General features: G+C 44.1%; 1 protein-coding gene across 3 annotated transcripts; it reads right to left on the bottom strand.

The window, feature by feature from the left end:
- Nucleotides 1-9,836: 9,836 nt before the first annotated feature.
- Nucleotides 9,837-68,266, bottom strand: LOC135525543 (FERM domain-containing protein 6-like). 3 transcript variants are annotated; one of them, XM_064953219.1, is made up of 14 exons: nt 67,797-68,266; nt 35,585-35,904; nt 35,112-35,202; nt 30,343-30,422; nt 28,479-28,555; nt 27,880-28,066; nt 26,059-26,214; nt 25,919-25,984; nt 25,746-25,814; nt 20,094-20,268; nt 19,344-19,655; nt 16,440-16,577; nt 15,815-15,906; nt 9,837-13,409 (listed from the first exon to the last, which is right to left on the bottom strand). In XM_064953219.1, the coding sequence occupies exons 2-14, from the start codon at nt 35,684-35,686 to the stop codon at nt 13,113-13,115; spliced, it is 1,842 nt and encodes a 613-aa protein (XP_064809291.1). In that variant the 5' UTR covers nt 35,687-35,904; nt 67,797-68,266; the 3' UTR covers nt 9,837-13,112. The 3 variants fall into 3 exon arrangements, with proteins under 3 accessions (XP_064809291.1, XP_064809292.1, XP_064809293.1); XM_064953220.1 differs by lacking the exon at nt 67,797-68,266 and adding an exon at nt 39,055-39,259; XM_064953221.1 differs by lacking the exons at nt 35,585-35,904; nt 67,797-68,266 and adding an exon at nt 35,535-35,564.
- Between the last annotated feature and the right edge of the window lie 57,215 nt (nt 68,267-125,481).

The raw sequence follows: 125,481 nt of genomic DNA, 5'->3' as shown, positions 1-125,481 counted from the left end.
CACATACATAAACACTACTCACTCATACATAAACACTATTCACTCATGCATAAACACTATTCACACATACATAAACACTATTCACTCATACATAAACACTATTCACACATACATAAACACTATTCACTCATACACAAGCTTTAAGAAAGTGATATTAGTAACAACGTTCTCCGTACATAGTGAGGGGCTATAGAGAGACAGGCATTTCCAATCTATGCGCAATGTTTGTGTGTGTGTGACTAAACATTATGTAGCTTCATGATCCCTCATGTCTCCATTAAAAAACTTGCAGTTATAGTTTGTCAACTTGATACACAGACAATTAATTTATCATATTGAATGTTGAATTACATTGAAATATAATTTTAAAACTATATTCATTCAATTCAGTATCAAACCATGAAATACAAGTTCAATTTATGAATTCAATGATTCAATTTGTGAATTACAAATGCAACAATACTGAATTAAAATAGTTAGGGTTAAGGTTATTTTGGGGACACAGTCAACCCTTCTCAGACTGCACAGCTCTGGCACAGTGTTTTGGGACAAAGACAACACTGCCACTTGGTGGCTAACTATAGTATGATGAGGCAGAAAACTAATGACTGCGTAGGTGAGATGTTTTCTACGGGCAGCAGAGGGGAGCATGTCTCCATGGATACAGAATATTGGCTTCTCCCAGTGTTCTCAGAATGTCAGTCGAGAGGAGAGGTCTCAGTTCCAATACTTCCCTCTTTGAAGTAATTATTGATCTGACATTATTTGGACATAAAGCAGGGACTCCACTACATATATTTGCTTTGATAAACCCACTGTTAGATCAGTGAAAATGTCAAGGAAGGTTTAGGTATAAGAGCATTAGTCATTTAGTATACGCAATTTACAGTCAGTGGTGCATTCAAAAAAGTATTTGAGTAGGGCACTGCGTTTGACTCTGTTTTCATTGCTCCGTCTGTTATACACAGAGTATACAAAAAACTAAAGACAACTTCCTGATATTGTCACCTAAAACTGTCAGGAGAATTCTATACTCCTGTTCATTTACTAATTACATTATGTTACCCTCAGTCTGTTATATCAGGATTTGTAAGATACTGATAGAAACGAAAACAGACAGAGCCCCAGTCTACCAAAGTTAAATGTTTATTCACGGGAACGTTCTGACGTGTACAGTACAGGACCTTCAATTTATAGCGACACACATACTTCCACACCAACCATCATATCCGCCCGCCAATAGAGCCTAGGGGAGTAGGTGAGAATAGTGTCTTCCTACCCTCCCCTAAGATAGGGAGAGACCTGGGACTGGGAAGTGTGCCAGCCAAGGTCTCCCCGGATCTGGCTCAGACAGATAGTCTGTTCTCAAAACACTAGACACCCTGTTCCCAAAACGTTGATTCCATCTAAAACCACACACAGTATTATAATATAATCATCGAATGAGTCTAACACTTACACACATGTATTATAATAATCTATTGATTCAAATTAATTTCATACAATCACATGGTATCAGATCTATGGTTTCAGGACTGTAACATTCTAATAATTTATTAAAACACATTTCCTTATCAAAAACCCTGACAAACTTTTACAGATGCACAATTGAGAGCATCCTATTGGGTTATATCACCGCCTGGTATGGCAATTGCACCGCCCTCAATCGCAAGGCTCTCCAGAGGGTAGTGCGGTCTGCAGAAAACATCACCGGGGGCAAACTACCTGCCCTCCTGGACACCTACAGCACCCGATGTCACAGAAAGGCCAAAAAGATCATCAAGGACAACAACCACCCAAGCCACTGCCTGTTCACCCTGCTGCCATCCAGAAGGTGAGGTCAGCATAGGTGCATCAAAGCTGGGACCGAGAGACTGAAAAACAGCTTCTATCTCAAGGCCATCAGCCTGTTAAACAGCCATCACTAACACAGAGAGGCTGCTACCTACAGTTGAAGTTGGAAGTTTACATACACTTAGCTTGGAGTCATTAAAACTAATTTTTCAACCACTCCACAAATTTCTTGTTAATTCTTGATGCACTCATCGCGTTAGCGGGATCAATTTTGTCAACATTCGCTGATTACAGAGCGCCAAATTCAAATTAAAATACTAACAATATTTAATTTTCATGAAATCACAAGTGCAAGAAAGCAAAACACAGCTTAGTTTGTTGTTAATCCACCTGGCGTGTAAGATTTCAATAAAGCTTTTCGGCGAAAGCATACTAAGTGACAAAATATTACAAACAGCTACCAGCCAAATAAATTGGTCAGAAAAGCAATAAATTAAATCGCTTACCTTTGATGATCTTCAGATGTTTGCACTCACGAGACACCCAGTTACACAATAAATGTTCCAATTTTTGTTCCATAAAGATTATTTTTATATCCAAAATACCTCCATTTGGTTTGTGCGTTATGTTCAGAAATCCACAGGCTCGAGCGGTCACGGCATCGCAGATGAAAATTCCAAATAGTATCCGTAAAATTCGTAGAAACATGTCAAATATTTTTTTATAATCAATCCTCAGGTTGTTTTTACAATATATAATCAATAATATTTCAACTGGGACTGTAGCTTCAAGCTGTTGGCGCATGCAAAACGCTGCTAGCACCCAGCCATCCACTGACGCGATGTGATCTTTCTCGCTCATTTTTCAAAATAAAAGCATGAAACTATGTCTAAAGACTCTGTCCACACCATGGGGAAGCCATAGGAAAAGGAATCTGGTTGATATCCCTTTAAATGGAGCGAAGGCAGGAAATGGAACAAAGCGCTTTCAGGAAAAACAGCACTTCTGGGTTGGATTTTCTTCAGGTTTTTGCCTGCAAAATCAGTTCTGTTATTCTCACAGACACTATTTTGACAGTTTTGACAGTTTTGACTATTTTGATAGTATGTTTTTCATCCAAATATATGGCTTTAGATGCTTCTGATAGACTAATTGACATAATTTGAGTCAATTGGAGGTGTACCTGTGGATGTATTTCAAGGCCTACCTTCAAACTCACTGCCTCCTTGCTTGACATCATGTGAAAATCAAAAGAAATCGGCCAAGACCTCAGAAAAAAATATTGTAGACCTCCACAAGTCTGGTTCATCTTTGGGAGCAATTTCCAAATGCCTGAAGGTACCACATTCATCTGTACAAACAATAGTGCGCAAGTATAAACATCATGGGACCACGCAGCCGTCATACCTCTCAGGAAGGAGACGCGTTCTCCTAGAGATGAACGTACTTGGTGCGAAAAGTGCAAATCAATCCCAGAACAACAGCAAAGGACCTTGTGATGATGCTGGAGGAAATAGGTACTAAAGTATCTATTTCCACAGTAAAACGAGTCCTATATCGACATAACCTGAAAGGCCGCTCAGCAAGGAAGAAGCCACTGCTCCAAAACCGCCATTTAAAAAGCCAGACCACAGTTTACAAATGCACATGGGGACAAAGATCATACTTTCTGGAGAAATGTCCTCTGGTCTGATGAAACAAAAATAGAACTGTTTGGCCATAATGTTTGGCCATCGTTATGTTTGGAGGAAAAATGGCGAGGCTTGCAAGCCGAAGAACACCATCCCAACCGTGAAGCACGGGGGTGGCAGCATCATGTTGTGGGGGTACTTTGCTGCAGGAGGGACTGGTGCACTTCACAAAATAGATGGCATCATGAGGTGGATTAAATTATGTGGATATATTTTAGCAACATCAAGACATCAATCAGGAAGTTAAAGCTTGTTCGCAAGTGGGTCTTCCAAATGGACAATGACCCCAAGCATATTTCCAAAGTTGTGGCAAAAGGACAAGGTATTGGAGTGGCCATCACAAAGCCCTGACCTCAATCATTTAGAAAATGTGTGGGCAGAACTGAAAAAGTGAGTGTGAGCAAGGAGGCCAACAAATCTGACTCAGTTACACCAGCTCTGTCAGGAGGAATGGGACAAAATTCACCCAATTTATTGTGGGAAGCTTGTGGAAGGCTACCCGTAACATTTGACCCAAGTTAAACAATTTAAAGGCAATGCTACCAAATACTAATTGAGAGTATGTAAACTTCTGACTCACTGGAAATGTGATGAAAGAAATAAAAGCTGAAATAAAACATTCTCTCTACTATTTGAACATCTTGGCCATGTTCTGTTATAATCTCCACCCGGCACAGCCAGAAGAGGACAGGCCACCCCTCATAGCCTGGTTCCTCTCTAGGTTTCTTCCTTGGTTCTGGCCTTTCTAGGGAGTTTTTCCTAGCCACGGTGCTTCTACACCTGCATTGTTTCCTGTTTGGGGTTTTAGGCTGGGTTTCTGTACAGCACTTTGTGACATCAGCTGATGTAAGAAGGGCTTTATAAATAAATGTGATATTATACTGACATTTCATATTCTTAAAATAAAGTGGTGGTCCTGACGGACCAAAATCAGGGAATTTTTACTAGGATTAAATGTCAGGAATTGTGAAAAACTGAGTTGAAATGTATTTGGCTACGGTGTATGTAAACTTCCAACTTCAACTGTACATACTGACTAGAAATATTGGCCACTTTAATAAATGGATCACTAGTCACCTTAAAGAATTCCACTTTAATAATGTTTACACATGTTGCATTTCTCATCTCATATGTATATACTGTATTTTATACCATCTGTTGTATCTTGCCTGTGCCACTCCAGTCATCGCTCATCCATCTAGTTATATGTACATATTCTTATTTCATCCTATTAGATATGTGTGTATCAGGTAGTTGTTGGGGAATTGTTAGATTACTTGTTTGATATTACTGCACTGTCAGAACTTGATGCACAAGTGTAACAATTGCTTAACACTAAAGCTTAAACCCTATTGGACCAGTTAGGTTCTCTATTGGACCAGTTAGGTTCTCTATTGGACCAGTTAGGTTCTCTATTGGACCAGTTAGGTTCGCTACTGGAGCAGTTAGGTTCTCTATTGGACTAGTTAGGTTCTCTATTGGACCAGTTAGGTTCGCTACTGGAGCAGTTAGGTTCTCTATTGGACCAGTTAGCTTCTCTATTGGACCAGTTAGGTTCGCTACTGGACCAGTTAGGTTCTCTATTGGACCAGTTAGGTTCTCTATTGGACCAGTTAGGTTCGCTACTGGAGCAGTTAGGTTCTCTATTGGACCAGTTAGCTTCTCTATTGGACCAGTTAGGTTCTCTATTGGACCAGTTAGGTTCGCTACTGGAGCAGTTAGGTTCTCTATTGGACTAGTTAGGTTCTCTATTGGACCAGTTAGGTTCGCTACTGGAGCAGTTAGGTTCTCTATTGGACCAGTTAGCTTCTCTATTGGACCAGTTAGGTTCGCTACTGGACCAGTTAGGTTCTCTATTGGACCAGTTAGGTTCTCTATTGGACCAGTTAGGTTCGCTACTGGAGCAGTTAGGTTCTCTATTGGACCAGTTAGCTTCTCTATTGGACCAGTTAGGTTCGCTACTGGACCAGTTAGGTTCTCTATTGGACCAGTTAGGTTCTCTATTGGACCAGTTAGGTTCGCTACTGGAGCAGTTAGGTTCTCTATTGGACCAGTTAGGTTCTCTATTGGACCAGTTAGGTTCTCTATTGGACCAGTTAGGTTCTCTATTGGACCAGTTAGGTTCGCTACTGGAGCAGTTAGGTTCTCTATTGGACCAGTTAGGTTCTCTACTGGAGCAGTTAGGTTCTCTATTGGACCAGTTAGGTTCTCTATTGGACCAGTTAGGTTCGCTACTGGAGCAGTGGTGAGAAATGAAAACCACACAACTGAATCATTTAGGGGAAAAAATGCCAACGTGTAAATTGTAAATAAAAATACTTACAAAAAAAATGAATCACCTTGAGTAAATACTAATGTGTGAAATTTGTACAATGAACTCAATATGAATTAAATACATCCATAGTACAATAGACTTAGATATCGGCCATGTATCCTGCCTATAGTTTACTAGGGTCACCCAACTCTATCTTAATCTGAGGGTCTCTCAGATGTCAACGTTCAAAATTCAATAGCAATACAATAAACATGAATCTACAGAAAAACACAACCCAATTCACAAATACTGACTTTCCCCTCAATCCCTTCACAGCATGTTTGTATAGATAAGTGAGTGTTAATATCCAGTTCTCTCAGTTTTATACAACTTCTCAACATTTTGAAACTTAGTTTTTCTTCATGGAATGGTGGTAGCTATTCACGTTACGGTCTAGCTCTTTTTTTTTTCAGAATGTTGGCGCCAATTGGTGTATAACTTGAGGTTAGGAGACGGACTAAGAGTATATTGAGTTTTGATTGGCTCAAGACAAACTGCTCGCCATGCAGCTTCTGACAGCTAATTTGTAATAGCTGTCAACTTAAACATATTAATAGCAATATAGTATAATATGATTGGTTACTGGAATCTCACGAGTAACGATAAGTATTCAACATTAGTTGACCTGCGTTACACAAGCATTAACATCTGCTAACCATGTGTATGTGACCAATAAAATGTGATTTGTACCTCCCACTTTGTCCTCAGAACAGCCTCAATTCGTGGGGACATGGACTCTACAAGTTGTTGAAAGCGTTCCACAGTGTCACGCCTTGGTCTTAGTATTTTGTGTTTTAGATAATTAGTTGGTCAGTCCAGGGTGTGACATGGGTTTATGTTATTGTGTTGTCGTATTGGGGTTTTTGTAGGCATTGGGATTGTGGTTGATTAGGGGTGTGTTTAGTTTAGGTTTGGCTGCCTGAGGCGGTTCTCAATCAGAGTCAGGTGATTCTTGTTGTGTCTGATGGGGAACCGTATTTAGGTAGCCTGGGTTTCACTGTGTATTTCGTGGGTGATTGTTCCTGTCTCTGTGTTTGATGCACCAGTCAGGGCTGTTTCGGTTTTCAACGTTTGTTGTTTTGTATTGTTCGTGTTTTCTTCAACATTAAAGATGTATCTAACGAATCACGCTGCATTTTGGTCCGATCCTTGTTCCACCTCTTCGTCAGAGGAGGAGTTGGAAGAAACCCGTTACAGAATCACCCACCACAAACAGACCAAGCAACATGTCAACAGGCAGGAGCCACAGGAGAAGCAACAAAGGCAGCAACAGCGATCACAGGACTTCTGGACTTGGTAGGAGATATTGGACGTAAAAGGACCCTGGGCACAGCCTGGAGAATATCGCCGTCCCAAGGAAGAACTGGAGGCGAAGAAAGCGGAGAGGCGCTGGTATGAAGAGGCAGCGCGGCGACGCGGTTGGAAGCCCGAGAGTCAGCCCCAAAAATTTCTTGGGGGGGGCTAACTGGGAGTATGGCTACGCCAGGTAGGAGACCTGCGCAAACTCCCTGTGCTTACCGGGGGGCTAGAGAGACCGGGCAGGCACCGTGTTATGCTGTGGTGCGCACGGTGTCTCCAGTGCGGGTGCATAGCCCGGTGCGTTCTATTCCAGCTCCGCGTATCGGCCGGGCTAGATTGAGCGTCGAGCCAAATGCCATGAAGCCAGCTCTACGCATCTGGTCCCCAGTGCGTCTCCTTGGGCCAGCTTACATGGCACCAGCCTTACGCTCGGTATCCCCGTTTCGCCTGCATAACCCAGTGCGGGCTATTCCACCATGCCGCACTGGCAGAGCGACCGGGAGTATTCAACCAGGTAAGGTTGGGCAGGCTCGGTGCTCAAGAGCTCCAGTGCGCCTGCACGGTCCGGTCTACCCAGTACCACCTCCACACCCCAGCCCTCCGGTGGCAGCTCCCCGCACCAGGCTTGTTGTGCGTGTCCTCGGCCCAGTACCACCAGTGCCAGCACCACACATCAGGCCTACAGTGCGCCTCGCCTCTCCAGCGCTGCCAGAGCCTTCCTCCTCTCCTGTGCTGTTGGAGCCTCCCGCCTGTTTAGCGCTGCCAGAGCCTTCCGCCTCTACAGCGTTGCCAGAGTCTCCTGCCCGTTTAGCGCAGCCAGAGCTGCCAGTCTGCAAGGAGCTGCCAGTCTGCAAGGAGCGGCCAGTCTGCAAGGAGCTGCCAGAGCTGTTAGTCTGCATGGAGCAGCCAGAGCTGTCAGTCTGCAAGAAGCCGCCAGAGCTGTCAATCTGCATGGAGCAGCCAGAGCCGCCAGTCAGCATGGAGCAGCCAGAGCCACCAGTCAGCGTGAAGCAGCCAGAGCTGCCAGTCAGCGTGGAGCAGCCGTCAGTCTGCCAGGATCCGCCAGTCAGCCAGACTCTTCCAGATCTGCCAGTCTGCCAGACTCTTCCAGATCCGTCAGTCAGCCAGACTCTTCCAGATCTGCCAGTCAGCCAGACTCTTCCAGATCTGCCAGTCAACCAGACTCTTCCAGATCTGCCAGTCAGCCAGACTCTTCCAGATCTGCCAGTCAACCAGACTCTTCCAGATCTGCCAGTCAGCCAGACTCTTCCAGAGCTGCCAGTCAGCCAGACTCTTCTAGATCTGCCAGTCAGCCAGACTCTTCCAGATCTGCCAGTCAGCCAGACTTTTCCAGATCTGCCAGTCAGCCAGACTTTTCCAGATCTGCCAGTCAGCCAGATCTTCCAGATCTGCCAGTCAACCAGACTCTTCCAGATCTGCTAGTCAACCAGACTCTTCAAGATCTGCTAGTCAACCAGACTCTTCCAGAACTGCCAGCCAGCCAGAATTCAACTGCCTGGCTGGGCTTCCTCTCAGTGCTGGGCTGCCCCTCAGTCCTGAGCTTCCCCTCAGTCCCGAGCTGCTTCAGTCCCGAGCTGCCCCTCAGTCCCGAGCTGCCCCTCAGTTTAGTGGGGTTCTGGGTGAGGACTATTAGGCCATGGTCGGCGGCGAGGGTGGATTATCCCAGGACGCGAAGGGGAGGAACTATGCCATTTATGGAGTGGGGTCCACGTCCTGAGCCGGAACCGCCAACATGGACAGACGCCCACCCGGACCCTCCCTATGGTTTGAGGTGCGTCCGGGAGTCCGCACCTTAGGGGGGGTTCTGTCACACCTTGGTCTTAGTATTTTGTGTTTTAGATAATTAGTTGGTCAGGCCAGGGTGTGACATGGGTTTATGTTATTGTGTTGTCGTATCGGGTTTTTGTAGGCATTGGGATTGTGGTTGATTAGGGGTGTGTTTAGTTTAGGTTTGGCTGCCTGAGGCGGTTCTCAATCAGAGTCAGGTGATTCTTGTTTTGTCTGATTGGGAACCGTATTTAGGTAGCCTGGGTTTCACTGTGTATTTCGTGGGTGATTGTTCCTGTCTCTGTGTTTGTTGCACCAGTCAGGGCTGTTTCGGTTTTCGACGTTTGTTGTTTTGTATTGTTCGTGTTTTCTTCAACATTAAAGATGTATCTAACAAATCACGCTGCATTTTGGTCCGATCCTTGTTCCACCTCTTCGTCAGAGGAGGAGTTGGAAGAAACCCGTTACACACAGGGATGTTGGCCCATGTTGACTCCAATGCTTCCCACAGTTGTGTCAAGTTGGCTGGATGTCCTTTGGGTGGTGGACCATTCTCGATACACATGGGAAACTGTTCAGCGTGAAGAACCCAGCAGCTTTGGAGTTCTTGACACACTCAAACGGGTACGCCTGACACCTACTATAATACCTCGTTCAAAGGCACTTAAATCATTTGTCTTACCCATTCACCCTCTGAATGGCACACATACACAATCCATGTCTCAATTGTCTCAAGTCCTAAAAATCCTTCTTTAACCTGTCTCCTCCCCTTCATCTACACTGATTGAAGTGGATTTAACAGGTTAAATCAATAAGGGATCATAGATTGACCAGGTGAGAGCTGTCATGGAAAGAGTAGGTGTTCTTAATGTTTTGTACACTCAGCGTTTAATGTATTGCACAACATTGACCAAACAGAATATCAGAGAGGTCAGGACAGCTTAGACAAATAAATGTACTTTTTTTTTATTGAATATTGTTCCACTACAACAGGGTTTGACAAAACAACTAAATCATTCATTTTTCTCCTGAAGGGCGATCCTTTCACAGAAAGGACTATGGATACTTAGTTGCAGACATACAGTAAGGGTGCGTGTAGAAGCTAAGCCACCAAAGGAGAGAGTTTAACAAAATGCTAAGGTTTTTCAGGTTGTTCTTCTGGTTTTATGGCGGTGCACCTGGACACACACTGGCTTTATATAGCATAGAACATCAATGATCTACCAGAAAAATAGTCCAACTTGTGAACAAGTCTTTGTTTGCTCAGATACCCAATATTAATAAGTATAAATTATAAGAGTAAAAAAGAGAAGCTAGGAACATGTCGTTAGAAGTAAAATGTTACAGTATGCACTGTTACTTTGAAATCACACAACAATATCAATTTTATAAGTGTATTCATTATTACACATTTCTTTCCAACAATCACGTCTTGCTGCCTTGGCCTGATCTGTGGTTCTAGATCAAGACACCTTGCTCTGTGGTTCTAGGCCGACGTGTCCAGCTGAGAAGAGAAGTGGAACTGTCAGGTCTCTCCACTGTACCACAGCAGTACTGTTTCTAGAACATTCTAAAAAAAAAGGTTCTAGAGCATTCATAGCTCCCTGGAGCAGCATTGGAAAAGCTCAGCTAGAATGTTGATCCAAAACAATTACTTAACTGAGGGACATAGTGGTCTATAATTCCAAATACATCATGAAGTCGCATTTTGTTTATTTCTCCAGAGATATTAGGTAACACAAATGAGGGTAGGATTACAAATGTACATGCATAATGTACTATTACCATACATGTAATGAAGAGGTTAATGAAACTGACACGGCCTTTTCAATAAGGTTTTACTGAGTGGGGAAGAAATGCAAAAGTACTGTGTGAAAGACATTTGGAAGACAAACTCTACTTTCCATTTCTATTGAGAAGGTATGGTTTGGAGATGTATTAGTTAGAACTAGTTAGTTAGAATAGATCATTGGGAAAGAACAAGAGGGAAAGAACAAGAGGCCAGACAGCCTTGTCTGGATCCACACATAGTAAGGTATAATACAGCCATCTTTATATGAACATGACTTGTGTAGTTGTGTGTTTCAAACCTTGTGAAAATTGTTTAGCTCTTGGCCAAATAACTGAGCAATGTAAAAATCATTAGGCATCATTTCTTCAGCTACTGTAAGATGAAATGAGACTATCACTGGGTAAAAAAAAGGGCACAATATTTTTTTTAAAGTGAATGTGATTTCACAGGTTTGTAATACTGTCACATAAATAAATGTGCACTGCTTATAATACTGACTGACATCAACCGCACACAAAGAATAACTTTTCAAAAAATACAACGCATCTCATTGTTCTAAAAATGCTCCATTCCAAAAATATTACTTAAAACTTCCAATTAGCTAAAATGATCAAATAAAAAGTAACAAAAATGTTGTAACAAGTTCCAGTTTGAAATAATAAATTGAGACAGAACAAACATGACAACCCCCAAAACTAACAAAGACAGCTGAGTGAATAATATCATAATGTTTCAGCATACAGAAAGAAAAGTCTAAATCCCAGTTTGAGAGCTGGCCTAAACACTACCAAACTCCATTTTGTCTGTGTGTGGATTACGTCTAGGATTTTCTCAGCTCTGCACACACAGACAGGTGAGGGCATGTAGAAACTCATCCTGCCCCAAGCAACAGAGCAGACCTGAAACAGCCAATGACGTTGCCCGTTCTCCACGTCGCATGACAGGAAACTAACTGTCATAGATTCAAATATGTCTGTTATAAGGATGGTAGGATAGGGATGGTAGATGACATCATGATAGAGGTAATCCCCTTCAATGATTACTGGTTAATAAACAGACTGTTTGAATAATGATTTTTAAAGTCTGATGTCAATGATTAAATACCAAATATACTGCTGACCAACAAAGGTAGAGGGGAGCCTTATGACATAAAAACTGATCTCCGTGATTCGTGTGGGCAAGTGTTGCTAAGCGAGAAGCTGGGATTGATTGTCAAGGCACGGTTGTGGTTCAGGACTTGCATAGGTGTAATGAAGGCATGTGGGGTGTGTTCCTAATTTCAGTCTACTCCCCACACTAGCAGACAGCTCTACAGAGGAACTGTTGGCACATTGCACTTCCTGGCAAAGAGAGGAGAAATGGCGTGTCATGTCTAATCTCAGACTAGCGCATGCTGGATTTGGTTCTGGGCTCCGACATGATGTCATATCATGTCATACATTCTACATACTGGAGACCGAGGGAAGGGAGATGCAGGACATCAGTGTTTCTTCTTCTGGATCAACCTCTATATTCTGGATCAATCCAGATCCTGCTCATTGTGACGTCATAATATCCTGTCATGGACTCACAAAGCTGTATCATTTCATTGATTGGTTACACACTACAATAATAATAAGTGGACATGATGTTTTTTCTTTAGTTTAATGCAACTTGTCTTTGGTTCATAGCACAAATAGCTCTACTATGTATTTTTTTGTAGGGGAAGGAGTGGGATCTACTCTTCATGGCAGAACATTTTGATATTGGCTGTGTGTGTTTTACGGTATGTGTGTACTGCGTTAGTAAAGTCATAGTAGGCAAACACAAGACGTTGATTTTAGTTTTCTGTGAAAGCATTGTTTTGCTTAGCACACCCAAGGTTCAGATCCAAAAAAACATTCTGGATAAAGTACATGCTTTGGAAACACAGAAGGTCAGAGGTTGTATAAATAACAGGGTGAGATATTCCTTGACGTTCCTTAACTTTTCCCTTTACTCTCCCAACCAGAGTGTCACTGTGGACTATTATCAGTCCGATTAAAAGATGCTGTCAGCTTTTCTTGAAACCCAGAAAAGATTTATCCTTTTATTTTTTAAATATTTGTTATTATACCCCCGTTTTGGCAAAAGATTCCTCTGAAAGGGCTTTCGTTATCAGTTATCTGTCTCTCCGGTGTAGGTCGTCTCAGGTGTTACCATGGTTACGTTGACTGGTGATGTCATTCTGGTGGATATAGGGCTTGTAACCTCCATCTGACTCTTCCCAGTACGGTACAGATGGCTGTTATGGCTGACAGGTTATGGCAACAGACAGATAAACCAAGCATCACCTCTCCAAACCTCAAATGCTCTTCTCTCGCCCCATTCTGTTTCCTGAGGAACCTACAGGTCTGAGCGGTGGAGGTAGGGGTCATGAGGCCACCCTTTTTTGCCTCCCCCACCCATCCATCCATCACACCACAAACTCTGGGACCTCGTCGCTGGTCAGCTCCAGAGAGAAGTACTTGCTGGTCCTCTTGATGGGGAAGCCGTCAAGCTGATCACCGCGGATCCCGGCGCACTGCTCGGCAAGGTTGCCCTGGTAACCACTGCTGTCGCTCAGCTCCTGGGCACAGCCGAAGGTGTAGCTGTGGGCGGTGTCCTGGCATAGCTCCGCCCATTGGAGGCAGCCCTTCTGGTAGAGACGCACATCGTCCAGGGATTGGCTGTGGCGGTCCGTCGATGTCTGAGGCTTCCTGCACACCGTCGTCTGGGGACCAGAAGGAAAACTAAACAATCAGTAAATGTATTCCATTTTTTTAACAATGTAAAAACTGCTGTACTTGCCTTTTCCCTTACTATTTCTAGCCAGAGAGCAGATATTTTTTGTGAAGGTTTTATTTGACAATTTAAAGGAATAAGTGATCAAAATTGATCAAAATTTAGTTCAATGCACTGATTGTAAGTCATTCTGGATAGGAGGGTCTGCTAAGTAACTCAAATGTAAAATGTCAGTACTAGGGATGCAAATTTTGGTCAATTTTGATGCAAAGTAACCAACCCTCATTAACCCGGTTAACAAACGGTTAAATTTGTTCCAAATAGTTAAATGACCAACAAATAAAATACAAGGAACAGACATGTTTCCTTATAGAGCTTACTTGAATCATGCAACAGTAGCAAGCCAATCGTCTCACTGCCAAAAGACTGGTATTGAACATACAACTACTGTAACGAAGCAGCCAATGTAAAACATTTCCAACATTTGCCAAAATGCAATTCCCAGGAAAACACTGTTCTACTCAGCGAACCAGATGCCAGCAGCTCCAAATGTGAGAGATGAAAACATCTGTTAGAAACGTAGAATGAGGGAGACTCTAAAGATACAACAACTAGGATGGGGGTTGTTAATATGACTAGGATGGGGGTTGTTAATATGACTAGGATGGGGGTTGTTAATATGACTAGGATGGGGGTTGTTAATATGACTAGGATGGGGGTTGTTAATATGACTAGGATGGGGGTTGTTAATATGACTAGGATTGTGTTGCTAATATGACTAGGATGGGGGTTGGTAATAGGACTAGGATGGGTTGTTAATATGACTAGGATTGGTTGTTAATATGACTAGGATGGGGGTTGTTAATATGACTAGGATTGTGTTGCTAATATGACTAGGATTGTGTTGCTAATATGACTAGGATTTCGTTGCTAATATGACTAGGATTGTGTTGCTAATATGACTAGGATTGTGTTGCTAATATGACTAGGATTGTGTTGCTAATATGACTAGGATTGTATTGCTTATATGACTAGGATTTCGTTGCTAATATGACTAAGATTGTGTTGCTAATATGACAAGGATTTTGTTGCTAATATGACTAGGATTGTGTTGCTAATATGACTAGGATTGTGTTGCTAATGTGACTATAATTGTGTTGATAATACGACTAGGATTGTGTATTTGGCTTCTGGACAACAAAATACAATTCATATGAATACCAATAGAACAGGTCCAACTGTCCAACCGGTGATTTTGTTGTGCTCATGTAGCATATGCTGTGTGCGTGTTATAAAGAAGATGCATGACGAACTAACGACAATACACATGCATCAATTTAATGCCATTACGCAAATTGACCTATAGGCCGATACGCATGACCGGTAAACGGTTAACTGTTAAATATTTTTTGGGATAGGGGGCAGCATTTTCACTTTTGGATGAATAGCGTGCCCAGAGTAAACTGCCTCCGACTCAGTCCCAGATGCTAATATATGCATATTATTATTAGTATTGGATAGAAAACACTTTGAAATTTCTAAAACTGTTTGAATGATGTATGTGAGTATAACATAACTCATATGGCAGGGAAAAACCTGAGAAAAAATCCAAACAGGAAGTGGGAAATCTGAGGTTTGTGGTTTTTGAACTCAGCCCTATCGAATACACAGTGGGATATGGGCCAAGATGCACTTCCCAAGGCTTCCACGAGATGTCAACAGTCTTTAGAAACTTGAATGAGGCTTCTACTGTGAGGTGGGACCGGATGAGAGCTCTTTGAGTCAGTGTTCTGGCATAGTGTCACAGCCTCATGACGCGCGATCACGAGAAAGTTAGCTCTCGTTCCATGGCTTTTCTACAGACAATGGAATTCTCCGGTTGGAACATTATTGAACTTTTATGATAAAAACATCCTAAAGATTGATTCTATACTTAGTTTGACAAGTTTCTTCGACCTGTAATATAACTTTTTGAACGTTTTGTCCGACTGGACCAGATCACGCTTATGGATTTGTTTACCAAACGCCCTAACAAAAGAAGCTATTGGACATAAATGGACATAAATGGACATTATCGAACAAAACAAGCATTTATTGTGGAACTCCGATTCCTGGGAGTGCATTCTGATGAAGATCATCAAAGGTAAGTGAATATTTCTAATGCTATTTCTGAATAATGTTGACTACCCACCATGGCGGATATTTCTCTGGCTGGTTTTCATCAACATTTATAATGATTATTTCTGTGAATTCATGTGGCTCTCTGCACAATCACGGCATGTTTTAGAACTACTGAACGTAACGCGCCAATGTAAAATTTCATTTTTGGAACGGGGTTCCGCGAGACAGGTTAACATCCCTAGTCAGTACCAAACAGGATAAACTGTCACTGACCTGAGGAAGAGACTCAATGCTCTGGCCTCTCATCTTCACAACGGTCTCAGAGGAACTGGAGGTGGATGAGCTGACGTCCTTCACTATGAGTCCTACAGTGAAGACAGAGAGGATGACATTCATAAAAACAACAACTAATACAACACCATCTGTTGACCACCCAGCCAAGTTCAATTCAACCAGTCTCACTGAGATAGGAGGCTGTCCTAAATGAGTGAATGAAGACAGTAAGACAGTAAGAGGTTGTATGTACCAGAGTCTGGATTGGGTAGAAAAGCCAAGACAGTGGTTGTATGTACCAGAGTATCCGTTGATCTGGTCTGGGTAGATAAGATAAGACAGTGGTTGTATGTACCAGAGTATCCATTGGTCTGGTGTGGGTAGATAAGACAGTGGTTGTATGTACCAGAGTATCCGTTGGTCTGGTGTGGGAAGACAAGACAGTGGTTGTATGTACCAGAGTATCCGTTGGTCTGGTGTGGGTAGATAAGATAAGAGAGTGGTTGTATGTACCAGAGTATCCGTTGGTCTGGTGTGGGTAGATAAGATAAGACAGTGGTTGTATGTACCAGAGTATCCGTTGGTCTGGTGTGGGTAGATAAGATAAGACAGTGGTTGTATGTACCAGAGTATCCGTTGGTCTGGTCAGGGGACATGGTCAGCATGTCCTCAGTGATGTGGATGCACAGGTCCTGGTTCAGGTCCAGGGTCAGCTCATGGAGCTCCTCATAGTCTTTTGGGTCATCCACTAACATCTCAATCTCTGGAGAGAAAGACAGACACTAATATTAACCTCTGGGGGGACGGACAGTCAGACAGACACTAATATTAACCTCTGGGGGGACGGACAGTCAGACAGACACTAATATTAGCCTCTGGGGGGACGGACAGTCAGACAGACACTAATATTAGCCTCTGGGGGGACGGAGAGTCAGACAGACACTAATATTAATCTCTGGGGGGACAGACAGACACTAATATTAATCTCTGGGGGGACAGTCAGACAGACACTAATATTAATCTCTGGGGGGACAGTCAGACAGACACTAATATTAACCTCTGGGGGACAGTCAGACAGACACTAATATTAACCTCTGGGGGGACAGTCAGACAGACAGTCAGACAGACACTAATATTAATCTCTGGGGGGACAGTCAGACAGACAGACACTAATATTAATCTCTGGGGGGACAGACAGACACTAATATTAATCTCTGGGGGGGACAGTCAGACAGACTGACACTAATATTAATCTCTGGGAGGACAGTCAGACATACACTAATATTAACCTCTGCGGGGACAGTCAGACAGACAGACGGACACTAATATTAACCTCTGGGGGGGACAGTCAGACAGACACTGATATTAATCTCTGGGGGGACAGTCAGACAGAAAGACACTAATATTAATCTCTGGGGGGACAGTCAGACAGACAGTCAGACAGACAATAATATTAACCTCTGAGAGGACAGACAGACACTGATATTAATCTCTGGGAGGACAGTCAGACAGACATGAATATTAATCTCTGGGGGGACAGTCAGACAGACACTAATATTAACCTCTGGGGGGGACAGTCAGACAGACACTAATATTAATCTCTGGGGGGGACAGTTAGACAGACATTAATATTAACCTCTGCGGGGACAGTCAGACAGACACTAATATTAATCTCTGGGAGGACAGTCAGACAGACACTAATATTAATCTCTGGGGGGACAGTCAGACAGACACTAATATTAATCTCTGGGGGGCCAGTCAGACAGACACTAATATTAACCTCTGGGGGGGACAGTCAGACATACACTAATATTAACCTCTGCGGGGACAGTCAGACAGACACTAATATTAACCTCTGGGGGGACAGTCAGACAGACACTAATATTAATCTCTGGGGGGACAGTCAGACAGACACTAATATTAATCTCTGGGAGGACAGTCAGACATACACTAATATTAACCTCTGGGGGGACAGTCAGACAGACACTAATATCAATCTCTGGGGGGACAGTCAGACAGACACTAATATTAACCTCTGGGGGGACAGTCAGACAGACACTAATATTAATCTCTGGGGGGACAGTCAGACAGACACTAATATTAATCTCTGGAGGGCCAGTCAGACAGACACTAATATTAACCTCTGGGGGGGACAGTCAGACATACACTAATATTAACCTCTGGGGGGACAGTCAGACAGACACTAATATTAACCTCTGCGGGGACAGTCAGACAGACAGACACTAATATTAACCTCTGGGGGGACAGTCAGACAGACACTAATATTAACCTCTGGGGGGGGACAGTCAGACATACACTAATATTAACCTCTGCGGGGACAGTCAGACAGACAGACACTAATATTAACCTCTGGGGGGGACAGTCAGACAGACACTAATATTAATCTCTAGGGGGACAGTCAGACAGAAAGACACTAATATTAATCTCTGGGAGGACAGTCAGACAGACACGAATATTAATCTCTGGGGGGACAGTCAGACAGACACTAATATTAATCTCTGGGGGGACAGTCAGACAGACACGAATATTAATCTCTGGGGGGACAGTCAGACAGACACTAATATTAACCTCTGAGGGGACAGTCAGACAGACACTAATATTAACCTCTGCGGGGACAATCAGACAGACACTAATATTAATCTCTGGGGGGACAGTCAGACAGACACTAATATTAATCTCTGGGAGGACAGTCAGACAGACACTAATATTAATCTCTGGGAGGACAGTCAGACAGACAGACACTAATATTAATCTCTGGGGGGACAGTCAGACAGACACTAATATTAACCTCTGGGAGGACAGTCAGACAGACACTAATATTAATCTCTGGGGGGACAGTCAGACAGACAGACACTAATATTAATCTCTGGGGGGACAGTCAGACACTAATATTAACCTCTGGGGGGACAGTCAGACAGACAGAGGGTCCGTGATGATCACTAGTGGAGCAGGGGAGAAGGCATGACAAAAAAAAGTGTGCACGCGCGTCCCTTGCCGTGTGTGCGTGTCCCTTGCCGTGTGCGTGTCCCTTGCCGTGTGCGTGTCCCTTGCCGTGTGCGTGTCCCTTGCCATGTCCTTGCCGTGTGCGCGTCCCTTGCCGTGTGTGCGTGTCCCTTGCCGTGTGCGTGTCCCTTGCCGTGTGCGTGTCCCTTGCCATGTCCTTGCCGTGTGCGTGTCCCTTGCCATGTCCTTGCCGTGTGCGTGTCCCTTGCCGTGTGTGCGTGTCCCTTGCCGTGTGCGTGTCCCTTGCCGTGTGCGTGTCCCTTGCCGTGTGCGTGTCCCTTGCCGTGTGTGCGTGTCCCTTGCCGTGTGTGCGTGTCCCTTGCCGTGTGTGCGTGTCCCTTGCCGTGTGTGCGTGTCCCTTGCCGTGTGTGCGTGTCCCTTGCCGTGTGTGCGTGTCCCTTGCCGTGTGTGCGTGTCCCTTGCCGTGTGTGCGTGTCCCTTGCCGTGTGTGCGTGTCCCTTGCCGTGTGCGTGTCCCTTGCCGTGTGTGCAATTGATTGCCTTACCATCATCGTCCAGCATCCGCTCCTTGCCCCCGCTCTCGACCCCAGAGGTGTGTGAGCTCCCATGGCTAGTAGTTGAAGAGCTGCAGGTTCTCAGGGCCCTGTGTAGGGCCCCTCCAGGGGCCAGGAAACTGTCTGTCTCCACCCCAGAGGTTCGTGAGCTGCTGTGGCTGGCGGTGGAGTGGCGAGAAAGGCGTTTGAGGTGAGACACGGTGCTGCCGGCACTGCTGCCGCTGGCCCGGGAACGCTTGTCTAGCCCGTCCATATCCAGCTCCAACGCATCGCTGATGTACGACTCACGGTACTGCTTCTTGTCTGGAGAGGAGGGATAGACAGAGGGTTAGACACAGCAGTACCACAGATAAAGAGCCTCACAGGAGCTGGTCAGAATAGAGAATTCACTCCTAAGGAGTCATGGATATGCCCTACAGGTATATGTGGCGGCAAATAGCCTAGTGGTTTAAGAGCGTTGGTCAGGTAACCGAAAAGGTAGCTGGTTCAAATCCCAAAGCAGACTAGGTTAAAAATATTTCTGTGCCCTTGAGCAAGGCACTTAACCATAATTCCTTCAATAAGTCACTCTGGAAAATAGTGTGTGCTAAATGACTAAAATGTAAATATCAACATTACAACTGGCTAAAGGAAGGAATGCTGAATTACACAGAGACACCAGGAGAATCATGGGAGTCAAATATCTCCAGTATGGCAAGATGGCAGCATGGCCAGGTAGGTGTGTCCAGGTATGTAATGTACCTTCGTTCTCCTCCAGCCTTCGGACTTGTTTGAGAACAGGCTGCAGGTTCATGTAGAGGCGATGGCTGTTGCTGAGTAACTGTAGGAGGTGGCGGGACCGCAGGGGACAACCGGTGTAGTAGATCAGTTTACGGGCCGACGGGAGACCATCCGGCAGGATCTCAAACTTCTTACCCTGAAAACAGACAAGAGAGAGAGGAATCGGAGTTAGAATCCTTGTAGGATATCTTTATGCTATCTATGCTATCTATGCTATCTATGCTATCTATGCTATCTATGCTATCTATGCTATCTACACGTCATCCAGCTGACGTAACACTATGATCATGGAAGATCTTGGTGTCTGAGATACTAATGGAGCGACGATCCTGTGAGATTCAACAGACACCAGTGTGAGTGTTGCATCTTTTTGAATGATCAGTTTGTTTGCAGAGGGATATATATGAGAGGATTCAGACACTTCGCTAGAGAGCCAGATATCCCCACAGGCAAAAACACACAATGAGGGGGAGGGGGGCGCAGAACCGTCTCTTCTTTGAAAACTATTCTGCGCCACTTCTTACAACCAAAACAAGAGCTGAATCTCCAGATTGAGGGACACAAACCCAACTGCAGACACATTTCAAAGTTTTCTTGTTTGTTTATTAGGATCCCCATTAGCTTTTGTAGCAGCAGCTACTCTTCCTGGGGTCCACAAACAACACAAAACATGACAAGTAACAAAACACTGATACAGTGATAGACGAGGACAGTCAAGCGAACTCAAAATACGATAAGCAAAAATACAAAAAAATATATGAGTATTAATAAAAATATATATAAACAATAAAACAAAAAAAGTGTGTGTGTTAGTGTCTGTGTGTCTCTTTACAGTCCTCGCCGTTCCATGAGATGTTGTTTAATCCGATTTTTAAAGAGGTCATTTTGCTGTTTGAGTAATTGGAGATTGAAGGGAATTTCATGTGACCATGGCTCTGTATATTACGGTGCGCTGCTGTGAATTCAATTTTAACATTCTGATCAGAATGTTAGTTGATTACGCAGACAAAAATCTGGAATTTTCATCACAGTAATATTTATCATTAAAACTAAGAGAAGCAGTTAATCTCTTTTCAACACTCAACCAGGAAAGAATGGCACGCATGCTGTTGTTGTTGTTGGTTCTGTATGTGCAGTTAAGGGCAAGGCTTTGAGTCAGCTGCAGCTTTGCTAGATCTTTCTTTGCTGCATTTGACCACATTACTGGACAGTAATCAAGATGGGACAAAACTACAGTTTAAACAACTAGTACCGTTGATTTGTATCAAAAACGCAGAACATCTTTTTTATAAATAGACATAGCCTTCCCCATCTTCACAACTACTTTGTCAATATGACTTGACCATAAATGACCATCCAATGTTATACCTAGGAGATTAGCTTCCTCAACGGTCATTTACATTACATTTACATCATTACATTTAAGTCATTTAGCAGACGCTCTTATCCAGAGCGACTTACAAATTGGTGAATTCACCTTCTGACATCCAGTGGAACAGCCACTTTACAATAGTGCATCTAAATCATTAAGGGGGGGGGGTGAGAAGGATTACTTATCCTATCCTAGGTATTCCTTGAAGAGGTGGGGTTTCAGGTGTCACACACTTCACACACGACTCCAGTTGAGGTTTAGTTCTTTGAGAATGTATTTGGTTCAAAACAATGTTATTAGTTTTAGATGTATTGAAGATCACTTTAGTATTAAACCATGAGAGTCTCAGCCCTGTCTAAGCTTGGGGAGTGTCTACTAGGCTATATGGAATTGTTTTAAGAAGGTCATACCAAGGATCATTTGGCTATTTGATTTTAAATCTTAAGAGCCCTTGACGTATCAATTTAAAATAAAATTAAAAATGGTATTTGGCCTTTACTGCTATTAGCCTATACAAAATCATTGAATAACAGATTCACCACATAGAACAACTGTCATGTATACTCCCACTCCCCACTCCCCTCCGGCGCCCGAGGTCATCAGGCTGCTCATTATTACACACACCTGTCACCATCGTTAAGCGCATCATCAGACCTAATCACCTGCCTGATTAACCTTCCCGATTAACAAGTCACTCCCTTTGGTTCTTTCCCTAGGCGTTGTTTCTGTTCCTTTGTTTCATGTCTGTACGCTACTAGTGTTTCTTGTTTTGTTCCTTGTGTATTTATTATAAAGTCCCTGAACTTGCTTCCCGACTTCCAGCGTAGACGTTATAACAACAACTAGCCCCCCCCCCAAATGAAAAGTGCATGTCCTATATCTGAGAGATATAAGAAAGATCAGAAAACATGTATTTAACCCCTTATTTTTTAGCACTTTTCAACTGATATCAGGGGACCTTCAGACGAGTCGTGAGGCCTGTGGGTGTCCTAGAGAACAACAACTGGCATGTTTGTGTTCGTGAGAGTCTCACCTTTACACGGAGGGGTCATACTAGTGCGTAGGCCAAACTGTTTGGATGCTACAGACAGAAGTTGGCAGATCAACTGAACCAAATTCAGACGAGTTCCATGCAGAAGATCAAAGCGGAGAACACCATCTTGTTCGTGAGAGTCATCTTTCTATAGAGGGGTCATAATAGTTTGTTGGCCAAACTGTTCGACAACACAGATGATTTTGTGAGAACACAGATTTGCGGGATGTCTCATGGTCTAACAAACACAGCTCTAGCTCTGTCACAGCAGATGCACGACATAAAACAGATCTCTCGCTTAAACTGACATGTTGATTTTTGTATTATTTTTGTTGTTGTTGTACTATTCACCTGCTTGATAGTGTGTTTGGTGTTAACAGATGTTTGTTTTCTGGTTGACCTGAACATTGACTAGTTGGCAACTAGCTATCCTCCCAAGGGGTAGTTTCTGTCCATGACTAACACCAGTAATATGACTCAGGTTATCACTAAACCAACTAGAGTGTATACCAAGTGTTGGTTCTGTAACATCCAGTTGTATCGATCATATCGTCACTAATGCTGCAGAGCTTTGCTACAAAGCAATATCAGTTCGCATTGGCTGTAGTGACCATAACAAGGAAAGCCAAAGTGCCAAAGGTTGGATAATTATTAAAGAGATCATACAAAATGTTCTCAGGACTCTTTTGTTGAAGATGTAAAAAAATGTACGTGGGTCTGAAGTGTATGAGGAAGCGAAACCAGATGTGAATGAGGAAATGAATCCATATGTGAATGAGGAAGCGAAACCAGATGTGAATGAGGAAATGAAACCAGATGTGAATGAGGAAGTGAAACCAGATGTGAATGAGGAAGTGTAACCAGATGTGAATGAGGAAGTGAATCCAGATGTGAATGAGGAAGTGAATCCAGATGTGAATGAGGAAGTGAATCCAGATGTGAATGAGGAAGTGAATCCAGATGTGAATGAGGAAGTGAATCCAGATGTGAATGAGGAAGTGCATCCACATGTGAATGAGGAAGTGAATCCAGATGTGAATGAGGAAGTGAATGCAGATGTGAATGAGGAAGTGAATCCAGATGTGAATGAGGAAGTGAATCCAGATGTGAATGAGGAAGTGAATCCAGATGCAGCACTGGAAGTATTTGTAAAATGATTCATGCTAATGATTGACAAGCATACACCTGTTATGAAACACGTGCCACCTTTACAACTAGTTAGTTCATCCAATTTATGCCCTACTAGAGCTGCCCCAGGTCAAATGTAAGTACTCCTATTGTAAAGTGGAAACGTCTAGGAGCAACAACGGCTCAGCCGCAAAGTGGTAGGCCACACAAGCTCACAGAACTGTCGAGTGCTGAAGCGCAGAACGTGTAAAAATCGTCTGTCCTCAGTTGCAACACTCACTACCGAGTTCCAAACTGCCTCTGGAAGCAACGTCAGAACAGGAGCTGGTCATCAGGAGCTTCTTGAAATGGGTTTCCATGGCCGAGCAGCTGCACACAAGCCTAAGATAACCATACGCAATTCCAAGAGTCGGCTGGAGTGGGGTAAAGCTCGCCGCCATTGGATTCTGGAGCAGTTGAAATGCGTTCTCTGTAGTGATTAATCACGCTTCACCATCTGGCAGTCCGACGGACTAATATGGGTTTGGCAAATGCCAGGAGAACACTACCTGCTCGAATACATAGTGCCAACTGTAAAGTTTGGTGGAGGAGGAATAATGGTCTGGGGGTGTTTTTCATGGTTTGGGCTAGGCCCCTTAGTTCCAGTGAAGGGAAATCTTTACACTACAGCATACAATTACATTCTAGACAATTCTGTGATTCTTGTGGCAACAGTTCGGGGAAGATCATTTCCTGTTTCATCATGACAATGCACCCGTGCACAAAGAGAAGTTTGCACAAAAGGGCTTTATTACAGACAGAAATACTCCTCAATTTCATCAGCTGTCCGGGTGGCTGGTCTCAGATGAATATGCCAGATGAGGAGGTCCTGGGCTGGCAAGGTTACACGTGATCTGTGGTTGTGAGGCTGTTTGGATGTAGTGCCAAATTCTCTAAAACAACATTGGAGGCAGCTTATGGTAGAGAAATGAACACCGACAAATGCTCCCCTTCGATGGCCAATGGCACGCTGGAGAAATGTGCTCTTCACAGATTCATTTAGGTTTCAACTGTAACGGGCAGATGGCAGACAGCGTGTATGTCATTGTGTGGGAGAGCGGTTTGCGGATGTCAATGTTGTGAACAGAGTGCCCCATGGTGGCGGTGGGGTTATGGTATGGGCAGGCAACGAACACAATTGAATTTTAGCGATGGCCATTTGAATGCACAGAGATACCATGATGAGATCCTTGTCATCCCATTAACCTACTGCCATCACCTCATGTTTCAGCATGATAATTCACGGACCCTTGTTGCAAGGATCTGTACACAATTCCTGGAAGCTGAAAATGTTCCAGTTCTTCCATGGTCTGCTTACTCACCATACAAGTCACCCATTGAGCATGTTTGGGATGCCCTGGATCGGTGAACGACAGAGTGTTCCAGTTCCCGCCGATAACCAGCAACTTCACACAGCCATTGAAGAGGATTGGGACAACATTCCACAATCAACATCCTGATCAACTCTATGCGAAGGAGATATGTCGTGCTGCATGAGGCAAAGGGTGGTCAATCCAGATACTGGACTGGTTTTCTGATCCACGCCCCTATCTATTGTGCATGGGAATACTTTGGAACAGATTTCCAAAATTGAAATCGATTTGAGAAGATTTTCTGTAGTTTAAACAACATTTTCTGTCCAACAATAAAAAAAAATGTTTTAAACTTGTGGTCCCAAATAAAATCACCTGCGGGCCCCTGCCTTTTGGTAGTGAAGTGACTGTAGCAGCTAGGGGTAAGACCCAACAGAGAAGAGGAGCTCTGTGTCACTATTTCCACAACTATAGTCTGTGTAGGAGCTGAACTTTCACTAACCACTGCCATAAGTCAAGACTGGCTTCAAGTTTCAAAGACGTCATCGCTGGGATCATGAGAGAAAGAAACAGAACTTCCAGAAAGAGAGAGACTCCCCTGGGCCCTCAAAGTGCCTAATGACGTCCAACTTCTGACATTTCCTTGCCGCGATCCTAACAAGTATCGCGATACTGGCATCATCTCAGCCTTACCTCTTAGTATATACCATCTCCATGGCTCTACTCACCACAAATACCAGTTTGCCCACATTGGTCCAGGGGAAATCATATAGGAGCTCTTTCACTGTCCCCACGTTCTGAGAGAAACAGAAACATGATATAAATCGTCATAGAAACCATACGTATTAATAACACATGACCTAGACACATTTATCCCTCACAGCCACCCTTCCTACTGTACCTGAAATATTTGGATCCCACGCAAGGTCAGTCCTAAAGTCATGGAACCATCCACATCCTTTTTGTCCTGGTGAAGAGATAGAAGTTTATTAGTAATTATATGTTTATGTTTGTGTGTGTGTGTCCAGGTTGACCTCTGACCTTATAGAGTCGGTAGTAGTGGACTGTAACATCATCCAGCTGGGCACACTCCTTGATGTATTTGAGATGAGCCTCTGAGGCGGTGAGGGAAAACAGGTCTTTGTGCATGTTGGGGATGTGTCTCAGGATGTAATCCCGGCCTCGCTTGGCCCTCACCTGCAAGAGACAGAGACAAATAGGCTGCTTTCAGTGAGGTGACAAAGGAATTCTCTCATACAAGCATCTCAGTGGAGTGAACTCCATCTGCTGGTTCTGATGTCAGCTCACTGGCAGAAGGAAGGAAGGAAAGGCTTGCCAGTTGGGTTAATGGAGGTTGATGAAACCCCCGCCCAGGGGAAGACAGATGCCTCACATACTGATATTACATCCCAAAAGGCATCGTCCAGCTGGGCACAAAAGGAGTCATCCACCTTATTTCCTGTACATTGAGTATACAAAACATTGCACTTGCCATAACATAGATTTCACCTGGTTTACCTAGTTAGCCTACGATCCCTTATTGATGTCACCCGTTAAATCAACTGCATTCAGTGTAGACGAAGGGGAGGAGACAGGTTAAAGAAGGATTTTTAATCCTCGAGACAATTGAGTCATGGATTGTGTATGTGTGCCATTCAGACGGTGAATGGGCAAGACAAAAGATTTAAGTGCCCTTTGTACAGAGTATGGTAGTAGGTGCCAGGTGCACCGGTTTGTGTCAAGAATGGTACACCACCCAAAGGACATTCAGCCAACTTGACACAACTGTGGGAAGCATTGGAGTCAACATGGGCCAGCATCTCTGTGGAACGCTTTCGACACCTTGTAGAGTCCATGTCCCGACGAACTGAGGCTGTTCTGAGGGCAAGGGAGGGGGGGGGGGGTGCAACTCAATATTAGGAAGGTGTTCTTAAAGTTTGGGATACTCAGTGTGTAGTGCACTACTTTTGTCCAGAGCCCTATGGACCATGGTCAGAGTAGTGCACTATATAGTCGATAGGGTGCTATTTGGGAGGGACCCACAATCCCACTGGACTCAGTCAGTTTCAGGCCTGGATTTGGGGCGTTTCTCCGGAACCCAGCCACTCACTCAGAACCAGTTAGAGAACACCCTGGGAGGATGTATTTATGTACCATTCCTGAATGTACAACCATTTCCTGACCCTGTGGCTTCAAAGTGGATATGGGACGAATGGGACGGCAACAGACTAATCACAGGAAGTGGTTGGTAATTAGAGGGGTGGGGCACCGTCGTGTCTGGGAGGGGAGGGGGGCATGTTGAATAGGAGAGGAGAGGCAGCAAGTTTAGCCAGCTCGCATGCAGATCATTTCTCTAAAGAGTCAACCGTGCTGTGTGCCACTACCAGGGACGAAAATAAAACTAGCGTCCTAGATCCAGCATGCTCCAATGAGGTAACGTCCTCAAATTGTTGGAGCTCAGTGATTAATGAAACTGGCCACAGACCTACATTCAGGCTGTGTGCTAGACTACACTTAGCCGGTCCCAATTTACTCCTTATCCCTTTTCCCTCGGTCCTAACCCTTCCATGTTTTCATATCTGTAGCAATATGGTGGAAATTTCAACACTACACTGACTATACCCATTTTCAGGTCTGCAAACAATGAAGGGTTATGGGGGCTAAGTGGGATGGAGAGGAAGACATAATACTGCCTGGGCAACTCCAATCAATCACATTCATAAAACCCTTTTTACATGAGCAGTTGTCATAAAGTGCTTTACAGATACCCACCCTAAAACAAAAAAAAAGAGCAAGCAATGCAGATGCACAGTGAAAAACTCAATTTGGTATTGGTTAGGTCAGAAGGATAGATCTACTTACCCATGGAGGAAAGTAGGCCTCAGGTTCAAAGTACTTTCCAAAGTGCTTGTTACGTTTGAAGTTGCCCAAGTCGGCCTGGAGGGCGAAGGCTGCCAACAGGAAGTAGGCCTCTTCTCTCTGCATACACTGCGATAGCAACACCTGTTTCCTCAGGTGCCAGTAGTAGTAGTACCGGGCTGAGCGGTCACTGGAAGTGAAGAGAGAAGAAGACATGATACAAAAAGATCCCACTAGGGTAGATCACCATTCTCAGGTTCCTGTAGTACAGTAGGAGAAGACTTTACCCTGGGGGAGGAAACGTTACCCTGGGAGAGGAGACGTTACCTCCGTAACGTACTTACTTACTTAATCCTTTTAACCCCCATTGGGACCTTATGCCACAATGAGCTCCCTCACTTTTCTATCCTCGTCCTCAGAAACACGTCATCATATTAGATCTAATCAAGCAGCTTAAGTATCAATCAATTCAAACCACTTATTCAGAATGATTTCACACTTGTCTCTGATTGTTAAACTTAAGTATGTGTAAGAGGAGATTACTCACAGAATTGCATACAGAATCCAATAGTAATTTATAGGATCTCTGTGGGACTACTTGCCTTATTAATCTCCCATTCTCAACGTAATATTGAGCCCTGAAGTGGATGATCATGGGAGGCCCAAATTGATCGATGCCCTGAAAACAACAAGATACAAATGAAAAACATTGGTTTTGTTATTTTCTAGCAAATCAAACCATCAAGACATTCATTCTACAAATATAAAATCAAAAACTTCCATCATGACAGCGAAAACAACAGCAGTTGCTCACAAATTTGAATTTAATTTTGACTGTCTGTTGGGGGGAAATCTTGCAAATCTTGAAACCCTGATAGACCGCTTGCTGTTGAAGGATTCATAGATTGTCATAGAGTCATACAGTTAAAGTCGGAAGTTCACATACACCTTAGCCAAATACATTTAAATTCAGTTTCACAATTTCTGACATTTTATCCTAGTAAAAATTTCCTGTTTTAGGTCAGTTAGGATCTCCACTTTATTTTAAGAATGTGAAATGTCAGAATTATTATTCTGAGAGAATTATTTATTTTAGATGTTATTTCTTTCATCACATTCCCAGTGGGTCAGAAGTTTACATACACTCAATTAGTATTTGGTAGCATTGCCTAAATTGTTTAACTTGGGTCAAATGTTTCGGGTAGCCTTCCACAAGCTTCCCACAATAAGTTGGGTGAATTTTGGCCCATTCCTCCTGACAGAGCTGGTGTAACTGAGTCAGGTTTGTAGTCCTGTAGCTTTTTCAGTTCGGCCCACAAATGTTCTACAGGATTGAGGTCAGGGCTTTGTGATGGCCACTCCAATACCGTGGCTTTGTTGTCCTTAAGCCATTTTGCCACAAATTTGTAAGTATGCTTGGGGCCATTGTTCATTCGGAAGACGCATTTGCAAAAAAGCTTTAACTTCCTGACTGATGTCTTGAGAAGTTGCTTCGATATATCCACAATTTCCCACCTCATGATGCCATCTATTTTGTGAAGTTCACCAGTCCCTCCTGCAGCAAAGCACCCCCAAAACATGTTGCCACCACCCGTGCTTCATGATTGGGATGGTATTCTTCGGCTTGCAAGCCTCCCCCTTTTTCCTCCAAACATAACGATGGTCATTATGGACAAACAGTTCTATTTGTGGCAATGGCTTCTTCCTTGCTGAGCGGCCTTTCAGGTTGTCGATATAGGACTCGTTTTTACTGTGGAAATAGATACTTTTGTACCCGTTTCCTCCAGTATCTTCATAAGGTCCTTTGCTGTTGTTCTGGGATTGATTTACACTTTTCGCACCAAAGTACATTCATCTCTAGAAGACAGAACACGTCTCCTTCCTGAGCGGTATGGCGGCTGCGTGGTCCCATGGTGTTAATACTTGCGTACTATTGTTACAATTGCATTTGGAAATTGCTCCCAAGGATGAACCAGACTTGTGGAGGTCGACCATTTTTTTCTGAGTTCTTGGCTGATTTCTTTTGATTTTCCCATGACGTCAAGCCAAAGAGCCACTGAGTTTAAAGGTAGGCCTTGCAATACGTTCACAGGTACACCTCCAATTGACTGAACCATGAGGAAACGTTATGCTGAAGTACTGAAATTTCTAAATAAGGTTGTTAAACTATTTGAGAACATTCCCAATGTCAAACCAGCTGTAGAACGTAGAATATAATATTACCATTTGTCACCATTTGAACTTTTGGGAAACATTCTGTTGGAAGTAATGAAATACCAACTAATTAAAGTTTATTTTTTAAGTCAAATTACATTTACTGAGCAAAGCCAAGCAACTAACCTGCACCTTTCCCAGAAGGTTGAGGGAGGTTGTATGCAAAATAACCATAGGACAACCACGCAAACATATGGTTCTCAGAACGTTATGTGCTTGCTGGGTACTATTTGGTTGTGCAGACTGACTCACCTTGCTGGCCTCTCTCTTCCACTCCTTGGGACAGTACTTAGACAGCTTCTGACCCAACTCCATGTAGATGTGTTCATTGTCTGGAGGGACACACACAAAGGGTTAACTTAAGTCGCTTTATGATGACAGAGTTGTCTCTGCGTCGGTGATATGCATGGAATGAGTCACCCATTGACTCCTGTATAGCAGACAGACATAGGTAGTTGACAGACAAAGACAATGACAATTGCAAGCAGCTGCAAAGGAAAACAAATCACAGCAGGACCAGTCAGCCAGTGCTGTTCTGAAAATTGGTTCATCTCATCTGATGGCAATCATATGCCCTGCAGGACAGGTCTATTGACCAGGAACCAGTGGGGCTGATTTAGGGACATTCCTCAGCTGCTTGTCAGAACAGGCAAACAGTGACTAACCACCCACACTAACCCCTATCCCAAACCCAGTTCTATACCTACCACCCATCCCCAACCCCCTGCTCTACCCCCAGCTCCACCCCCAGCTCCAAACCCCTCGCACTGACCAATCACTCTACCCACATACTTCTGTCACCCCACCCACCCTCGATCTAGCGCAACTAGGTAGCAGACTAGTAAGCTAGTCCTCCTCTCTCCCTCCCCCTACCTCCCTCCCTCAGAGACACATGCCATTAAAGATCCTATGCCATTCAAATCAAAATTACAATTAGAATCTGGCTCAAAATTGTATCATTAAGTTTTATTAGCAATTGTTTTATATGGCAGCAAAGTATGGGGTCCACTCTCTAATAATGAATTTACCAAATGGGACGATAATCCAATGGAAATACAGCACGCAGAGTTTTGCAAGACTATTGTAAATGCAAAGAAATCCAAGAAATCCCAGATTTGATTTGTCAAATTAACAATTAGTCCTTTGTTGATTTTATGTAACATTCCAAACTTGCTTAGCATGATCTACATACTTTTATTTAAGGCTAACCGCAAAGTCCACTATTGTGGCTAATCCTTGTTGTGGTTAGCATCACATTGATGGGTCCGACCACCATTAATTAAAGAAGAACTGTCTTATAAATTAGGGTTATTTTAGGTGACACATAGCTATATATTTAGCTAGCTAACTATAGCTACTGAAACAGATTGATGTTTTGCTGTTTTTGGGGAAGGACATTGTTTGTATCCATGAGCTAGCTAGCTTTTTTTTTAAATGACCAGCACTGTAGATGCACGAGACAACTTTACCAGCATCATAGTCTACATGTCGATGAATCGTTGTCACATATGAAATATGAGTGATAGTGTAATCAATGTGAAATAACTACGTAAATAATGAATGAACGCGTTAAATTATGTGACGTGCAGTCATATTCAGGTCCTGATTGGTCAACAAGCTTACATGACACATCATAGTGTTATGAGACGTGCAGTCATATTCAGGTCCTGATTGGTCAACAAGCTTACATGACACATCATAGTGTTATGAGATGTGCAGTCATATTCAGGTCCTGATTGGTCAGCAAGCTTACATGACACATCATAGTGTTATGAGACGTGCAGTCATATTCAGGTCCTGATTGGTCAACAAGCTTACATGACACATCATAGTGTTATGTGGCGTGCAGTCATATTCAGGTCCTGATTGGTCAGCAAGCTTACATGACACATCATAGTGTTATGAGACGTGCAGTCATATTCAGGTCCTGATTGGTCAACAAGCTTACATGACACATCATAGTGTTATGTGGCGTGCAGTCATATTCAGGTCCTGATTGGTCAGCAAGCTTACATGACACATCATAGTGTTATGAGACGTGCAGTCATATTCAGGTCCTGATTGGTCAACAAGCTTACATGACACATCATAGTGTTATGAGACGTGCAGTCATATTCAGGTCCTGATTGGTCAGCAAGCTTACATGACACATCATAGTGTTATGTGACGTGCAGTCATATTCAGGTCCTGATTGGTCAACAAGCTTACATGACACATCATAGTGTTATGTGGCGTGCAGTCATATTCAGGTCCTGATTGGTCAGCAAGCTTACATGACACATCATAGTGTTATGAGACGTGCAGTCATATTCAGGTCCTGATTGGTCAGCAAGCTTACATGACACATCATAGTGTTATGTGACGTGCAGTCATATTCAGGTCCTGATTGGTCAACAAGCTTACATGACACATCATAGTGTTATGAGACGTGCAGTCATATTCAGGTCCTGATTGGTCAAAGAGTGTTATTTGAAGTGTATCTTTCTTTGACACGCAAAGACCCAAACTGCGTTCCATAGAAATCCTGGTTGAGAATGAAACGACTTAACAAATGAACAACGAAACAGCACAGCAAATAAGTGAAAGAAAGAGGTTTTACTGGTAATGGGGACATATGTAAATGCCAACAAAATAACTTTTTGGTCAGTGTGGTGTGTGTGTGTGTGTGTGTGTGTGTGTGTGTGTGTGTGTGTGTGTGTGTGTAACCTTTATTTAACTAGGCAAGTCAGTTAAGAACAAATTCCTATTTACAATGACGGCTTACCCCGAACAATGCTTGCCAATTGTGCACCGCCCTATGGGACTCCCAATCACGGCCGGATGTGATATACAGTGCCTTGCGAAAGTATTCGGCCCCCTTGAACTTTGCGACCTTTTGCCACATTTCAGGCTTCAAACATAAAGATGTAAAACTGTATTTTTTTGTGAAGAATCAACAACAAGTGGGACACAATCATGAAGTGGAACGACATTTATTGGATATTTCAAACTTTTTTAACAAATCAAAAACTGAAAAATTGGGCGTGGAAAATTATTCAGCCCCTTTAATTTCAGTGCAGCAAACTCTCTCCAGACGTTCAGTGAGGATCACTGAATGATCCAATGTTGACCTAAATGACTAATGATGATAAATACAATCCACCTGTGTGTAATCAAGTCTCTGTATAAATGCACCTGCACTGTGATAGTCTCAGAGGTCCGTTAAAAGCGCAGAGATCATGAAGAACAAGGAACACACCAGGCAGGTCCGAGATACTGTTGTGAAGAGGTTTAAAGCCGGATTTGAATACAAAAAGATTTCCCAAGCTTTAAACATCCCAAGGAGCACTGTACAAGCGATAATATTGAAATGGAAGGAGTATCAGACCACTGCAAATCTACCAAGACCTGGCCGTCCCTCTAAACTTTCAGCTCATACAAGGAGAAGACTGATCAGAGATGCAGCCAAGAGGCCCATGATCACTCTGGATGAACTGCAGAGATCTACAGCTGAGGTGGGAGACTCTGTCCATAGGACAACAATCAGGCCTTTAAATCTGGCCTTTATGGAAGAGTGGCAAGAAGAAAGCCATTTCTTAAAGATATCCATAAAAAGTGTTGTTTAAAGTTTGCCACAAGCCACCTGGGAGACACACCAAACATGTGGAAGAAGGTGCTCTGGTCAGATGAAACCAAAATTGAACTTTTTGGCAACAATGCAAAACGTTATGTTTGGCGTAAAAGCAACACAGCTCATCACCCTGAACACACCATACCCACTGTCAAACGTGGCGGTGGCAGCATCATGGTTTGGGCCTGCTTTTCTTCAGCAGGGACAGGGAAGATGGTTAAAATTGATGGGAAGATGGATGGAGCCAAATACAGGACCATTCTGGAAGAAAACCTGATGGAGTCTGCAAAAGACCTGAGACTGGGACGGAGATTTGTCTTCCAACAAGACAATGATCCAAAACATAAAGCAAAATCTACAATGGAATGGTTCAAAAATAAACATATCCAGGTGTTAGAATGGCCAAGTCAATGTCCAGACCTGAATCCAATCGAGAATCTGTTGAAAGAACTGAAAACTGCTGCTCACTAATGCTCTCCATCCAACCTCACTGAGCTCGAGCTGTTTTGCAAGGAGGAATGGGAAAAAATGTCAGTCTCTCGATGTGCAAAACTGATAGAGACATACCCCAAGCGACTTACAGCTGTAATCGCAGCAAAAGGTAGCGCTACAAAGTATTAACTTAAGGGGGCTGAATAATTTTGCATGCCCAATTGTTCAGTTTTTGATTTGTTAAAAAAGTTTGAAATATCCAATAAATGTCGTTCCACTTCATGATTGTGTCCCACTTGTTGTTGATTCTTCACAAAAAAATACAGTTTTATATCTTTATGTTTGAAGCCTGAAATGTGGCAAAAGGTCGCAAAGTTCAAGGGGGCCAAATACTTTCGCAAGGCACTGTAGCCTGTATTCGAACCAGGGATTGTAGTGACACCTCTTTCACTGAGATGCAGTGCCTTAGACCACTGCGTCCATGTGTGTGTGTTAACTATACTAGAATGCTTAAAAGGCTGCTAAAATGTTAAATATCAGCTTTGGGGTTTTTTTGGCAAGGAAAATATTGGATATCGATATCGTCCAAAAATGTCATATCGATGCATCACTAACAGAGACAGAGAAACCGACAGACAGAGAAACCGACAGGCAGAGAGACAGACAGCACCAGAAGGACTGGTTAAGGCTGTCTGACAGAGATGGCTCCTCCCATGTATACACACCAATACAATGCTTTTCAATGTGGTGGGAGAAGTGCACACTTCTGGAGAATTGAGGCGTAACTCATTGGGACTGTACAGAGGGAAGGCTAACTGCTCATTGCACTTATAACACATAGTAAACTATTTCTGTGACTTTAACCACAGAGACAATGGGCCCCATTCAGTAAGGCTGAGATGGGAAAAGACATTACAGTGAGGTGAGAGATGTCAGACACAGCAACAGAGACACACACAAAATGGTAAACCATTCTCACTCTGAATGACGCTGAGTCCAAACAGGTGACAGTCCTTCAGTCGGAGCAGGTCACACACCTGGACCAGCAGCTCCTGACACAATGTCTTCACCTGAGCAGAGAGAGAACACACAGCAGGGGTTAGAGGTCAGGACATACAGGAGGAGATCAGCGAGTCAATTCGACACACTGTGAAACGTGAAACAACCATGAATGGTATTGCCAGTTTGAAAACAATTACTGCCATTCCTGACCCTGGTTTTTGGACAATGCACTATAATGTGTGTTACTCACAAATGTAATCCAATCATACATATAACTGCTTCCCTGCTGCAGTCTTCATACCAGTGGTCTTATCTCATATGTACCTGAAAAGTATTGAGGTACTATAGACACATTTCCATTTGAGTCATTTAGCAGATGGTCTTATCCAGAGCCACTTACATTCAGGCCATTCATCTTAAACAGCTAGGTGAGACCCCCACAGAACTCACATTGACAATTACGTTGAGAGTGTCGTCGTTGGGGAGGAAGACGCAGACACAGCGGCGGTCCTGCATAGCTTTGTTGTTGTGGAAGCTGGTCAGTTTGTTCATCTTCGTGTGTCTGGGAGGTGGTCCGGAGAGGCCCCTTGGCCCAGACGGACTAGGCTCCTCCAGGCCCCTGGGATGGGACACTCACCAGCACCAGTAGAAGCCCTGGTTCAGCTCTAGCCCAAGCCCAGCGAGCAGACACCAGACCCAGCAGCAGCCACAGCCTCAGCCTCAGCAGACCAGGACATGGGAGGCACCAGGACACAGGGCAGTCCCACACACTGTAGAAGACAGACAGAGGGGACATCACGTTAGCACTGCTGCATGGGAATGTAGAGTTCGGGGAACCCCCAGTTGTTCTATGTATTTGAACTATTCCAGAGCTAGCACACTTGATTCAACTTGTCAACCAACTACCAAGCCCTTAACTAGGTGAATAAGGTGAGCTAGTTCTGGGCTACAACACAATTGTGAAACATCTGGGGGTTCCCGAGGAGAGGTTTGAAAAACAATTAGTTTATACTAGAGGTCGACCGATTAATCGGAATGGCCGATTAATTAGGGCCAATTTCAAGTTTTCATAACAATCGGAAATCGGTATTTTTGGACACCGGTTTTGCCGATTTTTTTTAAATATTTCTTTTTTTTACACCTCTATTTAATCTTTATTTAACCAGGCAAGTCAGTTAAGAACACATTCTTATCTTCAATGACGGCCTTGGAACGGTGGGTTAACTGCCTCGTTCAGGGGCAGAATGACAGATTTTCACATTGTCAGCTCGGGGGATTGTTGTAATTGTCATTATTACAAATGTAAAAAAAAATAATAATAATTTTAATCGGCCGATTAATCGGTATCGGCTTTTTTTGTGCCTCCAATAATCGGTATTGGTATCGGTGTTGAAAAATCATAATCAGTCGACCTCTAGTTAATACACAACATAATAAACCGATAAAATAACACATATCAGGGACTATAAAATGGTATATGTCTCCCTCCAACAAGTTTGGGAAAACAACGTAACAAATTACCTTAAAGTTTATAATAAAAGCACCAAACTGCAAAATGGACAGAGCTTTTTCACAGCTTAACTGTGACGAGTATATTTGAGAAGAGCGTACAGTTCATGTAGCAACTGAAAACAGACTTCGTCATGTGTGATCTCACAGGAGAATATCATGTTGCTCAGTCCCCGACTGAGTCCCTATGGCACCCTATTCCCTATATAGTGCACTACTTTTGAGAATTAGTAGAGAGCGCAGGTAAAAAAAAGTAGTGCACAATATAGGGAATAGTGTGCCATTTGAAACATAACCCTGACTGAGTCCAGGGGAACATCTGTCGGTCTCTGTCTGGAGAGGAACTGGATGAAAGTTGATGATGGCGATGGTGTGGCTGGGAGGGAGGAAGATGAGGGTGGGCGTGCCGTGCAACCAATGATGTATATAAACCCTGGATTGCTGATGCTATGCAATGACCATTAAGAGGCTTTGAAACTGTCAAATCATTTTGTGTAACTGATTCCCCTGCTTAGTGCAACGATAACGCAACTGTTCTTGGAGATCTATTTCATCCCTATTCAAAACGTGTTCTGATGTACACAAACACACCCTGACAGCTGGTAGCAGTGTATCAGGTCAGGCTGGCTGAGCACACTCAACAAAGGGCTTTTGATGGGCCATGTCCAGGAGGTGTGTGTGACTACAGTGCAGAACAGCCATCCCCCACACTACAGAGCAGAACAGCCATCCCCACACTACAGAGCAGAACAGCCATCCCCACACTACAGAACAGAACAGCCATCCCCACACTACAGAGCAGAACAGCCATCCCCACACTACAGAGCAGAACAGCCATCCCCACACTACAGAGCAGAACAGCCATCCCCACACTACAGAACAGAACAGCCATCCCCCACACTACAGAGCAGAACAGCCATCCCCACACTACAGTGCAGAACAGCCATCCCCACACTACAGAGCAGAACAGCCATCCCCCACACTACAGAACAGAACAGCCATCCCCACACTACAGAGCAGAACAGCCATCCCCACACTACAGAACAGAACAGCCATCCCCACACTACAGTGCAGAACAGCCATCCCCACACTACAGAACAGAACAGCCATCCCCACACTACAGAGCAGAACAGCCATCCCCCGCACTACAGAGCAGAACAGCCATCCCCACACTACAGTGCAGAACAGCCATCCCCACACTACAGTGCAGAACAGCCATCCCCCGCACTACAGAACAGAACAGCCATCCCCACACTACAGAGCAGAACAGCCATCCCCACACTACAGTGCAGAACAGCCATCCCCACACTACAGAGCAGAACAGCCATCCCCACACTACAGAGCAGAACAGCCATCCCCACACTACAGAGCAGAACAGCCATCCCCACACTACAGAGCAGAACAGCCATCCCCACACTACAGAGCAGAACAGCCATCCCCCGCACTACAGAACAGAACAGCCATCCCCCACACTACAGAGCAGAACAGCCATCCCCCACACTACAGAGCAGAACAGCCATCCCCACACTACAGAGCAGAACAGCCATCCTCACACTACAGTGCAGAACAGCCATCCCCACACTACAGAACAGAACAGCCATCCCCACACTACAGAGCAGAACAGCCATCCCCACACTACAGAACAGCAGGTGTGTGTGTGCGTGTGATGGCATGAAGGTTAATTAGGGGAAATATTGACATAATTGGATCACACTCTCTCTCTACAACAAAACACACAGAGAGAAAGAGAGAGAGAGAGAGAGAGAGAGTGAGAGTGAGAGTGAGAGAGAGTGAGAGTGAGAGAGAGTGAGAGTGAGAGAGTGAGAGAGAAAGAGAGAGAGTGAGAGAGAAAGAAAGAAAGAAAGAGAGAAACAGAGAGAAAGAGAGAAAAAGAGAAAGAGAGAAAGAGAGAAAAAGAGAGAGAGAGAAAGAGAGAGAGAGAAAAAGAGAGAGAGAGAGAGAGAGAGAGAGAGAGAGAGAGAGGGGGGGCGTGCTAACAACCACCATTATCCATCATGTCTGACCTTTTCTTTACCTACTGTCTCTAGTGCCAAACATAAATAAAATCAATGACTTATGTAATAAAATATTTATCTTTATGTGCGAGACCCCAACTGTGTATATAAATATATATACAATATAAATAATCATATTATCCTGTTATTCCTTATGGTCATGAGATGTATTTAAAAAATATATATATATTTCACCTTTATTTAACCAGGTAGGCTAGTTGAGAACAAGTTCTCATTTACAACTGTGACCTGGCCAAGATAAAGCAAAGCAGTGTGCACAGACAACAACACAGAGTTACACATGGAGTAAACAATAAACAAGTCAATAACACAGTAGAAAAAAAGGGTCTATATACATTGTGTGCAAAAGGCATGAGGAGGTAGGCGAATAATTACAATTTAGCAGATTAACACTGGAGTGATAAATGATCAGATGGTCATGTGCAGGTAGAACTGGTGAGGTAAGAATTCCTTTAGTTATTAATAGAATCCTGTACATTGTATTATCTTGTGAAGTAAAGAAGTTAGTCGAATGCTGCCGTTTCAGCTGTGTCCTCTATTAAAATCACATCCTTTTACACTTTCAGGTCAGAATATAATATCCTCACTCCCAACGTAGTAATAACACCATTCAGCGACAAAGGCATTTCACTCTACTTGTGCACGTGACAATAGAAGAAAAGGGAAACTTGAAACGACAGTTGAGCAAAGAGGATGCCTGTGTTGGGCGGGCCGGGTGAGGAGGGGTAAACCGCTAGTCAATAAGACACTGTGTGAGAGAGGGGTGAGTCATCAGATCACTAATGGTTTAGAACCCGGTTGTGTCATGTCTAATCAACACATTAGACATCCCAGTGTTCCATAGACTGTTAGAGACGGAGCTCTACACAGATTCCCCCTGCTCTTTCATCCAGCCAGGAGTCCACACTGATATGTTCATTTTCACCATGGTTTCAACTTGGATTCCATGCTGGGGATTATCCATCTCTGGCATGAAGGCTGGATAATAACATCAGTACGGACTTCCATCCCCTATTCAGCCACAGCAGCCCAGTGATGAAATACTAGAGCAGTGTCCACAGCAGCCCAGTGATGAAATACTAGAGCAGTGTCCACAGCAGCCCAGTGATGAAATACTAGAGCAGTGTCCACAGCAGCCCAGTAGACAAGTGATGAAATACCAGAACAGTGTCCACAGCAGACCAGTGATGAAATACCATAACAGTGTCCACAGGAGCCCAGTGATGAAATACTAGAGCAGTGTCCACAGCAGCCCAGTAGACGAGTGATGAAATACCAGAACAGTGTCCACAGCAGCCCAGTGATGAAATACTAGAGCAGTGTCCACAGCAGCCCAGTAGACGAATGATGAAATACCAGAGCAGTGTCCACAGCAGCCCAGTAAACGAGTGATGAAATACCAGAGCAGTGTCCACAGCAGTCCAGTAGACTAGTGATGAAATACTAGAGCAGTGTCCACAGCAGACCAGTAGACTAGTGATTAAATACTAGAACAGTGTCCACAGCAGTAATTAGTGATGTGCAGTTTGCGAACAAGTCATTATTTTTGCATGACTCTTTACTGACCCAAGAGTCATCATTCGTTAATTTTAGTTGCACGTTTAAATTGCTGGAAAGAATGAATGCAATTCATTGATTATTTGATTATTGAATATTACGATGGACACAGCTTTGTAGAACCAAAACACACACAGCCTCTGGTCAACAAACTCAAACTAATCGTTCGGGGGGGGGGGGGGCTGCAGTGCACGAACAACTTATCACCCTCACAGCAGTCAAGCAATGCAAGAGTTCACAATCTAGTCCGGTAGCGACCAAACTAGACCTTGTTTCAAATGTATCAAAAAATAATCGTATTTGTTTGCCAAGCAATCAACACATTAACATTGTTTAAACCACACGTTTACAAGTCTCATTCAAACAAATGACTGCTCCAATAAGCCCCCTATGGTGAACGACATGTGAACGAGAGGCTGGTAGAATCATGACTCAGGTCTTCAGTTCGTCGTTCGCCCCTAAGTGTTCCTGCATGCTCTGGGCAGTAATGTCAGTAAAGTCAGTAAAAAGAGCTGAACTTCCCATCATTAAACAGTGATTCAACACCAGAGCAGTGTCCACAGCAGCAGCCCAGCAGTCAGACAGAAAGAGAGACCCACTTCCTGCCCTCAGCCCGGGATAGCGGCCAGGATGGAGTATTTCTGTCAACGTGGCAAGCTAGCGTCAGAGCCAGGCAGACCCGCGACACAGAAGAGCCCCGGAATACAACAGAGCAGTGGTGGAAAAAGTACTTCAAATGTCCTACTTGAATGAAAGTAAAATATACCTTAATAGAAAATGACTCAAGTAAAAGTCACCCAGTAAAATACTATTTGAGTAAAAGTCCAAAAGTATCTGGTTTAAATGTACTTCAGTAAAGTTGTGGAAAAAGTACTAAATTGCCATAATTGGGTAAAAAGTAAAAGCTATACATCAAACTCCTGATATTATGTAAACCGAACGGCACGATTCCTTTTTTTGTTTGTTTTTCACGGACAGACAGGGGCACACACCAACACTCAGACATCCTTTACAAACACACCAGTTGTGTTTAGTGAGTCCGCCAGATCAGAGGCTGTAGGGATGACAACGTGTTATATTGAGAGGTGTGTGAATTAGAACATATTGCTGTCCTGCCTGAGCATTCGAAGCATAACGAATACGTTTGGGTGTCAGGGAACACGTATGTAAAGTCAAAAAGTACATTCATTTTCTTTAGGAATGTAGTGGAGTAAAAGTTGTCAATAATAGTAAAGCACAGATAACCCCAAAAACTTAACAAAAAAATACTTGAAACTACTACTTAAGTACTTAACACCATTGAGACAGAGAATTTGTAAATATCTGAATGTCTCGGTCTCTCCCAATGCCTTGTTTGACATCACAGTGGTGGGATGCTCCTCTATGAACCCTTCCAGAACTACAGACAGAGGTTGGGCCAGAAATCCCCTGGAACACGAACAGAGACACGAAAACCAGAGGGAGGCTGAGAAATACATCTGAATCTTACAGAGAGAGAGGAGGAAGAGAGAAACTGACTGGGGGAGAAAAAAAACAGTTTTAGATAGAAAATACATGTAGAGATTAAGACAGGATAGAGAGAGTGAGAGGGGGAGAGAGAGAGAGACACCGACAAAGATAAGAGTGAGGGAGAGTGAAAGAGACATGGAGAGAGAGCCAGAGAGAGAGAAAAAAAGGAAAGAGGGAAACTCAAAGCACAGCCGTGAGAAACTGCCGCAGTCAGGAGAATTCCATTCTAACATCTGTTTCTCATTCCAACAACGGAGGCCTTCGCCACCCACCCACATCTCCATGTACCCCGACTCCTGCATACACAGGCTCCATGTACCCCGACTCCTGCATACACAGGCTCCATGTACCCCGACTCCTGCATACACAGGCTCCATGTACCCCGACTCCTGCATACACATCTCCATGTACCCCGACTCCTGCATACACATCTCCATGTACCCCGACTCCTGCATACACATCTCCATGTACCCCGACTCCTGCATACACATCTCCATGTACCCCGACTCCTGCATACACATCTCCATGTACCCCGACTCCTGCATACACATCTCCATGTACCCCGACTCCTGCATACACATCTCCATGTACCCCGACTCCTGCATACACATCTCCATGTACCCCGACTCCTGCATACACATCTCCATGTACCCCGACTCCTGCATACACAGGCTCCATGTACCCCGACTCCTGCATACACAGGCTCCATGTACCCCGACTCCTGCATACACAGGCTCCATGTACCCCGACTCCTGCATACACAGGCTACATGTACCCCGACTCCTGCATACACAGGCTCCATGTACCCCGACTCCTGCATACACAGGCTCCATGTACCCCGACTCCTGCATACACATCTCCATGTACCCCGACTCCTGCATACACAGGCTCCATGTACCTCGACTCCTGCATACACAGGCTCCATGTACCCCGACTCCTGCATACACAGGCTCCATGTACCCCGACTCCTGCATACACAGGCTCCATGTACCCCGACTCCTGCATACACAGGCTCCATGTACCCCGACTCCTGCATACACATCTTCATGTACCCCGACTCCTGCATACACATCTCCATGTACCCCGACTCCTGCATACACATCTTCATGTACCCCGACTCCTGCATACACATCTCCATGTACCCCGACTCCTGCATACACATCTCCATGTACCCCGACTCCTGCATACACATCTCCATGTACCCCGACTCCTGCATACACATCTCCATGTACCCCGACTCCTGCATACACAGGCTACATGTACCCCGACTCCTGCATACACATCTCCATGTACCCCGACTCCTGCATACACATCTCCATGTACCCCGACTCCTGCATACACAGGCTACATGTACCCCGACTCCTGCATACACATCTCCATGTACCCCAACTCCTGCATACACATCTCCATGTACCCCGACTCCTGCATACACAGGCTACATGTACCCCGACTCCTGCATACACATCTCCATGTACCCCGACTCCTGCATACACAGGCTACATGTACCCCGACTCCTGCATACACATCTCCATGTACCCCGACTCCTGCATACACATCTCCATGTACCCCGACTCCTGCATACACATCTCCATGTACCCCGACTCCTGCATACACAGGCTACATGTACCCCGACTCCTGCATACACAGGCTACATGTACCCCGACTCCTGCATACACAGCTACATGCAAAAACTCCTGACAGCTCCACGGCATAGGGAATATTTTGTTTCAACAGGAATGTTAGGGATGTAGAGACATGTACAGAACGGTGGGGGAGCGAGCTACACGTTTAGAACCTTGTTCATCACCAACAACCCTTTTTATTCTATTCAGAACCTTTTAGTAATTACGTAGAACCTTGTATTATCGAAAGGGTTCCACTTGGAACCAAAAATAGTTATTTTCATAAGGTCCTCCTTCTGATGACAATTGAAGAACCTTGTTTCTAAGAGTGTTGCTAGTGGGAAAGGAAAGACCAGAATGGGGGGGGGAGATGAACATGATGTTTCTACTATCCCAGTGGTTCCCAAACTGTGGCGTCGGCAGGGGGAACCCAGTCCGGCTTTAAACTTACTCTTGAATGTTGTAATAGTAGAATGCACAAGAAGCAATTTCCAAAATTGGGTAGCGCATCATCAGTTCCTCTTGTCATATTAGTGATTGCATACCTTGGTGAGATGTTTACTCAGGGGCCCAGAGTATTAAAGTTTGGGATCCCTTGTACGATCCCTCTTCACTCCACTGTGTTTAGAAGACATGGACTGTATGTTGAGCAAGAAAAACAGTCAGTGTACCACGGAGCTCCAGGAAGTTATGGAAATAGAGACAGGAAGGACTGTCAGACAGCACTACGATATCCCCAAGGCATGCTGTAATCGTAAACATTACACGATAGAGAGGACGAAGAAGAGGAATATGAAGAAAAGAAGTGCGGAGAAGAAGAGTCATGAAGATGCTAGGTCAATACAGACAGGATACAGTAGTGTCGTCAGACTGAGGTGACCTTGTTTTCCCTCCAGTTGGAAGTGCTGTTCGAAACAGTCATACAGCTGGACCCTAGTACAGGTCAGTGTGGCCCTCCCCTGGTCTCACTTGGTTTGCATTTGGTAGGGAAATATTGCCTTCAATCATACACTGTATATCAGCTGCATCTCAAATGTATAGTCCCAGATGTGTTCGTGCTCTTGACAAATCCATTGTCATTGTCAGACAAAACATGTTTGTTTTGGCACACAGACTGACTCCGGCTAGAAATCACCTCTGTGGACCCCCAAAACCACTTCCTACTTCTTCCTAGCATCTGTCCCAGATCAAACACAGCGGCCCGAAGAGGATATGACTATTTAGTGTGATCAACCAAAAGGTTGCAAGGTTGCAAGATCAAATCCCACCGAGCTGACAACGTAAAAAGCTGTCGTTCTGCTTCCTGAACAAGGCAGTTAACCCCGTTTCTAGGCCGTCATTGTTCATAGGCCGAATTTGTTCCTAAGTGACTTGCCTAGTTAAATAAAATAAAGATGTATAAAAATAAAATATCAGCTGAATAGCTTCCAATCTGCAGTAGGCCTGGCTGGCAGAGCTCCACTGGAATAGGGAGAGAGGGAAGATGTAAGCTACTCAGCTGACGATGGATCAGAAATGTGGGCGGGGCACTGGGCAGATTGTATCATATCATATGAACCAATGTGATGCAACGCTTTGTAATAAGGGGAATGGCCCATTATACTACATCCACTCTTTATCTATGCCAGCCTGAAGGAATTGCCGTGAGATCAAACTTCACGTGGTCTTCTACACCTCAGAGCACCAGGATAAGCCTCAGACAAATAACTGTTGATATGAAAAGAGGTTATGACAAAGTGTTTCCTTGACAATCAAATATCAGTCAGCGTCTCCAGCACCTAACAATCCACTCACACTGCCAAGGGCAGGCATCCGAGTAGAGGTCAGAGGTGTCTGCCTTTTGCCAAGCATGTCATCATTGTGTTTCACTATGAAACGTTGTAACCAACTGTGTTATTGCCATGGTTACCAGTTACCACTTTATTCCGTGCTGTAAGTGCTGGCGTACAAAAGACATTCAGGTCAATATCAGGGTAAAATTCCATCCCACATCCCACTCCATAAGATCCGCCTCCAGACATGTTTGCTTGTCAGACGGGGAAATAACAGCCTATAACAGCCTATAACAGCCTATAACAGCCTATTTTAGGGTGCCGTGTAGGACGCAGACTGACTGGCCCCAACTAGATTTCCATCAGCACGGCCTAACTGAAGTAGAAAGTTGTGAATGGTATTAACTATATACTACAGGGCATCATGGTGCTGTGTTCATGACATGTGAATGGTACTATATACTACAGGGCATCAAGGTGTTGTGTTCATGACATGTGAATGGTATTAACTATATACTACAGGGCATCATGGTGCTGTGTTCATGACATGTGAATGGTATTAACTATATACTACAGGGCATCATGGTGCTGTGTTCATGACATGTGAATGGTATTAACTATATACTACAGGGCATCAAGGTGCTGTGTTCATGACATGTGAATGGTATTAACTATATACTACAGGGCATCATGGTGCTGTGTTCATGACATGTGAATGGTATTAACTATATACTACAGGGCATCATGGTGCTGTGTTCATGACATGTGAATGGTATTAACTATATACTACAGGGCATCAAGGTGCTGTGTTCATGACATGCGAATGGTACTATATACTACAGGGCATCATGGTGCTGTGTTCATGACATGTGAATGGTATTAACTATATACTACAGGGCATCAAGGTGCTGTGTTCATGACATGTGAATGGTACTATATACTACAGGGCATCAAGGTGCTGTGTTCATGACATGTGAATGGTACTATATACCACAGGGCATCATGGTGCTGTGTTCATGACATGTGAATGGTACTATATACCACAGGGCATCATGGTGCTGTGTTCATGACATGTGAATGGTACTATATACTACAGGGCATCAAGGTGCTGTGTTCATGACATGTGAATGGTACTATATACCACAGGGCATCATGGTGCTGTGTTCATGACATGTGAATGGTATTAACTATATACTACAGGGCATCAAGGTGCTGTGTTCATGACATGTGAATGGTATTAACTATATACTACAGGGCATCAAGGTGCTGTGTTCATGACATGTGAATGGTATTAACTATATACTACAGGGCATCATGGTGCTGTGTTCATGACATGTGAATGGTATTAACTATATACCACAGGGCATCATGGTGCTGTGTTCATGACATGTGAATGGTATTAACTATATACTACAGGGCATCAAGGTGCTGTGTTCATGACATGTGAATGGTATTAACTATATACTACAGGGCATCAAGGTGCTGTGTTCATGACATGTGAATGGTATTAACTATATACTACAGGGCATCATGGTGCTGTGTTCATGACATGTGTATGGTATTAACTATATACTACAGGGCATCAAGGTGCTGTGTTCATGACATGTGAATGGTATTAACTATATACTACAGGGCATCAAGGTGTTGTGTTCATGACATGTGAATGGTATTAACTATATACTACAGGGCATCAAGGTGCTGTGTTCATGACATGTGAATGGTATTAACTATATACTACAGGGCATCATGGTGCTGTGTTCATGACATGTGAATGGTATTAACTATATACTACAGGGCATCAAGGTGTTGTGTTCATGACATGTGAATGGTATTAACTATATACTACAAGGCATCAAGGTGCTGTGTTCATGACATGTGAATGGTATTAACTATATACTACAGGGCATCATGTGTCACCCAGTTGATAAGAGCACTAACACCCAAGGTTGTGGGTTCAGTTCCCGCAGAGATCATATACATGACTAAAGATCCTGTGGTTTTTAAAGAACTCCACAAATTTCTTGTTAACAAACTATAGTTTTGGCAATTCGGTTAGGACATCTACTGTGTGCATGACACAAGTCATTTTTCCAACAATTGTTTACAGACAGATTTGTTCACTTATAATTCACTGTATCACACTTCCAGTGGGTCAGACGTTTACATACACTAAGTTGACTGTGCCTTTAAACAGCTTGGAGAATTCCATTTGAGTCATTTGGAAGTGTACCTGTGGGTGTATTTCAGGCCTACCTTCAAACTCATTGCCTCTTTGCTTGACATCATGGGAAAATCAAAAGAAATCAGCCAAGATCTACAATTTTTTTTTCTGAGACCACAAGTCTGGATCATCCTTGGGAGCAATTTCCAAGCGTCTGAAGGTACCACACTCATCTGTACAAACAATAGTACGCAAGTATAAACACGGGACCACACAGCCGTCATACCGCTCAGGAAGGAGACGTGTTCTGTCTCCTAGAGATTAATGTACTTTGGTGCGAAAAGTGCAAATCAATCCCAGAACAGCAAAGGACCTTGTGAAGATGCTGGAGGAAACAGGCACCAAAATATATTTTTCCACAGTAAAATGAGTCCTATATATCGACATAACCTGAAAGGCCTCTCAGCAAGGAAGATGCCACGGCTCCAAATCCGCCATAAAAAAGCCAAACGACAGTTTGCAACTGCACATGGGGACAAAGATCGTACTTTTTGGAGAAATGTCATCTTGTCTGATGAAACAAAAATAGAACTGTTTGGCCATAATGACCATTGTTATTTTTGGAGGAAATAGGGGGATGCTTGCAAGCTGAAGAACACCATCCCAACCATGAAGCACGGGGTGGCAGCATCATGTGTTGGGCGCGCTTTGCTGCAGGAGGGACTGTATGTATGTATGTATGTATGTATGTATGTATGTATGTATGTATGTATGTATGTATGTATGTATGTATGTATGTATGTATGTATGCATGCATGTATGTATGTATAATCACATCTGTTATATTTTATTCGTATTTATTTAACTAGGCAAGTCAGTTAAGAACAAATTCTTATTTATAATGACGGCCTCCCCCGGCCAAACCCTAACGACGCTGGGCCAAATGTGCGCCGCCCTATGGGACTCCCAATCACGGCCGGTTGTAATACAGCCTGGAATCGAACCAGGGTCTGTGATACAGAGCCTTAGACCGCTTAGCCAAGGAATCAAGAGACTCAATAGTCTGTAGCAGTCTGAACGCCTAGTCTACGTCCCAAATGGCACCCTACATAGTGCCCTACTTTTGACCAGATCCCCTATATAGTGCCCTACTTTTAACCAGATCCCCTATATAGTGGCCTACTTTTGACCAGATCCCCTATATAGTGCCCTACTTTTAACCAGATCCCCTATATAGTGCCCTACTTTTAACCAGATCCCCTATATAGCACCCTACTTTTAACCAGATCCCCTATATAGCGCCCTACTTTTAACCAGATCCCCTATATAGCGCCCTACTTTTAACCAGATCCCCGACATAGTGCCCTACTTTTAACCAGATCTCCTACATAGTGCCCTACTTTTAACCAGCTGCTGGTCAAAGCAGTGCACTATATAGGGGATAGGATGCCATGCAGTGGTGTAAAGTACTTAAGTAGTTTTTTGGTCTTTGACGACTTTATACCTTTATTTCACTACATTTGAAGAAAATAATGTACTTTTTACTCCATACATTTTTTTCCCTGACACCCAAAAGTACATTTTGAATGCTTAGCAGGACAGGAAAATGCTCTAACATCTCTGGTCATCTTCTGTTTCTGATCTGGCCAACTCATTAAACACAAATGCTTTGTTTGTAAATTACAGTGCCTTGCAAAAGTATTCACCCCCCTTGGCATTTTTCCTATTTTGTTGCCTTACAACCTGGAATTAAAATAGATTTTTTGGGGGGTTTATATAATTGATTTACACAACATGACTACCACTTTGAAGATGCAAAATATTTTTCTTGTGAAACAAACAAGACTTGAGGAAAACAAACTGAGAACTTGAGCGTGCATAACTATTCAACACCAAACTACAGTATATACTTTGTAGAGCCACCATTTGCCACAATTACAGCTGCAAGTCTTTTGAGGTATGTCTCTATAAGCTTGGCACATCTAGCCACTGGGATTTTTGCCCATTCTTCATGGCAAAACTGCTCCAGCTCCTTCAAGTCGGATGGGTTCCACTGGTGTACAGCAATCTTTAAGTCATACCTCCGCTGTTGAGCTTTGCAGCTCCTTCAGGGTTATCTTTGGTCTTTTTGTTGCCTCTCTGATTAATGCCCTCCTTGCCTGCTCCGTGAGTTTTGGTGGGTGGCCCTCTTGGCAGGTTTGTTGTGGTGCCATATTCTTTTTAATAATGGATTTAATGGTGCTCCGTGGGATGTTCAAAGTTTCTGATATTTTTTTATAACCCAGCCCTGATCTGTACTTCTACACAACTTTGTCCCTGACCTGTTTGGAGATCTCCTGTGACTTCATGGTGCCGCTTGCTTGGTGGAGCCTCTTGCTTAGTGGTGTTGCAGACTCTGGGACCTTTCAGAACAGGTGTGTATATACTGAGATCATGTGACAGATCATGCAAAGGGGTGAATACATATACACCCACTTCCAAGTTATTTTTTTCATTTCACTTCACCAATTTGGACTATTTTGTATTTGTCCATTACATGAAATTCAAATAAACATCTATTTAAATTACAGGTTGTAATGCAACAAAATTGGAAAAACACCAAGGGGGATGAATACTTTTGCAAGGCACTGAATGTCTGAGTGTTGGAGTGTGCCCCTGGCTATCCATAAAACAACATTAAAAAATATATTCCTTAATAAGGAATTTGAAATGATTTATGCTTGATTCTTAAGTATAATTAAACCAAATGCTTTCCCTCAAGTAGGATTTTACTGGGTACTTTTTCCACCACTGGTGCCATGTAAGAGTAAATGTTGTAACAAAGCCGACAGCCAGACAACATCATCAAGGTGTGTTTGAAGTCATGAAAGGTGACTAACGTTTATTATGATTGACTAAATGAATAGCAATTTCCTGTCATAGTTTGACTCAACTTGTCTACACATTCATGGTGAATGTATAGACGGCAATCACAGTTATTTAGTTGTGATATTTAATCGTCATAGGGAATTAACCAAAACATTTTTCAACGGTGCTTTTGGACAGGGAAGGTGTAATCATTTTTAAACCATTTTGTTACCTTTCACTACCTTTAGATAAAAAAAAGTACTTCAGAGTAGAACCTTAAAGTTAAATCAAGAGAAAATGTCACCATTACGATTCTTGCTGAGCTGGAACAGACCAACAGTTTTAGAGTGTTAATAATAACTTTAGAAAGGTTATAGGAATAATATTTAGTTTTTTTAAAAGGTTTCAAATCATTTCACATCTGGTTCTCAGATTCATTCGATTTTATGGTTTTCGCACGTTATTCCAAATGCCTGTATCACAAGAATCTAGTTGTGTTTTTCGTTTTTATGAGTGTTTATGTCCGCTTGTTCTCATGTTGTCTTTTGTGTTGTCGTCACCACCTTCCCATTAACACACACCAAGCCCCTCCACAAGCTCCTACACATATTATGCAGATGTTAGCAGGTGTAGCAAAACGTTTATGTTCTTCCAACAGTTCTTCCTCTCTGACAAGTGGTTTTAACTTGCTATTGCATTTGAGGTTCTATAATGCCTGCTAGTCATTATTAGTGAATGTACATTATGTATGCATGGTTCTGGTTAAATTTATCTTCAAAATTGCATTTTTCATAGACAAACCTGTAAGCCAGAGCAGTGATTTTTGCAAAAAAATAATCACGTTGTGGAAGGCTTATACTTAGCCTAGGTATAATTTCACCATCCCTGAATTACGTAGATTATTGCTGACTGTTTGAAATGCACTAAATTTGACCTTTAAATATTGTACAACAAAGCTTATTTCGAGATTTGTTTTAAGCGAGATACTCTACATATAGTGAATCGGCCATAAGTTTGAAAACAATATAGATATGATTTATAGGCCATATCGCCCAACCCTACAGACTACACTCACACACACCCCAAACACACACCAGTAGTACACACACACAACCTCAAATCGCCCGAGCTTCCAGGCATGTTTAAACAGTCAGCAGCAGTCTCTCTTTCTCACCTGCTCCTCTCTCGCTCCCCTCCCTCCCTCCCTTCCCTCTCTTCCTCCCCTCCCTCCCTCCCCTCACTCCCTCCCTCCCTCCCTCAAGGCTCATCATGGAGCTCTGTATTCAGCTCTGTGACATGCTAGAGTATGTGGCCATAAATAAAATGGTTGGGAAAAACAAACTGGCATTATTCATATACAATACACCCACAGCCTGACGTTTTGTTTTAAATGAGGCAAATCCTTCTGTTTTAAAAAAACTTATTGTATAACACAACAGGATATGCACAGGCAAATCTGGGATACTCCCCTGGTTCTGAAGATCATGTTTACAACCACAGTCACAAGAAACCTGGGATACTCCAGATGGTTCTGAAGATCATGTTTACAACCACAGTCAATAGAAACCTGGGATACTCCCCTGGTTCTGAAGATCATATTTACAACCACAGTCACAAGAAACCTGGGATACTCCAGATGGTTCTGAAGATCATGTTAACAACCACAGTCAATAGAAGCCTGGGATTTCCTCCTCGCTGCCTGTCTGCTACACACATTGTCACTTTAATGAGGGATTGGGCCTCACTTCGGTCCGCAGGTAGTATAACTTTTCATTACATTTCGTTATAGTACAACGGTTTGATTTGTCTAATCTTAGCAATTTCTTCTTAGCTAGCTACATAGCCGTCTTTGTATCAACGACAATTGCATAATTATCGTATTTCGTCGTCCTAACGTATCTGCCCAGCAGCTAGCTAAGCAGCTAGCTAACATCCACTGTCCACTAGCACTGTAGAAACTATTACACTCAACTGAACGACTCGATTAGCGTAGTGTCAGCTAGCTACATAGTTGTCTTCGCTGTCTTCGTATCCAAGATAATTGTGCAGTTTAGAGTGTGTAGACTTAGAGTGATTATCTTAATTTACCGAGGTTAGCTAGCCAGCTATTTGTCGTCCTTAACGTAGGAAATGCTGCTAGCTAGCTAGCCAACAGCTAGCCAACCTCTACCGAATTGAACTCCAACTACCCGGTCAACATTCCGCCGCTCCACAGGTAGTATCACATTTTCATTTCACTTCATTACAGTACAACGGTTTGATTTGTTTGATCGTAGCTAGCCAGCTACATAGCCGTCTTTGTATCTAAGACAATTGTGTAGTCTAGAGCGATTTTCTAGGTTAGCTGGCCAGCTACTGTCGTTCTTTTAACGTAGCTAGCCAGCTAGCCCCCAAATAGCAGCACTGTAGTAACTATTACAGTACAACGGTTTGTTTTGTTTGATCGTAGCTAGCTAGCTACATAGCCGTCTTTGTATCTAAGACAATTGTGTAGCCTAGAGCGATTTTCTAGGTTAGCTGGCCAGCTATTGTCGTTCTTTTAACGTAGCTAGCCAGCTAGCCCCCGAATAGCAGCACTGTAGTAACTATTACAGTACAACGGTTTGTTTTGTTTGATCGTAGCTAGCTAGCTACATAGCCGTCTTTGTATCTAAGACAATTGTGTAGCCTAGAGCGATTTTCTAGGTTAGCTAGCCAGCTATTGTCGTTCTTTTAAGGTAACGTAACGCAATCAACCTGCTAGCTAGCCAGCTAGCCCCCGAATAGCAGCACTGTAGAAACTATTACACTCGACGGAACGACTTGATTAGTGTAGTGTCAACATCGCAGCCACTACCAGCTAGCCTACTCCAGCAGTACTGTATCATTTCAATCATTTTAGTCAATAAGATTCTTGCTACGTAAGCTTAACTTTCTGAACATTCGAGACGTGTAGTCCACTTGTCATTCCAATCTCCTTTGCATTAGCGTAGCCTCTTCTGTACCCTGTCAACTATGTGTCTATCTATCCCTGTTCTCTCCTCTCTGCACAGACCATACAAACGCTCCACACCGCGTGGCCGCGGCCACCCTAATCTGGTGGTCCCAGCGCGCACGACCCACGTGGAGTTCCTGGTCTCCGGTAGCCTCTGGAACTGCCGATCTGCGGCCAACAAGGCAGAGTTCATCTCAGCCTATGCCTCCCTCCAGTCCCTCGACTTCCTGGCACTGACGGAAACATGGATCACCACAGATAACACTGCTACTCCTACTGCTCTCTCTTCGTCCGCCCACGTGTTCTCGCACACCCCGAGAGCTTCTGGTCAGCGGGGTGGTGGCACCGGGATCCTCATCTCTCCCAAGTGGTCATTGTCTCTCTCTCCCCTTACCCATCTATCTATCGCCTCCTTTGAATTCCATGCTGTCACAGTTACCAGCCCTTTCAAGCTTAACATCCTTATCATTTATCGCCCTCCAGGTTCCTCGGAGAGTTCATCAATGAGCTTGATGCCTTGATAAGCTCCTTTCCTGAGGACGGCTCACCTCTCACAGTCCTGGGCGACTTTAACCTCCCCACGTCTACCTTTGACTCATTCCTCTCTGCCTCCTTCTTTCCACTCCTCTCCTCTTTTGACCTCACCCTCTCACCTTCCCCCTACTCACAAGGCAGGCAATACGCTCGACCTCATCTTTACTAGATGCTGTTCTTCCACTAACCTCATTGCAACTCCCCTCCAAGTCTCCGACCACTACCTTGTATCCTTTTCCCTCTCGCTCTCATCCAACACTTCCCACACTGCCCCTACTGGATGGTATCGCGCCGTCCCAACCTTCGCTCTCTCTCCCCGCTACTCTCTCCTCTTCCATCCTATCATCTCTTCCCTCTGCTCATACCTTCTCCAACCTTTCTCCTGATTCTGCCTCCTCAACCCTCCTCTCTTCCCTTTCTGCATCCTTTGACTCTCTATGTCCCCTATCCTCCAGGCCGGCTCGGTCCTCCCCTCCCGCTCCGTGGCTCGATGACTCATTGCGAGCTCACAGAACAGAGCTCCGGGCAGCCGAGCGGAAATGGAGGAAAACCCGCCTCCCTGCGGACCTGGCATCCTTTCACTCCCTCCTCTCTACATTTTCCTCCTCTGTCTCTGCTGCTAAAGCCACTTTCTACCACTCTAAATTCCAAGCATCTGCCTCTAACCCTAGGAAGCTCTTTGCCACCTTCTCCTCCCTCCTGAATCCTCCTCCCCCTCCCCCCCTCCTCCCTCTCTGCAGATGACTTCGTCAACCATTTTGAAAAGAAGGTCGACGACATCCGATCCTCGTTTGCTAAGTCAAACGACACCGCTGGTTCTGCTCACACTGCCCTACCCTGTGCTCTGACCTCTTTCTCCCCTCTCTCTCCAGATGAAATCTCGCTTCTGTGACGGCCGGCCGCCCAACAACCTGCCCGCTTGACCCTATCCCCTCCTCTCTTCTCCAGACCATTTCCGGGGACCTTCTCCCTTACCTCACCTCGCTCATCAACTCATCCCTGACCGCTGGCTACGTCCCTTCCGTCTTCAAGAGAGCGAGAGTTGCACCCTTCTGAAAAAACCTACACTCGATCCCTCCGATGTCAACAACTACAGACCAGTATCCCTTCTTTCTTTTCTCTCCAAAACTCTTGAACGTGCCGTCCTTGGCCAGCTCTCCCGCTATCTCTCTCAGAATGACCTTCTTGATCCAAATCAGTCAGGTTACAAGACTAGTCATTCAACTGAGACTGCTCTTCTCTGCATCACGGAGGCGCTCCGCACTGCTAAAGCTAACTCTCTCTCCTTTGCTCTCATCCTTCTAGACCTATCGGCTGCCTTCGATACTGTGAACCATCAGATCCTCCTCTCCACCCTCTCCGAGTTGGGCATCTCCGGCGCGGCCCACGCTTGGATTGCGTCCCTACCTGACAGGTCGCTCCTACCAGGTGGCGTGGCGAGAATCTGTCTCCTCGCCACGCGCTCTCACCACTGGTGTCCCCCAGGGCCCTGTTCTAGGCCCTCTCCTATTCTCGCTATACACCAAGTCACTTGGCTCTGTCATAACCTCACATGGTCTCTCCTATCATTGCTATGCAGACGACACACAATTAATCTTCTCCTTTCCCCTTCTGATGACCAGGTGGCGAATCGCATCTCTGCATGTCTGGCAGACATATCAGTGTGGATGACGGATCACCACCTCAAGCTGAACCTCGGCAAGACGGAGCTGCTCTTCCTCCCGGGGAAGGACTGCCCGTTCCATGATCTCGCCATCACGGTTGACAACTCCATTGTGTCCTCCTCCCAGAGCGCTAAGAACCTTGGCGTGATCCTGGACAACACCCTGTCGTTCTCAACCAACATCATGGCGGTGGCCCGTTCCTGTAGGTTCATGCTCTACAACATCCGCAGAGTACGACCCTGCCTCACACAGGAAGCGGCGCAGGTCCTAATCCAGGCACTTGTCATCTCCCGTCTGGATTACTGCAACTCGCTGTTGGCTGGGCTCCCTGCCTGTGCCATTAAACCCCTACAACTCATCCAGAACGCCGCAGCCCGTCTGGTGTTCAACCTTCCCAAGTTCTCTCACGTCACCCCGCTCCTCCGCTCTCTCCACTGGCTTCCAGTTGAAGCTCGCATCCGCTACAAGACCATGGTGCTTGCCTACGGAGCTGTGAGGGGAACGGCACCGCAGTACCTCCAGGCTCTGATCAGGCCCTACACCCAAGCAAGGGCACTGCGTTCATCCACCTCTGGCCTGCTCGCCTCCCTACCATTGAGGAAGTACAGTTCCCGCTCAGCCCAGTCAAAACTGTTCGCTGCTCTGGCCCCCCAATGGTGGAACAAACTCCCTCATGACGCCAGGACAGCGGAGTCAATCACCACCTTCCGGAGACACCTGAAACCCCACCTCTTCAAGGAATACCTAGGATAGGATAAGTAATCCTTCTCACCACCCCCTTAATGATTTAGATGCACTATTGTAAAGTGGCTGTTCCACTGGATGTCAGAAGGTGAATTCACCAATTTGTAAGTCGCTCTGGATAAGAGCGTCTGCTAAATGACTTAAATGTAAATGTAAATGGATACTCCCAGTGAGTTGAACATGATGTGAGACACTGTGGCTGCGTCCACCACCGCTGGTAGTCCACCACCGCTGGTAGTCTAGCACCGCTGGTAGTCCAGTAGTCTAGCACCGCTGGTAGTCCAGTAGTCTAGCACCGCTGGTAGTCTAGCACCGCTGGTAGTCCAGTAGTCTAGCACCGCTGGTAGTCCAGCACCGCTGGTAGTCTAGCACCCCTGGTAGTCCAGCACCGCTGGTAGTCTAGCACCCCTGGTAGTCTAGCACCGCCGGTAGTCCAGTAGTCTAGCACCGCTGGTAGTCTAGCACCGCTAGTTGTCTCGCACCGCTGGTAGTCCAGCATCGCTAGTTCTCCAGCACCGCTGGTAGTCTAGCACCGCTAGTTGTCCAGCACCGCTGGTAGTCTAGCACCGCTAGTTGTCCAGCACCGCTGGTAGTCCAGCACCGCTGGTAGTCTAGCACTGCTGGTAGTCCAGCATCGCTGGTAGACTAGCACCGCTAGTTGTCCAGCACCGCTAGTTGTCTCGCACCGCTGGTAGTCTAGCACCGCTAGTTGTCCAGCACCGCTAGTTGTCTCGCACCGCTGGTAGTCTAGCACCGCTAGTTGTCTCGCACCGCTGGTAGTCAAGCACCGCTGTATGCGCCAACTCCAGAAGGAGACCAAGTATGACTGGTAGGGGAAAGCACTCCAATAAGGGAAACAGACACCTGCAGGAAGGATGGAGTGACCTATTTCCCTTTCGTCCTGATGGTAGATTTCTCTAATGGACACGAGGAGGAGGAATCTGACCACAGTGTTGGATAGAGTTACTGTTGGTTAAATGGGAACTAGCCAACGACATCTTTCTGCATGACAACTTTACAATGAGAGGGAGGTTCGAGTGAGTAAAATTTAATTTGATTTGTCACATGCACTGAATACAAGGTGCTGACCTAACCGTGAAATGCTTACTTACAAGCCCTTAAACACATATACAGTTTTAAGTGTGTGTGTGTGTGTGTGTGTGTGTGTGTGTGTGTGTGTGTGTGTGTGTGTGTGTGTGTGTGTGTGTGTGTGTGTACCAACCTTCGAGGAGTTGGAGATAAAAGACAGGCAGGAGAGGAGGGAAAGTATCTCTCCGTTTCAATGATGATAACAGTCGCCACATCCTTACTACAGACATGTTTTGGTACCCTTCCCCAAATCTGTGCTTCGACACAATCCTGTCTCGGAGCTCTATGGACAATTCCTTTGACCTCATGGCTTGGTTTTTATTCTGACATGCACTGTCAACTGTGGGACCTTATATAGACAGGTGTGTGTGTGTGCCTTTCCAAATCATGTCCAATCAATTGAATTTACCACAGGTGGACTCAAATCACGTTGTAGAAACATCAAGGATGATCAAAGGAAACAGGATGCACCCGAGCTCAAATTCGAGTCTCACAGCAAAGGGTCTAAATACCGTTTTTGCTTTGTCATTGGGGTATTGTATGTAATTGAGGGAAAAACATTCATTTTAGAATAAGGCTGTAACATAACAAAATGTGGAAAAGGGGTCTGAATACTATCCAAATGCACTTTATGCCAAACAAAAATCATTGATTTCAAAGGTGAACAAACTATACAACAAAATGACAACTTTACAAAAACACATTTTCTGGAAGTGCAGAAGCCAAGTTTGTTAACAGAATTTCTGTAAAATCCCCCTCTAGTTTTTTTATTCCCACGTTTTGTAAATGTAAACATCCGCTCCGAATTAAGATTCAACGATGTCTGCGGTAAGAAGGGGGTGTCAGCTACGACGTGACACATTGAAAAACATCTATTTTGATAATTGAAGTGGATTTACATCCTGTAACGGAATTGCGAAAAATGAATTTCGTCATGGGTTCCGGATCTGTACAACAAATACATGCATAATGATGGATATGAATGTCATTCTCTTCACGGTGAAGTATCCTAAATAGATACACAAATATAAATATGCAAAATCCTCTTTGTATATATGGGTATTATTCTACACACCTGGCTATTATTTTAATGAGCTCTGACCCCAAACAAGACCAAATTTGGATGGCCCAGACCAAATCTGAACCAATCCTAGAAGTTAAGAATATTTTGAAGATAACGCAGAGACAGAGGACGAGAGGTCAATAAAGTACTAAGGATCAAGTGAAATTGTGGATTTTCTGTAACAGGGGATTAATGCAGAGACATGGGAGGAATTAGTCTATATATTGAGTCTGAAACAGGATAGTTGGTATTTGGCCATTGACCCAGTTTTATTGCAAAGAATTCTAATTGGTCAACCACAGGCTAGGGCGGGGTTAAAAACTACATCCTGTCTCTTTGTTCAGGAGAGAATCACTGAACACATGAACATCTACCTCCCCGAATGATTCGTCCTATTTGAATAAGAATAAATCCCTTTTCCTTTCCCTAATTTGCTTTGGGGGTCTGTGTTATTGAAGAGTAACATCATCTGCTAACAAAGTCTATCGTTTCACAAGTTTGGACATCAAAGTACAGCACAGTAGAGTTCAGTTTAGTACAGCACAGTAGAGTTCAGTATAGTACAGCACAGTAGAGTTCAGCACAGTAGAGTTCAGTTTAGCACAGCACAGTAGAGTTCAGTTTAGTACAGCACAGTAGAGTTCAGTTTAGTACAGCACAGTAGAGTTCAGTATAGTACAGCACATTAGAGTTCAGTATAGTACAGCACAGTAGAGTTCAGTAGAGTTCAGCACAGTAGAGTTCAGTATAGTACAGCACAGTAGAGTTCAGCACAGTAGAGTTCAGTTTAGCACAGCACAGTAGAGTTCAGTAGAGTTCAGCACAGTAGAGTTCAGTATAGTACAGCACAGTAGAGTTCAGTAGAGTTCAGCACAGTAGAGTTCAGCACAGTAGAGTTCAGCACAGTAGAGTTCAGTATAGTACAGCACATTAGAGTTCAGTATAGTTCAGCACAGTAGAGTTCAGTAGAGTTCAGCACAGTAGAGTTCAGTATAGTACAGCACAGTAGAGTTCAGTATAGTACAGCACAGTAGAGTTCAGTATAGTACAGCACAGTAGAGTTCAGTATAGTACAGCAAAACACAGTAGAGTTCAGTAGAGTACAGCACAGTAGAGTTCAGTATAGTACAGCACAGTAGAGTTCAGCACAGTAGAGTTCAGTATAGTACAGCACAGTAGAGTTCAGTAGAGTTCAGCACAGTAGAGTTCAGCACAGTAGAGTTCAGTATAGTACAGCACAGTAGAGTTCAGTAGAGTTCAGCACAGTATAGTACAGCACAGTAGAGTTCAGTATAGTACAGCACAGTAGAGTTCAGTAGAGTACAGCACAGTAGAGTTCAGTATAGTACAGCACAGTAGAGTTCAGTATAGTACAGCACAGTAGAGTTCAGTATAGTACAGCAAAACACAGTAGAGTTCAGTAGAGTACAGCACAGTAGAGTTCAGTATAGTACAGCACAGTAGAGTTCAGCACAGTAGAGTTCAGTATAGTACAGCACAGTAGAGTTCAGTAGAGTTCAGCACAGTATAGTACAGCACAGTAGAGTTCAGTATAGTACAGCACAGTAGAGTTCAGTATAGTACAGCACAGTAGAGTTCAGCACAGTAGAGTTCAGTATAGTACAGCACAGTAGAGTTCAGTATAGTACAGCAAAACACAGTAGAGTTCAGTAGAATTCAGCACAGTAGAGTTCAGTATCGTACAGCAAAACACAGTAGAGTGTAGTCCATTATAATGTATTCAACTTGAAATCATTGGTCACTGGTCACTTTTATACCATCTATTGTATCTTAGCCTATGTCACTCTGTCATTGCTCATCCATATATTTATATATTATTATTAATTTCCTTTACTTAGATTTGTGTGTATTAGGTATTTGTTGTGGAATTGTTAGATATTACTTGTTAGATATTGCTGCACTAGAAGTACAAGCATTTCTCTACACTCGCAATAACATCAGCTGACCATGTGTATGTGACCAATACATTTCATTTGATTTCAACTCGTGTGCTGTACTGTACAGTACTATACTTTTCTTTACTCTACAGAACCCAACTTTGGTTTGTGACTACTATGACCTCTCATTGTAGCCAATTTGTCACATTCTGACCATCGTTCTTGTGTGTTTTCCTTGTTTTAGTGTTGGTCAGGACGTGAGCTGGGTAGGAATTCTATGTTGTGTGTCTGGTTTGTCTATTTCTATGTTTGGCCTGATATGGTTCTCAATCAGAGGCAGGTGTTAGTCATTGTCTCTGATTGTGAACCATATTTAGGTAGCCTGTTTTGTGTTGGGTTTTGTGGGTGATTGTTCCTGTCTTTGTCTTTGTGGCACTAGATAGGGCTGTTTTGGGTTTTTCACGGTTCTTGTTTTGTAGATTGTTGTATTTTCATCTTTATGAAAGATGCACAAAACTAACCACGCTGCATTTTGGTCCACCTCTCTTTCACCAGAAGAAAACCGTTACACAATTCAACTGCAGAAATTCTGTTCACAATTTTTCAGAAATTCCATTACTGATTTTTCAGAAATTGCCTTACCGATTTTGTAATGGAATTTTGAGTTTTAAACACTCAATAATTCATAAACAAAATTGATATCAGTAAAAACACTAACTAATTGATAGGCCAACTTTTACTTGTTACTTTGTGAACTTTCATTATCCCTCTCCTCATGAGGGAGAGAAATTAGACAATATCTTCAAGATGTGGGTTTTTGGTAACAGGATTTCAAGGCACGAGGCAACGTTTCTTAAACTTACAGAATGCAGAAAAATGTATCCAAACGAAATGTTAGTGTTGATACGAGTTGGCAAGGGTCTTCACTTCAACATTGTGTTTATATGTATACCCAATAACTTTCAAGACTTTTTCTGAGAGAGATTTTCTAAGACCCATTTTTCATTTGTTTGACCCAGAAATGAAAGCCTTTACTAATTCCTAAATGGTTGAAAAATTGACATTACCACCAGTCTGCAGCGCCCGGCCTCACCCTAGTAGACTCTGAAGTGAAATGTCTACTGTTTGCAGATGATCTGGTGCTTCTGTACCCCAACCAAGGAAGGCCTGCAGCAGCACCTAGATCTTCTGCACAGATTCTGTCAGACCTGGGCCCTGACAGACCTGGTCTCTGACAGACCTGGGCCCTGACAGACCTGGGCCCTGACAGACCTGGGCCCTGACAGACCTGGGCCCTGACAGACCTGGGCCCTGACCGTTAATCTCAGGAAGACAGAAATTATGTTCTAAAAAAAAGTCCAGTTGCCAGGACCATAAATACAAATTCCACCCAGACACTTCTGCCCTCGAGTACACAAAAAATTGTACCTACCTCAGTCTGAACATCAGCACCACAGGTAACTTCCACGAAGCTGTGAACGATCTGAGAGACAAGGCAAGAAGGGCCTTCTACGACATCAAAACTAACATAAAATTTGACATCCCAATTAGGATCTGGCTTAAAATACTTGAATCAGTTATATAACCCATTACCCTTTATGGTTGTGAGGTCTGGGGTCCACTCAACAACCAAATTGAGACTCTGCATGCAGAATTATGCAAAAACATTTGTGTACAACATAAAACAGCAAATAATGCATGCAGAGCATAATTAGGACGATTCACGCTAATGATCAAAATCCAGAAAATAGCCATTCAATTCTACAACGACCTAAAAATAAGTTCCATAACAAAGCCACACCTACAGAGAGATAAACAGGACAGCAACACAATCAGACCCAACCAAGTCATGAGAAAAACTAAAAGATAATTACTTGACACATTGGAAAGAATTAACAAAAAAACTGAGCAAACTAGAATGCTATTTGGCTCTAAACAGAGAGTACACAGTGGCAGGATACCTGACCACTGTGACTGACCCAAACTTAAGGAAAGCTTTGACTCATAGCCTTGCTATTGAGAGAGGCCGCCGTAGGCAGACATGGCTCTCAAGAGAAGACAAGCTATGTGCTCACTGCCCACAAAATTAGGCAGTAACTGAGCTGCACTTCCTCACCTCCTGCCCAATGTATGACCATATTAGAGACGCATATTTCCCTCAGATTACACAGACACACAAGGAATTTCAAAACGAATCCAATCTTGATAAACTCCCCTGTCTATTGGGTGGAATACCACAGTGTGCCGTCACAGCAGCAAGATGTGTGACCTGTTGCCACAAGAAAAGGGCAGCCAGTGGAGCGACAACACCATAGTAAATACAACCTTTATTTAACGGTATTTATTTTCCCTTTCATATTTCAACTATTTGTACATTGTTACAACACTGCCAACAACCTTTGGAATGTCTATACATATTGTTTTTACTTGTGTGTGTAATATTTACTGTTCATGGTTTATTTTCCCTTTTCTTTTTTGTCTATTTCACTTGCTTTGGTAATGTAAACATGTGTTTCCCATGCCAATAAAGCCCTTTGAATTGAATGTAGGAGTCTATGTCAGGCAGCTTTGGTAATGTAAACATGTGTTTCCCATGCCAATAAAGCCCTTTGAATTGAATGTAGGAGTCTATGTCAGGCAGCTTTGGTAATGTAAACATGTGTTTCCCATGCCAATAAAGCCCTTTGAATTGAATGTAGGAGTCTATGTCAGGCAGCTTTGGTAATGTAAACATGTGTTTCCCATGCCAATAAAGCCCTTTGAATTGAATGTAGGAGTCTATGTCAGGCAGCTTTGGTAATGTAAACATGTGTTTCCCATGCCAATAAAGCCCTTTGAATTGAATGTAGGAGTCTATGTCAGGTAGCTTTGCGAGCTCCAGTTCCAGCACCTTCCAACACCTTAATTTATTCGGTCAGGCCAGGGTGTGACATGGGTTATTGTGGTGTGTTTTTGTCTTGGGGTTTTGTGGGGTGTCTAGCGTAGTCTATGGTTGCCTGAGGCGGTTCTCAATCAGAGTCAGGTGATTATCGTTGTCTCTGATTGGGAACCATATTTAGGCAGCCATATTCTTTGAGTGTTTCGTGGGTGATTGTTCCTGTCTCTGTGTTTAGTTTCACTAGATAGGCTGTATAGTTTTTTCATGTTTCCGTCTGTTGTTTTTGTACATTTCAGTATTTTCATGTCAAGTCATTTTCCATCATTAAACATGAGTAACCACCACGCTGCATTTTGGTCCGCTCCTCCTTCAACAGAATAACGTCGTTACAGCACCCAGAACTAAGTTTTCTGGTTCTCACTGCAGAATAGATTGCGACAGTAGCAGTGAAAGAGAGAGAGCCCTGAGGTTATGGTCTTTGGTGTGGAGTCAGTGAATCAGTCAGGTTTTACACATAAAACCAAACAGCAAGTGTAACTCCAAACTGAAGATCCTCAGGAGGATAGAGTGACCCAGGCTCAATAATTAAAAACAAAGGCAGGATGCTCCCTCACACAGATTGTCACCAAACCCGGTAGGATGACTTGGGCATGGGCAGAAACAAATAGGTTCAATTGAAACAGCACAAACAGCTGCTCAGAGGAAAAAAGGTCTGTCCCGTGTAGAGCTGGAAGGCCCTGGAAAGACCTACTTACATAAATAATAATAAATATATATTTGTTTAAATATTTTTGTTGATACTTTTACCCCTTTTCTCCCCAATTTCGTGATATCCAGTCTTGTCCCATCGCTGCAACTCCTGTACGGACTCAGGAGAGGCGCAGGTCGAGCCATGCATTCTTCGGAACATGACCCTGCCAAGCCGCACTGTTTCTTGACACACTGCTTGCTTAACTCGGAAACCCGCCGCACCAATGTGTCGGAGGAAACACCATACAGCTGGCGTGCATTGCGCCCGGCCGCCACAAGGAGTCACTAGAGCGCGTTGGGACAAGGACATCCCAGCTGGCCAAACCTTCCCCTAACCCGGACGACGCTGGGCCAATTGTGCTCCACCTCATGGGTCTCACGGTCGCGACACAGCCCGGGATCGAACCCGGATCTGTAGTGATGCCTCTAGCACTGCGATGTAGCGCCACTCGGGAGGCCTACTTAAAACATGTCATTTTGTTTCCTGCTCAGGCAGTGGAGACTTCATTCCTGTCCCGACAGACACAGCACCATTCACTTTACTGTCTCTGTGTCCCTTTATGATCTATGTGTCTCGATCTCTACGGTCTTTAATATGGCTCTGTCTCTCTACTCTGGTACTCTGGTTCTACTGTTTCTAGCCTTACCAGAGAACATCAGTTTGGAGCAGGTGGGGCTGCTCTGTATCCTCAATCAACTAGGCAAATAAGCGCAAAAACAGGCAATTGCTTTTCTTCTGTTTTCTTTCAACAGCTGGAGAAGGAAACATAGAATGTATGTAGTAGCCAGAGGCAGCTGATTGGACTGCCATGTGTTAAACTGGACTGTACCATTTTAGCCGTCTTATGTGACGATTTCGCCGTCCTTGACAAAATGTCCACGTTGTGGGCAAATTCGTAGGCCATAAACGATTGTCAGACTTCTTGGCCCGTTCAGCGTGACAGGGTCTACGTCCTGGCCCGTTCAGCGTGACAGGGTCTACGTCCTGGCCCGTTCAGCGTGACAGGGTCTACGTCCTGGCCCGTTCAGCGTGACAGGGTCTACGTCCTGGCCCGTTCATCGGCTGGTGTTACAAGCCGATACCGGTGACTGACCAATAGGAACATGGCCGGCACGGAGTGTGCACACAATAATACAATTATTGTGAATAGTCAGAATAATATAAGACTGTAGTTTGATTTAAACGTTTTCATGCTGTGCAAGAAGAGTGATTCCCCTAATAATGTTGTTTATATGATACATCTGAAATCAGGCTACCTGATAGGATTTTAAGAAATGCAGAAAATGACCAATCAAAATATAATGTTCTACTACGAGCACTGCTGGTGCTGGCACATTGGCAGATCAAATACACCACTGCAGAGGACGTAGCCTACGTTGGCTGACGTAGCCTCTCAAGCTAATCGCAGAATGTGACGACAGAACTGAAGCGAATCGTACAATCTGGTCAGGTTGATATCAAGATTTTAATTTAGTAACATCGCACAGTGTGTCGTTATGATCGTAAAAGACTGAATCCGATGTACAGTCTGCAACGGCCTTTAGGGGGCTGCATGCCCTATCCACCAAGCTACCAGATCCTGTCAGCCATAAGGCCTAGTGTTACAGCTGATCCCAAACCAGGTAGAGCAACGAAGGCATAAACTACAGCTTCACTAGTACACCTTAAACTATCAGGCATAATTGTGTGGAGGAAACTACCACTGGGTTATTGGATTAGTCTACAAGGGTAAACTTATTTTCCAGGTAATTCAATCACACAGGTATTCAGGTCGAAATATGGAAAGGAGTTATACAGTATGTTAAATTGAATTATATAAGAAAATATGACAATATCATCTGCACAAAGTAATTGTATGTCTCTAGTTCAGAATAAAACATGCAGAGATTTCCCCTGCCTCTTGTCCATGATAGAAATTAAATGGAAGGAAAGCCACAGGGAGGGAACTGTTGGCATTCCTTAATACTGAAGCAAACAGGAAGAAAGGTCCCCAACAAGCAAACATATAGGCCTGCTGCAACCTGGTCTCAGAGCATATCCTATTATTCTGTATGTAAATTTGAGACAATCCATTTAGTGTGATATGTTGTTTTGTATGGTATGTATTCATTTGTGGATGTCCATCACATGTATCTTATGATATGTTACGAATTACAATTTGTATTATATACTGAACCAGAATATAAAACACAACATGTAAAGTGTTGATCCCATGTTTCATGAGCTGAAATAAAATATCCCAGAAATGTTCCATACACACAAAAAGCTTATTTCTCTCAAATGTTGTGAACTAATTTGTTTACATCCCTGTTAGTGAGCATTTCTCCTTTGCCAAGATAATCTATCCACCTGACGGGTGTTACATATCAAGAAGCTGATTAAACAGCATGGTCATTACACAGGTGCACCTTATGCTGGGGACAATAAAAGGTCACTAAAATGTGCTGGTTTGTCACACAACAAACAAAGCCACAGATGTCTCAGGTTTTGAGGGAGTGTGCAATTGACATGCTGAGTGCAGGAATGTCCACCAGAGCTGTTGCCAGATAACTGAATGTCCATTTCTCTACCACAAACCGCCTCCGTCGTTTTAGATCATTTGGCAGTACATCCAACGAGCCTCACAACCGCAGACCACGTGTATCCACACCAGTCCTGGACCTCCACATCTGGCTTCTAATTTCAGTTTCCCAAATGTATATTTACTATGTTACGTCTAGGTTATGAGACCAGGCTGGACACACGCACACCTCTCTTCTACCACATTTCCTAGTTTTTCCTAGTTCTATACTAGTTGTATCCTTCTATACCTATTTCTAACATTCTATTCCATTTCTATACAGTCTCCCCTTCAACTGCCTCTCTCCGTGCAGAGTCATTTCATTCCAGAACAGTATAATAGAATGCCAGATTCCATTCCAGAACAGTATTATAGCATGGTTATAATAGAATGCCAGATTCCATTCCAGAACAGTATTATACCATGGTTATAATAGAATGCCAGATTCCATTCCAGAACAGTATTATAGCATGGTTATAATAGAATGCCAGATTTCATTCCAGAACAGTATTATAGCATGGTTATAATAGAATGCCAGATTCCATTCCAGAACAGTATTATAGCATGGTTATAATAGAATGCCAGATTTCATTCCAGAACAGTATTATAGCATGGTTATAATAGAATGCCAGATTCCATTCCAGAACAGTATTATAGCATGGTTATAATAGAATGCCAGATTCCATTCCAGAGGACAGGAAGCCTAAAATAAGAAGTCAGAAAAAGTGTGACCCCTTCCAGAATGGAACAGTGATGATGTTCTAGGGAAGACATTTAGTAATGCGCAACTTAATCACAAATTGAGCATGCTGGCTGCTGTTATTAGGTTTAAAAAACAAACCACTTCCAGGTGGCATTTGACACGAGAGACCGCATCCTACAGTAAACTTCGTGCCAGTCTTTTTTTACGGAAAGAACGACTATAACCAACTGTAATGATAACAAGTACTGCACTAGCTGGTGCATGTAAATACATTGGAACGAAACAGTGAGGGGAGGGTCATATAAAAAGCAATAGGTCGATGAGCCAGAGGCATTAAATAACGATGAGAGGGTCAAATTAGTGGTCACAAAATGTAGAATAAACATCAGCCATTATAGTAAGAAAGATCGATACATTGTTGCAACAAAATGCATCTCTGTCTCAAGTTCGTAATGTTGCCTATAACGGATAGCGGCAACATTCTGACAGTATCGCTAGCTAAATTGTAAGCACAGGAATTGATCGGGTCCAGGTTGTTTTGAACAACCAACCGTTGACCACACTTTAATTAGTTTTGAAATACTGTTTGAAAACATATATCGCAAACATAGAACGAGTGAATACATTTTATAACATTCGTGTAGCCTAATATAGTTTACAAATGTTGGAATAGCAGGACAGAATAACTTCGTCCATGCGCGCAGAGGAGGTGGATCAGTTAAATTAGTGACAAGAGAAATGACAAAGAACGAAAGCAGAGATGTAAAATGCAGCTTTTGAAATAAACTTACCTTTCACGAGAAAAACTAATCCTAACTCCTTTAAAACAAAAATTATTATCCGATGAAGTTGTATCCAAACGCTTTAGTATATCCAATGTATCGTCAGCAAATGCAGGCTAAAGTTTGAAATATAGACGGGGGCAGAGCTGCTTCGTAGAGCGCCACATTTATATGCCTTTGGATCAGTAACAAGTAGCCTAGGATTACATGTGCAATTGCTGGAAAGACGGCTTCAAATCACGGATGGCGGGGGTTCGTTTAGATTTGACATCATTTCGTTTTTGTTTTAATAGCAAATGTTCTTCAGTGAAAATATCCTTAAATTCATGTTAATTATAATAATCCAAACATTATCGTACAGATATTCCGTTGCTCTTTTGATATGTAAAAAAAATACTATATAGAACGTACTGATACCCCTCAACGACCAATAGTTGGTATCGCTAACGGCTGCCTGTCATTCCATTCCTCCCGTCCCATTCCCGACTGTAGCAGTGCAGCAGTATTTTGGAAGCCTGGTGGCAGTGAAGAGGGAAATACTACCGACGCTTAGAATACCCATTCGTAGGAAGCGGGTTCAGCCTAGGGACATTTACGCCCTATAGGTTTAGAGTTTCACACAATAAACGATTCCGCTTGGTTTTATATGCATAAATCATAGACTTTGGATAGGGAGAAGAAAATATCAGACTACCTTTTCCAACGAAGAATAACAGAATGTTCTCAGAATGTAGACGTTCTACTACAGTAAGCTTACCACTTGGGAGAGTAGGAGGCTACAGACTACACATGTCTGAGCATTGTAGATGTGGATCAGTTTGAGAGAGAAGGTGTCTGTCTGTATTTTCCCATTGTGGAGAAGTGACATGGTGTGGCCCTACTACTCTTGTTACATAGGGCTCTGGAGGGCCATAAGACTTTCTCCTGCTAGGCCAGAGCTTCTTCCCTTACAGCAGGTCAAGAAATAATATGGAACAGAGACAGCATGCCTCCTACATGGTACCCTGTTCCCTATATAGTCCACTACTTATGACCAGAGCTCGATAGGGCCCTGGTTTAAAGTAGTGCACTAAATAGGGAATATTGGATGACATTTGGGACACAAACAGAGTTAAGGAACCGTATGGTGGGGACTCTTAAACTCTTAAGGTGAAACAAAGACGTAGTTTGAAAATAATGCAACAACATCATGCTAGTGCACATAACCTACACAGGTTATCCAAGACTGGGTTAAGGCTCATGCACCAGATATTCTCCCCAAGCTCTGTGCAAAGCCTGGGGATGAGTTTAGACTGAGTTTGATGAAAAGGAACCCTCGAGGAGGATGTCAATACATGTGTAATACTTCCACGGCATAGAGTTAGTCATTCTATGAATCATCTCACAGCCCTAGCTGCAATACCTACCTAAGAGAGAAAATGTCCGCAATACCAAATGGTACCCTATTCCCTACATAGTGCACCTGTGGGCCCTGGTCAAAACGAGTGCACTATATAGGGAATAAGGTGCCATTTGGGATACTACATCCCCTGTCTTGGCCTTTCCAGTATGATACCATCCTGTCAGTAGTAATGGGATTAAGCATTTACAACGTTGTCAACAGGGAGTGGGTTGCATCACAAATGCCTCCTTATTCCCTATATAGTGCAGTCATTTCGACCAGGGCCCATAGGGTAGTATGTAGTGCACTATATAGGGAATAGGGTGCCATTTGGAAAGAACTGCGATCTCTGATTGGGACGCACTGTGATACCGTTGTTGCTCTGTTGACCTGTAATTAGGGTTAGGAGTTGAGGTCCAGACCAACCATAGAAATATAATTACCAGAACAGGCAAAGTCCCTCAGACCACCATTAATTTATACATTATTGGGAGTGCTCGTACTAGTAATTCAATTTCTATGGACCCAATCAAATGCAGACAGCCTGCCTGTCAGTTTAGAGAAATAGAGTGGCCAACATTAAAGGGGCATGGACTGAAGTAAACCTTCTAAGGCCTCCCTAAGCCCCTTTGGCTCTGCTCGAGTCACAATGCTTTGATGTGACTGTAGAAAAGCTGAGACCTTAGAACTACAAAAGCCACCGAGACGATCTACCCCCAGAACCCATAGATCACAAATCTCCAATCTCTGTCCTGTCTATCTCCACCACAGAACTCCTCAGGTTACTCACTCTGTTATGTTGAGGGAGGGAGGGATGGTAACAGGTCAGGAACACAATCTAATTCATTAGAACAGGATCCAGTGACAAGATAAGAGAGAGAACTTGTATTTTCCCTGTCAATACAGTTGTTTTCTACCATATTCAACAGACTTTTACAACAGGCTTACTGTCATACAATACACACACACAGACACACAGACACACATACACACACACACACACACACACACACATACACACACACACACACACACACACACACACACACACACACACACACACACACACACACACACACACACACACACACACACACACACACACACACACACACACACACACACACACACACACACACAGACACATGCACTCTACACACAGTACATTGTAATTTTGTTGTATGGTGGTATTATATTTGTATTTGTATGTGTTATGGATCTTCATTAATTGCCAAGGCAGCAGCTACTCTTCCTGACATCCAAATGCATTAAGACAGTTACATCACACAAACAACAAAAAATACATCATATAACACTATTACACCACTAAATATGTAGAAGACAAAATGTATACCACCAACAAAATAAAACAAAATGAAAAATGTAGTGTGGAATAGAGTTTGATGTAGTCATGGCTCTATGCAGTAATGTGTGTTTCCTGGAATGTGTTCTGGACTTGGGGATTGTGAAGAGACCCCTGGTGGCATGTCTTGTGGGGTATGCATGGGTATCTGAGCTGTGTGCTAGTCATTTGAACAGATAGCTCAGCCCTTTAAACATGTCATTACTTCTCACAAAGACAAGTAGTGATGAAGTCAATCTCTCCTCCACTTTGAGCCAGGAGAGATTGACATGCACGTTATTGATGTGAGCTCTCTGTGTATATTTAAGGGCCAGCCGTGCTGCTCTGTTCTGGGCCAACTGTAATTTGTCTATGTCCCTCATTGTGGCACTTGACCATACCCAATCGAAGTCGGAAGTTTACATACACCTTAGCCAAGTACATTTAAACTCAGTTTTTCACAATTTTATCCCCCCAAAAAATCCTTGTTTTAGGTCAGTTAGGATCACCACTTTATTTAAGAACGTGTAATGTCAGAATAATAGTAGAGAGAATGATTTATTTCAGATGTTATTTCTTTCATCACATTCCCAGTGGGTCAGAAGTTTACATACAGTAAATTAGTATTTGGTAGCATTGCCTTTAAATTGTTTAACTTGGCTCAAACGTTTCGGGTAGCCTTCCACAAGCTTCCCACAATAAGTTTGGTGAATTTTGGCCCAATCCTCCTGACAGAGCTGGTGAAACTGAGTCAGGTTTGTAGGCCTCCTTGCTCGCACATGCTTTTTCAGTTCTGCCTGCAAATTTTCTATAGGCCTGTGGTCAGGGCTTTGTGATGGCCACTCCAATACCTTGACTTTGTTGTCCTTAAGCCATTTTGCCACAACTTTGGAAGTATGCTTGGGGTCATTGTCCATTTGGAAGACCCATTTGCGACCAAGCTTTAACTTACTGACTGATGTCTTGAGATGTTGCTTCAATATATCCACATAATTTTCTGTCGCCATGATGCCATCTATTTTGTGAAGTGCACCAGTCCCTCCTGCAGCAAGGCACCACCACAACATGATGCTGCCACCCCGTGCTTCACGGTTGGGATGGTGTTGTTCGGCTTGCAAGCCTCCCTCTTTTTCCTCCAAACATAATGATGGTCATTATGGCCAAACAGTTCTATGTTTGTTTCATCAGACCAGGGGACATTTCTCCAAAAGGTACGATGTTTGTCCCGATGTGCAGTTGCTAACTGTAACTGGCTTTTTGTTATGGCAGTTTTGGAGCAGTGGCTTCTTCCTTGCTGAGTGGCCTTTCAGGTTATGTCGATATAGGACTCGTTTTACTGTGGATATGGATACTTTTGTACCTGTTTCTTACAGCATCTTCACAAGGTCCTTTGCGGTTGTTCTGGGATTGGTTTGTACTTTTTGCGCCAAAGCACGTTCATGGCGGCGTGGTCCCATGGTGTTTATACTTGCGTACTATTGTTTGTACAGGTGAACATGGTACCTTCAGGCATTTGGACATTTCTCCCAATGAAGAACCAGACTTGTGGAGGTCTACTATTATTTTTCTGAGGTCTTGGCAAATTTCTTTAGATTTTCCCATGATGTCAAGCAAAGAGGCAGTGAGTTTGAATTTAGGCCTTGAAATACATCCACAGGTACACCTCCAATTGACTCAAATGATGTCAATTAGTCTATCAGACGCTTCTAAAGCCATGACATAATCTTCTGGAATTTTCCAAGCTGTTTAAATTCACAGTCAACTTAGTGTATGTAAACTTCTGATCCACTGGAATTGGGATACAGTGAATTATAAGTGAAATAATCTCTGTAAATAATTGTTGGAAAAATTACTTGTGTCATGCACAAAGTAGATGTCCTAACCAACTTGCCAAAACTATAGTTTGTCAGCAAGAAATTTGTGGAGTGGTTGAAAACGAGTTTTATTGACTCCAACCTAAGAGTATGTAAACTTCCGACTTCAACTGTAGCTATACAGTATTCCAGTTGCTACAAAACTAGGGTCTGTAGGACTTGTTTTGTTGATAGCAATGTCATGAAAGCAGAGCAGCTCTTTATTACGGACAGACCTCTCCCCCATCTTAGATACTGCTGCATCAATATCGACCATGACAGTTTACAATCTATAGTTACACCAAGCAGCTTTCAATTTCCACATTTTTCATTATAAGATTAAGTTGAGGTTTAGGGATTAGTGAATGATCTGTCCCATATTCAATGTTTTCAGTTTTTGAAATATTTAGTACTATCTTATTACTTGCCATTCATTCTAAAACTGACAACAGCTCTTTGTTAAGTGTTGCAGTGATTTCACTTGCTGTGCTAGCTGATGTGTACAATGTTGAGTAATCAGCATACATAGACGCACAGGCTGTACTCAGAGGCAGTGGCAGGTCATTGAAAACAGTAAGGGGCCTAGACAGCTGCCCTGGGGAATGCCTGAATATCTCGATCATGCAGGAGAGGCTTCCATTAAAGAACACTTTCTGTGTTCTGATCAACAGGTAACTCTCCATTCACGATATAGCAGGGAGTGTAAAGCCATAACACATGTGTTTTTCCAGCAGCAGATTATGATCGATAATGTCAAAAGCTGCACTGAAGTTTAATAAAACAGCGAATCATCAGTAATTGTGTGTAAGTGCCATACATGTTGAGTGTCCTTCCCAATAAGCATGCTGAAAGTCAGTTGTTCATTTGTTTACTGTGAAATAGCATTGTATCTGGCCAAACAATTTTTTTCTCGAAAGGTTTACTAAGGGTTGGTAGCAGGCTGATTGATCGGCTGTTTGAGCCAGTAAAGGGTGTTTTGCTATTCTTGGGTAGTGGAATGATGTTTGCTTCCCTCCAGGCCTGAGGAAACACATTTTCCTCTAGGCTTAGATGGAATAGATGGCAAATAGGAGTGGAAATATAGTTCACTACCACCCTCCTCCTCACGCCTTCATCTACCTGTACATCACTTATCTTCTTACATCTCCTGAGTGATTAGACTCTCCAGCTAAACACATTACATCCCAGAGCCCCACACTAATGTGCTACAGACTCCACACATCTCCCCTCCCTACTCCACCCCACCCCTCATGTCCGCCTCTCCTAGCCTCCTTCCGTGTCTGAAAAACAAATCTTGATTTGATTAGTTGTTCCAAGCCAGGCTGATTCTGTGGAGGGAGAGGTGGTGGACTTTTTGATTAGTTGTTCCAAGCCAGGCTGATTCTGTGGAGGGAGAGGTGGTGGACTTTTTGATTAGTTGTTCAGAGCCAGGCTGAGTCTGTGGAGGGAGAGGTGGTGGACTTTTTGATTAGTTGTTCAGAGCCAGGCTGAGTCTGTGGAGGGAGAGGTGGTAGGCTTTTTTTATTAGTTGTTCAGAGCCAGGCTGAGTCTGTGAAGGGAGATGTGGTGGACATTTTGTTGTGGCAGAATCCCACTAATTAAAATTTCTCCCCTCTGTGTCTCACTCCTGGCCCCCTCCTTCTGCCTCCTCCTTTCACATTCTCTCTTTTGTCCCTCCCCTCCCCCATTCCTCCCCCTGCATCCTCTCTCACCTTTCCTTCCCCGGTAACTCCCACTCTCTTTCCCTGCCTCGGGGGAGGTTCTGTCATTATGGAAAGCGCTTGCACAGAGCTCGGCCTTTAGCTTTAATGAGCGACGTGCTGCGTTTTCACACCTCAGAGCAACAGTACATCCGCTTCTCATTGAAATGTGGCTGTCACCTATACTGAGACATCAATACACATGTATAATTTAGTATTTTGGAAATGTTGGGGCATAGGTGTGTGTGTGTGTGTGTGTGTGTGTGTGTGTGTGTGTGTGTGTGTGTGTGTGTGTGTGTGTGTGTGTGTGTGTGTGTGTGTGTGTGTGTGTGTGTGTGTGTGTGTGTGTGTGTGTGTGTGTGTGTGTGTGTGTGTGCGTGTGCATGCGTGCGTGCGTGTGTGTGTGAGAGAGAGAGAGAGAGGGAAAGGGAAAGAGAGCTGGTTGGGTGATATGATCTGTATATATTTTTTTTAATGGTCATTACACTTGTTGTGACATGTTGTCTGTCTTTGATGATTGTTGTACATCACTCACAACACACTCTAAATCCACAGCACCAGATATACTCTCTCTCCATCTTCACTTAAGTCGTTCCTTTAGAATAACAACAGTCACCAAGCTACCTGCTTGAAGTCATTCCTCTTCATGTAACACTGTATTCTTGCCTTGAGTGGGATGCTTTAGAGATGGCTTCTATCCTACTCTGACAACAACAGGCATCTGTTTTTCCAAACCCCGGGAGCTGGCTTTGAAATCGGAGAAGGCAAGCAGTATAAAAATGAAAGCTGAGCAGATGTTCTCTAATTGCTGCTCTTTAGTGCTGGGTCTTATGTAAGAATGATGCCGAACACTCCTGGCTTCTCTGGACCAATCCAGGGTCAGGAAAAGGAAAAGGAAACCACACAATTCTGGCTGCCAGGTCAAATGTCATGGGCATCCTAAATGGCACACTATTCCCTGGCACCTACTACTGTGTTCAGGTAATAGGGTGCCATTTGTGATGCAACCATTACCACCAGAACTCTGAGCTCCAGAACTTTAACAGCCTTGTTAATCTAGATCTGTTAAAAGTCTCTGTGCTCCAGAACTTTAACAGCCTTGTTAATCTAGATCTGTTAAAAGTCTCTGTGCTCCAGAACTTTAACAGCCTTGTTTATCTAGATATTTTAGAAGTCTCTGAGCTCCAGAACAAGCCCAGTAATGCTTTTCCTTGTTTTGGTTTGGGTTTGCTCATAGATTTTAAAATAACATTTTAATCTGTGTGTTCTGCAATCTCTCGTAACATCTTTCTCATGATGTCCCCTTTTACTGGGTGGAGCGTGGTGCTTGCAGCGCAATTGTTGTGGATTTGATTCCCACGGGGGACCAGTATGGAGAAAATGTACTGTATGTACTCACTACTGTAAGTTTCTCCTGAAAAGAGTGTTTGCTAAATGACTAAAATGTAAATATACTCAAGCCTGTGTCCCAAACTGAATTGTTTCACTATACAATATTGTGATGTTAAACAGAACAATTCAGTTATTGTGAAGGTGGGGAGTGAGTTTAGGATGAAGGAGGAGTAAATTAATGAGGGAGGAGGGGGAGACAGCAAGCTAAGGAGGTGAGGTTAGAGGGGGAGGATAAACAGTGTCCAGGGGTCAGGAAGGGTCATTGATCTGATTGGCCAGCTCTCTGCTAACTACTCTGTTGTTATTAGGTTACCTAGCTACATGATTATGACACAATAATGAATGTCCTATATGACTAAAACGGTAAAAAATGATCCAACTGACTGGCGGTCACAAAGTACCTAGAGCGATATGGACTCAAGGAGATTTGAATCCACTCAGGTTCACTCAGAGTCATGAAACTAAGAGCAGGTCAACAGTGTCACTAAGGAGGATCGATAGTGCACTTTATAGTGCACTTTATAGGGCACTACTTTTGACCAGAGCCCTTTGGGAATAAAGGGCTGTTTGGGATGTGGACAAAGAGGTTATATGTTATATGAGTAGGTATCATGATGACAGTATAAGCTCAACCTACGAGGAGGGAGAAAACATTTATTGATGTGAAGAAGAGATTTCCTAATAGTCTCTTGGTAGTTTGCATTAGTTGCAGATAAAGTCCTTATCATCTGATGGAGATGTGAACTGAGGATGGTGATAATATAATGTAGAGCCCCCGGTGAATTGTACAGTATGTCCTTCAGAGGCACACAGAAGTCTGAGGATCCCTGTAGAAAGAAAGAGGGAGGGAGGGAGGGAGGGAGGGAGGGAGGGAGGGAGGGAGGGAGGGAGGGAGGGAGGGAGGGAGGGAGGGAGGGAGGGAGGGAGGGAGGGAGGGAGGGAGGGGCATTGATTTTAGTAATTTTTCCAGACTTTTTCCTTCCTTTGCTGTCTGCAGAATCCATATGGCTGTCATTAGTCTTCATCCACAGCACTGATGTTATTATAATGCTGCAAGTCACAAAATATGATATCTAGCTTCACAAATACAGCCTGTTTTTATTGTGGTTATATTAAATGTACTGAATATGCCAGTGTGTCTATTATTATTTATAAATGTACTGTATGTGTTATTAGTAGTATTCATATTTGAAAAAGCCATTTCCAGGGACCCTGGTTTGGAAAAGACTTCACTGTATTTAAGTGGAGAGAAGTTTAATATTTGAACTGAGAAATTATTGTTTTTCATCATCAATAAAATATAACATTTGTACATTTTAGTAAATTAGCAGCCACTCTTATCCAGAGAAACATACAGAAGCAATTAGGATTAAACAAAAACAAATTCACCCAACACCACTCATTCCACTAATTTACAGTATTACAATTACTTGACCTTTATTTAACTAGGCAAGTCAGTTTATGTAACAGTATAATTTTAAACCGTACCCTCGCCCATACCCGGGCGTGAACCAGGGACCTTCTGCACACATCAACAACAGTCACCCTCGAAGCGTCGTTAGCCATCGCTCCACAAAAGCCGCGGCCCTTGCAGAGCAAAGGGGAACCACTACTTAAAGGTCTCAGAGCAAGTGACGTCACCGATTGAAACGCTATTTAGCGCACACCGCTAACTAAGCTAGCCGTTTCACATCCGTTACATTTAGAACAAATTGTTATTTTCAATGACGGCCTAGGAACAATGGGTTAACTGCCTTGTTCAGGGGCAGAATGACAGATTTTTTTACCTTGTCAGCTCGGGGATTCAATCTTGCAACCTTTTGGTTGTTGTGGAAATCTGTTGCAGCTCAAGTCGACTACAAAATCCACAATGCAACGCTCTCTCTATGGACTGGCTGACTAGCTAGCTAGCTAGGTAGCTAGATAACAAACATAGCTACACATAATAATAACAAAGTCAACATCAGCATGTAAAGTAGCTAGTTAGCTGTAAAATCACCTAAACAAACTTCACTATCAATTTAGGAGTCTAGAATCTCACTATGTTCAATCTGAAGATCGATTTGCCTCACAGAGTAGAGTCTAACATTCGCAACGGCAGGTATTGTGAAGCCTAATTGGTTATTGTGAAGCCTAATTGGTTATTGTGAAGCCTAATTGGTTATTGTGAAGCCTAATTAGTTGTTGTTTTTGTATAAAGTAAAGTTGATCCAAATGTGGAACAGGCTCTTTGTATTTCCATTATTATTGGACCTGATTTAGACATCCACAATTACAGAAAGTTGTATTTTCTTAAGTAAACCGTAATTGGATATGATGTTATTGTTAATTGACAGTAAAAAAAATATTTTAAAAATAATAATAATAATCTGTAAATTGTTTATTAAAGAAAATTAAGTAAAAATATATAAATAAATAATCAAATAAATACTTTTGAGGAGATTGGAAATGTGCGACCAATGGGCCGAGCAGTACATTCTGGGCAATTCTGGGACAAGCAACATTCTCCCCTAAGGAGTGAATGGGAGTCTATTGGGCTCCAGCTCAAAAACCCAACATTAGCACAAATTTTTTGTCAACAAAAAGTACAACACTTCAAATCTTTTCCGATGTGAGATAACTAACTTGCTTTTTGTAGTATCGTGTAGCTTTGGAATCGTGACATTACGTATTTTCGAGGAAAATAGGCACATTTCTCCACATATACATACACTGACTTTGAGAAGGGATTGCGTGATGTTTAGCTTAGCAACCGCATGACGCAGCATGACAACTCGAATGCGACAGACTGCTGAGTGGGGAACTACATCCAAGATGGCGTAGCAGTGCAGACGTTGTTTGTCGTTCTCCAGTGTACATTTGAGTTTTTTTGTCTTTCTTTGTATATATTTCAATATATTTCAATCTCTTTTTCCATTTTTAAATTAAATATACCTTCCGGCAACCCACCTCACCCAAATGTGATACGGATCTGCTATTTTTAGACCTTATAGCCAGAACCTCCATCAAAAGCTAGCCATCAGAAGCTAACCAGCTACTAGCTATTTAGTCATTGTTAGCCACTGATAGCGGCCTTTACCTGTAGCACAGACACCAGCCACTTTTAGCCTGGTTTTTCTCCACAACAACACCGAATTCCTGCCGTAAGCCCTGGACCATTACTCCTGTTCATCGCAGCTAGCTAGCTGCTATCGAGTGACCCAGCCCTGAAGTTAGCTTTGAGCCAGACCCATCTCCCGGACTGCTCAGCGGACCCTATGATCCCTCGGCTACACAGCTGATGCCTCCCAGACTCTTCACTAACACCTGCCCGCCCATCTAGCATCACTACTCTAGACGGTTCTGACTTATGTGGACAACTACAAATACCTAGGTGTCTGTCTAGACTGTAAACTCTCCTTCCAGACTCACATTAAACATCTCCAATCCATAATTAAAACTAGAATCGGCTTCCTATTTCGCAACAAAGCCTCCTTCACTCATGCTGCCAAACATACCCTCGTAAAACTGACTATCCTACTGATCCTCGACTTCGGCGATGTCATTTACAAAATAGCCTCCAACACCCTACTCAGCAAACTGGATGCAGTCTATCACAGCGCCATCTGTTGTATCACCAAAGCCCCATATACCACCCACCACTGCAACCTGTACACTCTCATCGGCTGGCCCTTGCTACGTATTCATCGCCAGACCCACTGGCTCCAGGTCATCTATAAGCGTCTGCTAGGTAAAGCTCTGCCTTATTTCAGCTCACTGGTCACCATAACAACACCCACCCATAGCATGCACTCCAGCAGGTACAGTATATCTCACTGGTCATCCCCAAAGCCAACACCTCATTTGACCGCCTTTCCTTCCAGTTCTTTGCTGCCAGTGACTGGAACGAATTGCAAAAATTGTTGAAGTTGGAGACTTATATCTCCCTCAATAACTTTAAGCATCAGCTATCTGTGCAGCTTACCGATTGCTGCAGCTGTACACAGCCCATCTGTATATAGCCCATCCAACTACCTACCTCATCCCCATATTGTTTTATTTACTTTTTTGCTCTTTTGCACACCAGTATTTCTACTTGCACATCATCATCTGCTCATCTATCACTCCAGTTCTTAAACTAGTGTTTCCAGTTTTTATACTTGCACATCATCATCTGCACATCTATCACTCTAGTGTTAATTTGCTAATTTGAAATTACTTCGCTACTATGGCCTATTTATTACCTTACCTCCTCACCTCATTTGCACACACTGTTTATAGACTTTTTCTATTGTGTTATTGACTGTATGTTTGTTGATTCCATGTGCAACTCTGTGTTGTTGTTTGTGTCACACTGCTTTGCTGTATCTTGGCCAGGTCACAATTGTAAATGAGAACTTGTTCTCAACTAGCTTACCTGGTTAAATAAAGGTGAAATAAATAAATACATTCCTTCCTTTAATTGTATTCCTATCACCTTTCTATAGTACTGTATCTCTGGCAATGTCACCATGCAATGCACCCTGGACTAAAGATGCAGAAACATTGGAAAAATGTGCTTGTACCGCCATTAAATTACACATTTCTAAAGGTAGGAATGTGTAAAAAAAAATATATATATATGATCAATGGCTAATTCAAGAAAAGACCTTATGACATCGGCCAGTATTGAAATCTGACATGTATGATAGACGTTTTAACCATCCAGAAGTTCTATTCCTATTAAGTTCCAGTGTCGTGAGAGAGACTTGATCACGGTGTTACGTCATACTGGCTCTATTTCTGCCTGCTTGAACGCCAAAAACTCAGATACACATGAAATCATGACATGACCCAGGGAATCAACAGAACATCACTCAGAGATGCACACAAACAATATAACTTTCAAATTTCCTTTAAGTTCCTTGCTCAAGGACACATTGGTAGATTTTCACCTAGTCAGCTTGGGAATTAAAACCAGCGACCTGCCACCCTACTAATTCAGAAGAAAACAAGAAAATACATTGATGCTGCTATTGTTATTGTGAGGTATAAACAATTCCCTCTGTATTGCCTAGACAAAGAGGCCAGGCATAACCATCACACACACACAACGTATTCAGACCCCTTTCAGTGGCCTCCATCATTCTAAATCGAAGACATTTGCAACCACCAAGAATTCTTCCTAGAGCTGGCCGCCCGGCCAAACTGAGCAATCTGGGGTGAAGGGCATTGTTCAGGGAGGTGACCAAGAACCTTATGGTCACTCTGACAGAGCTCCAGAATTCCTCTGTGGAGACAGAGGAACCTTCCAGAAAGACAACCATCTCTGCAGCACTCCACCAATCAGGCCTTTATGGTAGAGTGGCCAGGCAGAAGCCACTCCTCAGTAAAAGGCACATAAGCCCGCTTGGAGTTTGTCAAAAGGCACCTAAAGGATGCTGACCATGAGAAACAAGATTCTCTCGTCTGATGAAACCAAGATGGAACTCTTTGGCCTGAAGGCCAAGGGTCACATCTGGAGGAAACCTGGCACCATCCCTACGGTGAAGCATGGTGGTGGCAGCATCATGCTGTGGAGATGTTTTCAGTGGCAGGGACTGGGAGACTAGTCAGGATCGAGGGAAAGATGAACAAAGCAAAGTACAGAGAGATCCTTGATGAAAACCTGCTCCAGAGCGCTCAGGACCTCAGACTGGGGTGAAGGTTCACCTTCCAACAGGACAACGACACTAAGCACACAGCCAAGACAACGCAGGAATGGCTTCGGGATAAGTCTCTGAATGTCCTTGAGTGGCCCAGCAAGAGCCCGAATTGAACCCGATCGAACATCTCTGGAGATAGCTATGCAGTGATACTACCCATCCAACCTGACAGAATTTGAGAGAAGAAGAATGGGAGATACTCCCCAAATACAGGTATTCCAAGATTGTAGCATCATACCTAAGACTCATGGCTTTAATCGCTGCCAAAGGTGCTTCAACAAGGTACAATGACGGCCTACACCAACCTAACCCAGACGACGCAGGGCAAATTGTGCACCGCCCAATCATGGCCGGTTGTGAAACAGCCTGGAATTGAACCAGGGTTCAAGCCCGTCGTCCGGGTTTGGCTGGTGTAGACCATCATTGTAAATTGTACATTTACTTGTCATTCAAGCCCTGAGTGACACCTCAAGCACTGAGATGCAGTGCCTTAGCCCGCTGCGCCACTTGGGCTTGGTGGTTACAAACTTCTTCCATTTAAGAATGATGGAGGCCACTGTGTTGGCAGACATCTTCCCCAGATCTGTGCCCCGACACGTCATACATTTCATCATTGGGTTGACTAGCTAAACAAACATTTAGTTTATTTGTGTGTGAGACAGAGAGACAGAGCCAGGAAGGTGGCCTTCAGGAGAGAAATGGTTACAAATCAGACGCATTCTAGCAAGAATACACTTATGACAATGTAGGAACCAAAACGTCCTTTCTCCTTGAATCATTGATATCGATTTAATCCGTAGGCCTATCTGTTGTATGATGTAAAACACATTCTCCAATTTACATCTGTGATATCACGTCACATCCAGGGGGATGTTATAATGCTGAGAAGACAAGCTATTTCCCAAGCATCCCTGCCCTTGTAACATGTGCCAACAGTACCGAGACAGAGATAGGTGGGGAGGAAGAGAGGGAGAGGAAGAGAGAGAGAGAGAGAGAGAGAGAGAGAGAGAGAGAGAGAGAGAGCAGGGGTGACAGGCTAAGCAGTGAGGAGAATGGGCCAGGCACTCATCTCATTCTTTTGAATTGGCTGAAGTGTTAAAGGGGAAACTGTTTTTGCCCTCCACACCTACTGTACGTCCATTTCCTGTTTATGCTACAAAACACACTCTCTTTCTCTCTGTTTCTAAAGCCACATATTATCCGGTCGAAACATGACGCACCGTTTCGCACATATATTGAGAGAGCGTTGTATCTGTCGTCTCCTCATCCCATCAGTAAAGATGACATCACACACACAGGAATCCAGGTCACAACGAACCCCTGCAAAAGTTTCAAACGTGTTCTTTTCATTTTCAAAAGTCACGTTTGGGCTTCATCAGACCATAGATACGGAGGAAACCCAAAGACTAGCGCAGCAAAAAGGCAGATATTGACTTCAGTCTTCTTCTCCGTGTCCTTTCACTAAAATGAACAATCCCTTCTATAGCCTACCACCTGAATCTATATCAGATATAACCTTCCCTTTCTTTTGAATCCTGGAGCCTCTCTCCTCTGTTAAGGTCAAGGGTTATGGAGGTATTGCCACTTTGCACACATACAGTATATCTGGCCAGTGGGACTGTTGTAACCCTGCCATAACCTTGTTCTTTGCTGCAGTACATTCAACATACTGTGTTAAAAACACTTGGCATGTGTGTGTGTTTGTCTGTGTCTGTGTGTGTGTGTGTGTGTATGATGTTAAAATACCTCACCATTTCACTGCAGAGAGAAAATACACTGAGTCATTTACGGTCAAAGTAAAGCTGTAATTTACTCTGAAACCTGCTTCTGTCCAACAGGATTTCCCTTCTTTAAAAATCTCTCCTTCTTTCCTCCCTACTTCACCCCTGTTTTACCACTGCAGGATGCATGGGGGAGGGAGCAATGACCTCTTCTCTTCCCTTCCTCCTGTATTCTACCTCTTCTCTACTCCTCCTCCTATACTCTACCTTTTCTCTTCCCTTCCTCCTGTACTCTACCTCTTCTCTACGTTCCTGCTGTACTCTACCTCTTCTCTTCCCTTCCTCCTGTACTCTACCTCTTCTCTACGTTCCTCCTGTACTCTACCTCTTCTCTTCCCTTCCTCCTGTACTCTACCTTTTCTCTACTTTCCTCCTGTACTCTACCTCTTCTCTACCCTCCTCCTGTACTCTACCTTTTCTCTACCCTCCTCCTGTACTCTACCTTTTCTCTACCCTACTCCTGTATTCTACCTCTTCTCTACGTTCCTGCTGTACTCTACCTCTTCTCTTCCCTTCCTCCTGTACTCTACCTCTTCTCTTCCCTTCCTCCTGTACTCTACCTCTTCTCTACCCTCCTCCTGTACTCTACCTCTTCTCTTCCCTTCCTCCTGTACTCTACCTCTTCTCTACCCTCCTCCTGTACTCTACCTCTTCTCTTCCCTTCCTCCTGTACTCTACCTCTTCTCTTCCCTTCCTCCTGTACTCTACCTCTTCTCTACCCTCCTCCTGTACTCTACCTCTTCTCTTCCCTTCCTCCTGTACTCTACCTCTTCTCTACCCTCCTCCTGTACTCTACCTCTTCTCTTCCCTTCCTCCTGTACTCTACCTCTTCTCTACTTTCCTCCTGTATTCTACCTCTTCTCTACTTTCCTCCTGTACGCTACCTCTTCTCTACCAAATGACCCAGTACTCACCTCTCAGTGTTCAATGTATACTGTATACTGAAATACTATAAATAAAGATTAATACTGTATACTGATATATTATGCAGAGTATATAAAGATGCATGTAGTGTCTTAGGAGAGAGTTAGAGAGAGTTTGATAGAGTTGAAGAGAGTTTGAAGGCTTACAGAAGCATGTTGGTCTTGTGGTATTTGTGGCAGGGATAAGCAACCACTGACACATGTTGAGAGTTGACAATGGAGGCTAGAGGAAGCAAATGTGCACATTCCATGGTTGGGGGTGGGGTCTGAAGGAAATGTGTGTGTTTGTGTGTGTGTGTGGGGGGGGGGGGGGGGGGCACTTGAGGAAATGTATGGGGGTGTTTGTGATTGTTGTTTTAAGGCAGACAGCCTGTAGGCTTTCCCTGCATGCCCTGTGGCTGACTGACCTGGTCGAATGGGATGGATTATTTGTGTTCACAATCAGACGGTTTCCTTTGACTGACCTAACACACACACACACACACACACACACACACACACACACACACACACACACACACACACACACACACACACACACACACACACACACACACACACACACACACACACACACACACACACACACACACACACACACACACACACACACACACACACACACACACACACACACACACACACACCTGCCAGTGGATGCGCTTTTCAGAATAGAGCACAGTGCCACGTTTTGCACATTTGTTGACATTGACAAGTTGTGTTTGGAGCGAGTATTTAAACTTGTCTGTGAGCTGTTTGATCCTAATTTACAAGCTATTTTATATTTGACTTACTTGAGTGTATCGACAGATGGCCTGTACAGGTCCGGACCGATGCACTCTTCTTTTTGTTTGTTGTTTTGACCTGCGTTCGCCTGCTATCCGATGAGCTGAAGCAGGAGCCTTTTTGATGAGTTCACCAATGTAGCTACAGCCCAGGCTAAACACATCTCTGCGCTGAACCTCTCTCTCATTCAGAGTGGTAAAGAGTTGGGCGAAGTCGACCTGTCGCACTTCTCAGAACAGGCGGCTTGACTGTTATTTCCTGCCTTGGAGGATCCCCTCTGTCTGGCAAACATTTTGCACCGTTGGAAGTGGCACTGCCTTCTAGGCAATGGCAGTCCTCGCTGCACCGTGCCCCCCTTCAATGATTGTCCTCGCTGCACCGTGCACCCCTTCAATGATTGTCCTCGCTGCACCGTGCCCCCCTTCAATGATTGTCCTCACTGCACCGTGCACCCCCTTCAATGATTGTCCTCACTGCACCGTGCACCCCTTCAATGATTGTCCTCACTGCACCGTGCACCCCCTTCAATGATTGTCCTCACTGCACCGTGCACCCCCTTCAATGATTGTCCTCACTGCACCGTGCACCCCCTTCAATGATTGTCCTCGCTGCACCGTGCCCCCCTTCAATGATTGTCCTCGCTGCACCGTGCACCCCCTTCAATGATTGTCCTCGCTGCACCGTGACACCCCTTCACTGATTGTCCTCGCTGCACCGTGCCCCCCTTCAATGATTGTCCTCGTTGCACCATGCACCCCCTTCAATGATTGTCCTCGCTGCACCGTGCCCCCCCTTCAATGATTGTCCTCGCTGCACCGTGCCCCCCTTCAATGATTGTCCTCGCTGCACCGTGCCCCCCTTCAATGATTGTCCTCGCTGCACCATGCACCCCCTACAATGATTGTCCTCGCTGCACCGTGCACCCCCTTCAATGATTGTCCTCGCTGCACCATGCCCCCCTTCAATGATTGTCCTCGCTGCACCATGCACCCCTTCAATGATTGTCCTCGCTGCACCGTGCCCCCCCTTCAATGATTGTCCTCACTGCACCGTGCACCCCTTCAATGATTGTCCTCGCTGCACCATGCACCCCCTTCAATGATTGTCCTCGCTGCACTGTGCACCCCCTTCAATGATTGTTGGGGGAAGCTCCATGTGCCCTCCTTGCCCTTCCAGGCCACTGTCTCCGTGCTACATGTAAATCCACAGCCTCCCATCTTCCAAGCCATCGCTGGGAGTTCCATTGTATGAGATGTGGTGGTTGATGGTGCAAAGACATTCTGCTTCCCTGGTGCCAGATTGCGTGACATCACTCCGGAGCGTACAGTCATTCTAGACCAAAACCCGGGGCTGCACACGGTAGTTGTGCATGCTGGTACGAATGACATCAAGCTGTGTCAATGGGTTGAGTTGATACTGGACTTTTAATACCTGAGAGACAGACCGTTAGAGATTCCGTCTAATCTGAAATATGTGGCCTTGGACTGATCCAAAAAAGTTTGATTTTGAAAATGGATCTTATTGTAATTCTAGATTTTCAAAGTAACGCAGACATTTTGTCAAAGAAGTCTGTGTCAGACTCTGATGTGCCTCTGAATGGATTTAATGTTTAGACTCTGATGTGTCTCTGAATGGACATAATGTTGAGATCTGACAGAGCTGACAGAGGTGGAGTTGTCGCCATATTTATAAAGAACAACTTGAATGTTGCTGTGTGTATTACCACCCCCGTTTTAAGCAATTTGAACGTTTTGTCCTAAATGTGGGCCTAGTAATGCCCAACTAACGTTACTGGGAATTTATTGCCCTCCCAATTGCTCTTAGTAAATTGTCTGACTTGCTGTGTAACTATGCTAAACAGAACTATTAATGTTGGGTGGTCATAACCCAGATTGTTTGATGCCAATATCAGATAGACTGAAACGTGTTTGTATTGAGCTAATTGAACTCAAATGATAACTAAACCAACCAGTCCCAACTTAAAACAACCTGACAAATGTTGGATATAATTCTGACAAATGCCCCTAATAAGTATACAGACAATATAATATTTGCTAACGACCTCAGTGACCATAGTCCCATTGCCTGCATTAGAGATACTAAGCTACCTTAATTGTGTCTTATTTTATTATACGCCTCTCCTTAAACAGTAAGAATTAAGTTGTAGAGGCAACCATCCTGCCAGCTCTTTATTATGGTGACAGCTTTTATCAGAATGCAGCAGCCACTAGTCTAAAACCCCTGGATGTGAAATAGATCTGTGTGTGACAGTAGGTAGTGTACCATAGCGTGCTTTATCACAGGTGACAGGTTTAATACTGCATTCTTCATCAGATGGTTGGCGGGACATTCCCGTAGATCACATTTCTCCCTTTTTATTTACAAAGCTCTGCTGCACAAGATTCCAACATATCTCATATCTCTCTGTTAGCCTTTTACTACAGTGGGCTAAATCAGGATTACACAGTGTTTCTTGGTAGTTTTGAAACAAATCTTCTTTGAAACAAGATTATACACCTCACACACATGGTTATGGGCTTAAAGACAGAAGGCACCTGTACCATGTCAGATATAGAGTTGAAATGTATTCCATTTTTAGTTTGCATCCCAATATTACACTTTATATACATCACAAAAGACTGAAATATGACAAAATGGTTTGACATAAAAACACCAGATTTTCTGAGTTTTATTTCCATTGTAATAAAAAAAAAATGTTATTATTTATTAAATTATGAAATTGATTAATAGCATTCCACCCATGAGGCCAAAGAGGGCGCTTTTCATCAAATCAAATCAAATCAAATTTTATTTGTCACATACACATGGTTAGCAGATGTTAATGCGAGTGTAGCGAAATGCTTGTGCTTCTAGTTCCGACAATGCAGTAATAACCAACAAGTAATCTAACAATTCCAAAACTACTGTCTTATACACACAAGTGTAGGGGGATAAAGAATATGTACATAAAGATACATGAATGAGTGATGGTACAGAGCGGCATAGGCAAGATACAGTAGATGGTATCGAGTACAGTATATACAGATGAGATGAGTATGTAAACAAAGTGGCATAGTTAAAGGGGCTAGTGATACATGTATTACATAAAGATGCAGTAGATTATATAGAGTACAGTATATACGTATACACATGAGATGAATAATGTAGGGTATGTAAACATTATATTAGGTAGCATTGTTTAAAGTAGCTAGTGATATATTTTACATCATTTCCCATCAATTCCCATTATTAAAGTGGCTGGAGTTTAGTCAGTGTGTTGGCAACAGCCGCTCAATGTTAGTGGTTGCTGTTTAACAGTCTGATGGCCTTGAGATAGAAGCTGTTTTTCAGTCTCTCGGTCCCAGCTTTGATGCACCTGTACTGACCTCGCCTTCTGGATGATAGCGGGGTGAACAGGCAGTGGCTCGGGTGGTTGTTGTCCTTGATAATCTTTATGGCCTTCCTGTGACATCGGGTGATGTAGGTGTCCTGGAGGGCAGGTAGTTTGCCCCGGAGATGCGTTGTGCAGACCTCACTACCCTCTGGAGAGCCTTACGGTTGTGGGCAGAGCAGTTGCCGTACCAGGCGGTGATACAGCACGCCAGGATGCTCTTGATTGTGCATCTGTAGAAGTTTGTGAGTGCTTTTGGTGACAAGCCGAATTTCTTCAGCCTCCTGAGGTTGAAGAGGCGCTGCTGCGCCTTCTTCACGATGCTGTCTGTGTGGGTGGACCAATTCAGTTTGTCTGTGATATGTATGCCGAGGAGCTTAAAACTTACTACCCTCTCCACTACTGTCCCATCGATGTGGAAAGGGAGGTGTTCCCTCTGCTGTTTCCTGAAGTCCACAATCATCTCCTTAGTTTTGTTGACGTTGAGTGTGAGGTTATTTTCCTGACACCACACTCTGAGGGCCCTCACCTCCTCCCTGTAGGCCGTTTCGTCGTTGTTGGTAATCAAGCCTACCACTGTTGTGTCGTCCGCAAACTTGATGATTGAGTTGGAGGCGTGCATGGCCACGCAGTCGTGGGCGAACAGGGAGTACTTGAGAGGGCTCAGAACGCACACTTGTGGGGCCCCCGTGTTGAGGATCAGCGGGGTGGAGATGTTGTTGCATACCCTCACCGCCTGGGGGCGGCCCGTCAGGAAGTCCAGTACCCAGTTGCACAGGGCGGGGTCGAGACCCAGGATCTCGAGCTTGATGACGAGCTTGGAGGGTACTATGGTGTTAAATGCCGAGCTGTAGTCGATGAACAGCATTCTCACATAGGTATTCCTCTTGTCCAGATGGGTTAGGGCAGTGTGCAGTGTGGTTGAGATTGCATCGTCTGTGGACCTATTTGGGTGGTAAGCAAATTGGAGTGGTTCTAGGGTGTCAGGTAGGGTGGAGGTGATATGGTCCTTGACTAGTCTCTCAAAGCACTTCATGATGACGGAAGTGAGTGCTACGGGGCGGTAGTCGTTTAGCTCAGTTACCTTAGCTTTCTTGGGAACAGGAACAATGGTGGCCCTCTTAAAGCATGTGGGAACAGCAGACTGGGATAGGGATTGATTGAATATGTCCGTAAACACACCAGCCAGGTGGTCTGCACATGCTCTGAGGGCGCGGCTGGGGATGCCGTCTGGGCCTGCAGCCTTGCGAGGCTTAACACGTTTAAATGTTTTACTCACCTCGGCTGCAGTGAAGGAGAGTCCGCATGTTTTCGTTGCAGGCCATGTCAGTGGCACTGTATTGTCCTCAAAGCGGGCAAAAAAGTTATTTAGTCTGCCTGGGAGCAAGACATCCTGGTCCGTGACGGGGCTGGTTTTCTTTTTGTAATCCGTGATTGACTGTAGACCCTGCCACATACCTCTTGTGTCTGAGCCGTTGAATTGAGATTCTACTTTGTCTCTATACTGACGCTTAGCTTGTTTGATTGCCTTGCGGAGGGAATAGCTACACTGTTTGTATTCGGTCATGTTTCCGGAAACCTTGCCCTGATTAAAAGAAGTGGTTCGTGCTTTCAGTTTCACGCGAATGCTGCCATCAATCCACGGTTTCTGGTTTGGGAATGTTTTAATTGTTGCTATGGGAACGACATCTTCAACGCACGTTCTAATGAATTCGCACACCGAATCAGCGTATTCGTCAATGTTGTTGTCTGACGCAATACGAAACATATCCCAGTCCACGTGATGGAAGCAGTCTTGGAGTGTGGAATCAGATTGGTCGGATCAGCGTTGGACAGACCTCAGCGTGGGAGCTTCTTGTTTTAGTTTCTGTCTGTAGGCAGGGATCAACAAAATGGAGTCGTGGTAAGCTTTTCCTAAAGGAGGGCGGGGCAGGGCCTTATATGCGTCACGGAAGTTAGAATAGCAATGATCCAAGGTTTTGCCAGCCCTGGTTGCGCAATCGATATGCTGATATAATTTAGGGAGTCTTGTTTTCAGATTAGCCTTGTTAAAATCCCCAGCTACAATGAATGCAGCCTCAGGATGTATGGATTCCATTTTGCAAAGAGTCAAATAAAGTTCGTTCAGAGCCATCGATGTGTCTGCTTGGGGGGGATATATACGGCTGTGATTATAATCGAAGAGAACTTCATTGACTGCAAGAAAGGGCTACAGTATAAAAATATGGGGCACCAAACCCACTCACAGGGTTGGTTAACCCTTGAGGTCCCTCGTGTCTCTACCAACCTAGGTAAAGCAGCCTTTAGTTCTAACGCCCCCAATGTTTGGAATAATTTACAATCCTCATTACATCTTGAATCCCTGGTGCCAATAGGACAGTTTATAACACTGATGAGGGATGAATTCACTGAGGTTGCAAAGTGTTTTGGTTGATTGTAAAAAATAAAATAAAAACATGTATTTGTGTTATTGAAATGTTGTGTATCTGTGATCTGTTGTATCTTGTAGTTTATTTTCAAGGCTTTATTGAATTATGATGTAGATTTGTGAATTGTTTGTTCTCCAGACACCATTTGAGAATGAGACCCTGGGGTCTCAATTGGGCTTCCCTGAAGAAATAAAAGTTCAACAAAAAATAATCACACAAACACACACACAAACTTACCAACTAATTCTGTTTCAGTGTCCTATGAAAGTTAGAGAGAGAGCTTGTGCATCAACAGTCACATTGAGAGATTTATGGTGTTTGTTTTCTATGACTGACTGTGTTCTGCTGTCCTTTTCATAATTTATTGATGTGTATATTGTTGTAATTACAGGGCTCATCTCTAAAAGAGACCTTGATCTCACGATGACCCCATGTAGTAAAAAATGTACTTAATTTAATTTATAAGTCAGTCAAGAACTAGCAGGAACCTGTATCAGGACACACAATAACATAGTGACTGAGTTGTAATAGCAGGAACCTGTATCAGGACACACAATAACATAGTGACTGAGTTGTAATAGCAGGAACCAGTATCAGGACACACAATAACATAGTGACTGAGTTGCAATAGCAGGAACCTGTATCAGGACACACAATAACATAGTGACTGAGTTGTAACAGCAGGGATCTGTATCAGGACGAACAAGGAAAAAGCTATTTTAGGCTCAGGGGTTAGATTTGCAATTAGGGTTAGGGTTAGGGGTTAGGGGAAATATGGGAATCAATTGTTTGGGCCCCACAAGGTTAGTAAAATGAAGGACTGTTTGTGTGTGTGTGTGTGTGTGTGTGTGTGTGTGTGTGTGTGTGTGTGTGTGTGTGTGTGTGTGTGTGTGTGTGTGTGTGTGTTGTGTGTGTGTGTGTGTGTAGTACCAGATTACCTCTGTGAGACCTTTAAAACCCTGACTCTGTCTCTGCTGGCACCAGAGAACCAGGTTTGATTTGATTGTTTTATTTCAGTGTCGTACACATTTTATTAAGTGGCCCAGCCCATATGGGCAGACAATACACTGTATAATACATACCTGTAGTGGGCAGGGCATAACACAAAACAAACAGGATGAACTCAGAATGTTTTTAACACTGTTTATATAAAAGATCCATTGGCCATTTGTCTCTGTGATCAATAACCTCTCCTCCTTCCCTTCTTTGAGCAGTTTATTAGGATCCCCGTTAGCTACTGCACACGCAACAGCTACTCATCCGAGGGTCTACATAGAAGGGACAAAGTACAGAACAGTTATAGACAAGTACAAAATAAGATACTACAGTGCCTTGCAAAAGTATTCGGCCCCCTTGAACTTTGCGACCTTTTGCCACATTTCAGGCTTCAAACATAAAGATATAAAACTGTATTTTTTTGTGAAGAATCAACAACAAGTGGGACACAATCATGAAGTGGAACGACATTTATTGGATATTTCAAACTTTTTTAACAAATCAAAAACTGAAAAATTGGGCGTGCAAAATTATTCAGCCCCTTTACTTTCAGTGCAGCAAACTCTCTCCAGAAGTTCAGTGAGGATCTCTGAATGATCCAATGTTGACCTAAATGACTAATGATGATAAATACAATCCACCTGTGTGTAATCAAGTCTCTGTATAAATGCACCTGCACATGAAGAACAAGGAACACACCATGCAGGTCCGAGATACTGTTGTGAAGAAGTTTAAAGCCGGATTTGGATACAAAAAGATTTCCCAAGCTTTAAACATCCCAAGGAGCACTGTGCAAGCGATAATATTGAAATGGAAGGAGTATCAGACCACTGCAAATCTACCAAGACCTGGCCGTCCCTCTAAACTTTCAGCTCATACAAGGAGAAGACTGATCAGAGATGCAGCCAAGAGGCCCATGATCACTCTGGATGAACTGCAGAGATCTACAGCTGAGGTGGGAGACTCTGTCCATAGGACAACAATCAGTCGTATATTGCACAAATCTGGCCTTTATGGAAGAGTGGCAAGAAGAAAGCAATTTCTTAAAGATATCCATAAAAAGTGTTGTTTAAAGTTTGCCACAAGCCACCTGGGAGACACACCAAACATGTGGAAGAAGGTGCTCTGGTCAGATGAACCCAAAATTGAACTTTTTGACAACAATGCAAAACGTTATGTTTGGCGTAAAAGCAACACAGCTCATCACCCTGACCACACCATCCCCACTGTCAAACATGGTGGTGGCAGCATCATGGTTTGGGCCTGCTTTTCTTCAGCAGGGACAGGGAAGATGGTTAAAATTGATGGGAAGATGGATGGAGCCAAATACAGGACCATTCTGGAAGAAAACCTGATGGAGTCTGCAAAAGACCTGAGACTGAGACGGAGATTTGTCTTCCAACAAGACAATGATCCAAAACATAAAGCAAAATCTACAATGGAATGGTTCAAAAATAAACATATCCAGGTGTTAGAATGACCAAGTCAAAGTCCAGACCTGAATCCAATCGAGAATCTGTGGAAAGAACTGAAAACTGCTGTTCACAAATGCTCTCCATCCAACCTCACTGAGCTCGAGCTGTTTTGCAAGGAGGAATGGGAAGAAATGTCAGTCTCTCGATGTGCAAAACTGATAGAGACATACCCCAAGCGATTTACAGCTGTAATCGCAGCAAAAGGTGGCGCTACAAAGTATTAACTTAAGGGGGCTGAATAATTTTGCACGCCCAATTTTTCAGTTTTTGATTTGTTAAAAAAGTTTGAAATATCCAATAAATGTCATTCCACTTCATGATTGTGTCCCACTTGTTGTTGATTCTTCACAAAAAAATACAGTTTTATATCTTTATGTTTGAAGCCTGAAATGTGGCAGAAGGTCGCAAAGTTCAAGGGGGCCGAATACTTTCGCCAGGCACTGTACATTAATTTGAAAAATAAAAATAAAATAGTTATATATTGGAAAGACAACAAGAAAAAACTAAAATACTATTAAGACACTAATCATATATACATATTCATATATGCATATTCATATTCTTATATTCAGATATACATATTCATATTCTTATATGTAGCACAGTTAAATGTGATCAGTTAAATGTGGTACAATAGGTTTTTCTAATCTGTTTTTTTTTTTTTGCCAGAGTAACCTCTGGTAGCAGAGCATTCCATGATGACATGGCTCTATACATAACTGAGCAAAGCAGTAAATCTGTTTTTGGTTTGGTACCGTTAAGAAACCCACAGTTGCATGTCTGGTGGGGTATGTACAGTAACTGTCAAAAGTTTAGACACACCTACTATTTTTAACTATTTTTTTACATTGTAGAATAATAGTGAAGACATCAAAACTATGAAATAACACATATGGAATCATGTAGTAACCAAAAAAGTGTTAACCCAATCAAAATATATTTTAGATTCTTCAAAGTAGCCACCCTTTGCCTTGATGACAGCTTTGCACACTCATGGCATTCTCTCAACCAGTATAATGAGATAGTCACCTGGAATGCATTTCAATTAACATGTGTGCCTTGTTTTTTATATTTTTTATTTAACCTTTATTTAACTAGGCAAGTCAGTTAAGAACAAATTCTTATTTACAATGATGGCCTATATCGGCCAAACTCTAACCCGGACAACGCTGAGCCAATTGTGCGCCGCCCTATGGGACTCCCAATCACAGCCGGTTGTGATACAGCCAGTCTAAGATGCAGTGTCTTAGACCGTTGCGCCACTCGGAGGTTAACTTGTGGAATTTCTTTCCATCTTAATGCGTTTGAGCCAATCAATTGTGTTGTGACAAGGTAGCGGTGGTATACAGAAGATTTGGTAAAATATTATTTGGTAAATTACCAAATCCAAATTATGGCAAGAACAACTCAAATAAGCGAAGAGAAACGACAGTCCATCATTACTTTAAGACATGATGGTCAGTCAATCCGGAAAAATTCGGAACTTTGAAAGTTTCTTTAAGTGCAGTCGCAAAAACCATCAAGCACTATGATGAAACTATTTCTCATGAGGACCAACACAGGAAAGGAAGACCCAGAGTTACATCTGCTGTAGAGGATGAGTTCATTAGAGTTACCAGCCTCAGAAATTGCAGCCCAAATAAATGCTTCACAGAGTTCAAGTAACAGACACATCTCAACATCAACTGTTCAGAGGAGACTGTGTGAATCAGGCCTTCATGGTTGAATTGTTGCAAAGAAACCACTACTAAAGGACACCAATAAGAAGAAGAGACTTGCTTGGGACAAGAAATACGAGCAATGGACATTAGACCGATGGAAATCTGTCCTCTGTTTTTTTGGTTCCAACTGCCTTGTCTTTGTGAGAGGCAGAGCAGGTGAACAGATGATCTCTGATCTCTGCTGTGTGGTTCCCACCATGAAGCATGGGGGAGGAGGTGTTATGGTGTGGGTGTGCTTTGCTGGTGACACTGTCTGTGATTTATTTAGAATTCAAGGCACACTTAAACAAATCAAATCAAACTTTATTTGTCACATGCGCCGAATACATGAAGTGTAGACCTTACCCTGAAATGCTTACTTACAAGACCTTAACCAACTGTGCATTTCAAGAAGAGTTGATGAAAATATTTACCAAATAAAATAAATAAAAAATAAAAAAAGAATCAAAAGTAACACAATAGCTTAACAATAACGAAGCTATATACAGGGGATACCGGTACCGAGACAGCGTGAGCGGGTATAGGTTCGTTGAGGTCATTTGTACATGTAGGTATGGGTGAAGTGACTATGTTTAGATAATAAACAGCGAGTAGCAGCAGTGTAAAAACAAATGGGGGGGGGGGGGTCAATGTAATAGTCCGGTGGCCATTTGATTAATTGTTCAGCAGTTCTATGGCTTGGGGGTAGAAGCTGTTAAGGAGCCTTTTGGTCCTAGACTTGGCGCTCCGGTACCACTTGCCGAGTGGGAGCAGAGAAAACAATCTGTGACTTGGGTGACTGGAGTCTTTGAAAGATGTTTGGGCCTTCCTCTGACACCGCCTATTATATAGGTCCTGGATGGCGGGAAGCTTTACCCCAATGATGTATTGGGCCGTACGCACTACCCTCTGTAGTGCCTTACGGTCAGATGCTGAGTAGTTACCATACCAGGCAGTGATGTAACCGGTCAGGATGCTCTCAATGGTGCAGATGTAGAACCTTTTGAGAATCTGGGGATCTTTGACAAATCTTTTCAGACTCCTGAGGGAAAAGGTTTTGTCGTGCCCTCTTCATGACTGTCCATGGTAGTTTGTTGGTGATGTGGACACATAGTACCTTGAAACTCTCGACATGCTCCACTACAGCTCTGTTGATGTTAATGGGGACCTGTTTGACCCACCTTTTTCTGTAGTCCACGATCAGCTTCTTTGTCTTGCTCACATTGAGGGAGAGGTTGTTGTCCTGGCACCACATTGCCAGTTCTCTGACCTCCTCCCTATAGGCTGTCTCATCTTTGTCGGTGATCAGGCCTACTGTTGTGTCGTCAGCAAACTTAATGATGGTGTTAAAGTTGTGTTTGGCCATGCAGTTGTGGGTGAACATGGAGTAAAGGAGGAGACTAAGTACACACCCCAGAGGGGCCCCAGTGTTGAGGATCAGCATGGCGGATGTGTTGTTGCCTACCCTTACCACCTGGGCGCAGCCCGTCAGGAAGTCCAGGATCCAGTTGCAGAGGGAGGTGTTTAGTCCCAGGGTCCTTAGCTTAGTGATGAGCTTCGTGGACACTATGGTGTTGAACGCTGAGCTGTAGTCAACGAACAGCATTGGGACAGGGCAGTGTGGAGTGTGTTCGAGATTGCGTCATCTGTGGATCTGTTGGGGCGGTATGCAAATTGGAGTGGGTCTAGGGTATCTGGGAGGATGCTGTTGATGTGAGCCATGACCAGCCTTTCAAAGCAATTCATGGCTACCGACGTGAGTGCTACGGGGCGGTAGTCATTTAGGCAGGTTACCTTCACTTCCAGCATGGCTACCACAGCATTCTGCAGCGATAATCCGTCCCATCTGGTTTGCACTTAGTTGGACTATAATTTGTTTTTAAAAGGACAATGACCCAAAACACACCTTTAGGCTGTGTAAGGGCTATTTGACCAAATCACCCGGCCTCAACCCAATTGAGATGGTTTGGGATGAGTTGGATGAGAGTGAAGGAAAAGCAGCCAACAAGTGCTCAGCATATTTGGGAACTCCTTCAAGACTGTTGGAAAAACGTTCCTCATGAAGCTGTTTGAGAGAATTCCAAGACTGTGCAAAGCTGCCATCAAGCAAAGGGTGGCTACTTTGAAAAATCTCAAATATATTTAGATTTGTTTAACACTTTTGGTTACTATACGATTCCATATGTGTTATTTCATAGTTTTGATGTCTTCACTATTATTCTACAATGTAGAAAATAGTAAAAATAAAGAAAAATCCTGGAATGAGTAGGTGTGTCCAAACTTTTGACTGGTATTGTATGTCTGTTAGAAGTGTATGGAAATAGATTATACAGGTGGTTAGGAATTTTCAACACGCAAATACATACAAATATACAAACAGTACACACCACTGTGGTCAAGAGCACAGCACACATGCTCTAAAAGTTAGACAACGTGCATTCCCAGAAGAGCTACATGAGTTAGAGATCTTTAAAGTGAAGCCCATTGCTTGTTCAGTTCCACTGTGGCATTCTGTAGCACCGTGAGTTGGAATATATTTTACTGTGCTTGGAAGTGGGCAGAGTGTGTCCTGGCTGTCCAGAGCACTTGCGAGCGTCTGGTATTGGTGCAGTGAGGGGGGATCATGAGAACTGGGGGGGATGGGGACGAGGCCAGGGATGACAGCTGGTGTTTAGAACTAACCCCCACCCCCCCCCCCCCCCCCACACACACACACACACACATACAAACACACATACACACATACACACACATGGGCAGAATGGGTCCAGAAATCGGCCAGTCATCAGAGCAGCACGGTAGGACCCCAGCTTGATACATTAGCCTGTTTGTTCTCAAAACAACACATCTGAACTCTGTCTGTTGACAAAACAGGTCATTTACACTTCCTTTCAATTTCCCGGAAACACACACACACACACACACACACACACATTCTAGTCTCTTTTACGCACTTCACATACAGCGTATGATTTCTGTGGACATAAAGGACTGAAGTATTACACATCTTTAACTGCACTGTCACGGCCATCGAAAGAAGTGGACCAAAGTGCAGCGTGGTGAGCGTACATAACTTTTTATTTAGGTCAATGTCGCCAACAAAACAACAAACAATACAAAACAACCGTGAAACATAGGCTATAGTGCCACTAACAAAGTCAACTATCCACCCTGAAAGGAGGGGAAAAGGGCTACCTAAGTATGATTCCCAATCAGAGACAACAAAACATAGAATGCCCACCCCACATCACACCCTGACCTAACCAAATAGAGAAATAAAATGGTCAGGGCGTGACATGCACACAGATAGTGAGAGTTTGGATCCCTCAGATGGGGCATGGGGGACTGGATCATGTGATGGGGCATGGGGGGACTGGATCATGTGATGGGGCATGGGGCATGGGGGACTGGATCATGTGATGGGGCATGGGGGGACTGGATCATGTGATGGGGCATGGGGCATGGGGGACTGGATCATGTGATGGGGCATGGGGGACTGGATCATGTGATGGGGAATGGGGCATGGGGGACTGGATCATGTGATGGGGCATGGGGGACTGGATCATGTGATGGGGCATGGGGCATGGGGGACTGGATCATGTGATGGGGCATGGGGGACTGGATCATGTGATGGGGCATGGGGCATGGGGGACTGGATCATGTGATGGGGCATGGGGGGACTGGATCATGTGATGGGGCATGGGGCATGGGGGACTGGATCATGTGATGGGGCATGGGGCATGGGGGGACTGGAACAGGTGATGGGGCATGGGGCATGGGGGACGGGATCATGTGAGGGGGCATGGGGCATGGGGGACTGGATCATGTGATGGGGCATGGGGCATGGGGGACTGGATCATGTGATGGGGCATGGGGGACTGGATCATGTGATGGGCATAGGGGACTGGATCATGTGATGGGGCATGGGGCATGGGGGACTGGATCATGTGATGGGGCATGGGGCATGGGGGACTGGATCATGTGATGGGGCATGGGGCATGGGGGACTGGATCATGTGATGGGGCTTGGGGCATGGGGGACTGGATCATGTGATGGGGCATGGGGCATGGGGGACTGGATCATGTGATGCTCAGTTGCTCTGCTGGTTAAAGTGTGGGACAAGCCACTCCAAGGTCATGGGTTCAATTCCCACAGGGTTCACATACACAAACTAAAAATATATCCACTCACTGTATGTCATTGATTCCAATGGATGAAAGTGACATGTGGAGGGCATATTAGTGGAGGTCAGAGGTCAAAACCCTGGTCACTCCAGGTCAAAGTGAATAATAATGAAACCGTTCAGTCCCCCTTGTACTATTCTGTCCTGTTCTGTCCTGTTCTATCCTGTTCTGTCCTGTTCTGTTCTGTTTGGTTCTATCCTGTTCTATTCTGTCCTGTTCTCTCCTGTCCTGTTCTATTCTATTCTGTCCTGTTTTGTTCTTTTCTGTCCTGTCATGTCCTGTTCTGTCCTGTTCTTTCCTGTCCTGTTCTGTCCTCTTCTGTTCAGTCCTGTTCTACCCTGTTCTGTCCTGTTCTTTTCTGTCCTGTTCTATCCTGTCCTGTTATGTTTTGTTCTATTCTGTCCTGTTCTCTCCTGTCCTATTCTGTTCTGTTATATCCTGCTCTATTCTGTCCTGTTCTGTCCTGTCCTGTTCTGTCCTGTTCTGTTCAGTTCTGTCCTGACCTGTTCTGTCCTGTTCTGTTCAGTTCTGTCCTGACCTGTTCTGTCATGTTCTGTTGTGACCCATTATTTCTTGTTCTGTCCTGTCCTGTTCTGTCATGTTCTGTTGTGACCCATTCTTTCTTGTTCTGTCCTGTCCTGTCCTGTTCTGTTCTGTTCTGTTCTGTCCTGTTCTTTCCTGTTCTGTCATGACCTGTTCTGTCCTGACCTGTTCTGTCCTGTTCTGTCCTGACATATTCTGTCCTGTTCTGACCTGTTCTCCCTTGTCCTGTCCTATTCTGTTCTGTCCTGTTCTGTTCTGTACCATTCTGGCCTGACTTGACCTGTTCTGTCCTGTTCTGGCCTGACCTGTTCTGTTCTGTCCTGACCTGTTCTGTCCTGTATTGATCTGTTCTGTTCTGTTCTTTCCTGTCCTGTTCTGTTCTGTTCTGTCCTGTTCTGTTCTGTCCTGTTCTGTTCTGACCTGTTCTGTTCTGTTCTGTCCTCTTCTGTCCTGTTATATCATGTCTTGTTCTGTTCTGTTCTGTTCTGTCCTTCCTGTTCTGTCCTTTCCCTTCCAGTTCTGTCCTGACCTGTTCTGTCCTGACATGTTCTGTTCTGTCCTGACCTGTTCTGTTCTGTCATGTTCTGTCTTGACCTATTCTGTCCTGACAAGTTCTGTCCTGTCCTTTTCTGTCCTGTTCTATTTTGTCCTGTCCTGTTCTGTTGTGTTCTGTCCTGACCTTTCCTGTTCTGTCCTGCCCTGTCCTGTACTATCAAGGCCTGTTCTGTCCTGTTCTGTTCAGTTCTTTCCTGACCTGTTCTGTCCTGTCCTGTTCTGTTCTGTCTTGTTCTGTTCTTTTCTGTCCTGTTCTTTCCTGTTCTGTCATGACCTGTTCTGTCCTGACCTGTTCTGTCCTGTTCTGTCCTGACCTTTTCTGTCCTGTTCTGTCCTGACCTGTTGTGTCCTGTTCTGACCTGTCCTCTCCTGTCCTGTCCTGTTCTGTTCTGTTCTGTCCTGACCTTTCCTGTTCTGCCCTGACCTGTTTTGTCCTGTCCTGTCCTGTCCTGTCCTGTTCTGTTCTGTTCTGTCCTGACCTTTCCTGTTCTGTCCTTTTCTGTTCTGTTCTGTTCTGTTCTGACCTTTTATGTCCTGTTCTGTTCTGTCCTGACTTTTCCTGTTCTGCCCTGACCTGTTTTGTCCTGTCCTGTTCTGTTCTGTCCTAACCTTTCCTGTTCTGTCCTTTTCTGTTCTGTTCTGTTCTGTCCTGACCTTTCCTGTTCTGCCCTGACCTGTTCTGTCCTGTCCTTTTCTGTCCTGACCTGTTCTGTCCTGTCCTAACTGTTCTGTCCTGCCCTGTCCTGTTCTATCATGGCCTGTTCTGTCCTGTTCTGTTCAGTTCTGTCCTGACCTGACCTGTTCTGTCCTGTTCTTTTTGTGACCAAATCAAATCAAATCAAATGTATTTATATAGCCCTACGTACATCAGCTGATATCTCAAAGTGCTGTACAGAAACCCAGCCTAAAACCCCAAACAGCAAGCAATGCAGGTGTAGAAGCACGGTGGTTAGGAAAAACTCCCTAGAAAGGCCAAAACCTGGGAAGAAACCTAGAGAGGAACCAGGCTATATGGGGTGGCCAGTCCTCTTCTGGCTGTGCCGGGTAGAGATTATAACAGAACATGGCCAAGATGTTCAAATGTTCATAAATGACCAGCATGGTCGAATAATAATAAGGCAGAACAGTTGAAACTGGAGCAGCAGCACGGCCAGGTGGACTGGGGACAGCAAGGAGTCATCATGTCAGGTAGTCCTGGGGCATGGTCCTAGGGCTCAAGTCCTCCGAGAGAGAGAAGGAGAGAATTAGAGAACGCACACTTAGATTCACACAGGACACCGAATTGGACAGGAGAAGTACTCCAGATATAACAAACTGACCCCAGCCCCCCGACACATAAACTACTGCAGCATAAATACTGGAGGCTGAGACAGGAGGGGTCAGGAGACACTGTGGCCCCATCCGAGGACACCCCCGGACAGGGCCAAACAGGAAGGATATAACCCCACCCACTTTGCCAAAGCACAGCCCCCACACCACTAGAGGGATATCTTCAACCACCAACTTACCATCCTGAGACAAAGCTGAGTATAGCCCGCAAAGATCTCCGCCATGGCACAACCCAAGGGGGGGCGCCAACCCAGACAGGATGACCACATCAGTGAATCAACCCCACATAAGGAGTTAGATCAGAGAGAGAGACCAAGCACAGTATTGGTTCAGTATTTCATTTTGTGACCCATTTTTTCCTGTTCTGTCCTGTCCTGTCCTGTTCTTTCCTGTTCTGTTCTTTTCTGTCTTGTTCTTTCCTGTCCTGTTCTTTCTTGTTCTGTCATGACCTGTTCTGTCCTGTCCTGTCCTGTTCTGTTCTGTTCTGTTCTGTCCTGACCCTCCTGTTCTGTCCTGACCTGTTCTGTCCTGTCCTAACTGTTCTGTCCTGTCCTGTCCTGTTCTATCATGGCCTGTTCGGTCCTGTTCTGTTCAGTTCTGTCCTGATCTGACCTGTTCTGTCCTGTTCTATTGTGACCCATTCTTTCTTGTTCTGTCATGACCTGTTCTGTCCTGTTCTGTCCTGTTCTGTCTTGACCTTTTCTGTCCTGACCTGTTCTGTCCTGTATTGATCTGTTCTGTTCTGTCCTGTCCTGTTCTGTCCTGACCTTTTCTGTCCTGTTCTGTCCTGACCTGTTCTGTCCTGTATTGATCTGTTCTGTTCTGTCCTGTCCTGTTCTGTTCTGTTCTGTCCTGGCCTGTTCTGTCCTGTTCTGTCCTGTCCTATCCTGTTCTGTTCTGTTCTTACCTGTCCTGTTCTGTCCTGTTCTGGCCTGTTCTGTTCTGTTTTGTTTTGTCCTGTCCTGTTCTTTTCTGTCCTGTTCTGTCCTGTCCTGACTTTTTCTGGCTGTTCTGTCCTGTTCTGTTCTGTCCTGACTTGTTCTGGCTGTTCTGCCCTGTTTTGTCCTTTTCTGGCCTGTTCTGTTCTGTTTTGTTTTGTCCTTTTCTGGCTGTTCTGTCCTGTTCTTTCCTGTCCTGACCTGTCCTGTCCTGTCCTGTTCTATCCTGTTCTGTTCTGCTAGCTCTCTGAAGCACTTTATGTTTCTATACAAAGAGAGCCTGAAACTCAACATCTTATGCATTCCTCTGTGTTCCACATTGACAAATGACACGCTAAAAATAGCATAATGGACACGCTAAACATAGCAGCATAGATGAAAGGTTTTCAGCCTGTCAGGGTTGAGAGAGAGGGATACCGTTGGCCCTGCTGTGTGATCCATATGAAAGGGCTTCACTGACGGAGCTTAGTATACAGCACAAGGCATACCAACACACTGTAAAACACAAACACACACCACTTCAGCAGCACCAAGGTGTTGGGGGTTACTTTTGATACTGTGGTCCCCCATGTTATTACATCACCATCTGGTTATGTCACCCACCACAGTGACACTTGGGATGCTTCCCAGGGCTCCACAGGGCTTTTGTGTGTGTGTGTGTGTGTGTGTGTGTGTGTGTGTGTGTGTGTGTGTGTGTGTGTGTGTGTGTGTGTGTGTGTGTGTGTGTGTGTGTGTGCGTGCGTGCGTGCGTGCGTGCGTGTGTGTGTGTGATCACACAGCACTGTGGTTGCCGTTGGTGGGATGTGGACGACAGATAGGACCACTGATGTGGAGTCTTGCACATTCAATAAATGCTGCAGAGCCCTGAGTCTAAACAGGCACACTACAGTAACTCTCTCTCTCACTCACTCCATTCAAAGGGGTTTATTGACATGGGAAACATGCAAGTGAGATAGATAATAAACAAAAGTTAAATAAACAATAAAAATGAACAGTAAACATTACACTCACAAAAGTTCTGAAGGAATGGAGACATTTCAAATGTCATATTATGGTTATATACAGTGTTGTAACGACGTGCAAATAGTTCAAGTACAAAGGGGAAAATAAACCAACATTAATATTTACAATGGTAAACACATATTTATTTACAATGGTGTTGACAATGGTGCGTGTTCTTCACTGTTTGCCCTTTTCTTGTAGCAACAGGACACACATTCTGCTGCTATGATGGCACACTGTGGTATTTCACTCAATAGATATGAGAGTTGATCACAATTGGATGTGTTATCTAAGTCTTTGTGGCTCTGTGTAATCGGATGAAAATACAGTTCGTAATATTATGTATTCAGACCATTCCCCTTTTCCACATTTTCTTACGTCACAACTTTATTCTAAAATTGATTGAATAAAACAAATTCCTCATCAATCTACACACGATACACCATAATGACAAAATGAAAATAGGTTTTTAGACATTGTTGCAAATGTATTTAAAAATAAAAAACAGAAATACCTTATTTACATAAGTATTCATACCCTTTGAATACTTATGACTCGAAATTGAGCTCAGGTGCATCCTGTTTCCATTGATCATCCTTGAGATGTTTCTACAACTTGATTGGAGTCCACCTGTGGTAAATTCAATTGATTGGACATGATTTGGAAAGGTACACACCTGTCTTTATAAGGTCCCACAGTTGACTGTACATGTCAGAGCAAAAACCAATCATGAGGTCGAAGGAATTGTCCATAGAACTCAGAGCCAGGACTGTGTTGAGGCACAGACCTTGGGAAGGGTATCAAAAAATAACTGCAGCATGGAAGGTCCCCAAGAACACAGTGTCCTCCATCATTCTTAAATGGAAGAAGATTTGAACCACCAAGACTCTTCCTAGAGCTGGCCACCTGGCCAAACTGATCAATCAGGGGAGAAGGGCCTTGGTCAGGGAGGTGACCAAGAACCCGATGGTCACTCTGACAGAGCTCCAGAGTTCCTCTGTGGAGATGGGAGAACCTTCCAGAAGGACAACCATCTCTACAGCACTCCACCAATCAGGCCTGTATGGTAGATGGACAGATGGATGGACAGATGGATGGATGACAGATGGAAGCCACTCCTCTGTAAAAGGAACATGACAGAGCGTCATGTCTTGATGAAACCTGTCACCATCCCTACGGCGAAGCATGGTGATGGGAGCATCATGCTATAGGGATGTTTTTCAGTGTCAGGGACTGGGAGACTAGTCAGGATCAAGAGCAAGATGAATGGAGCAAAGTTCAGAGGGTAAAATAAAACTTAATCCATTTTAGAAGTCTGTATTCTTAATAAAATGTGGTAAAAGTTAAGGGGTCTGAATACTTTCCAAATGCACTGTATGTGTCTCTAATATGGTCATACATTTGGCAGGAGGTTAGGAAGTGCAGCTCAGTTTCAACCTCATTTTGTTGGCAGTGTACACATACCCTATCTTCTCTTGAGAGCCAGGTCTGCCTACGGCGGCCTCTCACAATAGCAAGGATATGCTCACTGAGTCTGTACATAGTCAAAGCTTTCCTTAATTTTGGGTCAGTCACCGTGGTCAGGTATTCCACTACTCTGTACTCTCTGTTTAGGTTTAAATAGCATTCTAGTTTGCTAGGTTTTTTTCAATGTGTCAAGTAATTATCTTTTTGTTTTCTAATGATTTGTTTGGGTCTAATCATGTTGCTATCCTGGGGTTCTGTGGTGTGTTTGTGTTTGCAAACAGAGCCGCAGAACCAGCTTACTTAGCGGACTCTTCTCCAAGTTCATCTCTCTGTAGGTGGTGGCTTTGTTATGGAAGGTTTGGGAATCGCTTCCATTTAGATGGATGTAGAATTGAACGTCTCTTTTCTGGATTTTGATAATTAGCTGGAATTGGACTAATTCTGCTCTGTATGCATTATTTGGTGTTTTACTTTGTATACTGAAGATATTTTTGCACAAATCTGCATGTACAGTCATGGCCAAAAGTTTTGAGAATGACACAAATATTACTTTTCACAGTCTGCTGCCTCAGTTTGAATGATGGCAATTTGCATATACTCCAGTATGTTATGAAGAGTGGTCAGATTAATTGCAATTAATTGCAAAGTCCCTCTTCCCATGCAAATGAACTGAATCCCAAAAAACATTTCCACTGCATTTCAGCCCTGCCACAAAAGGACCAGCTGACATCATGTCAGTGATTCTCGCATTAACACAGGTGCGCGTGTTGACGAGGACAAGGCTGGAGATCACTCTGTCATGCTGATTGAGTTCAAATAATATACTGGAAGCTTCAAAAGGAGGGTGATGCTTGGAATCGTTGTTCTTCCTCTGTCAATCATGGTTACCTGCAAGGAAACACGTGCCGTCATCACGTGAAAGTCCAGCAAGCACCAGGACCGTCTCCTAAAGTTGATTCAGCTGTAGGATTGGGTCACCACTAGTACAGAGCTTGCTCTGGCATGGCAGCAGGCAGGTGTGAGTGCATCTGCACACACAGTGAGGTGAAGGCTTTTGGAAGATGGCCTGGTGTCAAGAAGGGCAGCAAAGAAGCCACTTCTCTCCAGGAAAAACATCAGGGTCAGACTGATATTCTGCAAAAGGTACAGGGATTGGACTGCTGAGGACTGGGGTAAAGTCATTTTCTCTGATTTTCTCCCCTTTCAGATTGTTTGGGGCATCCAGAAAAAAAGCTTGTCAGGAGAAGACAAGGTGAGCACTACCATTAGTCCTGTGTCATGCCAACAGTAAAGCATCCTGAGACCATTCATGTGTGGGGTTGCTTCTCAGCCAAGGGAGTGGGCTTACACAATTTTTCCAAAGAACACAGCCATGAATAAAGAATGGTACCAACACATCCTCCGAGAGCAACTTCTCCCAACCATCCAGGAACAGATTGGTGATGAACAATGCCTTTTCCAGCATGATGGAGCACTTTGCCATAAGGCAAAGTGATAACTAAGTGGCTCGGGGAACAAAACATCGATATTTTGGGTTCATGGCCAGGAAACTCCCCAGACCTTAATCCCATTGAGAACTTGTGGTCAATCCTCAAGAGGCGCGGGGACAAACAAAATCCCACAAATTCTGACAAACACCAAGCATTGATTATGCAAGAATGGGCTGACATCAGTCAGGATGTGGCCCAGAAGTTAATTGACAGCTTGCCAGGGCGGATTACAGAGGTCTTGAAAAAGAAGGGTCAACACTGCAAATATTGACTCTTTGCATCAACTTCATGTAATTGTCCATAAAAGTCTTTGACACTTATGAAATGCTTGTAAGTATATTTCAGTACTCCATAGTAACATCTGACAAAAATATCTAAAAACACTGAAGCAGCAGACTTTGTGAAAATTAATATTTGTGTCATTCTCAAAACTTTTGGCCACGACTGTAGAGTCTCAATTTCGTGTTTGTCCCCTTTTGTGAATTCTTGTTTGGTGAGTGGACCCTAGAACCATAAAGGGCAATGGGTTCTATATCTGATTCAAGTATTTTAAGCCAGATCCTAACTGTAATGTTGAATGTTATGTTCTTTTTTATGGCGTAGAAGGCCCTTTGTAGAAGGCCCAGATCGTTCACAGTTTTGTGGATTTTACCTGTGTTGCTGATGTTTAGGCTGAGGTATGTCAAATCACATCAAATCAAATTGTATCATGTTCGCCGAATACAACAAGTGTATTTCACCTTACAGTGAAATACTTACTTACAAGCCCTTAACCAAAATGCAGTTTTAAGAAAATACACAAAAAAAACCTAAGAGATAATAATAATTAATAATTAAATAACAACTGTAAATAACAATAGCGAGGCTATACACAGGGGGTACAGGTACAGAGTCAACAGGTGTCGAGGTAATTGAGGTAGTATGTACATGTAGGTAGAATTATTAAAGTGACTATGCATAGATAATGACAGAGAGTAGCAGCAGCGTATAAGAGGGTTTGGGGGCAGGGAAGCAATGGTTATGTAGTTGTATATTTATAGTTCTTTGTGTGCTCTAGGAAAATGGCTTCTAGATGGAAATTGTATTTGTGGTCCTGGAAACTGGAACTTTTTTTGTCTTACTGAGATTTACTGTCAGGGCCCAGAGCTGACAGAATCTGTGCTGAGGATCTAGGTGTTGCTGTAGGCCCTCGTTGGTTGGGGACAGAAGCATCAGATCATCAGCAAACAGTAGACATTTGACTTCAGATTCTAGTAGTTTGAGGCCAGGTGCTGCAGACTGTTCTAGTTCTCTCGCCAATTCGTTGATATGTTGAAGAGAGTGGGGCTCAAGCTGCATCCCTGTCTCAATCCAAATTCAGTCAAAAGCTTATTTTTTTAAATCAACAAAGCATGAGAAGACTTTGCCTTTGTTTTGGTTTGTTTGCTTGTCAATTAGGGTGTGCAGGGTGAATACGTGGTCTGTCGTATGGTAATTTCGTAAAAAGACAATTTGACAATTGCTCTGTACATTGTTTTCACTAAGGAAATGTAAGAGTCTGCTGTTAATGGTAATGCAGAGGATTTTCCCAATGTTGTTGTTGACGCATATCCCATGGTAGTTATTGGGGTCAAATTTGTCTCCACTTTTGTGAATTGGGGTGATAAGTCCTTTGGTTCCAAATATTGGGGAAGATGCCAGAGCTGAGGATGATGCTAAAGTATAGCCAATTTAAATTTGTGGTCTGTATATTTTACCATTTCATTTGGGATACCATTTAAACCACAGGGCCTTTTGGGTTGGAGGATTTGTATTTGTCCTGTAGTTCATTTCATGTAATTGTAGAATCCAGTGGGTTCTGGCAGTCTTTAATAGTTTATTCTAATAGCTTATAGCTTTTTGTTCTTTGTTATAGGGCCAAAAAGATCGGAGATGTGGTTTATCCATGCATCTTTGTTTTGTATACATGTCTCATTGTGTTGTTTTTTTAGTGTGTTCCATTTTTCCCAGAAGTGGTTAGATTCTATGGATTAAATTACATTGAGATTAGTTCTGACTTACTGTTCCTCCTTTTTCCGTCGTGTATTTCTGTTTTGTTTTAGTGATTCACCATAGTGAACATGTCGCCTCAGGTTTTCTGGGTCTGTATGTTTTTGGTTGGATAGGTTTCTCAATTTCTCTCTCTGTCTGTCTGTCTCTGTCTCTGTCTTTCTCTCTCTTTCTCTTTATCTTTCTCCTCTTTCTCTCTCTTTCTCTGTCACTCTCTCCCTTTCATGATCTCTCTCTCTCTCTCTCTCTCTCTCTCTCTCTCTCACTCTATCTCTCAGTTTCTCTCAGTTTCAGACCACACAGAATCCACCTTCTTCACAGCCCAGCCACCAACACCATCTGACTGTTATAATTCATCTTAGTTGTAAAGTATTCTGTGGTGAGTAATTACCTGCTCTGATTTTAAAGCCAAAAGCAATTTGAAGATGGACTATCTGAGGCTATAAACAACAAGGGTGGCCGATGGTGGAAATGAAAATAGATTTGCTTTAACTATGAATCTCATAGCACTTGGAACACAATTAAATGACTTTGAACCAATGTGGATAAGAAATTGAAATGACGTTGAACCAACGTGGAATAGACATTGAAATGACATTGAACCAATGTGGAATAGACATTGAAATTACATTGAACCAATGTGGAATAGACATTGAAATGATGTCTGCGCCCAGTGGGAAGCTCTTTTCTGCCTGTTGTAACCCTCCAAGGTATCACTGAAATGAGATATTGCATAATATAAGCTTTCCTCACAGGTCTGTCTAAACCCTTTGTCTGGGAGACATGCGAAGTTGAGCTGAATCCATTTTCCTTGTAAACAGATTAAAAGATGACACCTTCACTGTTGTCATAACAAGAGTTGTATAGAATACATTCATGTGCAGAGTGTAGGAACAACTCAACACAAGTCAACTCAACTCAACACAACACAACTTAATACAACTCAACTCAACACAACACAACTTAATACAACTTAATACAACTCAACTCAACACAACTCAGCTCAGCTCAACTCAACACAACCTAATACAACTCAACTCAACACAACTCAACACAACTTAATACAACTCAACTCAACACAGCACAATTGAATACAACTCAACTCAACACAACTCAACTCAGCACAACCTAATACAACTCAACTCAACACAACTTAATACAACTCAACTCAACACAACTTAATACAACTCAACTCAACCCAACACAATTTAATACAACTCAACTCAACACAATTCAGCTCAACTCAATATAACACAATACAATGACAGATTTAACTTGTACAGCCATTATTGTTGTGATGTACAGTATAGGATTGAGGGCAGTGTCCAAACCCCTCCAGTATTTACTGAGAACACTGCATTGTATGGGAATGTGTGTTTATGTTAGGGACGTCACACTGCTTTTGCTTAAAATGTTTTCTTCCTCACTCACAAGTTGCCAGCTGGGATTAATCTCATGTCCTCATCTCGCAAACACACATATTGTCCTCTTGACGACACCTCAGCCAGCTGTGCCACTGAAAAGCTAGAAATTCAATGGGGCAAGCGGAGACATTTCAAGCTGAGGAGAGAAATGACCAATCCATATGTGTTATTTATCTGTTATACCTAACCAATAAGGCCCGAGGGGGTTTGTGGTATATGGCCAAAATACCAAGGCTAAGGGCTGTTCGTATGCACGCCGAAACCGGAGCGCCTGGACACAGCCCTTAACTGTGGTATATGGCCAATATACCACGGCTCAGGGCTGTTCTTACACACAACGCAACCCGGAGCGCCTGGACACAGCCCTTAACTGTGGTATATGGCCAATATACCACGGCTCAGGGCTGTTCTTACACACAACGCAACCCGGAGCGCCTGGACACAGCCCTTAACTGTGGTATATGGCCAATATACCACGGCTCAGGGCTGTTCTTACACACAACGCAACCCGGAGCGCCTGGACACAGCCCTTAACTGTGGTATATGGCCAATATACCACGGCTCAGGGCTGTTCTTACACACAACGCAACCCGGAGCGCCTGGACACAGCCCTTAACTGTGGTATATGGCCAATATACCACGGCTCAGGGCTGTTCTTACACACAACGCAACCCGGAGCACCTGGACACAGCCCTTAACTGTGGTATATGGCCAATATACCACGGCTCAGGGCTGTTCTTACACACAACGCAACCCGGAGCGCCTGGACACAGCCCTTAACTGTGGTATATGGCCAATATACCACAAACCCCTGAGGAGCCTTATTGCTGCTATTATAAACCGGTTACCAACATAATTAGAAGAGTAAAAATAAATGTTTTGTCATACCTGTGGTATACGGTCTGATATACCACAGCTTTCAGCCAATCAGCATTCAGCGCTCGAACCACCCAGTTTATAATTAAAGTCATGTTGTGTACTTCAGTAAGCATCTGGAGTTGATCAATCTGGCCCCTCTCTATAGAGGCCTGGTGCACCTTTCATCCACTGCTACTCCCCTATACGAACATGCTAAGTATAAATCACAAAGTGAAACTGTCATGTCTGGCATAGGCCTACTACTGCTGTACAGACACTGACCGTGGTTTATGTTTGATGATCACTGCAGTGGTGGGCCGTCAGGGCCAGCAAGGCCTTCTCTGCTGGCCTAAACATCATCAGAATATAATTATTTTTTAAATATATTTTCCCACAAATATGTATTCAATTATTCCCCAGAGTAAGAGTTACACTCTTTATTTCATAGCGTTCCTCTTGGTTGCACTGCTTCCAGCCCCAGGTTGAGATTTGGAGGGCTGGTCTTTATGTTAGATATTTTATCCAATCATATTCAGCCATCATGTGTTGCCAGAGGTCTAAAATCTGCCCTTAGGCCTTCAGAATCAACAGTGCGGGCGCTTGTAGCTTAAAGTGAATGGAAATTAAAAATTTAGTGTCAACCAATCAGCTTTAGAGTTGGCTATTGTACGCCCGCTGGCTGGCTCCAGTGTTACACAGGAGCCAGCTAGCAGGCGTAGTGCCTGCACGTCTTTTGATTGGATTACCAATATTGAGAGGCAGGTCCTATATGGGCAGGTCTCAGAACTAGGAAACTGAAATTGATCAACAAATTAATTAATTTGCGCACTAAGCTGTTTTTTCAACCCACAATGGTGGAAGGAGAAGATATCGATTTGGTCGAGGATATAATTATAACGCCATTCTCAAGACAAACTTTTCAAAAAAAAGTTAGACATTGTCAGGAGAGGTAGACGCCGACGCTACAAAGCCTGTCACAGGCGGGAAAGGGGTTCGTTCGCCACTTTCAATTATGGGCGCTATCAATGACTCACAGGCTCCGAGAAGCACTGCAAACTGTACTGCTGGGAATGCCTATTATTTGCAAGTGATCGATTTGGTGTTTGGAGCCACACTGGCTTTGCAAACCTGAGTTGTCTAACCAAAGCAGCAACGAGACACCAAAGTACGGCTGGGCTCTTACAAATAATGTTGCTTTTGAAAACTTTTGGGGACACTCGAGTGGATCTACAGCTCAACGAACAAGCGTGCAGGGCAACGAAGCTGCACAATGAAAAGGTATTGTACTCTTCCCCTGCAATTCTCTGAATAAAAATGCCAATTTCAAGGTGACGCAACGCCTGGTTATACTGTGTTTCTGTCTAAATGTATAGTGTCTAGAGCCATGGCATCATAATGATGGTAATAAGAGGTGGATTAATTCGGGTGGGACTGTGTAGGACTTCACTGAAGGCCCAGGCCCCAGAGCCACGGCACGCTACTGGATCACTGGGATCTATAGATCACTGTGTTTCTGGAATAGTCTCCACTGTACCAGAACTGTGCTTTTGGATGAGAAAAATACACATCGAAACACAATAAGGAAGGTCTGAGAATCTGGCAGCGTGTATCTCTAGATGTTCTGTCTGACAGCGTTTCCATCTGGGTCTACGGGTCATCATTAGTATAATTTCACCTGTCATTAACTGTGATGATTGAAAAAACACTTCTCTAGAGTAATTTGCAGTGTCATCATCTGTCTGTCTCTGGTAGTTAGAGCTAATGGAAGTTTACAATAATCTCTGCATCCCAAATGGCACCCTATTCCCTAAATAGTGTACTAGACCCTATAGGCCCTGGTAAAAGTAGTGCACTAAATAGGGAATAGTGTACCATTTGGGTTCCATTCATTGTTTTTCAGTCACACCGGAGGGACAATGCATTCTACTGAACATTCCATGGTGATCAGACTTTTACGTTAAAAATACCTAAAGCAGTGTCATAGTAAAACACGCGAACTTCATTCCATCTGACGTGTTTCTTTCACTTAAAAGTTTATTTCACTTACGTTTCTTCTTTTTATTTGTTTGTTTGTTTTTCATCCTATAACGTATTAGACTGAACTGGAAAGATCAAACATTTCCTGTCTCCTTCAAGCTGGATAATGATCCTTGTACTCCCTAATCTATAATCTCCTTGGGCCAGTCTTCTAACATAACCAGGAACTGATTATGATTCATCAGATTGTCATCCATCGCTGTGTTGCCAGGAAGAAGAGTATGTGGGTAGGATTCCAATATGATGGCAAAATCCAAGTCACAAAATCCAGATATCTGGATGGAAAAACATTCCAAACATGTGAATTAACAACGTTCTGATTGGCTAGTAGTGGGAAACAGTTACATACTTGAATGTGCTTCTCAGGCATTCATTAGCTAACTTGATTTCTAGGCGCACACACATACACTCACGCACTCACGCACCCGCAAACACACACACACACACACACACACACACACACACACACACACACACACACACACACACACACACACACACACACACACACACACACACACACACACACACACACACCACCGGGTACAATGCGTGCCAGTCAGACATCCTATGGGAGCATCACTCTATTTGACCTCTCTGAACATGATAGGACAAGACAGGACATGGCAGAACAAGACAGGACAGGACATGGCAGGACAATAAAGGGCAAGACAGGGCAGGAAAGGGCAAGACAAATCAGGACAACACAAGACAGGGAGATATTAAAACATTCTCTGTCATCCTGTAATTTGAGATAGATATGAAATTGTCTGTCTGTCTGTCTGTCTGTCTGTCTGTCTGTCTGTCTGTCTGTCTGTCTGTCTGTCTGTCTGCACAAGTTTAAACAGGTGTGTCTGTGTGATAGTTCATGGATTTCATAATTTCTACATTAGATATTAATAACGTGTCACCAGCTGGTCATTTAAAACATTTCCAAAAGTATAACTTAACATTAACAGTTTATAATAAACAGGCTCTAGTCTGTGTGTGACAGGGCATAATTAGAGGCATGGTTACTACGTGCTGTTTATTTGTTTGGGTTTGTTTGTTTGGGTTATTACTGTGCTTCTCTTCTCATAAAGAGTCTTTATGACACCTGGCTGGGTAGTCACTGGCGGAGGGAAAGAGATCAACAAAGGAAGTTTTGTGGGCTATGAATCTCCAGGAGGTGGGACTGCTTCTGTCAACCCTTTATAATGGGCTAAGTAGGAAGAACAGAAGCCCATGGGAACAACACCCACCTTGTGGCACTTAAAGGCCCACTCCTTGCTTAGAAAAATAACAAAATAGCAGCCCTACCACTTAGTTTGCTATAAAGTTGAGGCGTGGGACTGGAGAACAGTAATCCATGGGAACAACACCCACGTGTAGATACTATGTAGTGGTGTAAAATATGACAAAAAGCAGCCAGAGACACATTTTCTTCACCAAACCAAACCTCACCCCAAACTCAATTCATTACACGGGGCGGCAGGGTAGCCTAGTGGTTAGAGCGTTGGACTCGTAACCAAAAGGTTGCAAGTTCAAACCCCCGAGCAGGCAGTTAACCCACCATTCCTAGGCCATCATTGAAAATAAGTATTTGTGCTTAACTGACTTGCCTAGTTAAATAAAGGTAAAATATATTTAAAAAAAACAGGAATGGGAATTATGACTCTACGTACACTGGTGACGTTGGAAATCACATACACTTATGTTGAAGACATTAAAAAAAATTCAACCACTCCACAGATTTCTTGTTAACAAACTATAGTTTTGGCAAGTCGGTTGGGACATCTACTTTGTGCATGACACAAGTAATTTTTCCAACAATTGTTTACAGAAAGATTATTTCACTTATAATGCACTGTATCACAATTCCAACTTATACACTAAGTTGACTGTGCCTTTAAACAGCTTGGAAAATTCCAGAAAATGATGTCATGGCTTTAGATGCTTCTGATAGGCTAATTGACATCATTTGAGCCAATTGTAGGTGTACCTGTGGATGTATTTCAAGGCATACCTTCAAACTCAGTGCCTCTTTGCTTGACATCATGGGAAAATCAAAATAAATCATTCGAGACCTAAGAAAGAAAATGTAGATCTCCACAAGTTTGGTTCATCCTTGGGAGCAATTTCCAAAGGCCTGAAAGTACCACGTTCATCTGTACAAACAATAGTACACAAGTATAAACACCATGGGACCACGCAGCCATCATATCTCTCAGGAAGGAGACACGTTCTGTCTCCTAGAGATGAACGTACTTTGGTGCGAAAAGTACAAATCAATCCCAGAACAACAGCAAATGACCTTGTGAAGATGATGGAGGAAACGGGTACAAAAGTATCTATATCCACAGTAAAACGTGTCCTATATCGACATAACCTGAAAGGCCACTCAGCAAGGAAGAAGCCACTGCTCCAAAACCGCCATAAAAAAGCCAGACTACAGTTTCAAATCAAATCAAATCAAATTTTATTTGTCACATACACATGGTTAGCAGATGTTAATGCAAGTGTAGCGAAATGCTTGTGCTTCTAGTTCCGACAATGCAGCAATAACCAAAAAGTAATCTAACTAGCAATTCATAAACTACTGTCTTATACACAGTGTAAGGGGATAAAGAATATGTACATAAGGATATATGAATGAGTGATGGTACAGAGCAGCATAGGCAAGATACAGTAGATGGTATCGAGTACAGTATATACATATGAAATGAGTATGTAAACAAAGTGGCATAGTTAAAGTGGCTAGTGATACATGTATTACATAAGGATGCAGTCGATGATATAGAGTACAGTATATACGTATGCATATGAGATGAATAATGTAGGGTAAGTAACATTATATAAGGTAGCATTGTTTAAAGTGGCTAGTGATATATTTACATAATTTCCCATCAATTCCCATTATTAAAGTGGCTGGAGTTGAGTCAGTGTCAGTGTGTTGGCAGCAGCCACTCAATGTTAGTGGTGGCTGTTTAACAGTCTGATGGCCTTGAGATAGAAGCTGTTTTTCAGTCTCTCGGTCCCAGCTTTGATGCACCTGTACTGACCTCGCCTTCTGGATGATAGCGGGGTGAACAGGCAGTGGCTCGGGTGGTTGAAGTCCTTGATGATCTTTATGGCCTTTCTGTAACATCGGGTGGTGTAGGTGTCCTGGAGGGCAGGTAGTTTGCCCCCGGTGATGCGTTGTGCAGACCTCACTACCCTCTGGAGAGCCTTACGGTTGAGGGCAGAGCAGTTGCCGTACCAGGCGGTGATACAGCCCGCCAGGATGCTCTCGATTGTGCATCTGTAGAAGTTTGTGAGTGCTTTTGGTGACAAGCCGAATTTCTTCAGCCTCCTGAGGTTGAAGAGGCGCTGCTGCGCCTTCTTCACGATGCTGTCTGTGTGAGTGGACCAATTCAGTTTGTCTGTGATGTGTATGCCGAGGAACTTAAAACTTGCTACTCTCTCCACTACTGTTCCATCGATGTGGATAGGGGGGTGTTCCCTCTGCTGTTTCCTGAAGACCACAATCATCTCCTTAGTTTTGTTGACGTTGAGTGTGAGGTTATTTTCCTGACACCACACTCCGAGGGCCCTCACCTCCTCCCTGTAGGCCGTCTCGTCGTTGTTGGTAATCAAGTCTACCACTGTTGTGTCGTCCGCAAACTTGATGATTGAGTTGGAGGCGTGCGTGGCCACGCAGTCGTGGGTGAACAGGGAGTACAGGAGAGGGCTCAGAACGCACCCTTGTGGGGCCCCAGTGTTGAGGATTAGCGGGGAGGAGATGTTTTACCTACCCTCACCACCTGGGGGCGGCCCATCAGGAAGTCCAGTACCCAGTTGCACAGGGCGGGGTCGAGACCCAGGGTCTCGAGCTTGATGACGAGCTTGGAGGGTACTATGGTGTTGAATTCCGAGCTGTAGTCGATGAACAGCATTCTCACATAGGTATTCCTCTTGTCCAGATGGGTTAGGGCAGTGTGCAGTGTGGTTGAGATTGCATCGTCTGTGGACCTATTTGAGCGGTAAGCAAATTGAAGTGGGTCTAGGGTGTCAGGTAGGTTGGAGGTGATATGGTCCTTGACTAGTCTCTCAAAGCACTTCATGATGACGCAAGTGAGTGCTACGGGGCGGTAGTCGTTTAGCTCAGTTATCTTAGCTTTCTTGGGAACAGGAACGATGGTGGCCCTCTTGAAGCATGTGGGAACAGCAGACTTGTATAGGGATTGATTGCAAGTGTACATGGGGACAAAGATTGTACTTTTTGGAGAAATGTCCTCTGGTCTGATGAAACAACTATAAAACTGTTTGGCCATAATGACCATAAGGTATGTTTGGAGGAAAAAGAGGGAGGCTTGCAAGCCGATGAACACAATCCCAACCGTAAAGCACCGGGGTGGCAACATCATGAAGTTAAAGCTTGGTTGCAAATGGGTCTTCCAAATGGACAATGACCCCAAGCATACTTCCAAAGTTGGGGCAAAATGGCTTAAGGACAACAAAGTCAAGGTCCTGGAGTGGCCATCACAGTGCCCTGACCTCAATTCTACAGAAAATTGTGGGCAGAACTGAAAAAGAGTGTGCAAGCAAGGAAGCCTACAAACCTGACTCAGTTACACCAGCTCTGTCAGGAGGAATGGGCCAAAATTCACCACACTTATTGTGGGAAGCTTGTGGAAGCCTACCCGAAATGTTTGACCCAAATTAATGTGATGAAAGAAATAAAAGCTGAAATAAATCATTCGCTCTACTATTATTCTGACATTTCACATTCTTCAAGTAAAGTGGTGATCCTAACTGATACCCTGTATTTGGCTAAGTTGTATGTAAACTTCCAACTGCAATGTAGGACCACAACATGTTTGGGGATGATGACACATCATTTGAGTTGTTGCTTTGGCATCAGCGTTTTTGGAGGGGAAACGTCAAACGGAACCAAAGACCTGTTGTAGTTTCCTCTGTTGAAGAACTTTGGGGGATGATTACCCAGAGAGGCATATAACTGACTCCTCTCTGTGAACCACTAGATATTCAATTCTGAATTGTATGGTCTCCCACTGTGCTGCTCTGCTCAGACCCCAGTCAGCCCACAGCCAGCCCCATCCAGCTCCAGCCATACCAAATCATAAAGTCTGCTTTAAAGAAACCGTACACAACAACCATCCCTCCCCAGTCCTCACGTCCATTCCAGTCTACCTGGCTGCACTCTCTTTCTGTCTGAACACTAGACTTGTGTGGTTGACATATTTTTCCCAGCATCATGGTGTAAAGCTCTACCAGCTCTCACAGTCTCCCGTCCAAATTAGACGTTCACCCATGTTTCTCAAATGTCACATTTCTAAGTTGTCACCGTTTGGTATGGCAAATGCTTGGCATGTGACCGCAAGGTGCTACAGAGGGTGGTGCGTATGACCCAGTACATCACTGGGGCCGAGTTCCAAGACCTCTATACAAGGGGGTGTCAGATGAAGGCCAAAGAAAATCAGTCAACCAATTCATGGACTGTTCTCTCTGCTACCGCAGGGCAAGTGGTACTGATGCAACAAGTCTGGATCGAACAAGGTCCCACAGTTGACAGTGCATGTCACAGCAAAAACCAAGCCATGACGTCAAAGGATTTGCCGTAGAGCTCCGTGTCGAGGCACAGATCTGGGAAAGAGTTCCAAAACATTTCTGCAGCATTGAAGGTCCCCGAGAACACAGTGGCCTCCATCATTCTTAAATGGAAAAAGTTTGGAACCACCAAGACTCTTCCTAGAGCTGAGCAATAGGGAGATGGGCCTTGTTCAAGGAGGTGATCAAGAACCTGATGGTCAGAGCTCTGGAATTCCTCTGTGGAGATGGGAGAACCTTTCAGAAGGACAACCATCTCTGCAGCACTCCACCAAATCAGGCCCTTATGGTAGAGTGGCCAGACGGAAGCAACTCCTCAGTAAAAGGCACATGACAGCGTGCTTGGAGTTGGTCAAAAGGCACCTAAAGGACTCTCAGACCATGACAAACAAGATTCTCTGGTCTGATGAAACCAAGATGGAACTCTTTGATCTGAATGCCAAGCGTCATGTCTGGAGAAAACCTGGCACCATCCCTACAGTGAAGCAAGGTGGTGGCAGCATCTTGCTGTAGGGATGTGTATCAGCGGCAGGGACTAGGAGACTAGTCAGGATTGAGGGATCTTTCTATTATTTCTCTATTTTTCTCTCTGCGATGTTGGGAAGGTCCATCAGTAAGCATTTCCCTGTTAGTCTACACCTGTTTACGAAGCATGTGACAAATACAATGTGATTTAATTTCTGTCTTTGACTTTCCCATTCAGTATGCAGAGTAACAGAGCATTGTTTTTCCTCTGTTATTTTTTTACCTTTCTTTTGAAGACCACTAGTCTACAGTAGGTGCCAGTGTCTCTCTGCATCAACCAATTTATCAAACTAACTACATATTCAGTCACCCTCCCAGGTCTGAGGTCAGAAGGCTTCCAATAACGGTCTGTTCATCTATAGCTATTCAGACAGAAGATGTGTTATATTACCTGTAAAAAAAATCAAGGCAATTGTTATATGACCCCCTTTCAAACAGCCCCTTACTTACCACCTTCCTGCAGGTAAACCCCTTTTATACGAATCAGTGGGTAACTGGCAAATTGTGAGGGGTGGGGTTATTTGTTTAACCATGGGGCAGTTTGCATTTCAAATTAGGTACGTGTTAAACAATTGAAGTCTTAATGAAGATTGGGGCTGGGGTTTGGGCTGGAGTTGGGGCTGGGGTTAGGACTGGGGTTGGGGTTGGGACTGGGGTTGGGGTTGGGACTGGGGTTGGGGCTGGAGTTGGGGCTGGGGTTGGGGTTAGGACTGGGGTTGGGGCTGGGGCTGGGGTTGGGGTTGGGACTGGGGTTGGGGTTGGGACTGGGGTTGGGGCTGGGACTGGGGTTGGGGTTGGGACTGGGGTTGGGGTTGGGACTGGGGTTGGGACTGGGGTTGGGGTTGGGACTGGGGTTGGGGTTGGGACTGGGGTTGCGGCTGGGGTTGGGGTTGGGACTGGGGTTGGGGCTGGAGTTGGGGCTGGGGTTGGGGTTGGGGTTAGGACTGGGGTTGGGGCTGGGGCTGGGGCTGGGGTTGGGACTGGGGTTGGGGTTGGGACTGGGGTTGGGGTTGGGACTGGGGTTGGGGCTGGGGTTGGGGTTGGGACTGGGGTTGGGGCTGGAGTTGGGGCTGGGGTTGGGGTTGGGGTTAGGACTGGGGTTGGGACTGGGGCTGGGGTTGGGGTTGGGACTGGGGTTGGGGTTGGGACTGGGGTTGGGGCTGGAGTTGGGGCTGGGGTTGGGGTTGGGGTTAGGACTGGGGTTGGGGCTGGGGCTGGGGTTGGGGTTGGGACTGGGGTTGGGGTTGGGACTGGGGTTGGGGTTGGGACTGGGGTTGGGGCTGGAGTTGGGGCTGGGGTTGGGGTTGGGGTTAGGACTGGGGTTGGGGCTGGGGCTGGGGTTGGGGTTGGGACTGGGGTTGGGGTTGGGACTGGGGTTGGGGTTGGGACTGGGGTTGGGGCTGGGGTTGGGGTTGGGACTGGGGTTGGGGCTGGAGTTGGGGCTGGGGTTGGGGTTGGGGTTAGGACTGGGGTTGGGGCTGGGGCTGGGGTTGGGACTGGGGTTGGGGTTGGGACTGGGGTTGGGGTTGGGACTGGGGTTGGGGCTGGAGTTGGGGTTGGGGTTGGGGTTGGACTGGGGTTGGGGCTGGGGCTGGGGTTGGGGCTGGGGCTGGGGTTGGGGTTGGGGTTGGGGTTGGGACTGGGGTTGGGGTTGGGGCTGGGGTTGGGGTTGGGACTGGGGTTGGACTGGGGTTGGGGCTGGGACTGGGGTTGGGATTGGGGCTGGAAGAACCAACCGTATTACAGCCAGTCCCTGGAACAGAGTGATGAATAAACATACTGGGACTAACTACAACCAGATATTCCCCAGCTCTAGCCATGGACTGGCCTTCAGCCCAGATGGCACCATATTCCCTATATAGTGCACTACTTTAGACAAGGACCCTGGTCGAGATAGTGCATTATATAGGGTGAGATTTGGGACCTAAACCTCTTAGGGATAGTCTGGCTGATCGCCATGCACAGTATCCAAGGCCCAAAACAAACCCTGTTGTAAGGCCTTGGCTAAACAACGGTCTTCCTGACTGTATGTGGCTCCGTTGCTCTGTGGTGTTGTGTAACGCCTTTTCTCCAGTCTCCAGACACTCTTTTAGTTCATTGTGTATTCATACAGCTACGTTTCATTTAGGAAGAAACTTTAACCTGTAAAAATGATCAAAACAAAGGATTTCACACTCTGTTTTCTTTTATGTTGTTCTGGAGTAGCATAATGGAAAACAGAACAGTGGAGGCAGCAATGTTTCCATCCCATTGTATTGGAGGGAAAGCCCCCTCACCTACCTCTGTTGACTTCAATTGAAGGTTGTGGTGCCAGAAGGCATGGATGATGCTTTGGGCCTGGTGAATAATCTAGGGGAAACACTGGGAGACAGAATAGATATAAGAAGGTTAGAAAACGGATAGATTAGGGCGTTGTATGATAATGTTATGACATGTAACAGTAACAGAGGATTAAAATACAGGCCACATAAATAACAAGTATGGAGTAATGGGGCTACTGTTTATTATGGAAAAACAATGAGAGATCTCCACCTGGCATTCATTGTTAAAAATATTGCCTGAAGCTGAGAAGGTATTTTTCGCCAAGTGAGTAGTAAATAGATGTTGTGAAATAATCATATTATTATTTAAATGGCACAGCCATTGGCTCACAGGTTGGTCTTGTTGACCTCAGATATAACATTATTTAGTACAGGGTTTTACGTCTACATTGTGTAGGCTCCATATAATGGATTTTGACATACATGTAACTACCAAAATAATAGAAACACTTGAGTAAATGAGGGCTACAAAGTATACTGAAAGCAGGTGCTTCCACACAGGTGTGGTTCATGAGTTAATTACACAATTAACATCCCATCATGCTTAGGGTCATGCATAGAAATGCCCAGTTGCCCATTATCTTGGCTACCATGGCTACATGAAGAGATCTCAGTGACTTTGAAACAGGGGTCTCAAAGTAACATAGCAGGTTTAACAGTGTGTGTGTGTGTGTGTGTGTGTGTGTGTGTGTGTGTGTGTGTGTGTGTGTGTGTGTGTGTGTGTGTGTGTGTGTGTGTGTGTGTGTGTGTGTGTGTGTGTGTGTGTGTGTGTGTGTGTGTGTGTGTGTGTGTGTGTGTGTGTGTGTGTGTGCGTGTGTGTGCGTGTGTGTCAGTCACCAGATCTCAACCCAATTGAACACTTATGGGAGATCAGAAGCCACTCCTGAGACAGTGTTTTCCACCACCATCAACAAAACAACAAATTATGGAAATTCTCGTGGAAGAATGGTGTCGCATCCCTCCGATAGAATTCCAGAATCTAGGCCAAGGCGCACTGAAGCTGTTCTGTCGGCTCGTGGTAGACTCAACGCCCTATTAAGACACTGTTGGTGTTTCCTTTATTTTGGCAGTTACCTGTGTCTAAGGGCAGTTTGTGTTTCCTTTATTTTGGCAGTTACCCGTGTCTAAGAGCAGTTGGTGTTTCCTTTATTTGGGCAGTTACCTGTGTCTAAGAGCAGTTTGTGTTTCCTTTATTTTGGCAGTTACCCGTGTCTAAGAGCAGTTGGTGTTTCCTTTATTTGGGCAGTTACCTGTGTCTAAGAGCAGTTTGTGTTTCCTTTATTTTGGCAGTTACCCGTGTCTAAGAGCAGTTGGTGTTTCCTTTATTTGGGCAGTTACCTGTGTCTAAGAGCAGTTTGTGTTTCCTTTATTTTGGCAGTTACCTGTGTCAAAGATCAGTTTGTGTTTCCTTTATTTTGGCAGTTACCTGTGTCTAAGAGCAGTTTGTGTTTCCTTTATTTGGGCAGTTACCCGTGTCTAAGAGCAGTTGGTGTTTCCTTTATTTGGGCAGTTACCTGTGTCTAAGAGCAGTTTGTGTTTCCTTTATTTTGGCAGTTACCCGTGTCTAAGAGCAGTTGGTGTTTCCTTTATTTGGGCAGTTACCTGTGTCTAAGAGCAGTTTGTGTTTCCTTTATTTTGGCAGTTACCTGTGTCTAAGAGCAGTTTGTGTTTCCTTTATTTGGGCAGTTACCTGTGTCTAAGAGCAGTTTGTGTTTCCTTTATTTGGGCAGTTACCTGTGTCTAAGAGCAGTTTGTGTTTCCTTTATTTTGGCAGTTACCTGTGTCTAAGAGCAGTTTGTGTTTCCTTTATTTGGGCAGTTACCTGTGTCTAAAAGCAGTTTGTGTTTCCTTTATTTTGGCAGTTACCTGTGTCTAAGAGCAGTTTGTGTTTCCGGTAAAGTGAGAATGGGAATTGGATCTGAAAAACATATATTCCAATAAGCTCATGGCACAGACAAAGCAATGAACTTGAGACTAAAATGATGGTCTCAAATGAAAATAAGGGCCGTGTTCCAAATTGCACCCTATTAGATGCTATAGCGCACTACCATTGACCAGGGCCCATAGGGCTTTGTTCAAAAGTAGTGCACTATATATCGGGATTAGGGTGGCATTTGGGATGCATGACATGATGGTAGGTTTGGCTGTGGAAACAGACTTATGTTGTAACTGAACCCTAGGCAGGGGATGTTTGGAGGACTAACAGTGCTGTGGGAGTAATCTCTGGTTCCGCATGTATTTACACAGAAAACACCAGATGTAGTCTCCCTTCCAAATGGCACCCTATTCTCCTATATAGTGTACTACTTTTGACCAGAGGTCTATGGGCCCTAGTGCACTGTATCGGGAATAGGGTATCATTTGGGACACAGACTTATTCTCACATTCCTCTCTACAGGATGGGTTCATCTGAACAGCATTATGGTTATAACCACTTGCATTGTTGGATGGTGCAAACGGACGCCATGTCCCTCTTTCTCATTTGGTGGAATGTGTTGTGTTCCTATGGTGTGTGTGTGTGTGTGTGTGTGTGTGTGTGTGTGTGTGTGTGTGTGTGTGTGTGTGTGTGTGTGTGTGTGTGTGTGTGTGTGTGTGTGTGTGTGTGTGCGCGCGTGTGTGAGTGTGTGTTGTCTGTGGTGTGTATGCGTGCGTGCGTGTGTGTGTGTGCGTGCGTGTGTGTGTGCGCCTGTGCGTGTGTGTTGTCTGTGGTGTGTATGGAAATAAATACAAATTCTGATCATGAGGACTTGGACTCAACCCTCCTCCTTCCCTTCTGAGGGACCACATTCCATTTCATCCCAGCAGAGACTCTGGGCCACAACCTGGTCTGGTCCAACAATGTTGTTGCACAACTTAGTGGATTGGAGATGGAGCATTTTATAGCTAGCCTGGATCTAAACGTAGCAATTCCGTTTTGGGCCCATGAGCTATTGGAGTGTGGCCTTCTCCTGCTGCCGTTCGTGGTATATAGAGCACAGCCTGGTCCCAGAGCTATCCTGTTCTGGCATGACAATGACAATAAGAGTTGGGTATACCGCACAAACCGATCTGGGACCAGGCTTAACACAGCTCTCTCTGGAGGTCATGTTCCACGCTGCTCCACAGTACAGTCACTCTCTGGTCTCTAGGCCGTGCCAAAATGACACTCTATTCCCTATGGGCCCTGGTCAAAAGTGTACTACAGCATGTAGGGAATATGTTATCGTTTGGGACGCAGCTTGGTACTCTTACAGCACGGACAGGATGGTGCTGGTTACTATACAGGAGCAAGGAGGAAGAGTGGGGTCTGGATCATGTTGGGCTGAACCACTCTGCTGGGCTGAACCACTCTGCTGGGCTGAACCACTCATCATGGTGGCCTCAGTTACATTGTACATGTCCTGGGTATCAAACAATGTTTTTAGAGAAGAAAGGACAGTTAGTCACAATTTGGTCAGAATATATGTGTGAAACGGCATGCCATGTTTCGACCTTTGAAAACAGAGAGAAAGAGAGTGTGTTTTGTAGCATAAACAGGAAATGGACGTACAGTAGGTGTGGAGGGCAAAAACAGTTCCCCCTTTAACACTTCAGCCAATTCAAAAGAATGAGATGAGTGCCTGGCCCATTCTCCTCACTGCTTAGCCAGCCAGCCTGCCAATCTGCCAGCCAGCCAGCCAGACTGCCAGCCAGCCAACCAGCCAGCCAGCCAGCCAGCCTGCCAGCCTGCCTGCCAGCCAGCCTGCCAGCCAGCCTGCCAGCCAGCCTGCCAGCCTGCCTGCCTGCCTGTCTGCGTGAAGTTAATGCCCAGTAATTGCGCCACATAAAAACATCTACAGCCCAGTGCTTTCCTATAAAGCAAGCCAGGACCACCTGACTGAACTGGGCCTGCATCTCAAACGCCACCCTATTCCCTTTATAGTGCACTACTTTTGACCATAGTCCTATGGGCTCTAGTGCACTACTTTATAGGGAATAGGGTGCCATTTGGGAAGCATATTTTAAATAATAGACTGTTTATCATTCCACAAGTGTTGACATGTACCACAACACAACCAAAATAACAACAGAAACCGTTCAGATGAAATGCATCATACTATGCATGCTGTGACTTGGATCTCTTCGGATCTCTCACAGAGAGAACACACAATCCAATTGTTTCAATAGCCGGTTGTAAAAAGTCTAGGATCTGTTTAAAACTTTTGTTGTGTTCAAGCTCTTCGGTAGATTGAAAAGTGTAACTCCAATTTGTGGTGAACTAGTCAACATTGTAACAAACTATTGTAACGGAAGATTTACAGCAGAGTATGAACCTTTTTCTTTTCCTTCAGGCTGGCTTGTCCCTCAGCCAATACTCCGGGACGCATTAGACCAGTGGACTGGCTTGTCCCCGGGACGCATTAGATCAGTGGACTGGCTTGTCCCCGGGACGCATTAGACCAGTGGACTGGCTTGTCCCCGGGACGCATTAGATCAGTGGACTGGCTTGTCCCCGGGACGCATTAGATCAGTGGACTGGCTTGTCCCCGGGACGCATTAGACCAGTGGACTGGCTTGTCCCCGGGACGCATTAGACCAGTGGACTGGCTTGTCCCCGGGACGCATTAGATCAG

The sequence above is a fragment of the Oncorhynchus masou genome, chromosome 32, assembly GCF_036934945.1.
Source record: "Oncorhynchus masou masou isolate Uvic2021 chromosome 32, UVic_Omas_1.1, whole genome shotgun sequence".
Classification (NCBI taxonomy): Eukaryota; Metazoa; Chordata; class Actinopteri; order Salmoniformes; family Salmonidae; genus Oncorhynchus; species Oncorhynchus masou.
Note: the sequence above shows the minus strand (reverse complement) of the source record. Positions and strands in the feature narration are given on the sequence as shown.

Bases quoted from the DNA above. Each gene is read 5' to 3' on its own strand.
- LOC135525543 (XM_064953219.1), bottom strand. From the start codon at position 35,686: ATGAACAAACTGACCAGCTTCCACAACAACAAAGCTATGCAGGACCGC. The intron at 26,215-27,879 runs GTAAGTAGATCT...TGTCTCTTGCAG, and splicing joins AGGCCTACTTTCCTCCATGG to GTGAGGGCCAAGCGAGGCCG. The intron at 25,815-25,918 runs GTACAGTAGGAA...TGTTTCTCTCAG, and splicing joins GTGGGATCCAAATATTTCAG to AACGTGGGGACAGTGAAAGA.